At 43.1% G+C, this 144179-nt stretch overlaps 2 protein-coding genes across 5 annotated transcripts; one reads left to right on the forward strand and one right to left on the reverse strand.

Annotated features, from left to right (window-relative positions):
- The first annotated feature begins 570 nt into the window (after positions 1 to 570).
- On the forward strand, positions 571 to 95072 carry GTF2I (general transcription factor IIi). Of its 3 annotated transcripts, XM_040424836.1 has the most exons (34): positions 571 to 749; positions 2017 to 2116; positions 3531 to 3669; positions 3792 to 3905; positions 4252 to 4435; positions 7581 to 7609; positions 8063 to 8102; positions 14791 to 14834; positions 15915 to 15995; positions 16922 to 16966; positions 20510 to 20605; positions 33303 to 33368; positions 35013 to 35196; positions 35454 to 35512; positions 35606 to 35677; positions 49292 to 49475; positions 59848 to 59906; positions 60055 to 60126; positions 65947 to 66130; positions 66756 to 66814; positions 69536 to 69592; positions 70767 to 70820; positions 72340 to 72420; positions 75979 to 76044; positions 76954 to 77137; positions 77216 to 77268; positions 78783 to 78860; positions 79881 to 79964; positions 80640 to 80823; positions 81445 to 81473; positions 85299 to 85340; positions 91561 to 91602; positions 92327 to 92387; positions 94717 to 95072. In XM_040424836.1, exons 2-33 carry the CDS (start codon positions 2021 to 2023, stop codon positions 92374 to 92376), a joined length of 2811 nt encoding a protein of 936 aa, XP_040280770.1. In that variant the 5' UTR covers positions 571 to 749; positions 2017 to 2020; the 3' UTR covers positions 92377 to 92387; positions 94717 to 95072. The 3 variants fall into 3 exon arrangements, 2 of the variants coding, with proteins under 2 accessions (XP_040280770.1, XP_040280772.1); XM_040424838.1 differs by lacking the exon at positions 69536 to 69592; XR_005777627.1 differs by lacking the exons at positions 80640 to 80823; positions 81445 to 81473; positions 85299 to 85340; ... (1 more) ...; positions 92327 to 92387; positions 94717 to 95072 and having other exon boundaries at positions 77216 to 77272.
- A 5829-nt stretch (positions 95073 to 100901) lies between these two features.
- Positions 100902 to 126523, reverse strand: EIF4H (eukaryotic translation initiation factor 4H). 2 transcript variants are annotated; one of them, XM_040424839.1, is made up of 7 exons: positions 126377 to 126523; positions 112803 to 112993; positions 112290 to 112354; positions 111525 to 111627; positions 110740 to 110790; positions 104347 to 104496; positions 100902 to 103078 (listed from the first exon to the last, which is right to left on the reverse strand). In XM_040424839.1, the coding sequence occupies exons 1-7, from the start codon at positions 126433 to 126435 to the stop codon at positions 102936 to 102938; spliced, it is 762 nt and encodes a 253-aa protein (XP_040280773.1). In that variant the 5' UTR covers positions 126436 to 126523; the 3' UTR covers positions 100902 to 102935. The 2 variants fall into 2 exon arrangements, with proteins under 2 accessions (XP_040280773.1, XP_040280774.1); XM_040424840.1 differs by lacking the exon at positions 110740 to 110790.
- Positions 126524 to 144179: the final 17656 nt, after the last annotated feature.

Consider the following 144179-nt stretch of genomic DNA (forward strand, 5'->3'; position numbering starts at 1 on the left):
TTATGTATTCCAATGTATTTTTTATTATTATATAGTATTGTGTATTCCAATGTATTTTTATTATTATTATTATTATTATATAGTATTATGTATTCCCATGGATTTCTATGACTATAATAATAATAATTATTATATAGTATTATGTATTCCAATGCATTTGCATTTTTGTTATTACTATTATACGCATTTTTATGTATTCCCATGTATTTTTATTATTATTCAGTACTATTATGTATTCCTTCCTATTCTTATTATATAGTATTGTGCATTCCAATGTATCACTATGTATTCCTTCACAAGGCTGCAGCAGCACGGTGGGAGCTGTAGTGTGTCTATATAGAGCAGACAGAGGCCGGAGCGGGGTACACACAGCTGGACAGCCATGTTACAGTAGCAGGAGAACTACGAGGCCGCTGCTGCCCCAATCGCTTTGTTCTACAGCACAGCACGTCGCGTCACTAGGAAAGGATGCTGGGATACGTAGTCCCTCAGCGAGCACCACGCTCATCAGCTGCCGAGTTTAGAAACCACAACTCCCAAGGTGCAACGCGGCAAATGAGCATGCGCGCTTCCTTTTAGCTGGACTGTAGCTAGGAAAAGAGAAAAAATAAGAATGAAAGAAATTAGGAGAGCAGCGTGTACGGAACAGCCCGAGCTGTGGTAGAAATACGGGAGAGAGCCGAGCCGTGTGTCCACACTGCACCAGCTCCCCCACCTCACTGGCATCTGCGGCAAAGTTCCTGGTGTAGGTAAGACCTAGCCGGGGTTTTCTGCAAGCTGCACTGGCACTAGCAGGAGTAGTGGTCCTGTAGTCTCCCAGCACCAGAATACACCTCCTAACGGGCGCATGATCCGCAAGGGAGGGGCTTATTCTCATGCAACTCCCACCCATTTTATTCTCCTCCTTACTTGGAGGCTGTGTTATGTAATATGCTTGATAGATCTGTGGTCATACTTGCTACAACACATGACTGAGTATTAGGAAGCAGAATTAAAAACAAAAATGCTATTTTACTAAATTGCTTAACTTGACAGTATTTACTCAATCAGAACTTTTATGACAAGGTTATTAGTGACTGATATTTATTATAAATATTATGTGCAATATAACAGACTGCAGATCTGTTAATAAGTTAGAGGGGTTGTCCGGGTTCAGAGCTGAACCTGGGCATATCCCCATCTTCACCCCATCGACCCCTATGATCCGATTCTCTCTTTTGGAGATCTGGTAACATACCGGGCTCTCCATAGAGTACGCTAAGCGGAGGCTTCTGACCACAGTGTTCCCGGTGACATCACCAGCAGTGATGGGTGGGCTTTAGCGCTGACCTAGCCTGTAAAATGGCAGCGCTAAAGTACGCCCATCACTGCTGGCGACGTCACCGGGAACACTGTGGTCGGAAGCCTCCGCCTAGCAGAGTAAAAACATAAACAAAACAGCCCTCGCCCTGCGCGATTCAGTGAAGGGCAAGGTAGGGCATCAGAGCATGAAATGCTCATATCAGGGGGTCGGAGGGGTGAAAATGGGCATATGTCCTGGTTCTGCTTTACGTAATGGATATCAGCTTGTTTCACACACATTAGGGGCTGACTCATTAGGACAACCCTTGTCCATTTGCTTTGATGCTACAGAGATGATACTCAGTACTGCATTCTATTAGGCCTCATGCACACGACCGTATTTTTGGTCCACATACATTTCCATGGGACCTAAAAAAAAATGAGGACTGCACACGGCCATGCCAGTTCTGGTCCCATTCACATGATTGGGAGCTGATCTTCAGTACGCCGCCACCAGAAACTGCACAGGAGGCTTCTGCTTCTGTCCGTACACTGTTATGCTTAAATCGCTAGCATGAAAGAGCTGATCGTGGGGGTGCTGGATGTAGGACCACCAATCTGATAGTGATGACCCATGTTGAGGGTGGGTCATGAATATCTGTAGCCCAAGAATACCCCTTTAATATCTATGGCTCGTTATTCTGAATATTGCATTTTTTTTTTCCTTCTAAACAGGGAAATGGCTAACGTTACATCTCCCATATTGTCTATGTACAATGAAACCCTGGAGACCAAGGAGGCAGTTAAACATCTCTTCTCATCCCTGGAGTCAATGGTAAATTGTACTCCTACGGTTTATTACAGAAGAATAAGACTGCTTATCTCTTTAATGGAAGTTATTAATGGGGTGTCTTAATAGCGCCAAATTGTTAGGTGTACAATAGCTTGACATACCTGCCCCTATCCTCTTTCAGCCCCCCTCAGTTGTTTCCAATGGAAGAATTTAGAACTATCTCCAGAGAAACAGGAGGAGCCTGGACTCATGCCATTGGTGTGGTGTTATTTTGCCATCTGGTGGAACATTGATGAGGTCTTGGAGAGATTCCCCAACCTAAATGGGCCATATACGTACACCCAGCTGTAGATCCCCTAATTCTCAGGCTCCTCTTCTGCCTCCAGGGTGGATGCACCACTTCTCAGACAACGTTAAGCACACTGTGCATTGGTAGTCCAAGACACTTGTCCAGCCCTGCTCTTGGATTGGCCAGCGGGTTTACATTAGCAGTGCTGGCCACCAGAGGGCAGCAGGAAGTGTCTTTGACTACCAGCTGCTTCACGTTGTCTGAGAAGAGGTGCGGCCATTTGGGATGGCATCCGAGCAGGGGCATAGCTATAGGGGGTGCAGAGGTAGCAGTCGCTACCGGGCCCAGGAGCCTGAGGGGGCCCAAAGACCCTTGGGCCACATAAGTAGACATCGGTATTAAAGAAAGTGCATGCTGGTCAAGTTACACCTCTGGCTGGAGGGAAGGTGTTAGGTCAAGAATTTGACATGGGAGGAGGGCTGTTTCAGTTTCTGCCTCAGGGAGCACAAAGGCAATGTGTCCCCTGCTCCTGGCCACAAAGCACTGAGGGGAGGAGGGGCCCAAGCTGAACTCTTGCACCAGGGCCCATGAGCCTTTAGCTACGCCCCTGCACCCGAGGATGGGAATTAGTATATCTGTAGCTGAAAACATGAAAAGGAGGTCACCATGTAGTGTTCTGTTTATCCCCAGTTAATGTGATTTTTATTTTTTTTTATTTGAAATGGAGGATCGCTTTAAAATCTGTGAGAGGTGCAGAAAATCAAAATTAGCAGCAGACAGACACTCAATGTACTCTGTAATGCAGCCTTAGGGCTTGTTCACACGAAAGTTTTTTGCGTTTTCCATATACGGGCCGTTTTTTAAGGTCCGTATACGGTCCGTATATGGAACCATTCATTTCTATGGGTCCGCAAAAAAAACAGAATGTACTCCGTGAGCATTCCGTTTCCATATGTCCGCATTTCCGTTCCGCTACATTTTGTCTTGTCCTATTATTGTCCGCAAATCACGTTCCGTGGCTCCATTCAAGTGAAAAACGAACCACAAAGCACTGAAAAAGCCATACGGTTGTGTGAACAAGCCCTTATGAAGTTTCTATTATTATTATGGTCGTTTTATATATTGGTAACATATAAATAATCTGAATGTTGGCATTTGTCTCTGTAGTGCAAGCAGTTTGCCCAGGTGAAGGCAGAAGTAGCATGCATCGCTGTATATGGCTCCGAAGCTTTGATAGTTGGCAGCAGGAAAGGAAAAGCCTTCTTTGATTCCAGAACGGATCTCCAGAAAGATTTCATACAGTATTGTATGTTGGAACATTAAATGTTTTTAGATGAGCACTGCTGTGGTGCTTCATAATACCTTACAAAATGCATCTCATATAGTAATGGATATTTTATAAATTCCTTGTTTTTGGGTTTCTTGCAGGCAGTGAAAATTGCATTTCAGAACCTGTAATGAAGACTCTTAGATTAACATCGAACTGTGCAGAGATTGATTCACTTCGGAAATGTGTTGAAGATCTGTTCTGTCTTTGCTATGGTAAATTGCTTACTTTTAATACGTGTATATATATATATATATATATATATATATATATATATAGTGAATATATTCACCCGATCCTCATCCGCTACCGGCAGTGTCTGGCAGCACCTTTTTCCCCTCTTCCCATGGACAACACATACACGTTTGGCTGAACCAAATGTACATGTCTATGGGAAAGCTGGGAGAGATAGCTGTGGGCAGCTTTAGAGTCTTCCTGGCACTGAGATTGTGTGTTGATTCCTCACTATGTAAAAATAATTGAAAATATTTGATCATTACACGTGCAGTGGTTTATAAATGTATTATAGTTATACTTTTTCCTCATTTCTTTTCTAATCAGGTAAAGCATTAGGAAAATCAACTCCAGTACCTGTTCCCTATGATAAGATGGATAGAGACCCCACTGCTGTCATGGTATGTGGCCTCCCAAATGATGTAGCCTTTAAGAATCCATCAACATATGACCTTCACACTATACAGCAGCTCTTGGAAAACAGGTCCAGCATATCTTTTACTATAAAAAGGTGAGTACTTGTTTATTAGGCTACTTTCACACTGGCGTTTTGGCTTTCCGTTTGTGAGATCCGTTCAGGGCTCTCACAAGCGGTCCAAAATGGATCAGTTTTGCCCTAATGCATTCTGAATGGAAAAGGATCCGCTCAGAATGCATCAGTTTGCCTCCATTCCGCTCTGGAGGCGGACACCAAAACACTGCCTGCAGCGCTTTGGTGTCCGCCTGACAATGCAGAGGCAAATGGATCCGTCCTGAAACACAATGTAAGTCAATGGGGACGGATCCATTTTCACTGACACAATCTGGCACAATAGAAAACAGATTTGTCCCCCATTGACTTTCAATGGTGTTCAAGACGGATCCGTTTTGGCTATGTTACAGATTATACAAACGGATCCGTTCTGAACGGATGCAGACAGTTGTATTATCTGAACTGAAGCGTTTGTGCAGATCCATGACGGATCCGCACCAAACGCGAATGTGAAAGTAGCCTTAGCTGCTATTGCAGAGCACAGACGTGTGTAAAAATTACCTCAAATCAGTAAAACACGTTAAAATATATTTGAAAACTTGTTAACCAATGAATATAGGTTTTATACAAGCATAGTTGCATCGTAACATAATTTAGGCCATGTTCATGCTGCAGGTTTTGATGCAGGTTTTTGCTTGTTGTATTTATGCCTCTCCTTTTAGGCTAGTTTCACATTAGCGCTGAACAGTTCCAGCAGGCCATGCTCGCAGCGATATTTGTCCGTCTGAATTTCAGCACTAATGCAGGAAACAGGCCGGATCCAAGACAGGTCACGTTAGGCCCCTTTCACACGAGCGAGTTTTCCCGCGCGGGTGCAATGCGTGACGTGAACGCATTGCACCCGCACAGAATCCGGAGCCATTCATTTCTATGGGGATGTGCGCATGAGCGGTGATTTTCACGCATCACTTGTGCGTTGCGTGAAAATCACAGCATGTTCTATATTCTGGGTTTTTCACACAACGCAGGCCCCATAGAAGTGAATGGGGCTGCGTGAAAATTTGAAGCATCCGCAAGCAAGTGCTGATGCAGTGCGATTTTCACGCACGGTTGCTAGGAGACGATCGGGATGGGGACCCGATCATTATTATTTTCCCTTATAACATGGTTATAAGGGAAAATAATAGCATTCTTAATACAGAATGCATAGTACAATAGGGCTGGAGGGGGTTAAAAAAATATATACTGTATATTTTTTTTAAACTCACCTTAATCCACTTGATCGCGCAGCCCGGCTTCTCTTCTGTCTTCATCTTTGCTGTGCACAGGAATAGGACCTTTGATGATGTCACTGCGCTCATCACATGGTCCGTCACATGATCCATCACCATGGTAAAAGATCATGTGATGGACCATATGATGAGCGCAGTGACGTCATCACAGGTCCTATTCCTGTGCACAGCAAAGAAGAAGACAGAAGAGAAGCCGGGCTGCGCGATCAAGTGGATTAAGGTGAGTTATATTATTTATATATTTTTTTAAACCCCTCCAGCCCTATTGTACTATGCATGTACTATGTATTAAGAATGCTATTATTTTCCCTTATAACCATGTTATAAGGGAAAATAATACAATCTACAGAACACCTAACCCAAACCCGAACTTCTGTGAAGAAGTCCAGGTTCGGGTCTGGGTACCAAACATGCCGATTTTTATCACGCGCGTGCAAAGCGCATTACAATGTTTTGCACCCGCGCGGAAAAAACGCAAACATGGAACGCAATCGCAGTGAAAACTGACTTGTTTTAGTGTCAAAATCGCACCATTTTCCCTGAACGCACCCTGAACGCATCCGGCCCCAATCCGAAACGCCCGTGTGAAAGGGGCCTTATAGTCAGGGAAGCTTTGCGTTGCTGTGGCAGTTTCCAGCTGTGCCGCTTGTTGTGATGAACTGCGGAAAGCTGTTTCTCTACCTGAAGAGCCTGTAGAACTGTTTAGCGCTAGTGTGAAACTTGTCTTAGATCCACCAATGGTTTTAGCTGGTATGCAATCCACAAAAAGTTTTTAATTTATACCACGTTGGGCTATACAGTTAAAGGGGGTTATCCTGGCTAGGAGCCAACAACCCCTCTGCTCCTAATGTATGCCCCTCGAAGGACCAGGAAGTGGTTTGGGCCCGTGACAACTGTGGCCAGTCTACTGGCCTCAGTTGTCACATCTTCTGTCTCAATGGTCATGGAGCTAAGCCATTTCCTGGTCTGGCTAGAAGCAGACAGAAGTGGAAAACAGTGGACCAAGGATGGTTGAGTGTGTTTTTTTTATTTGATATTGTAAGGAGACACTTTAGGACCAAAGGGGTTTTAAGGACAGGGCAAACCCTTTAACTGGGATGCAAATGTATAAAATGGTGTGTGTGTGTGTGTGTGGGGGGGGGGGATTGTGAAGGGCTGTGTATCACAATTGTCAGTGTGACGAATTAGAGACGTTTTTTCCTTTTTTCAAGTGTTCTTGCCATTTTTGTAAAAAGTGGGTAGGGCCATCCATAGCCCAATACAATTTTTTTAATTTATGCCAAAAATTTACGTTAATTATAGCAGTATTTGTATTTCCATTGAGTTTGGAAAGGACAATCCTAGGACATATGTCTGCCTTATAAAATCCTATATTCCTAGATGTATGGTCACAGAGACATGTCAGAAGTTTTGATTAGTGGGTAGACCCAAGCGACTGCCAGACCAAAGAGACAGAAGTGCCTGGTTGAACACTCATCATATTTATATTCATTCAGAGTAGAAGGAGCAAAGTGCTCACCCAAGTGCTTCTGACCATTCAGTCTTCCAGTACCCCCCCCCAGAAATCAAACAGCCGTAAAGTGGTGATCTTAGCACCCAGACTCACCCCTTTCCCCCCCACATCAAAATTCCTGAAATGTCTCTACAACATGTCAGAAGACTTTAACCTTTACATATATACAGTATATGAACTTACCTATAACTCTACTGTCCTTCGGTAGGGACCACAATGTCTGAAAATACTTATCATGGTGTGCTGGCAGCCTTTTTCCATCTTTTGACTGATGCCACTGGATTGTTACAGTGTCGGTTTGCTTTATTTCTAAGGAACTGCCCAAACCAGTGCAATGCAAATAAATACATATCCTATTTAATGTTTTTTTTTCTTTCAGGCCGTTTCTTGATAGGAAAGGCCCAAAAGGTAAGTGCTTAACTACAAACTGACAGGAGTTGTTCAAGGATAACATATCCCCTGTCCACAGGATAGGATATGTGTCTGATTGGCGGAGCTCCAACCGCTGGGAATTCCGCAGATCTCTTGAACTGGGGCCCTTGTTCTCTACTGGAATGGAGCAGCTGACACGTATGTGTCTCCACTGCTGCATTCAACTCTCCGGGACTTTCAGAGACAGATGAGTACTAGTACTTGGAAGCCTATGGAGTTGAATGGAGCAGTGGACATGCATGCACGCACTGTTCAGATGGCGAAAATGGGACCCAGTGGTCAGCCACCTGCCGATCAGACAAATGCCCTATATTGTGAATAAGGGACAAGCTGTTGCTACGGGACAACCCCTTTAACCCCCAAATTCACTGTATAGTTATTTCTCATAAACCACTGGATCCTGAATGATTTCTCTGTGTTCTGTTGTAGATGGAGTTACTGCTGAAGCAGGAGGCTCTTTATCTGAGAGGTATTTCTTACTTCATGTGTCTTTTGTGGCATCACATTGCTTCTTGAGCATTTGGTTTAAAGGGGTTTTCCCACATTGGACATTTACAGCATATCCATAGGATATGCCATAAATGTTTCATAAATGCTATTCCCACTCTATGACGTGTACCTATCTCCTGAACGGGATCTGCACAGCTGCTGTTAGTAGAGAGGTGGCTGTTCATGCACAGCTCTCCCCATATACAGTGCATTTGGAAAGTCTTCTGACTCTCTCATTTTTTCACATTTTCAAAAAAATTAAATAATAATCAGGTTTTCCCCAGACAGAATTTTAGAAATGTATGCATATTTAATAAAAAAAAAAGAAAAACTAAAATTTGACATGGACATAAGCATTCAGACCTTTTACTGTGACACTTGAAATTTAGCTCTGGCTTTCCATTTGTCTTGATCATATTTGAGATGTTTTTGCACCTTGATTGGAGTCCAATTCAGTTGATTGGACAAAATTTGGAAAGACACATGGCTGTCTATATAAGGTCTCACAGGTGACAATGCATATCGGAGCAAAAACCAAGCAACAGGATTGTGTGGAGGCTCAGAGCTCAGAGCTCAGAGACAGGATTGTGTGGAGGCACAGATCTGGAGAAGGGTACAAAATTTCTGCCGCACTAAAAGTTCCCAAGAGCACTGTGGCCTCCATTGTTCGTAATGGAAGAGGTTTAGAACAACGAGGACTCTTCCTAGAGCTGGCATTCACTCCAAACTAGGTAATTGTGGGAGAAGAGCCTTGGTAAGAGAGGTTATAAAGAACCCAATAGTCACATTGGCTGAGTGCCAAAGATCCTGTGTGCAAATGGGAGAAACTTCCAGAAGGTCAACCAGTAAAAGACACATGAATATTTGCAAAAAAAGCACCTAAAGGACAAGATTTTCTGGTCTGATAAAACCAAGATTGAACTTTTTGGCCTCAATTCTAAGCATCATGTTTGGAGGAAACCATGCACTGCCAATACCACCCCTACAGTGAAGAATTGTGGTGGCAGGATCATGCTATGGGTGTATTTTTATTAAGTGATTGGGACAGGGAGACTAGTCAGTTGAGGGAAAGCTGAATCGAGTAAAAGTACAGAGATATTTTTAATGAATATCTGTTCTGTGCTCTGGACCTCACATTGTGCTGAAGGTTTATTTTCCAATAAGAAAATGACCCTAAGCATACAGCCAAGACAATACAGGACTGGCTTAGGGACAACTCTGAGAATGTCCTTGAGTGACCAAGCCAAAGCCCTAATTTGAACTCAAAATGGCTGTCCACTGACGGTCCCTATCCAACCTGACAGAGCTTGAGAGATTGTCCAAAAAAGAATGGCAGAAAACCCTCAAATCCAGGTGTGGAATCATACCCAAGAAGACTGGAGGCTGTAATTGCTGCCAAAAGTGCTTCAACTAAGTAAAGGGTCTGAATACTTAAAGGCTATGTACACCCTTGGGGGTATTTTTTTTTATGATTGCATTTTATTCATTTTGGGCTAAAAATATTTTTTTGCAGTTGGTCTTTATTAAAAAATATTTAGCCATTCTCTCAGAAAAGTTTAACTGTTTGTCTAGCTGTGTGAATCGTACTTTCACTTTGTGACGGTCATCTAATAAACCTTATCTGTAAATTACTAAAAGGCCATAAACACTTATTTAAAGGGGTTTCCCCCAATGTCTGATAGGTACAGGTACCACTTCTGGGACCTGCTCCTATTTCTAGAATGAAGCCTGCACAGTCCCTGAGGGCGCACAGTGCATGCGTGACTGCCCTCCATTTATTCCTATGGGAGTGCTGAAAATAGCTTGAGAGGCACGCTCAGCTATTTTCAGAAGTCCCATTGAAATGAATGAGAGGTTCACCACGGCCACTGCCCTATTCACTTCTATGGGGCTGACAGAAATAGCGCTCTGCTATTTTCGGCACTCCCGTATTAATGAATGAAGGGCGGCTGCGCATGCACTGTTCCACCCTCCAGCCACATTCTTCTTATTAAGATAAGAATTGAGCTATAATGAGTGCTTATAAGGTCAGAGATAAGGAACCATCAGCTGAGCTGCCTGATGGGAAACAATAAAAATACAGAGCCTGCTATTAGAGAATCTCAAGGCTGTACAGAGAAAGGGGCTCAAAAATGTTTAATAAAGACTAATTGAAAAAATGATTTTTAGCTCAAAATGAGTACAATGCAATAATAAAAAAAAATTCCCGAAAGGTGTACATAGCCTTTAACCCCTTAAGGACTTGAGACGTACCGGTACGGCATGGTTCCCGAGTCCTTAAGGACCCATGACGTACCGGTACGTCATGTGTTGTTCCGATCACCGCCGCCCGGCGGGCGCTGATCGGAACCCGGTGCCTGCTCAAATCATTGAGCAGGCACCTTGGCTAAATGTGCCGGGGGGTCCCGTGACCCCACCGTGTCGGCGATCACTGCAAACCGCAGGTCAATTCAGACCTGCGGTTTGCGGCTTTTACCTGCGGTTGCGGCGGTGATCGGGCGTGCCATCGGGTCCCCATGCGGCTGTAGGGGGGACCTGATGGCATGGAAGGCAGCGTGATGCCTAAGGAAGGCATTGCGCTGCCTTCCGGTGACGAGCCTGTGAGATCCAGCCCCCTGGATCTCACAGGCTGGAAGCTGTATGAGTAATACACACAGTGTTACTCATACAGCCAATGCATTCCAATACAGAAGTATTGGAATGCATTGTAAAGGATTAGACCCCCAAAAGTTCAAGTCCCAAAGTGGGACAAAAAATAAAGTGCAAAAAAAAAGTTGAAAAAATAAAGTTTTCCGCCCCAAAAATTTTAAGTTTCAAGTAAAAATAAACAAAAACGTCATTTTCCCCAAATAAAGTAAAAAAAATTGGTAAAAAATAGGGGGGGGAAAAAAGTATACATATTAGGTATCGCCGCGTCCGTATCGACCGGCTCTATAAACATATCACATGACCTAACCCCTCAGATGAACACCGTAAAAAATAAAAAATAAAAACTGTGCTAAATAAACAATTTTTTTGTCACCTTACATCACAAAAAGTACAAAAGCAAGCGATCAAAAAGGCGTTTGCCCACCAAAATAGTACCAATCTAACCGTCACCTCATCCCGCAAAAAATTAGCCCCTACCTGAGACAATCGCCAAAAAAATAAAAAAAACTATGGCTCAGAATATGGAGACACTAAAACATCATTTTTTTTGTTTGAAAAAAGCTGTTATTGTGTAAAACTTACATAAATAAATAAAAAGGATACATATTTGGTATCGCCACGTTCGTATCGATCGGCTCTATAAAAATATCACATGACCTAACCCCTCAGATGAACACCGTAAAAAATAAAAACTGTGCTAAATAAACCTTTTTTGTCACCTTACATCACAAAAAGTGTAATAGCAAGAGATCAAAAAGTCATATGCACCCCAAAATAGTGCCAATCATCCCGCAAAAAATGAGACCCTACCTAAGATAATCGCCCAAAAACTGAAAAAACTATGGCTCTCAGAATATGGAGACACTAAAACATGATTTTTTTTTTGTTTCAAAAATTATATTATTGTGTAAAACTTACATAAATTTAAAAAAAGTATACATATTAGGTATTGCCGCGTCCATATCGACCGGCTCTATAAAAATATAACATGACCTAACCCCTCAGATGAACACCGTAAAAAATTTAAAATAAAAACTGTGCTAAATAAACCATTTTTTGTCACCTTACATCACAAAAAGTGTAATAGCAAGCGATCAAAAAGTCACACGCACCCCAAAATAGTGCCAATAAAACCGTCATCTCATCCCGCAAAAATCAAACCCTACCCAAGGTAATCGCCTAAAAACTGAAAAAATTATGGCTCTCAGACTATGGAAACACTAAAACATGATTTTTTTTGCTTCAAAAATGAAATCATTGTGTACAACATACATAAATAAAAAAAAGTATACATATTAGGTATCGCCACGTCCGTATCGACCGGCTCTATAAAAATATCACATGACCTAACCCCTCAGATGAACACCGTAAAAAATGTAAAATAAAAACTGTGCTAAATAAACCATTTTTTGTCACCTTACATCACAAAAAGTGTAATAGCAAGCAATAAAAAAGTCACACGCACCCCAAAATAGTGCCAATAAAACCGTCATCTCATCCCGCAGAAATCATACCCTACCCAAGGTAATCGCCCAAAAACTGAAAAAAGTATGTCTTTCAGACTATGGAAACACTAAAACATGATTTTTTTTGCTTCAAAAAAGAAACATTGTGTAAAACTTACATAAATTTAAAAAAAGTATGCATATTAGGTATTGCCACATCTGTGACAACCTGGTCTATAAAAATTTCACATGATCTAACCTGTCAGATGAATGTTGTAAATAACAAAAAATAAAAACGGTGCCAAAACAGCTATTTCTTGTTATCTTGCCTCACAAAAAGTGTAATATAGAGCAACCAAAAATCATATGTACCCTAAACTAGTACCAACAATACTGCCACCCTATCCCGTAGTTCCTAAAATGACGTCACCTTTTTGGAGTTTCTACTCTAGGGGTGCATCAGGAGGGCTTCAAATGGGACATGGTGTCAAAAAAAACAGTCCAGCAAAATCTGCTTTCCAAAAACCGTATGGCATTCCTTTCCTTCTGCGTCCTGCCGTGTGCCTGTACAGCGGTTTACAACCACATATGGGGTGTTTCTGTAAACTACAGAATCTGGGCCATAAATATTGAGTTTTGTTTGGCTGTTAACCCTTGCTTTGTAACTGGAAAAAAATTCTTAAAATGGAAAATCTGCCAAAAAAGTGAAATTTTGAAATTGTATCTCTATTTTCCATTAATTCTTGTGGAACACCTAAAGGGTTAACAAAGTTTGTAAAATCACTTTTGAATACCTTGAGGGGTGTAGTATATAGAATGGGGTCATTTTTGGGTGGTTTCTATTATGTAAGCCTCGCAAAGTGGTCCCTAAAAATTGGGTTTTTGAAAATTTCTGAAAAAGACTTGTAACATCCCCAAAAAATAAAATATCATTCCCAAAATGATCCAAACATGAAGTAGACATATGGGGAATGTAAAGTAATAACTATTTTTGAAGGTATTACTATGTATTATAGAAGTAGAGAATTTGAAACTTGGAAATTTGCAATCTTCTTACAAATTTTTGGTAAATTTGGTATTTTTTCATAAATAAAAATTTATTTTTTTGACATAATTTTACCAATGTCATGAAGTACAATATGTGAAAAAAAAACAATCTCAGAATGGCCTGGATAAGTCAAAGCGTTTTAAAGTTATCACCATTTAAAGTGACACTGGTCAGATTTGCAAAAAATGGCCGGGTCTTTAAGGTGAAATAGGGCTGAGTCCTTAAGGGGTTAAGTCAAAGCAGTATTTTAGATTTCACTTTTCAATAAATTAGGAAATATTTTGAACAATCTGTTTTCACTTTGTTATTATGGAGTATTAAGTGCAGAATGGTGGGGAAAAATGTGAAATTTATGTAGGGTATCTGAAAACATCTGAATGCACACTTCTCTCCAGAACTGAGGTTTTCTGACACCTTTCCCTTGGCCGCTGCTTGGCTGTTTTTTGGAACTGCCATAGAAGTGAATGAAGAGAAAGAAAGAAATGTTTTAAATATATTTTTTATCGTGTTAAACGGAACCTGTCACCAGGATTTTGTGTATAGAGCTGAGGACATGGGTTGCTAGATGGCCACTAGCACATCCACAATACCCAGTCCCCATAGCTCTGTGTGCTTTTATTGTGTAAAAAAACGGATTTGATACATATGCAAATCAACCTGAGATGAGTCCTGTCTCTGACTCATCTCAGGGACCGGACTCATCTCAGGTTAATTTGCATATGTATCAAATCGGTTTTTTAACCCAATAAAAGCTGGACTGGGTATTGCAGATGTTTTAGCAGCCATCTATCAACCCATGTCCTTAGCTCTATACACAAAATCCCGGTGACCGGTTCCCTTTAATGCTATTTTCGTTTGTGAATTAATTTTTATTTAGTCCATTTATTAACAGTCCAATAGACTGGAATGTATAACTGTAATGTACTGGTATATTTCTGTATGCCATCATTATTTTGCACATGTATACTGTAATAATATGCACATACCTACTTATAGTCTGCGGAAATTGAACATTGATTGCAACACTGGAAGGGTTTTAATGGGGTTTTCTGTGATTATGATATTATTGGCCTATACGCTTATCGGTTTAATAAGCGTTTAGCTATAATCAGGGTTTATGAGATCAGAGATAAGAGCTATCATCTGACCGGACCCTGTATCCAAACTGCAAATTAAAAAAAAATTAAAGACAAATTGAAAAAATATCAATTTTTAGCCGAAAATGAGTGATTATTATATTAATGGCCTATCCGCTTATCGGTTTAATAAGCGTTTAGCTATAATGAGGGTTTATGAGGTCAGGAGATCAGAGATAAGAGCTGTCATCTGACCGGACCCTGTATCCAAACTGCAATTTTCTTTAAAATAATGACCAATTGAAAAAAAATACATTTTTAGCCGAAAATTAGTAGAATACAATAATAAAAAAATAATTTAAAACATTGCCTCTGAAGGTGTTCATAGCCTTTATAAGCATGGGAAGAAATTGGTGGTGAATATTTTTTAAAACTTTTTTTTTTTTAAAGGGGTTATCCAGTCCAAGTGAAAGAAGAAGCAAGTAATAATTCTGGTATGTCACTTTCCTATAACCTTCTTTCTCACATTATCAAATGATTATATTATGTGCCTAGATGACATGCAGCATAAGGTATGGAGGCCTGACTGTCTGCACCATGGCTGCTATCTGCACCTTGTGCAGGAGCTTCCAGTCACAGATGGACATGACTGATCCGCTTAAGGCTACTTTCACACTAGCGTTCGGAGCGAATCCGTCTGATGTTTCATCAGACGGATACGCTCCGATAATGCAGACGTTCGCATCCGTTCAGAACGGATGCGTCTGCATTAAAACTTAGAAAATTTTCTAAGTGTGAAAGTTGTCTGAGCGGATCCGTTCAGACTTTACATTGAAAGTCAATGGGGAACGGATCCGCTTGAAGATTGAGCCATATTGTGTCATCTTCAAGCGGATCCGTCCCCATTGACTTACATTGTAAGTCTGGACGGATCCGCTCGCCTCCGCACGGCCAGGCGGACACCCGAACGCTGCAAGCAGCGTTCAGGTGTCCGCTCACTGAGCGGAGCGGAGGCTGAGCGCTGGCAGGCGGATGCATTCTCAGTGGATCCGCCTCCACTGAGAATGCATTGGGGCCAGACAGATGCGTTCGGGGCCGCTCGTGAGCCCCTTCAAACGGTGCGCACGAGCGGACACCCGAACGCTAGTGTGAAAGTAGCCTTAGGCTCGGGCTACACGGCGGCATGTGTTGTGCAACATTGCATCTAATGATTGTCCGTGGTGTGGCATATGATATAATGTGACTGCGTTGCGACAATCACAGAAAATCCAACACTGATTTTGAGTGCAAGTTGCACGAGCTTTTCTTTCATAGACCGCAATGCACGCTGTGTGTGACTGCTGCTTTTCTGCGATGCCCACAGACATGCCCACAAATGTTTTATTTTTTTTCTCGCATAACTTCTCCAAGACTTGCAGCCACCATGTAGCCCCAGCCTAACCCTGGGGCAATATTTTAATCTATGAATATTTTGTATGACTCCTCCCTCTTTATAGCCCTGTCATGACAGCTATGAAAATACTTTTGTTATACACTGAGAGAAGCATGCTAGTGATGATGTATGTTTTCAATAGGAGAAAATGCAGTTGAGCTAGCAGTGGTGAAAATAAAAGAAGAAGCTGATGACCAGGATTACTATCAATTCAGATTCCAGGGTAAGCCTTTTACTTTTTAATTTTCTGTGTTTATAAATTGTATATCTATGCTGTGTTATATTGTGTTAGGTAAAATGCTCAGTTCATTAATCGGGGGTTGTCCTCTCCTTCTTGAAGTGAATGGGGATAAGGAAGCAGCTTAAGGAGACGGACAGGGCATACTTGGCTAGCTGCATATTGGGAGCTGGTAACCAGGCATCCCTGTTCTCAGAACTGGTGAAGGTCCCAGCAGTCCCTGGCCAGCAGATATTTATCACAAATGTTAATTGTGCTTCTTTTTGTAATCACTCCTTTTACCAATCATAGTACTGTAAAATTTAGCATGGATAAGACTATTTAAGAATTACCGAAAATGTTTTTTTTCAGGATCTCAATATTGATGACCTACCCTCAGGTGGGGGTTCAACACTCGGCACCCAACTGCTAGCAGGAGCCATGGCCACCAGAGCTAACACAATGTACAGAGCTGGAAGCATGGAAGCAGACAACTCCATACACTGTGCAGTGGCTATGCTGGGTTACTGTACCTCAGCCTCCCATTCTAGTGAAGTCCTGCTAACCCCTCTAAAATTCCTGGCAGCTTCCCTCTAAGCAAAGACTGATTTACAATAAACCCCCATCAACAACAGCAGTGGTGAGCAGGTGTAATTACACCTAAGCCGTCCCATTCACTTCTATTTCCTGTACAGTTAAATGGAAGAAGCGGTCCCGTAGAAGTGAATGGGACGGCTTACATGTGATTACACCTGCTCACCACTGCGGTTGCTACGGCAAGCAGATAAACAATGAAGAGAAGGCAGCGCTCTCACGGAGCGCTGCCTTCTCTTCAAACAGCTGATCGGCGGGGGTGCCAAGAGTCCTGAGGATAGGTCATCAATATAAATAAAGCGGACAACCCCTTTTAATATTTTTATGTTTTCTTTAAGGACATGCTGAATTTAATAAAGGAGCAGAAGAGGATCACAGTGGAGGTTAGAGATTATAAAATAATTCAAATAGCAAACTATAAGCTCCAAGGCATGACTAGTAACTTTAGCCAGGTTCACAAACTGACATGGAGAGTTTCTCTACTTAAAGGGGTTGTCTCACTTCAGCAGATGGCATTTATCATGTAGACACAGTTAATACAAGGCACTTACTAATGTATTGTGATTGTACATATTGCCTCCTTCCTCTACATGATAAGTCCCATTTGCTGAAGTGAGACAACCCCTTGGGTCCTTTTACATGACTGTGTCTGTTTATCGGACCACAAGCTGTGAACCCGCAAAACATGTGAACCCGCAAAACATGGACACAGACAGTGTGAACCCCGCATCGAGGTGCAGACCCATTGACTTCAAGGTTCAGCAAAGAATAGGACATGTCTTGTTTTTTGTGACGCTGACACACGGACCCGGAAGAAGACAGAGTGTTCTGTGCTTCCAGGTCTGTGTGCGGCCGTACGGCAAAAGATAAGACATGTCCAATTCTTTGCCACATCTTGCGGATGATGGACCCATTGAATTTAATGGGGGATATTTACTAAGCATGTTGCACCAGAATTATGGCGTAAAATGCACCAAAAAGAATGGCGTTTAGATTTGCACCAAATATATCAACTGTTTTCTCCAGAATTTTCACCATAAGTAATGCATCACGCCAGAAAGGAGTTATAAAAGTGGGCGGGGCTATCAAATTGGTGCATATTATGCCATCTTTTGTGTTGGTGTTTTGTGTAAAAAGTCGCATTTATGGAATAAATATGGGAATTTTTGTCAAAAAGTCGCATTTATTAAAAGTGAAACCAACTCATGGGAACAAGTGATAAGTAAGTATTAAAACAGGATGCAGTAATTTTTTCTAATATGAGTTAAACAGCAGGGTTTTATCAGAAAATTTACATCCGACAAAAACAAACCAATAGCAAAAACGTCCCAAGTGTGAAACAAAAGTCACAATTTGCCAGTGGAAATGTCGCAAATATGCTTCAAAAGTCGCAATTATGTTTCAAAAGTCTCAAGTGTAGTCTGGCAGGGGGGTGGCTGAAATGGTGCATTTTGGTTTAAAAAAGTCGCATTTTAGTGCTGTTGGTGTTAAAATGTCACAAATCAAGAGAAATGGGCGGATAATCAAGTTGACATTTTAAAAAGTCACATTTTACAAGTGGCGTGCACCTTTTGATATGTGAGGTGAAACAAATCACCAGTTTTGATTTGTAACTTTAGTATTTTTTGGCGCAAATAAACCATTATTGATAAATGTCCCCCAATGGGTCTGCACAGCGATGCAGGATGCACATGGTTGTTGTCCGTGTTTTGCGTATCTCCGGTTTACAGTCCACAAAACCGACACGGTTGTGTGAATGGGCTCTAATTGTCAAATTCTATTTTGCCATAATGTAGTTAAAGAGGACCTCTCTCATTCACACTCAACTGAAACTTGCTGCATACATTTACTGCCACCTCTTCATTCCCCATCAGTCTGGGCCATTATTTCTTGCACCTGATAGTAATGAATTGTCAGGTGGGCATTCTTCATTGCCTAAAGCCAATGGAACGACACCTCAGCCATTGACCCTGGGCGGTGGAGAGCACCCTCCTGGAACCTAGTATCGAAAATACTAGCACTGATTGCAAATGGCGGGGAAAGGAGGCGGACTAGAAGAATAAAATACGTCAGAACCAGGGAAGAGGCAGCTGTAAAGGTGTGCAGCCATTTTCAATTGAGTAAGTATTGTAGCTGACAAGTCCTCTTTACAGGGGTTGTCCAAGACCTAGAAAAATTAACAGGGGCCAGGCATGACAAAATAAATTAGTAAAATATAAAAATAAAAATTACCGTGACGTTCTCACCAGGGGAGTCATTTTTTTTTAATTTTTACTGAATGCAGGCCTCCTGTAGATTTTTTCTAGGTCTTAGAAACCCCTTTAAATCATATCACCTTTATGCCTGCTCTTCTTTAGGCCCCCTGCTACACGAACGTGTGCTTCCCGTTGCCGTATTGCGGACCGCATTTGCCGATCCGCAATACACGGGTGCCGTTCCTACAGAGTGCTTCCGAGGGGTTTCGCCCCGTACTTCCGTTCTGCAAAAAGATAGAACATGTCCTATCTTTTTGCGGAACGGCCGGATTGCGGACCCATTCAAGTTAATGGGTTCACGAACCGCTGTGGCTGCCCCACGGACTGTGTTCATGCATTGCGACACGCATTTTGCAGGCCGCAGCACGACCACAGGGGTGCACATGTTCGTGTGCAGGGGGCCTTAAACTATATTAATTCTAACAGTTTACAGAGAATACGATAGACATTGCTGCCTTATACTCACATAGAAATATATTTCACTTGGTTTAGGCTTGTTTATGTATGTGCTGTGAGCCTCATAAGAGTGTTTTGTGAGAATTTTCATTACTTTTGACGGTAAGGCTGGTTTCACACGGGCGTTGCGGGAAAATGTGCGGGTGCGTTGCGGGAACACGCGCGATTTTTCCGCGCGAGTGCAAAACATTGTAATGCGTTTTGCACTCGTGTGAGAAAAATCGCGCATGTTTGGTACCCAAACCCGAACTTCTTCACAGAAGTTCAGGTTTGGGATCGGTGTTCTGTAGATTGTATTATTTTCCCTTATAACATGGTTATAAGGGAAAATAATAGCATTCTGAATACAGAATGCATAGTAAAATAGCGATGGAGGGGTTAAAAAAATAAATAAAATAATTTAACTCACCTTAGTCCACTTGATCGCGCAGCCCGGCATCTCCTTCTGTCTCCTTCTTTGCTGATTGTAGGAACAGGACCTGTGGTGACGTCACTCCGGTCATCACATGGTCCATCACATGATCCATCACCATTGTAAAAGATCATGTGATGGATCATGTGATGACCGGAGTGACGTCACCACAGGTCCTGTTGCTGCACACAGCTAAGATGAAGACAGAAGGAGGTGCCGGGCTGAGCGATCAAGTGGATTAAGGTGAGTTAAATTTTATTATTTATTTTTTAACCCCTCCAGTGCTATTTTACTATGCATTCTGTATTCAGAATGCTATTATTTTCCCTTATAACCATGTTATAAGGGGAAATAATAATGATCGGGTCTCCATCCCGATGGTCTCCTAGCAACCGTGTGTGAAAATCGCACCTCATCCGCACTTACTTGCGGATGCTTGCGATTTTCACGCAACCCCATTCACTTCTATGGGGCCTGCGTTGCGTGAAAAACGCAGAATATAGAGCATGCTGTGATTTTCACGCAACTCACAAGTGATGCGTGAAAGTCACCGCTAATGTGAACAGCCCCATAGAATCGAATGGGTCGGGATTCAGTGCGGGTGCAATGCGTTCAACTCACGCATCGCATCCACGCGGAATATTTGCCCGTGTGAAAGGGGCCTAAGAATTGCAAAGCATGCAGAGCTATTTTTCCCATCAAAGCTTTGGAAGCCTTGATAGAACCTGAGGGAACAGAGCTTTAGCTTATGTATGTGCTATTGATTTCTGTTTAGTTTTTCTGCTTAACTCTTTTTATTTCAGAAAAGGAGTATGTGCCAGCACATAAGAAACAGAAGTGCGCTGACAATCAGCCTGGCATTGAGCAGTGCAAGAGGAAAACAAGAGAGTTTAATTTTGGTAAGGTGTCTCGGTCACAAGTATAGTATTTTCTGTGGAACATACATAAAATAAGCAGACATTATAGTGCAACGTATAGTACAAGGTGCAAGGTTATAGTACAAAAACATGCAAGGCTACAGGAAAATCAGGTCCAATCAGCAGTTTATTGTACTCTGTGCTGTGTGAATAGTCTGTTGACAGATGGTGATCACGTGCCAATTAACGCATCATGACATTTTCTATGAGAAATCCATTCAAAGAATACAGACTGATTTTTATTTAATCCAGTCATCTCCTATGCCTACAAGAAAAGCAGTGGGGGATCTCAGGCTGCTTTAATGGACTTTTAATAAGAGCAATTCAAATAATATTAGATTAACTCCTTTATGCATAACAGTCTATGTTATTAGCAGGAGTTAATTCTCGAATGCCTACATAAACCCCCTGATGACAGGATCTCCAGTGAGAGGGTAGCTGCGATTGACAGCTGCACTCGCAGCACAATGGCTGAGATCAGGGAAATCACTGCTCCTGGACATGTAAATAGTAATGTAGCAGTTACACTGGCTGCAAAACCAATACTTAATGTACCGGTCACGTCCACACACACACACAGGGGGAAGGATAGTGACCACTGCGCTCCACCCTCACCCCTGGCCCTGCCTACTTGCCTCACGAGTCCTGATGACAGGGGACAACTGGACGACAGTCCCTAACTTAGGATATGTGCAGGGAAGACAGACAAGACAAAATACGGAACATGAACGGACCGGGTCAGAACCAAGAAAGCTACGCAGTACAAAGGATTAAGCAAAGAATGGTCAGGAGAAGCCGGGGTCAAATACCAGGAGAGCAGAGAAGTACAAGAGGAGTCCTAAGAGAGTAGTCAGGTGGGAGCCGAGGTCACAATACCAGGACGGATGCGCAGTACAGGAGGAGCAGGAAAAGGATCGTCAGGGAACAGGATCAGGTAAGTATTCAGTAGTCCAACAAATAGCCAGAAACCTAGAAATTAACAGGCAACCTGTAGCCAGCAGGCTGCCTGTATTTATAGTGGGTAGTGAGGGTCATGTGACGTGGCCAGCGTCACATGACCGACAGACCAACCAGTCGAGCATCGAGTGATCAGCTCGGCGCTCAAGGCAGACTAGGAGCAGGGAACCACCCAGCTAGTAAAGCCGCCCTGGGAATGAGGTCAAACACAGATCCTCATTCCCAAATCTAAGCAACAGGTCTGCGGGAAATGGGGGACCGAGTGCACCTTCGGAACCCCGTGACAGTACCCCCCCTTTTACGAGGGGCCACCGGACCCAAGACTTCAGGCGATGGCTTTTCAGGGTGTTCTAAATGAAATTTACGAACAAGTCTAGGAGCATGAACCTCCCTGGCAGGTACCCAAGATCTCTCTTCAGGTCCATACCCCTTCCAGTGAATCAGGTACTGCAAGGAATTACGCACCTTCCTGACATCCACTATTTTAGACACCACATACTCGACAGCATCATTAAAAAGAACCGGCGGAGGCGAGGCTTTTGATGGTACTACCGGTTCAAAATATTTTTTAAGCAGAGATTTATGGAACACATTATGAATGTGGAATGACTCGGGCAGCTCCAACCTAAAAGATACCGGGTTAATCACTGCCGTGATCTTATATGGTCCAATAAAACGAGGAGCAAATTTTTTAGAAGTTACCTTGAGAGATAGATTCTTGGAGGACAACCATACTTTATCCCCAACCTGAAAGTTTACCCCCCTTGAACGTCTCCTATCGGCCTTGAGTTTTTGAGAACATTAAGCCTTTTCTAGGTTCGATTGAACCCGGGCCCAAACTGTGCACAGCTCGGAGGAGAGTTTATCTGCTTCAGGGTTAGAGGAGGAGATGGACGACCCAGAATGAAAACGGGGATGAAAACCATGGTTACAAAAGAAAGGGGAGACCCCAGCAGAAGAATTGACACGGTTATTTAAAGCAAATTCAGCCAACGGAAGGAATTTGACCCATAATTGCTGGTCATCAGCAACATACAACCTCAAGAATTGTTCCACAGACTGATTAAGGCGTTCAGTCTGCCCATTACTCTCAGGATGGTAGGCGGAAGAAAAAGACAATGAAATTTTACATCTTTGACAGAAGGCCCTCCAGAATTTGGACACAAACTGCACACCCCTGTCAGAAACAATATTTTCCGGGATGCCATGTAAACGAACAATCTCTCTCACAAAAATAGACGCCAGGGTTTTAGCATTCGGAAGTTTAGACACGGGAATAAAATGAACCATCTTGCTAAACCTATCGGCCACTACTCAAACCACAGTCTTACCCTCCGCCAGCGGTAGGTCAGTTATAAAGTCCATCGAGATATGGGACCAGGGTCTACTGGGAATGGGTAGGGGTCGTAGGTTACCAGCAGGGCGAGTCCTAGGTGTCTTAGACCTGGCACAAACCTCACAGGCTGACACGTAGGACTTAACATCCCTGGTCAGAGTGGGCCACCAATAAGATCTAGAAACCAGATCCTTAGTGCCCTCAACACCCGGATGTCCACAAAAGGCAGAATCGTGACACTCCCCCAACAGCTGGAGACGAAATTGTACGGGAACAAACAACTTATCTGTTGGGGTGGATGCCGGTGCCAGATGTTGTTCAGCCTTAATGCGAGCTGAGATATCCTGGGTTAGAGCTGCTAAGAAGATGTTTGCTGGTAGGATGGATTCAGGCGGCGTCTCAGTGGGTTGAAAAGCATGGAAGCTCCGAGATAATGCGTCTGCTTTCACATTTTTACTTCCCGGCCTGAACGTAATAGAGAAATCAAAATGGGTAAAAAACAGAGCCCATCGGGCTTGTCGGGGATTCAACCTCTTAGCTGACTCGAGAAACATTAGGTTTTTATGATCAGTGACAACAGTTACTCGATGCCTTGCACCCTCCAAAAAATGCCTCCACTCCTCAAATGCCCATTTAATAGCCAGCAGCTCCCTATTCCCTATGTCGTAGTTTCTCTCCGTGGGAGAGAATTTCCTGGAGAAAAAGGCACACGGTCTCAGGTTAGTGAGGCTAGCAGGACCTTGTGAAAGGACTGCTCCTGCGCCGTCCTCTGACGCATCCACCTCCACAATAAAAGGTTTCTCCTGATCAGGCTGGATCAGAATGGGAGCGCTACTAAATGCCTTTTTTAAGGTTTCAAATGAAGAGATGGCCTTGGTAGACCAATTCTCCAAATCCGCCCCTTTCTTAGTAAGTTCGGTCAATGGCTTAGCAATTACAGAAAAATTCATGATAAATTTACGATAGTAATTAGCGAAACTCAAAAACCGTTGTAAAGCCTTTAAGGATGAAGGCCTTACCCAATCCTTAATTAATAAAACCTAACCAGGATCCATCTTAAAGGCGTGAGGAGTCAAAACATGCCCTAGAAACAGTATCTCCTGTACACCAAAGACACATTTCTCTTACTTAGCGGATAGCTGGTTCTCCCTCAACACCTCTAATACTTGTTTGACATGAGACACATGAGATTCGAAATCTGGAGAGAATTTTAAAAATGTCATCAAAATAGACAATAATAAATTTACCTAAGAACTCCCTGAGAATATCGGTCATTGAGTTTTGGAACACATCTGGGGCATTGCTGAGTCCAAAAGGCATCACCTGATATTCAAAGTGTCCTATCGGAGTATTGAACGCTGTCTTCCATTCGTCTCCCTCCTTGATTCGGATTAGATTGTATGCCCCTTTCAGGTCAATCTTGGAAAACCAGGTTGCCCCCAGAACCTGGTTAAATAAATCCGGAATCAATGGGAGAGAGTATCTATTTTGGACAGTGATCTTATTCAATCTCCGGAAATCAATACAAGGCCTAAGACCACCATCCTTTTTTTTAACAAAGAAAAACCCTGCTCCCATAGGAGAGATTGAAGGTCTAATATGCCCTTTAGCAAGGCTCTCCTTAATACACTGCGTGCAGAATTATTAGGCAAATGAGTATTTTGACCACATCATCCTCTTTATGCATGTTGTCTTACTCCAAGCTGTATAGGCTCGAAAGCCTACTACCAATTAAGCATATTAGGTGATGTGCATCTCTGTAATGAGAAGGGGTGTGGTCTAATGACATCAACACCCTATATTAGGTGTGCATAATTATTAGGCAACTTCCTTTCCTTTGGCAAAATGGGTCAAAAGAAGGACTTGACAGGCTCAGAAAAGTCAAAAATAGTGAGATATCTTGCAGAGGGATGCAGCACTCTTAAAATTGCAAAGCTTCTGTAGCGTGATCATCGAACAATCAAGCGTTTCATTCAAAATAGTCAACAGGGTCGCAAGAAGCGTGTGGAAAAACCAAGGTGCAAAATAACTGCCCATGAACTGAGAAAAGTCAAGCGTGCAGCTGCCAAGATGCCACTTGCCACCAGTTTGGCCATATTTCAGAGCTGCAACATCACTGGAGTGCCCAAAAGCACAAGGTGTGCAATACTCAGAGACATGGCCAAGGTAAGAAAGGCTGAAAGACGACCACCACTGAACAAGACACACAAGCTGAAACGTCAAGACTGGGCCAAGAAATATCTCAAGACTGATTTTTCTAAGGTTTTATGGACTGATGAAATGAGAGTGAGTCTTGATGGGCCAGATGGATGGGCCCGTGGCTGGATTGGTAAAGGGCAGAGAGCTCCAGTCCGACTCAGACGCCAGCAAGGTGGAGGTGGAGTACTGGTTTGGGCTGGTATCATGAAAGATGAGCTTGTGGGGCCTTTTCGGGTTGAGGATGGAGTCAAGCTCAACTCCCAGTCCTACTGCCAGTTTCTGGAAGACACCTTCTTCAAGCAGTGGTACAGGAAGAAGTCAGCATCCTTCAAGAAAAACATGATTTTCATGCAGGACAATGCTCCATCACACGCGTCCAAGTACTCCACAGCGTGGCTGGCAAGAAAGGGTATAAAAGAAGAAAATCTAATGACATGGCCTCTTTGTTCACCTGATCTGAACCCCATTGAGAACCTGTGGTCCATCATCAAATGTGAGATTTACAAGGAGGGAAAACAGTACACCTCTCTGAACAGTGTCTGGGAGGCTGTGGTTGCTGCTGCACGCAATGTTGATGGTGAACAGATCAAAACACTGACAGAATCCATGGATGGCAGGCTTTTGAGTGTCCTTGCAAAGAAAGGTGGCTATATTGGTCACTGATTTGTTTTTGTTTTGTTTTTGAATGTCAGAAATGTATATTTGTGAATGTTGAGATGTTATATTGGTTTCACTGGTAAAAATAAATAATTGAAATGGGTATATATTTGTTTTTTGTTAAGTTGCCTAATAATTATGCACAGTAACAGTCACCTGCACACACAGATATCCCCCTAAAATAGCTAAAACTAAAAACAAACTAAAAACTACTTCCAAAAATATTCAGCTTTGATATTAATGAGTTTTTTGGGTTCATTGAGAACATGGTTGTTGTTCAATAATAAAATTAATCCTCAAAAATACAACTTGCCTAATAATTCTGCACTCCCTGTATAATCTTCCATAGCCTTGCGTTCGGGCCCTGAAAGATTATAAATTCGCCCTTTAGGAAATTTGGCACCCTCTATTAGCTCTATGGCGCAATCATAAGGTCTATGGGGGGGTAGATCCTCTGGAGTAGGGGATGAGAATACATCAGAAAATTCTTTAATAACTGAGGGTAATGTATTAGACCTTACTGAAACCCCAGCCTGGACCACGGACAAGAATGAGTCACACTTAGGTCCCCATTTCACCAACTCTTCTTTGGACCAATCAGTTGTGGGGTTATGTAAACGGAGCCAAGCCAACCCCAGTACCACCTCAACCGGTAGGTTCTCCAGGACTAAAAGGGAACATCTCTCAGAGTGGCACACACCCACGGTCAGAGAAATTTCAGAGGTACATGACCTCACCGTACCACCCATCAGGGGAGTAGCATCAATAGCCATAACATGGATAGGTGTAGGTAAAGCAAACATAGGAATACCCAATTTACTAGCAAATTCAAAGTCAATAAAGCTGGCCGCTGAACCGGAATCAATAAAGGCCTTACCCGGCCACTTATTAACCCCCAGAGAAATTGTTATGGGTACCAAAAGCTTATATTTAGAAAAATCAGGGTGTACCTGGTCTTTAGGTTGTCCTGCCTTAGGAGACTTGTCAGAGAGGACCCTCTTAGGACACTTGTTGATCCAATGGCCAGGATCTCCACAGTAGAAGCACTGTCTGCGACGAAGATTACCCCGGGTCATGCCAACCTGCATGGGTTCCTCGGTGGAGACCTCAGTGTTGTCCCTGGAAAAGGCCTCTGGCTGGACCACCATCTGAGAACAGAACTGTCGTTCTTGTCGTCTCTCTCTAACTCGTCGGTCAAGTCAGACAACTAGGGTCATCATCTCCTCTAAGGTCTCTGGAATTTGATAACTGATCAATAGATCTTTTAAAATATCAGACAGACCAGACCTAAACTGACTCTTCAGGGCTGGTTCATTCCATCCTGAGGGGACACACCACCGTCTGAATTGGGTGCAATACTCCTCCGCAGGGAGATGGCTCTGAACCAGTGCCCTAAGAGCCGTCTCGGCTACCAGGGCCCTGTCTGGTTCATCATAGAGGGTACCCAGGGCCTGAAAAAAAACCTCCACAGAAGTCAGACAACTGGCCCAGGAGGTAACGAGAATGCCCAGGCCTGGGGATCACCCTGTAGTAGAGAAATGATAATCCCCACGCGTTGGCTCTCGGGACCGGAGGACACGGGGCGCAAACGGAAGTAGAGTTTGCAACTCTCCTTAAAGGAGAGAAACCTCTTCCGGTCTCCAGAAAAGGGTTCTGGGAGCTTGATCTGGGGTTCAAAATGTGGACTGGAGGACAGAGGAGTGGAAGAAGCTTGCCCTAACTCAAAAGATCTGAGTTTCTCTCCTAGCTCCTGCACCACCTGTGTCAAGCTAGAGACATGGTCAGTCAGGGTAGTAAGAGGATTCATGATACAGTGGTTATTGGGCCTGTTAATCTGTAACGGTCACGTCCACACACACACAGGGGGAAGGATAGTGACCACTGCGCTCCACCCTCACCCCTGGCCCTGCCTACTTGCCTCACGAGTCCTGATGACAGGGGACAACTGGACGACAGTCCCTAACTTAGGATATGTGCAGGGAAGACAGACAAGACAAAATACGGAACATGAATGGACCGGGTCAGAACCAAGAAAGCTACGCAGTACAAAGGATTAAGCAAAGAATGGTCAGGAGAAGCTGGGGTCAAATACCAGGAGAGCAGAGAAGTACAAGAGGAGTCCTAAGAGAGTAGTCAGGTGGGAGCCGAGGTCACAATACCAGGACGGATGCGCAGTACAGGAGAAGCAGGCAAAGGATCGTCAGGGAACAGGATCAGGTAAGTATTCAGTAGTACAACAAATAGCCAGGAACCTAGAAATTAACAGGCAACCTGTAGCCAGCAGGCTGCCTGTATTTATAGTGGGTAGTGAGGGTCATGTGACGTGGCCAGCGTCACATGACCGACAGACCAACCAGTCGAGCACCGAGTGATCAGCTCGGCGCTCAAGGCAGACTAGGAGCAGGGAACCACCCAGCTAGTAAAGCCGCCCTGGGAATGAGGTCAAACACAGATCCTCATTCCCAAAGCTAAGCAACAGGTCTGCGGGAAATGGGGGACCGAGTGCACCTTCGGAACCCCGTGACACTTAAATAGTTTTGATTTCTTATTCCTACCTTTAACTAAATTATTTCCCAACCCATCTAACGTTCACTTAGGTAGACTAACTAATATAAATATATTACAAAGACATACATTTTTGTCGTAGATATTGGTTTTAAAGGTGTCTGCATTCATGACATTCTAGGGCAGTGAAGGTGTTATTATTTATATTCCTAGTGGCCTCGGGCAATGAAGTGGTTAATGCCAGCATCTCAGGTGGTCTATGGTTGTAAAGGTGTTACTTTCGGTATACCTGATGATCTAGGGTAGTGAAAGGGTTAATTTCAGTAGACTTGCTGGTCTAGGGCAGTAAAAAAAGGATAATCGCAATATTCATGGTAGTCTTGGGCAGGTAGGGGTTTCAATATCAGGTGCCCTAGTGGTCTAAGGCAGTGAATGGGTTAATGTAAGTATCCCTGGTGATGTAGGGCAGTGAAGAGGTTAAAGCTAGGATCCCTGGTGTTTTAGGACAGTCAGATGGTTAATTTGACTATAATCCGTGGTGGAGGGAGTGGAAGTGTTAATGTTGCATACCTGCGGTCCAATGGTTACTAACCTGTCAAGGCACCAGTGTTGTCCTGGTTGTACACTAATGTTTCAGCTTCCTGTCCTGCACTAATCAGAGAAAGGAGTACAAGTAGGAATAGAGAGGACTCTGCAGCTATAGCTGTATGGCTGCACAGTTCTCTTTATGATCATGGAACACAATTAAGAAAAAGCTCTGTTTATTAAGGGGAAAGCTCAGTTTGTCTGCTTAGGAGTAGACTTTCATTGAGCTGGGATAGCTTTGGAAGCAAATACTGTGCAAAATAGATTGTGTGGAAATTAGTGCTATTGTATACTGATATCATGGTAACGCAAAGGATATTAAGCCCTTCGTGACCTCTGCCGTTTATGTATGGCATAAGTCGGCACCTTAAAGATGGCGTCTGCTTGTGTGTGCAGGGCGCGCCATAGCTGTCGGGTTTTTGCTGTTTCAAACAGCAAAGACCTGGGGTGAATGTATGCAATCAGTCATAAGACTGATCACATGCATTTAACCATTCAGATGCCGTGGTGATATGTGAGCACGTCATCTGATCAGTGCAGACACGGGAGCTACATGCTCCTGTGCCTGTATTAGCTTTCCCCGGCTGTGTTCTGGGAACCTGTTATATGCCTGTGATAGCTCGGAGCCTTAAGCAGGCTCTGATACCTATCACTGGTATATACCAACAGATGGCAGCACTGTATTGGTATATAAACAGTGATGGCTAACCTCCAGCACTCAAGCTGTGGTAAAACTACGTCTCTCAGCATGCTCCATCCATTTCAGCTGGAGTGCCGGAGGTTAGCCATCACAGGTATATAGTAAATAGTGTGTTCTATGATGGCTATATAGCCATCACGGCACACAATGGGCCATCTAATAATTGGCAGTTATAGTCACCCAGTGTGACTTAAAAAAAGTTTTTAAAAATACATAAAAGTTTAATTCACACCCTTTCCCCAAAATAAAAATAATAATAAAAAATTATAGGCATCGCCACATCCGAAAACGCCCGTACTATTAAAATATAACAATATTTATCCCATACGGTGAATGATGTAACGGAACAAAATTCAAAATGGCCAATTCGCCATTTTTTTTTTCACTTCACCTCCCACACACTTGGTATCACTAAAAAGTACAGATTGCCCCACAAAAATATGCCCTCATACAGCTCCATACACATAACTAGAAAAAAAGTTATAGGGGTCAGAATATGGTGATGAAAATAAAAAAGAATTATTTTTAAAGGTTTTTAATTTTTTCACTATTAAAACACAAGAAAAATTATACTAGTGTGGTATCGTTGTAAATGTACTGACCTGGAGAATGAAGGGAACAGGTCTATTTTACCGCATAGGGAACGCCGTAACAAAAATCCCATAAAACTGGCAGAATTGCGTTTTTTTCCAATTCCACCCCATTTGGATTTTTTTCTAGCTCCCCACTACATCATATGCAATATTAAATAGTGCCATTAGAAAGTACAACTTCTCCCGCAAAAAACAAGCCCCATGCGGCTACGTGAACGGAAAAATAATTATATTATGGCTCTGGAAAGACAAAGAGTAAAAAACAAAAACGCTAAAATGGAAAATTGCAAAGTCCTCTACGGATTAAAGAAAGGCACTGTAACTTTGACCTTTTACACAGCTTTTCAAGCCATAGGCTGGTATGGCATACTGACTATACTATGCCAAAGAAAAAGTCTGATTTATGGGGTCTGAACTCCACTGATCATGAGAATTGGGTTGACCAGTCTCCGTTTCCAATGCAAATATAGCTGCACATGCATGATCACTCTCCATTAAAGCTCACTTGGCTCTTTCTATATATCCCATTCACTTTAGGCCTCATGCACACATAGAAACATAGAATGTGTCGGCAGATAAGAATCATTTGGCCCATCTAGTCTGCCCAATATACTGAATACTATGAATAGCCCTTGGCCTTATCTTATATGAAGGATGGCCTTATGCCTATCCCATGCATGCTTAAACACCTTCACTGTATTTGCAGCTACCACTTCTGCAGGAAGGCTATTCCATGCATCCACTACTCTCTCAGTAAAGTAATACTTCCTGTACTTATCAAGCTGCAAGGTAACCCAAACTGACTCTAAATTGGTCTCACTAACTTGTATTAAATTAGATTTTATGCTATCTTTCACATACAGGGCCACCCCTCCCCCTTTCTTGCCTTCTCTGTCTTTCCTATATAGAGAGAACCCTGGTATTGTTATATCCCAGTCATTACTCCCATTGAACCATGTCTCAGTAACAGCCACTAAATCTATATTCTCAGATGCCATTATAGACTCAAGTTCATTGATCTTATTCAATAAACTGCGAGCATTTGTAGACAAGACTCTGAGTTTGTCATTTCTTAACCTATGTGCCACTGGCATCTTCTAGCATTGTTCCGGGGGGGCAGTCGGACTGCTGGATTATCACTCTTTTGTCCCCCTTTCCTAGTTTAAATGCTCCTTAGCAAATACTTTGAACTGTTCACTGAGGACATTCGTTCCCTTGAGAGAAAGATGCAAACCATCTTTCTTGTACAGTTCTTTTCCATTCCAACGAGAGCTAACATGAGACACAAAGCCAAACCCTTGGTTCAGACATCATTCACCAAGCCATAAATTGAATTCCTTAATGTGCATCTTCCTGTCATGCTGAAGGTTATGCACAGGCAAAACTGCAGAGAATGAAACAGTTAATGCAACCTCCCGTATATCATTTCCAAGTGTGTGAAAAGCTTCCTTCACCTTTGAAACCTCATTGCAAGCCAGATCATTTGTCCCAAGATGGACAATAACATCCACCTCCCTTTCCTGCTTTGCTTGCCTAACAATATTAAGGATACGTCGTCTATCCCTGCTAGCGGTAGCACCAGGGAGACATCTCACAACACCATTTTCCTCAAACTTCACACCTCTTATGATAGAATCGCCCACCAACAGCTGCTTACTATCAGTCCTCACCTTATCCTTTTTGTCTTTGGCTGCAGTCTTGCATACTTTAGGCATGGGAGATGATTGTTCCTCACCCACTGTGCCTGAGCCATCCTCCATGTTGCTCTTGCGCTCTGAAAGTGCTGCGAATGAATTCTGAAGAGCCACAGACTGTGGGACATGTCTTCTATCCACAACTCTCAGTCTACCAGAACCTGCAGTAACCCATCTTCTATTTCTAGGAGGCCTCTGTGGCAGTGGCATTGCAACATTCCCAGCCTGAGTTTGTTTAACAGTTCATTTACAAATCGCAGATTTTAAAAATGCAATTTCCTGCTGCATTACGGAGAGCTGTCTACAGATTAGACAGTATCCAAACCTCCGAAGAGTGGAACCTGAAATAAAAGCACAACAATTCCTGCACTGAACCAGGTCTGCCATTTTAAAGAGGGGAAAGATTTTAAACAAACAAATCTTACTTTTTTAGATTGTATCCACCTCCAGATTACCTCCTGAGTATCTCCTGAATATCTCAGCTGCACTTATAAAAATCAGCACTTGAAAATGCAGCAAGCTATAATTAGGCAAGCTAATACTATGTTGCTATATATACACACACTCCCACAAAAGCTCCTCCCCCAACAACAAATTTAACACCTTAATCACCTATGCTCATTTGCAATCAGACAATAGCAAGAACCTGTCTAACAAATTCCTTACCTGTTTTGAAGCACAGTGTCTGAGTATCCACCAGAAACACAGCTGAAGTTCTGCTGTTTTGTGGAACACGGCCGTGAGCGGTCCGTGGTATCCCGGCCTGGCATCCTGCTGAGAGCAGGAGCGCATGGCGTCATTGGTTGCTATGTCATTGGTTGCTATGACGCCGTGCGCTTCATGCCGCCGCTGCACTACCGTAATACACTCGTATGATCTATACGAGTGTTCCACGGCCGTGTGCATGAGGCCTTAATGAAACTAGTCTGTAAACCAAATTTTACTTAAAGGGAACCTGTCACCAGTTTTATGGTGTCCTAACTAAGGGCAACATAAATAAGTGACTGATTCTCTTAGCAAAATGCGGGTCACTTTCTTTAATTGACCCAGTCAATCTGCCAACATCTTGTATTGAAAAGCTCCAGCTCATAATGATGAGTCCTGAATATTCATGAGCTCCTGACTCTCCCCGCCTACCTGCTGCTGATTGACAGCTATTTTCCATATGAATCAGCAGCAGGTGGGCAGGGGAGTGGCTAAAGCTCTGAATTAAAAAAACGCTGGACTCACTGACATCATGCTGGACTCAAATCAGCTCATTAGCATGCGGCATGTGGCATCTTTGTGTGTATATTATGAGGTAACCATCTGTCACACCAGTAAGTGAATACATCTAAGGCACTTTTTATTAGTTAATGATTGTATATAATTAGTTAGATTATAATCAAATATCCACATGACAGGTTCCCTTTAAAGCAGCCTGATTTCAATTGTTGTGTTAATTTGTTTTCAGAAAAATGGAATGCAAGGATTACTGAACTAAGAAAACAAGTAGAAGAATTATTTGAGAAAAAGTATGGTATGTCATCTTGTAAACTACCTGACATCACAGTGACTATAGAGCATAAAAAATGTTTAGTCGCACAATGCCTTTTCAGGAATAGATTCCTTGGAGTCGGGTTTCCACCTTGTTGGATAATATTAAACAAACTCCAGGAAAAATTGTCAAGATTTGTGTGTTTTCTCTTAGAATGCAAGTTTTATTTCTTATATGCGGCGGTTTAGTTATGTTTCTGCCATTCAAGGCCTTTCTCAAACTGGTGCCGCTGGTGAGGAGAGAGATAAGAATGCGTGCTCAATCAGATGGAAGTGGGTCCGCACTGTAGAATACGAGCTCTTTGAATGATATGTTGAACACTACCTCCAGAATTCGGATTCTGGAAGCTAAAAATACCAAGCTTCAAGCTTCAAGGCCAGTCATTGTCTACAGTTGCACATATGACTCCATCCATCTAGTAGTTTACAGACGGGACCCAGAAGACCTGTGAAACCCATTTTGGCAAGACTGGCCATCCATCTAATGTGTATTGCAGGTGTCCCATATCTTCTTGATGGCAGATATTGGGAAAGATGAATTGAGCATACTGGATTTCAGCATGCCCTATCCTTTGTTCCTGTGAGAGACATGTAGCTGCCAGAAGTGTCTGGCAATAGCTAATTACTCTCTTCCCGTTAAATACACATGCACACTTTGTGTTCATTTATATAGGGGGATTGGGAAGAATAATTGTTGGCCAAATGAGCATTGGCTCAACGGCCGTCTAAAGTGTATGAGCACATTTAGAATGGAGCTCTGTCTTTCACACTGCCTAAACCAGGGATGGCCAACCTGCGGCTCTCCAGCTGTTGCAAAACTACAACTCCCAGCATGCCCAGTCTGCCTACAGCTATCAGCTACAGCAGGGCATGGTGGGAGTTGTAGTTTTACAATAGCTGGAGAGCCGCAGGTTGGCCATCCCTGGCCTAAACCAATGGACTATGCAGTCCTCAGAGATAAGCAGAGAAGACAAAGAAAAATAAGCTCTTAAGGTCAGATGCATTTCACAATTTTAAAACATCTGTTACTGTTGAATACAAATATTCCAACGTTTCTGGCCCCATCATTACTCCCATTTTTACATGATCCATGACTAAAGGCTGTTTCACTCGATTGAGTCCATTGCAGGAATCACGCTCCGTACGTGAGCGTGATCCTCTGTTCTGGACTTGAAGGAGGGCATGGCATTATACTAATTTATAATGCTATGTGTCTCTGCTTGATCTTATTTCTACAGGATCATACTGACATAAAGCTGTCAGTATGATCCTGTATCAGTAAGGTCAAGCAGAGGTACATAGCATTGTGCCTACCATAGAGCAACAGAAATGGCCTTTTCAAACAGCTGATTGGCAGGGATGCTGGGATTCAGACCCCGTCCGATCAGATATTTATAACCTATCCTGAGGAAAGGTCATGAATATTCTACTCACAGAAAACACCTTTAACATTGGTGTCTATAACTGACTTTACATGTATACAAAAAGAAGCAAAATATTAGTACCTGCTCAGAGATGCCATCTTGTAAAGATAGTTGTTTTTTTATACCTCAAATTGCATTGCATGAGCACCAGTGTAGTATGTTATTATGAAGGTAAAAATTGTGTTTATGTATTCCCTTAAAAGCTGAAGCAATAAATGTGAGTGGGCCGGTATCCATTCCATATCACCTTTTCCAGTCTAATTCAGAAGATCTTTATGTGGAAGGACTGCCGGAAGGAATCCCGTTTAGGAGACCTTCAACTTATGGAATTCCACGTCTGGAAAGAATACTGCTGACAAGAGAGAGGATGAGATATGTCATCAAAAAGTATGTTAATTACAAATACAGGTGCTATTAGTAGAACTTTCTGCTTTAATGAGTGACAGCTGTTGCATCCAACCAGGAGACCATTGCAGCTATCACTCAGAATGGGGAGAGGGGGGAGGCTATGAAGCAGTGCAATGCTAACAGCAGTTCACAGTGAAGCTTCACCTCAAGTGCACTTTCAATAGTAAGATAGCAGAGGGACTTTTTATTATAAAAGCAATTGACAGTATACATTTCTTTAAAAAAAATCTCCTTAGGCCTGAGCTTCTGAATACAACAAAAGAAGCCATATCCATTGAAAGGACAGCGCCAGGAGGTAAAATGATTTTTATATTTACTGTCATAGTTTTGTCATGCCTTATTTAACCACCTATCATGTTCAACTGAAATTGATTTCTTCTTTATATAGTGAAAGAAGAGTGGTATGAAAAGATAACCAAGTTAAGAAAAAGTGTTGATCAACTGTTCAGCAAAAAGTTTGGTAGGTGTTTTTTATTCCCCTTTAAAAGTAGATAATGACAGCCAAATCAAACACATGAGTCAAATTATAAGACATGGTCATATATTTATTGAGGAAAATGGTCCAATATCACATGCCTGTAAGTGGGAAAGGTATATGAACCTTTGCTTTCAGTATCTGGTGTGACCCCTTTGTGCAGCAATAACTGCAACTAAACGTTTCTGGTAATTGTTGATTAGTCCTGCACATCAGCTTCAACCGTGTTGTCTTGATTGGTTTCCTCCCATGAACTGCTCGCTTTTGGTCCTTATACAACATTTTTATTAGATTAAGGTCAGGTCTTTCTCCTTGCAATTCTGCCATGCACACCATTGTTGTTCAGCATCCTTCTGATGCTGGACTCATGAACATTAACATTAGCTAATGCGAGATAGGCCTTTAGAAGCCTAGAGGTTACCTTGGCTTCCTTTGTGAATCTCATGGACTATTATATGCCTTGCTTGGTGTGATCTTTTTTGGTCAACTACTCTTGGTCAGGGTAACAATGGTCTTGAATTTTCTCTATTTGTATGCAGTCTGTCTGACTGTGGATTTGTGGAGTCTAAACTCTTTAGAGATGGTTTTGTAACCTTTTTCAGCTTAATGAGCATCAACAACTATTCTTCTGAGGTTCTCAGAAATGTCATTTGTTTGTGCCATGATACACTTCCACAGACCTTGTTAATCTTTAAATACAACTCTCACACCTGATTGTCATCCCATTTATTAGAAAACATCTGTATATATATATATATTCTCACCTAAAGAATTATTAGGAACACCATACTAATACGGTGTTGGACCCCCTTTTGCCTTCAGAACTGCCTTAATTCTACGTGGCATTGATTCAACAAGGTGCTGATAGCATTCTTTAGAAATGTTGGCCCATATTGATAGGATAGCATCTTGCAGTTGATGGAGATTTGAGGGATGCACATCCAGGGCACGAAGCTCCCGTTCAACAACATCCCAAAGATGCTCTATTGGGTTGAGATCTGGTGACTGTGGGGGCCATTTTAGTACAGTGAACTCATTGTCATGTTCAAGAAACCAATTTGAAATGATTCGAGCTTTGTGACATGGTGCATTATCCTGCTGGAAGTAGCCATCAGAGGATGGATACATGTTCCCATTCTGTTTACGCCAAATTCAGACTCTACCATTTGAATGTCTCAACAGAAATCGAGACTCATAAGACCAGGCAACATTTTTCCAGTCTTCAACAGGCCAACTTTGGTGAGCTCGTGCAAATTGTAGCCTCTTTTTCCTATTTGTAGTGGAGATGAGTGGTACCCGGTGGGGTCTTCTGCTGTTGTAGCCCATCCGCCTCAAGGTTGTGCGTGTTGTGGCTTCACAAATGCTTTGCTGCATACTTCGGTTGTAACGAATGGTTATTTCAGTCAACGTTGCTCTTCTATCAGCTTGAATCAGTCGTCCCATTCTCCTCTGACCTCTAGCATCCACAAGGCATTTTTGCCCACAGGACTGCCGCATACTGGATGTTTTTCCCTTTTCACACCATTCTTTGTAAACCCTAGAAATGGTTGTGCGTGAAAATCCCAGTAACTGAGCAGATTGTGAAATACTCAGACCGGCCCGTCTGGCACCAACAACCATGCCACGCTCAAAATTGTTTAAATCACCTTTCTTTCCCATTCTGACATTCAGTTTGGCGTTCAGGAGATTGTCTTGACCAGGACCACACCCCTAAATGCATTGAAGCAACTGCCATGTGATTGGTTGACTAGATAATTGCATTAATGAGAAATAGAACAGGTGTTCCTAATAATTCTTTAGGTGAGTGTATATATACAGTACAGACCAAAAGTTTGGACACACCTTCTCATTCAAAGAGTTTTCTTTATTTTCATGACTATGAAGGCATCAAAACTATGAATTAACACATGTGGAATTATATACATAACAAATAAGTGTGAAACAACTGAAAATATGTCATATTCTAGGTTCTTCAAAGTAGCCACCTTTTGCTTTGATTACTGCTTTACACACTCTTGGCATTCTCTTGATGAGCTTCAAGAGGTAGTCCCCTGAAATGGTCTTCCAACAGTCTTGAAGGAGTTCCCAGAGATGCTTCGCACTTGTTGGCCCTTTTGCCTTCACTCTGCGGTCCAGCTTACCCCAAACCATCTCGATTGTGTTCAGGTCCGGTGACTGTGGAGGCCAGGTCATCTGGCGCAGCACCCCATCACTCTCCTTCATGGTCAAATAGCCCTTACTTTCAAAGTTTTCCCAATTTTTCGGCTGACTGACTGACCTTCATTTCTTAAAGTAATGATGGCCACTCGTTTTTCTTTACTTAGCTGCTTTTTTCTTGCCATAATACAAATTCTAACAGTCTATTCAGTAGGACTATCAGCTGTGTATCCACCTGACTTCTCCTCAACGCAACTGATGGTCCCAACCCCATTTATAAGGCAAGAAATCCCACTTATTAAACCTGACAAGGCACACCTGTGAAGTGAAAACCATTTCAGGGGACTACCTCTTGAAGCTCATCAAGAGAATGCCAAGAGTGTGCAAAGCAGTAATCAAAGGAAAAGGTGGCTACTTTGAAGAACCTAGAATATGACATATTTTCAGTTGTTTCACACTTGTTTGTTATGTATATAATTTCACATGTGTTAATTCATAGTTTTGATGCCTTCAGTGTGAATCAACAATTTTCATAGTCATGAAAATAAAGAAAACTCTTTGAATGAGAAGGTGTGTCCAAACTTTTGGTCTGTATATATATATACATATACACACACACATACATTGCTATCTGTGGACTATATATACACTGTGTATATATATATATCTGTGTGTGTGTATATATATATATATATATATATATATATACACTCACCTAAAGAATAAAGAATTATTAGGAACACCTGTTCTATTTCTCATTAATGCAATTATCTAGTCAACCAATCACATGGCAGTTGCTTCAATGCATTTAGGGGTGTGGTCCTGGTCAAGACAATCTCCTGAACGCCAAACTGAATGTCAGAATGGGAAAGAAAGGTGATTTAAACAATTTTGAGCGTGGCATGGTTGTTGGTGCCAGACGGGCCGGTCTGAGTATTTCACAATCTGCTCAATTACTGGGATTTTCACGCACAACCATTTCTAGGGTTTACAAAGAATGGTGTGAAAAGGGAAAAACATCCAGTATGCGGCAGTCCTGTGGGCAAAAATGCCTTGTGGATGCTAGAGGTCAGAGGAGAATGGGACGACTGATTCAAGCTGAGAGAAGAGCAACGTTGACTGAAATAACCATTCGTTACAAGTTACAACCGAAGTATGCAGCAAAGCATTTGTGAAGCCACAACACGCACAACCTTGAGGCGGATGGGCTACAACAGCAGAAGACCCCAAGGGGTACCACTCAACTCCACTACAAATAGGAAAAAGAGGCTACAATTTGCACGAGCTCACCAAAGTTGGCCTGTTGAAGACTGGAAAAATGTTGCCTGGTCTGATGAGTCTCGATTTCTGTTGAGACATTCAAATGGTAGAGTCTGAATTTGGCGTAAACAGAATGGGAACATGTATCCATCCTCTGATGGCTACTTCCAGCAGGATAATGCACCATGTCACAAAGCTCGAATCATTTCAAATTGGTTTCTTGAACATGACAATGAGTTCACTGTACTAAAATGGCCCCCACAGTCACCAGATCTCAACCCAATAGAGCATCTTTGGGATGTTGTTGAACGGGAGCTTCGTGCCCTGGATGTGCATCCCTCAAATCTCCATCAACTGCAAGATGCTATCCTATCAATATGGGCCAACATTTCTAAAGAATGCTATCAGCACCTTGTTGAATCAATGCCACGTAGAATTAAGGCAGTTCTGAAGGCAAAAGGGGGTCCAACACCGTATTAGTATGGTGTTCCTAATAATTCTTTAGGTGAGTGTATATGTGTGTGTGTATATATATATATATATATGTATATGTATAAGCAAAAAACGGAACAGCACCTCCTGAGACAAATCGCAGGTGCAAGCTACCCGGCAATAATACAGCAAACAAATAAAGTAGCAGCACACCACTAAATGCGCTAAGACTGAGCGAACAGGTGAATATGTGAACAGGGTCAAATACATGACGCCATAATTTACTGCAAAGCAGTGAAGAAGCTCTTAGCGCATATTATTGATCAAAAATATGTCGGGCCCACCTACCAGACGACAAGGTAGCTTCTTATCAGGTGGGACCTACTCTAACATGGAGGGTCCAGCTCCATTGTTACTCTGATTAAAAACACCACGGGGTGGGGGATGGGCGGCGAGTGCTAAGTTCCAAAGAGGATGCCTAGTCCTCTATAATATACATATAAGCAAAAAACAGAACAGCACCTCCTGAGACAAATCGCAGGTGCAAGCTACCCGGCAATAATACAGCAAACAAATAAAGTAGCAGCACACCACTAAATGCGCTAAGACTGAGCGAACAGGTGAATATGTGAACAGGGTCAAATACATGACGCCATAATTTATTTTTGATCAATAATATGCGCTAAGAGCTTCTTCACTGCTTTGCAGTAAATTATGGCATCATGTATTTGACCCTGTTCACATATTCACCTGTTCGCTCAGTCTTAGCGCATTTAGTGGTGTGCTGCTACTTTATTTGTTTGCTGTATTATTGCCAGGTAGCTTGCACCTGCGATTTGTCTCAGGAGGTGCTGTTCCGTTTTTTGCTTATATGTATATTATAGAGGACTAGGCATCCTCTTTGGAACTTAGCACTCCCCGCCCATCCCCCACCGCTTGGTGTTTTTAATCAGAGTAACAATGGAGCTGGACCCTCTATGTTAGAGTAGGTCCCACCTGATAAGAAGCTACCTTGTCGTCTGGTAGGTGGGCCCGACATATTTTTGATCAATAATATGCGCTAAGAGTTTCTTCACTGCTTTGCAGTAAATTATGGCGTCATGTATTTGACCCTGTTCACATATTCACCTGTTCGCTCAGTCTTAGCGCATTTAGTGGTGGGCTGCTACTTTATTTGTTTGCTATATATGTATATGTATATATATTGTGGGGACTCGCTTTAGTAGTCATGACCAGCAGACGCAGTATAGAGGCAAAGACCAGTTTATAACTCAAAACGTCAGTGTTTATTCACACTTGTTGCAAGTACACAGTACTTGAAAACTACTGCCTATAAGGCTACTAACCACTCTTGTCCCAGACTAATAAAACATAACTTTTACTTGTTCATGTTAAAACACGAGTGAAAATAACAAATTGTGAGCTACCTATAGGGTTTAAAAACACTGTACCCGGGGGCGTGGCCAACTGCCGTCATGGACGGTCGCACTTGAGAGCAGCTCCGTCTCCCACCAGCAATCCTGAGCCATCCTGCATCTAAAGACTGACATTTGGATCCCTGAAAGACTATCTGGGGACAGCGAGGAGACCAGATTCAAACCATGAGCCCAAGTAAGGCACAGCTGGCGGCGGAACGTCTTAAGGAGTTCGCAAGGCAGGACTCCCAACATGGCGCTGCGGCCTCCTCACCATCCCGCGCGACCAATACAAGGAGCCAGTCCCTTCAACAGCTCCCTCCAGACACGGAACCCGCACCGGAACTTACCTTACAGGCCTCACATCACCAGCTGATGGCGGCAATCACCGGGTGCCAGGCCTTTCTGACCGGGAAGATAGAGGAGGTTAGGGTGGACCTGGGCCTACTACGACACGACGTGCAGCAGTTACGGGAGAGGGTCAGACTCACCGAAACCAGAGTGTCTGACCTAGAAGACCTAACTAATCCCTTGCCGGCGAGAATAACCGCTGTGGAAGCATCGGTGGAGCTGTACCGCCAAAAATGCGATGACCTAGAGAATCGTGCACGTCGCAACAACGTGCGCATCATTGGCATGCCGGAGCGGGCGGAGGGCGCAGATCCTGCGGCCTTCTTAGAGGGGTGGTTCAAAGAGTTATTTCCGAACGCTGCCTTCTCCTCAGCATATGCCGTTGAAAGAGCGCACCGCGTCCCGGCGAGACCGATTCCACCTGGCGCCCCTCCGAGACCCCTGCTTGCCCGCATGTTAAATTGGCGCGACAGGGACCTAATCCTAGCACAAGCCAGAGTCGCACAGACCATTTCGCTGGGCTCAGCGAACATATCCCTATACCCGGACTTCTCCGCTGACTTACAGAAGAGGAGGGCCACCTTCGTCTCCATCAAAAGACGCCTCCGTGAGATGAACTTCAAATATTCAATGGCGTATCCTGCGCGTTTGAGGATCATAGATGGCGAGAAATCATTTTTTTTTTCCACACCTTCTGAGGCGGAGAACTGGCTATCCGGGAGACCCAGACGTTCTCCTCCCAAGTGATCCTAAAGGAGGCCATGGCCTTATTATTAACAGCCAGAGACTCAGGGTAACCCCTGCAAGGTTTGAGATGTGTCCGCAATATGATATCACTCATTTGTATTTCTCTCACCATGCCTGTTCCCTAGTTTGGTAAAATACCTCCTCACTTATATACGGTGGCAGAGATGTTGAGAGATAATACCATATGTTGCTGTTCAGATATTAAGCATATAGTCGGTAATATATGATACCAATGGTGGGGGTCGCTACTCCACCTGCACTGGGTTTACATCTACATACACCGTGCAGGTCCCCCAATGCATGTGGCCACTTGCTAATACAGGCATAGTACATGTTTTACAAGTTCACCCGTTGTTTGGGTGGTTAAATTTATGCCTTTTGTTTTCCGCTTTTATTGAAATGCATTGCAGATGTTATATATGTGATTTAACCCACGCACATCATCTCCGCCATAGGAAGTCTCGGGAGTGGGGCCTTTCTCCTACTTTTATAACTGGTACTAATTATGGCGGACATTAAAATAATGTCATGGAATGTCAGGGGGATGGGTGGACCTAGGAAGCGCATGGCAGTCTTTTCACATATCCGGAATTACTCCCCTCACATCCTAGGGCTGCAGGAGACGCATCTTACCATAGAAACAGGGGGGAGGGTAAGGAAGCCATGGGCCCAATGGGTGGAGAGTGCGTATGGTAATTCTTACTCCAGAGGTGTGTCATTAATAATTCATCGGGCGCTCAGATGGGAACCGCACCATACAAGTATAGACCCAGAGGGCAAATATGTATTTGTCTACGCCCATATTAATGGTATGCCGTATGTGATATTAAACATGTATAATCCTCCTCCGGCCAACCTTTCGCTGCTTCAGACAGCGGCGGGATTCGCAGCGCAATTCCCATCAGCCGGGATTCTCGGCATGGGAGACCTCAATATGACCCTAGATAACTCGAAAGACAGATTCTGTAATCCGTCCATTAATCACCCTGAACGGCCCTTATCCAGAACTGCTCTAGCAAGTCTGCTGTCTGAGCTGGGATGGATTGACATATGGAGAGAGAGATACCCTGACAGAACAGAATTTTCGTGTTTTACCCCTTCAAGAGGAGCTCTGTCTAGGATTGACTACCTCCTGGGCACCCCTGGCACCTATATGGCAATACGAGAGATCCGATATGGGACTCAGGGCCCATCTGACCATGCACCTGTAATAGCCTCATTAGATAACCCTTACGTGGCAGTCCGCACTCCAAAACAACGCGTACACCCATTCTGGCTTTCCTTGATGTCCCTGAACGATAGGGTGCCCGATCAACTACACGCATTTTTTGCGGCTCACCCAGCAGATACAGACCCGGCATTATTTTGGGACACCCTGAAGGCCTTTTTGCGTGGATGCCTTAAGTCCTCCATTTCGTACATTAAAAAGTCCACTCGCTGCAGGGAGGAAGAGTTGTGCATGCAGTGCAGAAACGCAGAGTTTGAGTATGTCTCAAATCCCACGGAAGAGAACAGAAGGGATTGGTTGCTGAATGGTAGAAATTACATGAATCACTTGCAAGAGAAGAGTGACCGTAAGATGCTCTTCTGGCAACAGCAAACTTTTGAACAAGGTAGCAGAGTGGGTAAGGTATTGGCACAGATAGTGAGGAGGAACAATATGGCGCCCCCGATACTCCGCATAGCGAACAAGGATAGTATTATAGTATCAGACCCTGGTGAGATCTTAGACCGTTTTGGTGAGTTTTATCAGGATCTGTATTGTTCACATGCTGAGTATTCCTTCCAGTCACTGGAGAATTACCTGCAGGAAGTAACACACCCCCAACTATCCGAGTCAGACAGGGAATTATTAGATGAGGAGCTCACGCTGGAAGAGGTGGGGGAGGCGATTGCAGGGTTAAATAGGGGAAAGGCCCCAGGGCCAGATGGAATTCCACTGGAAGTTTACTCTAAGTATGTGGAGATTTTGGCTCCACAACTGCTGAGCATGTACAAATCATCTTTAAATAGCGGTACTCTTCCGGAAACATTATACGAAGCCTCTATAGTAGTTTTATTAAAACCTGACAAGGACCCCCTAGAGTGCGGGTCATATAGGCCCATTTCGTTGTTAAACTTGGATTACAAAATCCTTACTAAAGTGTTGGCAGATAGGCTAAACAGGGTCATCTCAACTATAATACATGAGAATCAATCCGGGTTTATTCCTGGTAGATCCACCTCTAGTAACATACGCAGGGCACAGGTTATCACCCAGTTGGGATGTGCAAATCACAACTCTTGGGCCCTGGCTGCCTTAGACACTGCCAAGGCTTTCGACTCCGTTGAGTGGCCTTACCTGGTACAGGTACTGCGATTTTTTGGCTTTGGTCCAGTGTTTATTAAATGGATCAATATCCTATACAAATCCCCGACGGCGAACATAATGACCAACGGCTCGTTGTCATACACTTTTAGTTTGCACAGAGGCACCAGACAGGGATGCCCCCTATCTCCCTTGCTATTTGCAGTGGCCATTGAACATTTAGCATTAAGGATCCGCCAGGATGAAGTTTATAGGGGTATTAAGATGGGAAATAGAGAAGAAAGGTTGGGACTATACGCTGATGACCTCATTTTGTACATGGATTCTGTAGAGTGCACCTTATCTAGGGCAATATCCATTATTGAGCAGTTTGGTGTATTCTCCGGATTATGTATAAATTGGACCAAGTCAGCCATTATGCCCCTGTGGGCCCCGGGGTGGCCCTCGGTGTACCATAACTTGCTAGTGGTGGACAAGTTTAAATATTTAGGTGTTATTATCACCAAAGTCCCAGGGTCAGCACATTTGTTAAACATTGATCCCTTGGTTTCATACTTTGTAGACAAGTTCAAATCCTGGAATACTCTGCCGTTGTCCACCATGGGCCGCGTGAATTTAATTAAAATGATCCTTCAACCCAAAGCCTTGTACATGTTGGAGCATGCTTGCGCACCTGTACCACGAGCATTCTTTGACAGGTTACACTCCCTTATGGCAACATTCATATGGGGTAGAAACAGAAGAAAATTAGCCATCAGGTCTCTGCAGAGGAGTTGGGACCAAGGGGGTGCAGCTTTACCGGACTTACATTTATATTTTCTTGCTGGTCAGTTGCGGTATTTGGTGCCATGGGTGACCCAGGATGTGCTTCCTAATTCTGAATATTACCTGCGGGAGATTTTGCAGCTCTCCACTCTATGGCCTGTTCTGGAGGGCCAAGCATCTATGACGGGTTCGCTCCTTCCAATCCATAAGTTGGCACATCAGGTGTGGGGAGCTGCAAAGTTACAGCAGTACAAGGATCTGCCGGAGGATATTCCATTATGGAATAATTTACTGTTTCCACACCTGATACAAAGAGAGTGGGAGGTGATATGGAGGGGATATGGCATATGCTACCTAAAGGATTTGTATGAAAACGGCATTTTATTTTCCTTCTCACAATTGCAGACTAAGGCGGGTGTTTTGAGGCCACACTTCTTCAGGTATCTACAGTTGAGACATGCCTTACAGGCCCAGCTGAGAGATCTGAAGAAAATCGTATCGGCTTACCCGTTGATAGGGGTTTTCAGGACGCAGGGCCCTCGGGGACTGATATCTGCCATCTACACACATTTACTTAATCTAAAGATATCAACATCTCCATTGACAGCAGAAAGTAAGTGGAAAGGAAATGTGCCTGATCTGACAAGTGAGGAATGGAGTGAAGCACTGGAAGCCCCAGTGACAGTATCTCCATCCCTTAATAACAGATTGATACAACTCTTTATCTTGAATAGGTGTTACTTGACCCCAACTAGGCTCTTTAAAATGGGCAGGAGAACGCACACGGAGTGCCACATGTGCTCACAATTAAATGCGGACTTCTGGCACTTAATATGGGAATGTAATTATATTCAGGTTTTTTGGAAGGAGGTGGTGGCTATAGTATCCTCCCTGATTCCAGATTCATTGGTGGTTTGCCCTAAATCCTGCCTATTAGGTATTGTAGAGGAGGAGTCGCGTTCACGATATACACTTATTTTCATTAAGGAAGTTTTGTTTATGGCCAGGAAAGCTATTGCCATTAGATGGATGGCGGACAGACCCCCTTCGATCAGTCAGTGGAAAACCATGGTCAACAATATTATTCCCTTTGAGAGGATTATGTATTCTAACAGGGGTTGCTCTCAAAAGTTTCAGAAGATATGGGGACCTTGGTGTGCTTCTCCTGTGACTACTACGGCGGCCCACCTACATTCTGTGACTTAACTAATATGCTTAACTAGATATGCATCTTCAAAGTTTACTAGCGGGACTTATCAAAATTGAATAAAGATAAAACATTAATCTACTGTACAATATTGACTAAAGATGATCATTAACATGATGTGCGGGGATCAATGGGTAGCGATTTATTTGATATCTGTGATGCTACAAATTGCTCAACTTACCATTGCATTCTTAATTGTAATGTACTACTCTGCAAATTGTAATACAGTGTGAATGTACTGTTAAATATCTTGCCTTTTTATTTTCAATAAAGCGAGTTAAAAAAAAAAAAAAACACTGTACCCCATGAGACTTGCTGTGTATGAAGGGTCACTGCGGTGTATGGATTGGCGGGAGTGCACTAACACCACTCAACCACACACCAGCATCCCTGCTGTATAGACAATTTCCAACAGTGCCTAAAAACTTATTGGCCCCCGTGTCTGGGGTATAGACACCAAGATTCAGCAGGCCTGATGGCCGCACATATTGGTATATATCAGGCACACAGATCCCTGCAAGAACTCAATGTGGTCAGCAGATTAAAAAACCTAAATTCCGCCCCCCAACATGTTTCGCCAGCTAATCTGGCTTCATCAGGGGTTTGGGCAGACTTGTACAACAGTTCATTTGCAGTATTGGTGTTAGTTCACACCCAGATAGCTCAAATAAAGCAAAACAGTCACCTTTGGTCCTGGTTGTTTATCCACACCCGACTGGCATAGCTCAGAACAGAGCAGTCCTCCCGGTTTCAGGCTTCCAGCCTGGCACAAGGCTCAGATCCTGGTACAGAAATTGCCAGAGCTTAAATGTCAGAGAGAGAGATACAATTCCCCACACCTGACACTGCTGGCAGTTTTTTTTATAAGCCTGACAAAACCTGGCCTGGAACGTGGGGAGTAGTCACCCACCCAGCATTTTGACTACTCCCAGTAGGAGCCGTCCCGGATCAGCTATGCAACCATACTAAATAGCAAAGTTCATTCAAATAAACAGATTTCCAGCACGAAGGAGATAAAATCTTGTTCTTTATTGAATATTCCAAATGTACACACGGTGCAGTGAAAGAGGTCCCTCCATGTCCCTGGTCAGACCGACTTGTTTCGAGCCAGCCGGCTCTTAGTCATGATCTGTAAGCTGTATGGGTCTGGGATAGCAAAGTGTCAAACAGCAACTGATGCTGACACATGAAAACTGGCTGTTACTCCACCGAGGCCAGGACCCTCAGTGACACATACCTACCATCCACAATGATTCCTTCTATACACCACCACAATGGATTTGAAATAAAACGAACTAGATGTGCTTTAACTGCAGACTGTCAGCTTTAATTTGAGGGTATTTACATATAAATTAGATGAACGGTGTAGGAATTGCAACAGTTTGCATATGTGCCTCCCACTTGTTAAGGGACCAAAAGTAATGGGACAGAATAATCATCATAAATCAAACTTTCACTTTTTAATACTTGGTTACAAATAATTTGCAGTCAATTACAGCCTGAAGTCTGGAACGCATAGACATCACCAGACGCTGGGTTTCATCCCTGGTGATGCTCTTCCAGGCCTCTACTGCAACTGTCTTCAGTTCCTGCTTGTTCTTGGGGTATTTTCTCTTCAGTTTTGTCTTCAGCAAGTGAAATGCATGCTCAATCGGATTCAGGTCAGGGGATTGACTTGGCCATTGCATAATATTCCACTTCTTTCCCTTAAAAAACTCTTTGGTTGCTTTTGCAGTATGGGTCATTGTCCATCTGCACTGTGAAGCTCCGTCCAATGAGTTCTGAAGCATTTGGCTGAATATGAGCAGATAATATTGCCCAAAACACTTCAGAATTCATCCTGCTGCTTTTGTCAGCAGTCACATCATCAATAAATACAAGAGAACCAGTTCCATTGGCAGCCATACATGCCCAAGCCATGACACTACCACCACCATGCTTCAATGATGAGGTAGTATGCTTAGGATCATGAGCAGTTCCTTTCCTTCTCCATACTCTTCTCTTCCCATCACTCTGGTACAAGTTGATCTTGGTCTCATCTGTCCATAGGATGTTGTTCCAGAACTGTGAAGGCTTTTTTAGATGTCGTTTGGCAAACTCTAATCTGGCCTCCTGTTTTTGAGGCTCACCAATGGTTTACATCTTGTGGTGAACCCTCTGTAATCACTCTGGTGAAGTCTTCTCTTAATTGTTGACTTTGACACACATACACCTACCTCCTGGAGAGTGTTCTTGATCTGGCCAACTGTTGTGAAGGGTGTTTTCTTCATCAGGGAAATAATTCTTTGGTCATCCACCACAGTTGTTTTCCGTGGTCTTCCGGGTCTTTTGGTGTTGCTGAGCTCACCGATGAGTTCCTTCTTTTTAAGAATGTTCCAAACAGTTGTTTTGGCCAGGCCTAATGTTTTTGCTATCTCTCTGATGGGTTTGTTTTGTTTTTTCAGCCTAATGATGGCTTGCTTCACTGATAGTGACAGCTCTTTGGATCTCATCTTGAGAGTTGACAGCAACAGATTCCGAATGCAAATAGCACACTTGAAATGAACTCTGGACCTTTTATCTGCTCATTATAATTGGTATATTGAAGAAATAACACACACCTGGCCATGGAACAGCTGAGAAGCCATTTGTCCCATTACTTTTGGTCTCTTAACAAGTGGGAGGCACATATGCAAACTGTTGTAATTCCTACACCGTTCACCAGATTTGGATGTAAATACCCTCAAATTAAAGCTGACAGTCTGCAGTTAAAGCACATCTTTGTTTCATTTCAAATCCATTGTGGTGGTGCATAGAGCCAAAAATGTTAGACTTGTGTCAATGTCCCAATATTTATGGACCTGACTGTATATATATATATGCGTGTGTGTCTTGCACATAAAGATTTTTGGTTTATAAATAATATAGCCTAGAATTAGATTCAATAAAATTTTACTGCATTTTTATTTTTCCTTTAGCTAAAGCTATGGGAAAGACAGAACTGATTCCTGTACCCTACCAGAAATTTGAAGCGAATCCCACCGATATGTATGTGGAGGGGCTCCCAGATAATATCCCCTTTAGAAGTCCATCTTGGTATGGGATTCCTAGACTGGAAAAGATTATTCAGGTTGGAAGCCGGATCAAATTTGTAATAAAAAAGTAAGTGGTATATTTACTGTATTGATTAAAGTAAACAGTTCACTATTGAACGATTAAAGGCAGTGTGTCAGCACTTTTTACCCTGCTAAACTTCTGACAGCACACACTTCTGACAGTATGTGAACCCTTTGGAATGATATAAATTTCTGCACAAATTGGTCATAAAATGTGATCTGATCTTCATCTAAGTCACAACAATAGACAATCACAGTCTGCTTAAACTAATAACACACAAAGAATTAAATGTTACCATGTTTTTATTGAACACACCATGTAAACATTCACAGTGCAGGTGGAAAAAGTATGTGAACCCTTGGATTTAATAACTGGTTGAACCTCCTTTGGCAGCAATAACTTCAACCAAACGTTTCCTGTAGTTGCAGATCAGACGTGCACAACGGTCAGGAGTAATTCTTGACCATTACTCTTTACAGAACTGTTTCAGTTCAGCAATATTCTTAGGATGTCTGGTGTGAATCACTTTCTTGTGGTAATGCCACAGCATCTCAATCAAGTTGAGGTCAGGACTCTGACTGGGCCACTCCAGAAGGCGTATTTTCTTCTGTTTAAGCCATTCTGTTGTTGATTTACTTCCATGCTTTGGGTCGTTGTCCTGTTGCAACACCCATCTTCTGTTGAGCTTCAGCTGGTGGACAGATGGCCTTAAGTTCTCCTGCAAAATGTCTTGATAAACTTGGGAATTTATTTTTCCTTCGATGATAGCAATCCTTCCAGGCCCTGACGCAGCAAAGCAGCCCCAAACCATGATGCCCCCACCACCATACTTCACAGTTGGGATGAGGTTTTGATGTTGGTGTGCTGTGTCTCTTTTTCTCCACACATAGTGTTGTGTGTTTCTTCCAAACACTCAAATTTGGTTTAATCTGTCCACAGAATATTTTGCCAGTACTGCTCTGGAACATCCAGGTGCTCTTGTGCAAACTGTAAACGTGCAGCAATATTTTTTTTGGACAGCAGTGGCTTCCTCTGTGGTATCCTCCCATAAAATCCATTCTTGTTTAGTGTTTTACATATCGTAGATTCGCTAACAGGGATGTTAGCATATGCCAGAGACTTTTGTAAGTCTTTAGCTGACACTCTAGGATTCTTCTTCACCTCATTGAGCAATCTGCGCTGTGCTCTTGCAGTCATCTTTACAGGACGCCCACTCCTAGGGAGAGTAGCAGCAGTGCTGAACTTTCTCCATTTGTAGACAATTTGTCTTACAGTGGACTGATGAACAGCAAGGCTTTTGGAGATACTTTTATAACCCTTTCCAGCTTTATGCAAGTCAACAATTCTTAATCGTAGGTCTTCTGAGAGCTCTTTTGTGCAAGGCATAATTCACATCAGGCAATGCTTCTTGTGAAAAGCAAACCCAGAACTGGTGTGTGGTTTTTATAGGGCAGCTGTAACCAACACCTCCAATCTCATCTCATTGATTGGACTCCAGTTGGCTGACACCTCACTCCAATTAGCTCTTGGATATGTCATTAGTCTAGGGGTTCACATACTTTTTCCACCTGCACTGTAAATGTTTACTTGGTGAGTTCAATAAAAACATGGTAACATTTAATTCTTTGTGTGTTATTAGTTTAAGCAGACTGTGATTGTCTATTGTTGTGACTTAGATGAAGATCAGATCACATTTTATGACCAATTTGTGCAGAAATCCATATCATTCCAAAGGTACTTTTTCTTGCAACTGTATATCCCATTTGTGGAGTTTTTTTTTACCAGGAGTAGTGTGAATGTGAAGTTTTATTCTGTCAAAGTCTTCTCTCTCAAGTGCCCAAGGCAGGCTTCACTATGAAGTGCTCTCTGCATTGAGACACTTCACAGCTCCTCACCTCTGCTCTGAGTGACAGCTATAGCATCCAACCAAGAGACCACTACAGCTGTCATTCAGAGCAGACGGAAGGGCTCAATGCAGAGAGCAGAGTGCACTTCATAGAGAAGCCCTGCCCTGTGCACTGGAGAGAGCAAATTTTGGCAGAATAAAACTTAATATTCATAATATTCATACTATTCCTGATAAGAAAAGCGCCACAAAAGATATATTTGTACTGCTTTCCCCAGTCCCAACTTAGTGCTGTCAACAGTTCCATCCAAAAATCCAGATTGAAAATCCACAATTCTGTTACATGTAAACAAGCCCTTAAAGTGGTTGTCTCACCTCCTTATTTGCAGGCTCCCTCGCGGCTCTCGGGGCCTCGGTTCCCCGCTTGCTGGGGGCGGAGCTGAAGACACCGTAAGCAGGGCAGGGAGGATGCAACCCTGCCCCTTGCTTGTGCGTGCGCGCATCCTGTAATTCCTATGAGCTTGTAATAAAGCTCAGATGAGGTGGCCGGGCTGGGAGTGACTGCACATGTACAATAATATGTGCGCGCTCCTGTGAAACCCGGCCACCAGATTAGCCCGCCGATAGGGTTTCTGTGCGCCTGCGCGGCCACCTCTGATAACATTACAGCGGTGGAGGTAACCCGTAGAAAGGAGCATGGAATTTGGGGCACTATAAAGAGGAATAAGAGGTAACAGAGGAAATTGGAAAATGGATCTATATTACAAAAACCATCCTAGGACTACAAGGAAGTGATTAAATGGTGATTACTGAGGTGAGACAACCCCTTTAAGCCTCATTCACATGTCAGTGTTCTGTACGTGTTCTCCACAGACAGCACGCGTCCCCATTCATTTTAATGTGTGTATTCAGACATCATTGTTTTACCATGGTCTGTGGGTCTGTGTTTTTAGCACAGATGCCTGCTGTATTTTGTGAGTGTTCACGGATCCATCAAGCCCATTATAGTTTATAGGTCCGTGAAAGCCACGGATGCCATCCGTGTTGCAGGGATCATTAGGAAGAGATGCTTTAAAAATTATTTTTCAGATGTGCAGGGTCAGTGAAACACGGATGGCACAGGAACAGCAAAAAACAGACACGCAGATCCTTCACGGACAGCTTCACAGATAAATCACTGACCACCTTCTCACGGATTTGAGCATGGATGTGTGAATGAGGCTTTACTGGGGGTAATCTATATACAATTAAAATACAAAAGATAAATGTGGTCCAAACTGGACCATGATAACTATAGTACAAAAAGCTGTCAAATACAATGGACGGTTAGCAGAAAATGAGAACAATAAAATACATCTGGGACAGAGAATCAAGATATAATATGTCTGTCCCTGTTCATGCCCTTACAAATACTGCTCAGCCCAGAGAGCACTCTGTCCACATACCTGGGCTAACCTGTCCTTATACAGCCCTATCACTTTCTGACGCAACATACAATGATTCAATGCGTTTCCCCTTCTAGATAATCAAAGGTTCATCAGGGGACCAACGGTATCAGTATGGTAATAGGACGCCATATATAGAGATAAATAAATTATAAATTACAGGAGCGCCCCAGATCAGCATACATCTGTGACGAGGTGAAGGACATAAGCTTCTGAGATAGAGCACTTTTAACAGTGTATAAACACTAAAATATGCTTGATATGAATCCAATACAGATTAAATGGTATAGTATTACTGTATTAAGAAAGATAAAAACTTAGCTTCTTCAGGTAGATATAGGAATAAATCCAGTCCTCTCACAGATGCAGGATGCACAGCTGGTTGACTCCAGGGGGCCAAGAAAAACAGCTCCATTTTGCCAGAGACATGGGCTCTCATTGATAAAGTACTGGGCGGGCTCCGACTCGATTGGTCAGCTCATTCCTCAACTCTGCCCCCCACAGTTCCATGACCATTAGTGGCAGCATAAAATGTCCTCCCCAAATGTCTCCACCAATAGTCCTCGGACGCCATGCGTCTCAGGACTCAATTGGAGATACAATCTCCCAGCCCTTATACTTTCCATACCTCTCTTTGGAAAGCCAGGGACGGGACCAAGCTGGTAGTGCGCTCCACGTACATCCATCGTGGAGCGCACAATCACATGATACAATCCAAGATGGCCGTGCGTTCCACGCACAGCGATCATGGAACACACAGGCCCAATATCAGCAGGAGGATCAGCGCGCCAGATAGATCAAACTGGAAGCGCAACCACACATCCAAAGTCACAAGGAGCCAGGTTCCCAGTATTCCACATAGTGCCCCCATCCTCTACTGCACTATAACGGGGAATGTCAGGGGATACCACCCCAGGACCATTATATAAATAAAGCACGGCAGTACTACACATACACGGGACACCATATGAGGACTATTTTGTGACAATTCATGGTCCCATTTAATTAATACGTTTTGGCGCATGTGATATACTGCACAAGTACGTGTATGGCGCCGCAGGGTACAAAGAGGGGGGAGTGACACCACTTTTATTATATGCTGGTTGTTAATACTCTGGTTAGGACAAACCAGGGGTTAACGAAAATACACATAAACATAAGATACTGGATGATAAAAATAAAGGAAAAATAAAAGGGGGAATATAGCATATGCAAAGACCACTCCCATAACAAAATGCATGACTACAATATTATATCAGGTGAGGTACTGCAAAAGCGGTCAGGTAAAGGACCGTTTTTATATAATTACAAGGATGACACTTCATGTATCGATATGTATTTCCTTCTGGTAAAGGAGGTGAAACTAATTTCGCACAGAGAAGGGGCAAACCCTCAGATATAACAGGAAAAGGTAAGTCTCTGATTTAGTCCCCCAGGTGACTAATACCGGAACCTGTATATCCACTCGGTTTCTTTTTGGAGGATTCTACGGACCGTAGTCACCTTTCCTGGGGGAAGGTCTTATCAGTTCCATTGCTGAAAAAGACAGAGACCTAGGATCTCCATCGTGACATTCCCAGATGTGATTAGCCACGGGAGTATTATTCTTTTTCTTGATATCATTAACATGCTCAAGAATTCGGCGACGAAATTCACTAAATGTTTTCCCCACATAATCGAAGGGACAGGGGCACTGACAAAGGTACACTACCCCTTTGCTCCTACAGTTAATAAAATCCCTTACGGTATAGCTTCTATTTGTGGCTGAACATTTATTGATATTCGAATTTCTAACAAATTGACAGGCTGAGCCCAATGGTTGCCTGACTAACCATGTCCCTGCTGGAACTGGATGGGAAAAGTGGCTATGGACCAAACGGTCCCGCAGGCATCTACCACGTCTGAATGTAATTTTCGGACGGGGTAACACCACGTCAGCCACGTCGGAATCCATTAGGAGGATTGGCCGGTATTTATCAATTATCTCCTTGACTCTCCGATTTTCGACATCATAAGTGGAGATAATCCTGATAACCCCCCCCCGGAATCAGATTTCTTGGGGACCAAGAGGGTACTTCGCTCCCGTACCTCGGCATTCTGGAAAGCATTTCTTAAGACCTGTTGGGGAAAACCTCTCGCCCTAAAGCGGTCATGAAGCTTCCTTGATTCACAGTAAAAACTCTCTGGATCTAAACACAATTTCTTTTCATCCTCAAATACTGGCCACGGGGTATCCCTATTTTTAAGTTCATGGGATGATAACTGTTCCAATGAACAGTGGTCTTCCTGAAGGTGGTTATTGTGTCTGGATGAAACTCAAAGGTAAATGCCAAGCCTATCTCATTCGTATTCAACATCCAAACGAAAAATTAAAATTCATCAAGGTCACCATTCCAGATTACAAAGACTTTGTCTATATAACGTGTCCAAAAGACAATTTTGTCACACCACCAAGCTTGATTGTCAGGAAAGATCACTTTATCCTCCCACCAGCCCAGGAGGAGATTGGCATAAGTGGGAGCACAGGGGCTCTCCATAGCAGTCCCCCTGAGCTGGTGGAAGAAGCGCGAATCAAACAGAAAAAAAATTGTGCGTCAGGACAAACTCAACACAGGAGAGTCAACACAAATTCATTATGGGATCGGTAACAGACTGCCCTTGTCTTTAAGAATTCTGCTACTGCCATCAACCCTTTAGAATGAGGAAAAGAACTATACAATGATTCTACATCAATGCTCGCAATGGAGCATGATGGTTTTAAGTTGATGGTTTAAATTTTCCTTAGGAAGTCCATTGTGTCCCTTGTGAAAAATGGAAGGGCTGAAACAAACCCCTTAAGAACCCTATCAATATAAATACCACTATTCTGGGTTATCGAGTTCACCCCAGACATAATAGGGATACCCTTCAAGGGAGATAAACCCTTATGAATCTTGGGTAATCCATAAAACGTAGCTATCTAGGGTGAACCCGGCCCCAGAAAGTGGTATTTAGCCTCACTGATGACACCTTTTATAAGGCCTTCATCAAGAATAGACACAAGTTGTTTACAAAAGACATCTGAAGGATCAGATGGTAAGATGCGGTAGCATTCACAATCGCTTAACAGGCGTTCACACATTTGAATACGAGATAGGCTTGGCATTTACCTTTGAGTTTCATCCAGACACACTAACATTTCTAGATGTCAGGGTCACCAAAAGGTGGACAAGTTGGTCACAACCACCTTTAGGAAGACCACTGCTATGAATAATTTTCTTCATTGGGACAGTTATCATCCCATGAACCTAAAAGTAGGGATACCCCTCGGCCAGTATTTGTGAATGAAAAGAAATTGTTCAGATCCAGAGAGTTTTACCGTGAATCAAGGTAGCTTCATGACCGCTTTAGGGCGAGAGGTTTTCCCCAACAGGTCCTAAGAAATGCTTTCCAGAATGCCAAGGTACGGGAGCGAAGTACCCTCTTGGTCCCCAAGAAATCTGATTCCAGGGGGGGAGGTTATCAGGATTATCTCCACTTATGATATCGAATATCGGAGAGTGAGGGAGTTAATTGATAAATACTGGCCAATCCTCCTAATGGATCCGGACATGGCTGACGTGGTGTTACCCCGTCCGAATATTACATTCAGACGTAGTAGATTCCTGCGGGACCATTTGGTCCATAGCCACTTTTCACACCCAGTTCCAGCAGGGACATGGTTAGTCAGGCAACCATTGGGTAGTTTTTGTTGCAGGGCATGCTCAGCCTGTCGATTTGTTAGAAATTCGAATGTCAATATATGTTCAGCCACAAATAGAAGCTATACCGTAAGGGATTTTATTAACTGTAGGAGCAAAGGGGTAGTGTACCTTTGTCAGTGCCCCTGTCCCTTGGATTATTTGGGGAAAACATTTAGTGAATTTTGTCGCCGAATTATTGAGCATGTTAATGATATCAAGAAAAAGAATAATACTCCCGTGGCTAATCACATCTGGGAATGTCACGATGGAGATCCTAGGTCTCTGTCTTTTTCAGCAATGGAACTGATAAGACCTTCCCCAAGAAAAGGTGACTGGGACCGTAGAATCCTCCAAAAAGAAACCGAGTGGATATACAGGTTCCGGTCTCAGTCACCTGGGGGACTAAATCAGAGACTTACCTTTTCCTGTTATATCTGAGGGTTTTCCCCTTCTCTGTGCATAATTAGTTTCACCTCCTTTACCAGACAGAAATAATTATCGATACATGAAGTGTCATCCTTGTAATTATATAAAAACGGTCCTTTACCTGACCGCTATTGCAGTACCATACCTGATATAATATTGTAGTCATGCGTTTTGTCATGGGAGTGGTCTTTGCATATGCTATATTGCCCCTTTTTATTTTCCTTTATTTTTATCATCCAGTATCTTGTTATGTTTATGTGTATTTTTCTTACCCTCTGGTTTGTCCTAACCAGAGTATTAACAACCAGCATATAATAAAAGTGGTGTCACTCCCCCCTATTTGTACCCTGCGGTGCCATACATGTACTTGTGCAGTATATCACATGTACGAAACTTATTCATTAAATGGGACCATGAATTGTCACAAAATAGTCCTCATATGGTGTCCCGTGTATGTGTAGTACTGGGTATCCCCTGACATCCCCCGTTATAGTGCAGTAGGGGGTGGGGGCACTATGGGAAATACTGGGAACCTGGCTCTTAGTGCCTTTGGATGCGTGGTTGCGCCTCCAGTTTGATCTATCTGGCGCACTGATCCTCCTGCTGATATTGGGCCTGTGCGTTCCATGATCACTGTGCGTGGAACGCACGCCCATCTTGGATTGTATCATGTGACTGTGCGCTCCACGATGGATGTACGTGGAGCGCACTACCAGCTTGGTCCTGTCCCTGGTTTTTCAAAGAGAGGTATGGAAAGTATAAGGGCTGGGAGATTGTATCTCCAAGTGAGTCCAGAGACGCATGGTGTCCGAGAACTATTGCTGGAGACACTTGGGGAGGACATTTTATGCTGCCACCCAACAATGGTGGTTAGCTCTGGTCATGGAACTGTGGGGGGCGGAGTTGAGGAATGAGCTGACCAATCGAGTCGGAGCCCGACCAGTACTTTATCATTTAAATGAGAGCCCATGTCTCTAGCAAAATGGAGCTGTTTTTCTTGGCCCCCTGGAGCCCCCCAGCTGTGCATCCTGCATCTGTGAGAGGACTGGATTTATTCCTATATCTACCTGAATAAGCTAAGTTTTTATCTTTCTTAATACAGTAATACTATACCATTTAATCTGTATTGGATTCATATCAAGTATATTTTAGTGTTTATACACTGTTAAAAGTGCTCTATCTCAGAAGCTTATGTCCTTCACCTCCTCACAGATGTATGCTGATCCCAGTAATTTATGATTTATTTGTCTCTATATATGGCATCCTATTACCATACTGATACCGTTGGTCCCCTGATGAACCTTTGATTATCTAGAAGGGGAAACGCCTTGGGACATTGTATGAAAGTGATAGGGCTGTATAAGGACAGGTTAGCCCAGGTACATGGACACAGTGGACCTACTGTACCTTTAAGGTGCATCTCTGGGCTGAGAAGTATTTGTAAGGGCATGAACAGGGACAGGCATATTATATCTTGATTCTCTGTCCCAGATGTATTTTATTGTCCTCATTTTTTGCTAACCGTCCATTGTATGTGATAGCTTTTTGTACTATAGTTATCATTGTCCAGTTTGGACCACATTTATCTTTTGTATTTTAATTGTATGTAGATTAAAGGTTACGTTTTAGGAAGTTGCCCTCAGTGATTTATGTGTTGTGATAGCAACTGTCCTCTGTAATATCCTGATATTAAGTGATTTTACTGGGGGAAATGTTGAAAGCAGTGCTGAGTCTATGGGCTATAAATGTTTAGTGACCTACTACTTTTAATATTGTTACAAAACGTTACCAAATTTATGATAGATAGATTAGTTGGGTTTATTTTTCATTTAAAGTGAACCTGACATCACATTTGCCATATGCATCTAATGATACTAATCATTGTTGATGACTTTTAAAGCTCTCAGCCTCAGCATTTTGATGTAAATCCACTTTGAAAATCTACCTTTCCATATGTAAATGCAGGTCTTCTTACACTGGCTGAGTCACGGAGTCACTGTCGCAAGCCTGCCCACCTCTCTGTGATTGAATCCCGGCACCTCAGAAACTTTGCATGCATGCACCATAAATCCTCCTTCTCTTCTGGTGTATGCACATTATCCTATTGTTACTGTGTAAGGTGAAGGGAAAGAGTACTTACAGAACATACATAAGATTTCAGATGCTTCAGGATTCCAGAGAGATGTCAATCACCCTGGTACCGGCAGGCTTGCGGCAGTGACACCGTGACTCGGGCAGTGTAAAAAGACGCCCCCCAATGACTACATGACCTATATTTACTTATGGAAAGTTACATTTTCAAAGTGGATTTACATCAAAATGCCAAGGCTAAGATATTTAAAAGAAACAGCACCCTATCATTATGTCCATATTGCAAATGCGATGACTTGGGGTTGAGCGAATCGACTTCGGATGAAACATTCGAAGTTGATTCGCATAAAACTTAGTTCTAATACTGTACGGAGCAGGAGCTCCGTACAATATTAGAATGTATTGGCTCCGATGAGTCGAAGTTATTACTTCACGAAGTCTTGCGAGACTTCGCGCAATAACTTCAGAAATTGATTTATACTGTAAAAAAACATTTCCCGAACTCTGGTTCAGTCCAAGTGGAACCTTGGAACCGAACCCGAGTTCGTGAAATGTTTTTTTACAGTATAAATCAATTTCTGAAGTTATTATGCGAAGTCTCGCGAGACTTCGTAAAGTAATAACTTTGGCTCATCGGAGCCAATACATTCTAATACTGTATGGAGCGCTCGCTCCGTACAGTATTCAAACAAAGTTTTATGCGAATCAACTTGGGATGTTTCATCCAAAGTCGATTCGCTCAACCCTAGTGATGACACGTTCCCTTTAACATTTGATCTTGTCACAAAATTAACTTTATTCTTTTGAACTTGAGTCTAGTAAATACAGTATTATAAATATGAACTATATAATTGTTTTTCTTTTATTCCACTTGCTCTCCTCGACAGACCTGAGCTTCTCACACAGACAGCACCAGAATCCGTTCAAAGCAGAACAAATGCAGGAGGTACATATGACATTATTGCCCTTTAGTAATGTTATAATAATGCAAATGCTTATATAAGCAGAGTCTTTCCTTCTCAGCTTCCTAATCATTGATTTTATAAGTTTCTACATTGGGAATACACTAGGCACTTTGTGTGTCTCTTTTCTAGCAAAAGAAGACTGGAATGTTAGAATTACTAAATTAAGAAAACAAGTTGAAGAAATCTTTAACACAAAATTTGGTAAGTAATGAGTCATTAATGTTTCTTTGTCATTATTGCTATTACTAGTAATCGGTAAATATGGGAGAACACATTAATGAAAATAAAAATTGTAAGTAACATTAACCACTTCCAGACTGGGCCATTTACCCCATGCCTAACCAGGCCTAATTTTGCAAATCTGACGTGTCACTTTATGTGGTAATAACTTTGGAACGCTTTTACTTATCCAAGCCATTCAGAGATTTTTTTCTCGTGACTATTGTACTTCATGTTAATGGTGAATTTGAGTCAATATGTTTTACCTTTATTTATAAAAAAAATCTAAAAGTTAACGAAAATTAGAAAAAATTCACTGTTTTCTAAATTTGAATTTCTCTGCTTTTAAGACGGATAGTGATGCCTCATAAAATATTCATTCCCCATATGTCTACTTTATGTTGGCATCATTTTGGTAATGTAATTATGTAATTTTATTCTTTTAGGGCGTTAGAAGGTTTAGAATTTTAGAAGCAATTTTTGAAATTTTTAGAAAAATTTCCAAAGTCAACTTTTTTAAGGACCAGTTCAGTTCTGAAGTCCTAATATGTATACTGCAGGTCGCTCCACCAGCAAACAACCAAGGAACCAGGTGCACTATCCAATGGCGACACCCCCGCCAATAACAGTTACAAGAATGAATTTTATAGAAAGGAAGGCACTCTTTTATCTGGTGTTTTATCAAGTAGAAAAAATATTAATTTATTTAGATTAAAAAGTGAACGTAATATTTAAACATTAAAAATAATTTTTGAAAGAGAAAAAGGTGTATCTGTCGCTATCCCTATTCTTGACCTGTAAGGAATCTATAAAGGTATAACTTCTAGTGAAGCTCAGTACTCATGGAAAAAGATATAGACAGAATACATAATCATTGCATATGCAAAATCGAATCTTCGGCTGGGTACATGAAATAATTACTGAATACATAAAAGTAAAAAAGAATGATTAAAAAACAAAGTATTATGAATGTATTATTGTCAATCGAAAAAGGGAAAAAGAGTTTTTTTTTATTAATCGGCTGGGTACATCAGGTTTTTGCTGAATATATCAGGTTTTTACTGAATATATAAGTTCACTCTAAATGCATCCAATCTTTGCAGAATATATCAGTTCATGCTGGATACTTCCAATCTTTGCAGAATATATCAGTTCATGCTGGATACTTCCAATCTTTGCTGAATATATCAGTTCATGCTGGATACATGCAATCTTTGCTGGATATAAAAGTTCACGCCGAGTACATATAGTTACCCATTGAATACATAAAATTTGTTGAGTATAGAAAGGAATTTTTATCCACCTATATTCTGATGTTTAGGCATTATCAGCCTGCTGTATTATAATTAATGCGTAGGTAGTGGTCGATACGGTAATATCATCTGATGTAATTCATATAGGTAATTATGTAGGGTAATATTTAGATTCGGCCCATATAGAGTTAATGGCCGTAACTCACTATTAATTATATGTGCAATATTTCTTTCCCTTTAATGGAACAGTTCTGAATCAACAATATTGCCAAAGGTTGAGGAGGTGTATAGGGGATCAATGGTTACATTACCGCAACTTGTACATGACCAGGAATGTTCAGTTGTTCAAGGTAGAAGTAGAACGCAATCTCTTTTATTTTTTTTTATTTTACAAGAAAATGCTGCTTTAGGCCCTAACTTTCTTTTTCACAAAAGATAACAGGAGAATATCCCCCCACAATTTACTACCCACTTTCTCCTGAATACAGTAACACCCCAACTGTGGTTGTAAACTGTTATTTGGGGATACGCGAAGCCTCAGAAGGGAAGGAGCTGCATCTGGATTTTCTAACATTACATTTTCTGTCATGGTTTTTAAGAGCAATAACTTTTTCTATTTTTATAGTACAGAAGGTAGCAGGCACATTCGTATTTGGGATTGGATAAAACGGTTTTATTTTAAATATAGCTAAATTCGATTAAAAATCTGATGTAAGATTAGAAGTCCTTTGGACAGAGGAGTGACGTAGAGTGAAAAATGAGTGGTGTTCGTGAAACCTCCGGACACTAGATATGTGGACCGGATTGGGAAAAAATGGCTGGTACCAATCTTGGGTGAATGTCTTAATGGGTCAAGTTCATATGAGTCCGTGTAGATGAATAAAATGGATACAAATAAAATGGAAAAGTTAGATGAAAAATTATGGGGAAAATAGGTGGCTGTGTTAACCATAAAATGGATAGTACATCTGTGGGATGTCTGTTAAATAATCCTTTCTTCACAGGTGCAGTAGAGTGGTCCCTTTTTTTGAGGGACTAACAGTGGTGGGGTGTCCTAAAAAAAGAGCTGTCTCGCTGCGAGACAATATAAGGTTGACTTCTCAATATATAGTCACATATGATGGCTTTTGTATATTATCCTTGCAGCCAGAGAAAAGTACTGTGGGGGGACTGGTGTTCTGAACGTGAGTGCGGCGTCCCGCACTGTCTTTGGTTCAGAAATCCCTTACCCACCGACCAGGGGTGTTGTCTGTCTGTAGGTGTCCCGGGCAGGTTGTACGCGTAGTTCGGCTCTCTGGCTCGCGGCGTCATTCGTGTTTCCCGAGTGCGTCTTGCGCGTCTGATAGGTGACGTAATGAAGACACGTGACCAGGGGAATAGTCATGTGATCGGGATCCGCTGGTCTGTTTGAATAAGGTTATTAAATATATGGAGCGCTCCTAATTGGAATATTCTTGATATTAAAACGTTAGTGATCCTCCACACTCTTGAACGCGGTTCGGGACTCCGCTTGGTCCCTTCATCAGTAAGTGGAGGATTCATATTGTTTGCTTGATATTTATTGGGTCAGCAATTGAGGGTTCAATCAATCAATTAAAGTTCATTTGGGAATTGAATAGGTGTGTGGCTTGTTAGGGAAGATTATCCCAATACAGAAACAGGGATAGAAGTGGAGACAAGATCTGAGAATATATCGATCTTGCAATATAAAAAAATATATATGTATGTATGTATTTCTATATGGCAGGAAGAACATAGGACTAGGCCAATTGGGCAATAAAAATAGTCCAAAGAGTAGGCATTATTGTGCTTTCTGATCTGGTTGCATATGTGCCTCCCACTTGTTACGGGACCAAAGGTAATGGGACAGAATAATAATCATAAATCAAACTTTCACTTTCTAATACTTGGTTGCAAATCCTTTGCAGTCAATTACAGCCTGAAGTCTGGAACGCATAGACATCACCAGACGCTGGGTTTCATCCCTGGTCATGCTCTGCCAGGCCTCTACTGCAACTGTCTTCAGTTCCTGCTTGTTCTTGGGGCATTTTCCCTTCAGTTTTGTCTTCAGCAAGTGAAATGTATGCTCAATTGGATTCAGGTCAGGTGATTGACTTGGCCATTGCATAACATTCCACTTCTTTCCCTAAAACTCTTTGGTTGCTTTTGCTGTATGCTTTGGGTCATTGTCCATCTGCATTGTGAAGCGCAAACTGTTGTAATTCCTACACCGTTCACCTGATTTGGATGTAAATAGCCTCAAATTAAAGCTGACAGTCTGCAGTTAAAGCACATCTTGTTCGTTTCATTTCAAATCCATTGTGGTGGTGTATAGAGCCAAAAATGTTAGAATTGTGTCGATATCCCAATATTTATGGACCTGACTGTATATTTATTTTTCTATTTTTTGTTGAATGAGCTGCATGAGGGCTTATTTTGTGCTGGACAAGCTGTAGTTTTTATTGGCACCATTTTGGGGTACATTTGGCTTTCTGGTTTCTTTTTATCTCATTTTTTGGGAGGTGAAGTCACAAAAAAAGCTGTTTGGTGTCATTTTTCTATTTTTTTAATACCGTTTACTTGATGGGGTAGTTCATATGATATTTTTATAGATCCGGTCATTACGGACTCAACGATACCAAATATGTCTAGTTTTTATTTTATTTTACGTTTTACACAATAAAAAAAATTTTAGAAAAAAAATCATGTTTTTGTGTTGGCCATATTTTTTTCATTTTTCTGGCTATAGTCTCGTGTGAGGGCTTTTTTTGTGGGGGCTTTTTTATTGATTGATATGTTTTTTGTGAGATGACTAAATAAAGCTGTTTTGGCATAATTTGTATTTGTTTTTTTACACCGTTCACTTGAGGGGTAGATCATGTGATATTTTTGTAGAGCCAATTGTTATGGACGCGGTGATACCAAATATGTCAATTTTTTTTTTATTTTTTTTTACGTTTTACACAATAAGAGCATTTTCAGAAAAAAAATGTTTTTGTGTTGCAATTTTCTTACAGCCATATTTTTCATTTTTCTGGCTATGGTGTGGGGGCTCATTTTTTGCGGGATGAGGTGATGTTTTTATTGCTACCATTTTGGGGTACATACGACTTTTTGATTGATTACTATTATGTTTTTTGGGAGGTGAGCTCACTAAAAAATCTGTTTAGGCGCAATGTTTATTTTTATTTTTGCGGCGTTCACCTGATGGGGTAGATCATATGATATATATTAGAGCCGGTCATTGCGGACGCGGGGATACCAAATATGTCTAGCTGCAGGACGGATCCGACAAGCTGTTCACCCGCCGGAACAGCCTGCCGGAGTTCCCTCCCGCTAGTGTGAAAGTACCGTAAGCAATGCCAAAGAGACTTGAGCACAATATTAAAGAGGACCTTTCACTAGAATAAAAAATCTAAACTAAGCATACAGACATGGAGAGCGGCGCCCAGGGATCTCCCTGCACTTACTATTATCCCTGGGTGCCGCTCCGTTCTCCCGTTATAGGCTCCGGTATCTTCATATGTTCGGCTCAACTTGGTGGAGCCTGCCGGCATCTCCTTCCCCCAGGCTGTAGCGCTGGCCAATCGGGTTAACAAAGTTTGTAAAATCAGTTCTGAATACCTTGAGGGGTGTAGTTTCTAGAATGGGGTCATTTTTGGGTAGTTTCTATTATGTAAGCTTCACAAAGTGACTTCAGATCTGGACTGGTCCTTGAAAAGTGGGTTTTTGAAAATTTGTGAAAAATTTCAAGATTTGCTACTAAACTTCTAAGCCTTGTAACATCCCCAAAAAATAAAATGTCATTCTCAAAATGATCCAAACATGAAGTAGACATATGGGGAATGTAAAGTAATAACTATTTTTGTAGGTATTAATATGTATTATAGAAGTAGAGAAATTGAAACTTGAAAATTTTCAAATTTTTCCAAATTTTTGGCAAATTTTGTATTTTTTTATAAATAAAAATGAATTTTTTTGACTACATTTTACCAGTGTCATGAAGTACAATATGTGACGAAAAAACTATCTCAGAATGGCATGGATAAGTCAAAGCGTTTTAAAGTTATCACCACATAAAGTGACACTGGTCAGATTTGCAAAAAATGCCCTGGTCCTTAAGGTGAAAATGAGCCCGGTCCTTAAGGAGTTAAAACAAAGAGAATGTTCATGTGGCTCACATAGCTAATTAGCTGCCCTCTTGTGGTCAAGAATGAATATTACAGGATTTACACATTATATATAAAAACCTATCTCTCACACTCTACAACCTCAGATGGGGGTACGCTCATACTGACCACCATATGTGGGCAGAACTTGCTAAACAATTTCTACTGTCAGGGGTATTGTGTAGACGTATGAAAATATATGACCATGTACCATTCTGTGGTTTCTTCAGTGCCATCAAGTTGTCTTCCAACCTAGTAATGTATATGCACATTCTATAAGGAGGATTGATAGCTTAATAAACCTAGTGAATGCGGTACTAGGTGAGTATATAGCAGGTATATCTGAGATTGTATTATTTCTCCCTTCTCTTTCATTACAGCACACGCACTGGGACTCTCAGAAGAAGTAAAGGTCCCTTATCCAGTGTTTGAATCTAATCCAGAGTTTCTCTATGTGGAGGGATTACCAGAAGGAATTCCATTCCGGAGCCCCACATGGTTTGGAATCCCTCGTCTAGAGAGGATTGTAAGGGGAGGTACCAAAATTAAGTTTGTTGTTAAGAAGTAAGTAGTTTCTTCAATGATAAATTTTATACAGTGGTTCAAATGGTCAGTTATATCACCTACTGCACGTACTTCCCAAATAAAATTGTATTCTAAGAGATGGCTTTACAAACATACTTAAAATTGCTAAAGGGGTGTTTTTTTCTAAATGTTTAAAACAGATGACTTGTCCTCAGGATAGGTTATCAGTTTCTGATCGGCCGGGGTTCAACTCCCGTTCCCCCCGCCAATCAGCTGTTGGAAGAGCGCCGCGACCCTTTCCAAGGCCAGTGACATCAGGTTCATTGGCTTAGACACAGCTCAGTCCCATTGAAGTGAATGGGGCTGAACCGCAATATCAAACAGCCATTATTCAATGGATATAAGGAGGAGGCCACAGCACTCACCAAAGCGCCATGGCCACTTCAAACAGCTGATCTTCAAGGGGTCCCAGGAGTCGGACCTGTGAGGATAGGTCATCAGTATTGAATACATGGAAAACCCCTTTAATACCTTAGGTTAAATTACTTACAAAGGTACATGCAACCCCTGTGTCATTTGAAAAACAAATATGAAAATAATTAGCCTTAGGAAAATAAGATTTGAGAAAAAAGTGTAAATTTCTTGTTTGCATTTCCCATAACAGGCCACAGCTTGTAGCACCACTCCTGCCTCCTGAGCTTGTCAGCAAAATAAATGTGGAAGGTAAGCAAATGATACTTTAAAATAATGATCATATGATGAATATAACTGAATATGTAGCTATTCCCCAGTGATTGTGAAGAGATTACTAGAGACATTTGGTTACTCCTTCGTGCAAATAGATGCACCATTACATTCTGTTAGTGTATTTAATGCAATAGGACATAATGCTACAACCAGTGGATGGCATGAGCAGAGGAGCTGTACCTGTGTGAAAAAAGCTCCCCCCCCCCCCTCAAAAAATAATTTTTTAATCAAAGGGATTTCAGCGGTGTGTCACACATCAGCTAAAAGTAAGTGGTTGCCGAGAACCAGCATCATAATCATTGGAGCCCAGGCCTTGAAAAGAGTCAAATCTACCTGAGAAGAGTCCTGGTTATTATAATCTCCAGCAGATCCGCTGATGATTAGCAGTTATCTCCTAGAGAGAAAAGTAAGGAGAAGACTTTCAATAATCAGCAGATGGGTGAAAGTGCAGGAAATTATGAATAACTGACTTTTCTCAGGTAGATTTGACTCTTTTCAAGGCCTGGGCTGCAATGATTATGATGCTGGTTCTCGGCAACCACTTACTTTTAGCTGATGTGTGACACACCGCTGATATCAGCATTTCTGTCACTAATTTATACTGCCCTCAGTACGGTCAGCATAAAGTTGATGATAGGTTCCCTTTAAAGAAACTTGTTGGAAAAAATAAAGAAAAAGAAGCAAAGTAAGGTTGCACAAATCAGTGTATCCGTATAGTTTTTTCTTTTTCATTTTTTGCTAAGAAAATTGTAATCAAAGTTCATGTATAAATTATATGTACCCCAAAATGGTACCAATAAAAACTACAGGGTGGGCCATTTATATGGATACACCTTAATAAAATGGGAATGGTTGGTGATATTAACTTCCTGTTTGTGGCACATTAGTATATGTGAGGGGGGAAACCTTTCAAGATGGGTGGTGACCATGGCGGCCATTTTGAAGTCGGCCATTTTGAATCCAACTTTTGTTTTTTCAATAGGAAGAGGGTCATTTGACACATCAAACTTATTGGGAATTTCACAAGAAAAACAATGGTGTGCTTGGTTTTAACGTAACTTTATTATTTCATGAGTTATTTACAAGTTTCTGACCACTTATAAAATGTGTTCAATGTGCTGCCCATTGTGTTGGATTGTCAATGTAACCCTCTTCTCCCACTCTTCACACACTGATAGCAACACCGCAGGAGAAATGCTAGCACAGGCTTCCAGTATCCGTAGTTTCAGGTGCTGCACGTCTCGTATCATCTGAAGGCAATCGTCTATGTTGTGAAGATACGAGATGTGCAGCACCTGAAACTACGGATACTGGAAGCCTGTGCTAGCATTTCTCCTGCGGTGTTGCTATCAGTGTGTGAAGAGTGGGAGAAGAGGGTTGCATTAACAATCCAACACAATGGGCAGCACATTGAACACATTTTATAAGTGGTCAGAAACTTGTAAATAACTCATGAAATAATAAAGTTACGTTAAAACCAAGCACACCATTGTTTTTCTTGTGAAATTCCCAATAAGTTTGATGTGTCAAATGACCCTCTTCCTATTGAAAAAACAAAAGTTGGATTCAAAATGGCCGACTTCAAAATGGCCGCCATGGTAAACACCCATCTTGAAAAGTTTCCCCCCTCACATATACTAATGTGCCACAAACAGGAAGTTAATATCACCAACCATTCCCATTTTTTTAAGGTGTATCCATATAAATGGCCCACCCTGTACAACTCGGTCTGCAAAAAGACAAGCCATGATTCAGCTGGACTTTGGCTATATGCACATGAGGGTGAAAAAAACGGCTGTTAAAAAGGACACACTGTATGTTTCTAATGCCTGTTTTGCATCCGTTTTTCATGGCCGTTAAAAATAAATTTTATAAATATATATTGTATTGTACTACATGGGTAAATACATTTTTCACGTTTTTATATTTTTGGAAGTGCTGTCCATTTTTCTATAATATATATATATATATATATATATATATATAAAAAAGAAAATAATGGTGGCACTGGAAACAAACAATATGGGTGCTACGTCCAGGGATATAGCTGCTTACCCCAGATGAACAAAGACGAAAAAAGGACAGCACTCCAGGTAAAAAAGTAGTGGTGTTTAATCACCCATGTGGATGGCAACGTTTCAGCTCAAACAAGAGCTCTTGTTTGAGCTGAAACGTTGCCATCCACATGGGTGATTAAACACCACTACTTTTTTACCTGGAGTGCTGTCCTTTTTTCGTCTTTATATATATATATATATATATATATCACATACACTCACCTAAAGAATTATTAGGAACACCATACTAATACGGTGTTGGACCCCCTTTTGCCTTCAGAACTGCCTTAATTCTACCTGGCATTGATTCAACAAGGTGCTGATAGCATTCTTTAGAAATGTTGGCCCATATTGATAGGATAGCATCTTGCAGTTGATGGAGATTTAAGGGATGCACATCCAGGGCACGAAGCTCCCGTTCCACCACATCCCAAAGATGCTCTATTGGGTTGAGATCTGGTGACTGTGGGGGCCATTTTAGTACAGTGAACTCATTGTCATGTTCAAGAAACCAATTTGAAATGATTCGAGCTTTGTGACATGGTGCATTATCCTGCTGGAAGTAGCCATCAGAGGATGGATACATGTTCTGATTCTGTTTACGCCAAATTCAGACTCTACCATTTGAATGTCTCAACAGAAATCGAGACTCATCAGACCAGGCAACATTTTTCCAGTCTTCAACAGTCCAATTTTGGTTAGCTCGTGCAAATTGTAGCCTCTTTTTCCTATTTGTAGTAGAGATGAGTGGTACCCGGTGGGGTCTTCTGCTGTTGTAGCCCATCCGCCTCAAGGTTGTGCGTGTTGTGGCTTCACAAATGCTTTGCTGCATACCTCGGTTGTAACGAGTGGTTATTTCAGTCATTGTTGCTCTTCTATCAGCTTGAATCAGTCGGCCCATTCTCCTCTGACCTTTAGCATCCACAAGGCATTTTTGCCCACAGGACTGCCGCATACTGGATGTTTTTCCCTTTTCGCACCATTCTTTGTAAACCCTAGAAATGGTTGTGTGTGAAAATCCCAGTAACTGAGCAGATTGTGAAATACTCAGACCGGCCCGTCTGGCACCAACAACCATGCCACGCTCAAAATTGCTTAAATCACCTTTCTTTCCCATTCTGACATTCCGTTTGGAGTTCAGGAGATTGTCTTGACCAGGACCACACCCCTAAATGCATTGAAGCAACTGCCATGTGATTGGTTGACTGGATAATTGCATTAATGAGAAATAGAACAGGTGTTCCTAATAATTCTTTAGGTGAGTGTATATATATATTATAGAAAAATGGACAGCACTTCCAAAAATATAAAAACGTGAAAAATGAAAGGATGAAAAGCAATAGCAATAAGAAAAAAAATAAGATGATAATTATATAGATGCAGTTAGATAACACAACTATAGATGCATTGCATAAATATCAGTGTCCCTTATAAGAGTCATAAAATGTAGACTTTGCTGCTAGTTTGCCTCAGATTTCACCCTTTGCATTGCAAAGTCTGCAGCAATTTCACAACTTAATAGCCCTGAATTCTGCACAGAATTTTTCTATGGAAACATGTATTATACTTCGCACATGAAATAATCTTTTTGCTAGTAAATGTGAAAAAATTTCTATTCACTGTAATTCAGTTTTCTTACATGAGTAAGAATGAATATTTCTCACATGTGCTGTACATAGGCACTGTGCAGTAACTAGACATATTTCATTCTCAGTTCTATTACACGTAAATCCATAAATATAGAATTAACTGTCCTGTGTATGTGGTGAGTGGTAATCAGTTATATACTGTGTATCCAGGATCTAGCAATTCTCTTCATAGCCCTCTGTGCTTCTGTAAGCTAATAGACATCATCACAATTGTTTTTGTAGCAGTTCAGAGCTCAGGCAAGGGACACAGTCCTGGAAATCAGTCTGCAGATGATGGTAAGATATGGTGCAATTCCTCTGGAAGTGTCTCTTATGAATTGCCTTAGTATGGAGTAATACAGTGTAACCTCTTTGAGACGACCACCCAAAATTGTAAAGAAAAAGTGGTCTTCTACTGGGTGCTCTTCTTAGGGTACTTTCACACTAGCGTTGGTGTGATCCGGTAGGCAGTTCCGTCGTCGGAGCTGCCTGCCGGATCCTCCGATCAGTGTGACAACTGACAGCATTTGTAGACGGATCTGGGTGCGGATCCGTCTACAAATGCATTGCAAGAACGAATCCGTCTCTCCGCTTGTCATGCGGATGGACAGATCCGTCTTGCAGTCTTTTTCACAGTTTTCCGTCCTTCAGTTGTTTTGCAATGCAAGTCAATGGAAATTAATGCCGGCATTCCGGCGACTGATCATGCATTTTGGATGGATATAATACCGCAGTATGCTGCGGTGTTATGTCCGGCCAAAACGCCTGACAGTGACTGAACGGAAGTCATACTGATGCAAACTGAACGGATTTCTATCCATTCAGAATGCATGGGGATATGCCTGATCAGTTCTTTTCCGGTATAGAGCCCTTTTGACGGAACTCTATGCCAGAAAAGAATAATGCTAGTGTGAAAGTACCCTTAAAGAAGATGGCTAAGTGTACATAACATGATGGAAATAAAAATCCATCATAGAAATCTGGTCTGGATGAGAGAGTGGTCTTCTCAAAGAGGTTTCACAGTAGTTGCAATGAGTTCAACTATAGCCCTCTGCATCAATAAACTTTCTCTATTTGTGACATTTGCAAAAGTTTCATCTCCACGGAAGCAACCCCTCTGGTGTACTTTTATAGACATAGATGTATATCACATTGAACTTGCGCCAAATAAATTATTACTGTGCGTCATTTCTTAAATTTGGCTCAACCTCACAGAGCAAAGGCAGACTTAAAACTGACACCAAAAATTTGCGGTGCAAATGATAAATTTGCCCCACAGACTTTACAAGATGCCTGTAGTTTGCAGATGACTAGCAATCTGTCAGGTCTGCTTTATGCCCATCATCACTAACTTAATGTACATATAATATATATTGAACTCTACTTGGTTCTATAATTGAATTGGATCTGTCTTAAAGGGACACTTTATAGGGGTTGTCCAGGATTAGAAAAACATGGCAGCTCTCTTCCAAAAACACACCTGTCCTAGTGTCTGGTATTGCAGCTCAGCTTCTTTGAAGTAAATGAGTATAAGTGGCAATACTACACAACCTCTGGACAGTTGTGGTGTTGTTTTTGTGAAAAAACAGCCATGATTTAGCGTTTTTTTTTTTTCAATTAATAATTTGATATCTACTGCTGCAGCTGAGGAATCTTGTTACCACTACTAGTAAAACACATGCTGTGGATGTTTGTACCCCAGAACTTGCACTATATGTCGCGTAGAGTTAAAATGTCAAATGTCCATCCATCGGGTTTTCTTGTCCATGAGTATGAATAACATATGTGTACATATTTTTCCTTTGTTCATTTCCAGATGCATCCAAAAATGTAGCGTGCTGTGCTCCACAAACCAATGGTTCCACCATGAAATCACGAGGAAAAGAGTTTTCCTTTGGTATAAGAGATAAAAGATTTTGGAGTTTGTCATTGAACTGTTTTCTTTGCCTATATATTAACAATTTTGTGGTAGATTTCTGCCACAAACAAGTTGAAATTTTGGCACCAGATTTTCAATATTTTTCACGTTTACGCTTCTGTTGCCAATTTTTAGAAGTGACTAGAATAGTGGATGGGAGGGTTTGCTTAGTTAGATATTTAGTACTATATTTAAAACCAGAGGTTGGTGCAAATTATAGTGCAAATCTACAACAGCCTAAAGCTGACTTAGATTTCATTTCGTGGCTCACAGAGTACCAATGGTTTGCCAGATTAATTAAGAGGTGTGCACCTCTTAATAAATTTGGTACATCTTACTCCAGCACACACAAGCCTTTGAAAAGGCGGTACGAAAATTCTTACCTAAATTTACCATAGTTACCTAATAAAGCTTTAGAAAAGACTCATTCCTCCAACAGTTATTAAAATCATCCACTTTATTCCACAAATTAAACAGTATGCAGTTACAGTGCTCAGCATCAGGAAATACTTACGCGTTTCGGACAAAACAGATTGAATGCATGATATCTATCCTAGATATTCTGTTAAAATAACCAAAAAAAGCATTACATCACAGACTACGGTAGATAGCATACTATGAGTAAGGAGGATCTGCTTTTTCGAAACGTGTACGATCTTCCTGAACATGTGCACTGTGACAAATTTTTAACTTATGGAATAAAGAGGATGATTTTAATGAGAAGTGCCAAGGTATCCATCTTTCCTAAGGTACCGTGGCTGACGTGATACTGTCCTGTATTGGAATCTGTACACAAGTGGTGAGCCAACCTCCGGTCTTACTAGAGGAGAGGATAGGCCGGAGTGATGTTAGATACTTGTATCTCTTGTAACTCCTGTCATTTAGAGTTAAAGGGTTATTCAGATCTTATAAAGTGATGGCATGTCACTAAGATATATCATCAAATTGTGATCCCAGAGGTTGACCCGACCACCAGTCCTGTGAATGAAGGGGAATGCAGTGTTGGGTTAGTTCTGCATATTGGGCGTGTAGAGATAAACAATGAAGGGGACATAGCACTATATTAGTGCTGCAGCCCCTTCTCAAGATCATGGAGGCCTGCAGTCTGAGCCTCAACAATCGTAAAGTGATGCCATATCCTAGCGATACCCCTTTAAAGGGATGAATCACATGCTTTTTTTTCTGCCATTTAAAGCCATATACTGATCCAAATCCTTTTTTTGATTGTTTTGTATTTCTGGATTTTATTCTATTTCCTGAACATCATTATGGGGGCTGCCATCTTGCCTGAGCTGTTAACAGAATCTGTTAACATCATTTAGAGATGTGCTCTATAGCAGCCACCATGGGCCGTAGACACAGTGGACAGGAGGGAACGTCATTACCTTCCAGGCATGTTCTGTGACCTGTGCAGACATCTGGAGGGAGTAGATGAGCCATTGGTGAATAGGTAATCCTATGTTATCTATACAGAGGGGATATCTGTCATTGTAATCCTGCCTGTGATGATGAGATCACTGCAGAAAAGTGATCTGTACAGACCAAGAACTGGCACCTATTATTAAGCCTAGTAGGCAGCGGAGAAACTGCAGGATTTTATTTTTTTAAATATAGATAGTAACATGGTAAATTAAAAATAGCATCAGCAAAAAATCTTCAAAAGTATATTTAAAATAAAAACTTGACTTAAACAATAGATCATTTACTGATGACACTTCCTCTTTAAAGGGGTTGTCTCACTTCAGTAAATGGCATTTATCATGTAGAGAAAAGTAATACAAGCCACTTACTAATTTATTGTGATTGTCCATATTGCTTCCTTTGCTGGCTGGATTAATTTTTCCATCACATCACCGTATTTTTAACCCTATAAGACGCATCGGCCCATAAGACGCACCTAGGTTTTAGAGGAGGAAAATAAGAAAAAAATATTTTTCATTAGACCTCAGCTAACAGCCCCAATCAGACCCCTAATGTTAATAAGACCCCAACAAGACCTCAGATCAGACCCACAATCAGACCTCAGCTCAGACCCCAATGTGAATGACCCCCAATCAGACCTCAGACCCCAATCAGACCTCATATCAGCCCCCACTACCTCTCATATTAGCCCCCAGCAGCCTTCATTGCCTTATATCAGCCCTCAGTAGCCCCCATTGCCTCTCATATTGGCCCCCAGCAGCCCCCATTGCCTTATATCAGCCCTCTGTAGCCCCCATTGCCTTTCATTTTGGCCCCCAGCAGCCCCCATTGCCTTATATCAGTCCTCTGTAGCCCCCATTGCTTCTCATATTGGCCCCCAGCAGCCTCCATTGCCTTATAACAGCCCTCTGTAGTCCCCATTGCCTTCCATTTTGGCCCCCAGCAGCCCCCATTGCCTTATAGCAGCCCTCTGTAGCCCGCATTGCCTATCATTATGGCCCCCAGCAGCTCCCATTGCATGTCATGTTAGCCCCCATTGTCTCAGATCAGCCCCCAGCCTCATGTTTAATAAAATAAATAAATCACTTACCTCTCCTGCTTCTGGACGCGGCCACTGCACAGCCGACAGCCGAGGACCAGGATGCGGTGAGTACAGAGCCTTCACTGCTTCCTGGTCCTCCGGTACTAATAAGCTCTTCTATAATGGAAGCGCTCATTAGTATTCACCCCATAAGACACAGGGACATTTTAATACGGTATACACTGCTCGTTTCCCTGGTTATAACTAGGGATGAGCAAATCCGAAGTCAATTTGCAAAAAACTTTGTTGAAATACTGTAAGGAGTTCCTGCTCTGTACAGTATTAGAATGTATTGACTCAGATGAGCCGAAGTTATTACTTTGCGAAGTCGCGCGACACTTCGTGTAATAACTTCGGGAGTTAATTATTACTGTAAAAAGCCTTGGTACCGAACTCTGGTTCGATTCCTAGTGGTACCTTGCAACTGAACCTGAGTTCGGTACCAAGGTTTTCTACAGTAATAATTAATTCCCGAAGTTATTACATGAAGTCTCGTCCGACTGCACAAAGTAATACCTTCGGCTCATCTGAGCCAAAACATTCTAATACTGTACGGAGCAGGAATTGCGTACAGTATAACAACAAAGTTTTTTTGCAAATCGACTTCAGATGTACCATCCGAAGTCGATTCGGTCATCCCTAGTTATGACCAACCTGCAATCCATCAGTGGTGGTCATGTTTGCACACTATAGGAAAAAGCATTGGTATCTCTGGTGGCCAAGACCATGGGAGCGCACATAGACTAGTGCTTTTTCCTGTAGTGTGCAAGCGCGGCCACCACTGATGGATTGCAGGGTGGTCTGTAACCATGGAAAGGAGCAGTGTATAATGTGATGGAAAAATGAATCTAGCCAGCAAAGGAAGCAATATGTATAACAACAATACATTAGTAAGTGGCTTGTACTAACTTTCTCTACATAATAAATGCTATATGCTGAAGTGACAACCCCTTGAAGCCATTGGACTAATGATGCATCAATTTAGTCTTTTAAATAGTTTATAAACCTAATTGCCTTATTTCCTCCCACAACAGAGGCTTGGAATGCTAAAATTACTGATCTAAAGCAAAAAGTTGAAGCACTGTTTGATGAGAAATGTGGTAAGTAGCTTTATAGTATCAATAAAAAGTGTGAATGAAATATAAACCTCCAACTTGCAAAAAAATAGATATTTTTTTTAAAAACTTGTTATTGTTCAAAGTAATTCCTACATACTGTGTATATGACTTGGCCAGTTGACCAGTGATTGGTGCTGATATGTGGCAGATAAGTATATTCGGATGTTTTTGTTATTGTGATCTATTGTATGGTCATCTGTGAATGGATGGTCTATAGACTTCTCTAGTTTTATTACTGTGCACAGCAGCTTGGCCATGTGGAGTGTCAGATTTAGGCTACTTTCACATTAGCCTTTCTTGCAGATCAGTCATGGATCTGCAAAAACGCTTCTGTTACCATAATACAACTGGGTGCATTTGTCATGAACTGATCCGGTTGTATTACGTCTTCTATAGCCGTTTTCTATTGTGTCAGAGAACGGATCCGTCCCCATTGACTAACATTGTATGTCAGGACGGATCCGTTTCGCTCTGCACCACATCGCGGACAGAAAAACGCTGCTTACAGCATTATTCTGTCTGCGATGGGAGCGCAACAAAATGGAACGGAATGCATTTTGGTGCATTTCGTTCAGTTCAGTTTTGTCCCGATGTTTTGTCCTATGACGGATCTCAATAGCGGAATTAAAAACGCTAATGTGAAAATAGCCTTAGTTCTTTTGTCCTGTCTTTATTGCAGGTACTTATCTGACTAGTTGTAGCCTAAACACAAGTTGTGAATGCATACACTGGGATTTTTCAGATCTTCTTAACAATTTGTACATTTAGTCATGTTTATATGAAAGCCTATATTTTTATATGAACTATTCCATCCTCAAAGAATTAAATGCATGGAGAACGCTCTCATCTCTAAAAACAATTGTTCAGTAAAATGTTTTTGTTTTTATTTAGGGGAGGCTTTAGGTTTGAAAGAGCCATTTAAGGTACCGTTTGCATTGTTTGAATCCTATCCAGAAGACTTCTATGTGGAAGGCCTTCCCGAGGGAGTTCCATTCCGCAGACCCTCCACTTTTGGCATTCCAAGACTAGAGAAAATTGTCCGAAACCGAGCAAAGATTAAATTTATTATTAAAAAGTGAGACAGTCTATACTTCATGTTCTCCTTAAAAAGATTCATTTCTGAGTTCATACAATAATTATTATCTTTTATCAGACCTGAATTGTTTGAGGCTGCTGCAAAAGACACAACTCTACAGTACCCACAAAGTAAGTATTCTTGTTAGCAGGACATTTTTCTCTGCATTTGTAGATGATCCTATTAATTCTAAAATTCTGTAATTTATTGTAAGTAATTATATAATAAAAATGATGTGATTTTACAATTAGCTGTTACGCATCACCTTTTAAGACCCAAGATATTTTTCAATGAATAGAAGCAGAGAACTTGTCTTGATTAAGTTCTGTTCACAACTGAGAGTTTATTATAATTTATTGCAGCGAAGTGGAGGGAAGGCAAGGATGGGAGGAGTAGTAGTGGCAATGATGGTGGTAGTAGTACTCACAGTTCATGGTGGCAATCTTCCCTCTGGTGCTCCCTGGGCCATGCACAGTGAATGGTGGCGTCACCCTTTCTTCCTGACTTTATGGGGCTCCTGTCTGATGGTAGTTGGGCTGCCCTTGATGTTAGGTGGTTTGCAGGGCGAATGGCAGACCAGCAGAGGATGATGGCGTAAATAATCAAGCCCCTTGGTTGCAATAAATAAAGTCTGTCTGTACTAAATGGATAATGAGCATAGTAGTACATATAGCAGCATAAGGCATGGTTCCAAAGTATATCACAGTGTAGTTCTTTCCCCAATAGCTGTGTATAGCCAGCAACAATGATGTAAGTAGTAGTACTCCCTGACATATTCTCTCTAAAGGGCATTTAGCGGTTTCCAAATAAACCACAGGCATGCAATTGCAAGGCTGAGGGGTAAAGATTTTAGACAAGGATGACCATTCTGTCTCATAGTGGTAGGTGACACAGGGAATAGTCCTTTCCACACTAGTAAAGTCTCTTATACCATAAATGAGCAAACACCTTACTGATGTTATCTTGCATGACCTGAATGGTTCTGAACCTTCTATCAAGTATTGTCTATTTCCTTCAGGGATACTCTGGTAGTAGAGTTGCCCCTTTGGCAGCTGTAGTCTCAGAGACAGGGGTTCTCTGGACTTGGGCCTTGTCTGCAGGAAGTCTCTCATACACATCCTTCCTGTAGCTCTGCTCACATTAGACTTACTAACCAGGGGGCAGACCTAGTCCATCACCCTGGTAATCTAAACAGTCTGCCAATGTTAACTGTCTGTTGCCCATACATCACTGTTAGTATCACATAGTGCAGAAAGAAGTGAGTGCTTTAACAGTAAATCACAACATTTAACATAGTGCTGCAGAAAGAAGTGAGTGCTTCAACAGTAAATCACAACATTTAACAGTAAATCACAACATTTAACATAGTGCTGCAGAAAGAAGTGAGTGCTTCAACAGTAAATCACAACATTTAACTTGGCGACTTTAAATTAATCTTTTTGCAATAATTAACCCTTTCCAGTAGTCCCCTGGGGTATTGCAGTATCAGTTTAGCATATCTTCTTTGAACTAAATATCTTCTTTGGACTCTAAAAATCTTCAGAGAGTAGTGAATCTGATCAAGTTAAATCCATATTGTTTTTTTGTTGTCTGATACATAATTAAACATGAGTTCCCTAAAAAAGCTTCTTGTTATCACTTCAAGAAAGAATTCAGGCACAAAATAAATCATTCACTGCATCTGGAGTTGAGGATCTCAATATCATCCAAGTAACTGTACCAGGTATGTTGCATGTACAAATTCTCGGTTGTTAGAATGCAAGCAATAAATGTTATGAGACATTACTAAGAATAAATGTGTGGAGCTGTGGAAGACCTTGCTGTGGACCTCCCCCTCCCTCATTGTTATAGGGCATCTGTCAGCAGATTTGTGCCTATGAACCTGGCTGACCTGTTACATGTGCGCTTGGCAGCTGAAGGCATCTGTGTTGGCCCCATGTTCATATGTGCCTGCATTACTGAGAAAAATGAGGTTTTATTATATGCAAATGAGTCTCTAGGAGCATCAGAGGTGTTGCTGCACCCTCTCCACTTTGATTGTCAGGGCTAGGGGTGATGATGTTTTCACTGTCTGGCCCTGTCTATCAAAGTGCAGAGGGTGCAGCAGTTGCAGAGAGAGCGGAGCCTCTAGTTGTAATGGCAATGCCCCATTGCTCCCTCTTCCATGTGGGAACATTTGACTGTAAGTTCTGTAATCAGGGAACTGATGCAAAAGTTAATTATCTACAATGTATCAGGTTAGGGAGTGAACCAACTCGACTTTTAGGTTTTGTTCCATGATTATGTTTTTTGTCCAATTTTTGGTGTGTGAATTATTTTCTGTGCTACAAAGTGGGAAATCTATTGTATAAAACTTGCAGTATCACAATGCATGATAAGTTAGGTTTGTAAACCACTTGTTGTCTTTCGATAGAGGTTATACTTGTGACTTGTAATATTCTGCTATATAGACCAGTTGCACTGGTCCTGTCTTTTTCCCAAATACTCAAAAAGTATATGTGATATTATGCTTTTATTGATGATTATTATAATAAAAAGAGAATGTTTAAAAAATTATCTACAATGTATTACTGTCAGCAACCAGTTGTCACTTATATCTAGCTACCTTTGGATTTTCCAGTTCTTCACAGTCTTTATCTAACCTGTAGCCTGTATCAACACATCTTATGCTGGCCTACTTTTATACGTTTTTTTTTAAATAATTGCTATTCCTGTTAATAGACTTTTTCATGTCATTTTGTAGATGTGGACGCTGAGAAAACCATTAAAGTAGACAAAGCTCGTCAGTTGAGGGAACAGGTTAATGAACTGTTTAGTCAGAAATTTGGTGAGCATCGCTATCGAATTATTCTTTGTATTGAAACTGCAAATATTATAACCCTGTATGTAATATAACTATCTGGATACACGAGCAGCGCCAGAACTTTCTTTTAGCACTTTTCTGTAACCACACAGTTTGTCCCACCTTTTCCCATACCTTGAAAATTGTGCAGGATTTCTACATTTTTCTTAAAGGGAGTCTTTGACTAATATAACTACCAGCAATGGCCGTCAGAACATTGTAAAAGCATTATAACCATACCTTTACGTCATCTGGGTGTTTATTCTATGTCCAGGAAAAGCACTTTTATTCCTATGCAAAACAGCTCCCATGTGCCCAGCTGGGCAGACTTTCTTTTTCAAAGTGCCCAAGCCCACCAATCTCTGTTGGCTCCTCCCCCAGCCTCCCAAGGCTTCTTCCCCTACATCTCCATGATGTCAGGGTAGAGGGGAGGAAGCTTGGGAGGTTAGGGGAGGAGCAGACAGTGGGGATAGGCAGCAGGTTTGGACACTTTGAAAAGGAAAGCCTGTAATCATGAGTACTTTGTGTGTGTGTACTGGCAGAGGAGGCTTATGCGTACACCCTTAGTGCTATATTAACTCATTCAATAGGTTCAATGCTAAAAAAAAAAATTTTTAAAATCTGCTATTGATGTTTTCATGTTCTACTACTGTTTTGCAGGAGAAGCAATTGGCATGAATTTCTCAGTGAAAGTTCCTTATAGGAAAATAACTGCCAACCCAGGATGTGTAGTAGTGGATGGAATGCCACCAGGGGTTACATTCAAAGCCCCCAGTTATCTAGAATTAAGTTCAATGCGCAGAATCCTAGATTCAGCCCAATTTATAAAATTTACAGTCATAAGGTAAGTGTTAAAAAAAAGAGGTCATCACATGCAAAAATCTTTACTATTAGATTTGATGTCTGATGCAATAAATAAAGTTAAAGAGGTTTTCCAAAAACAAAAAAATAGGCAAAGGGAGTTAATGCCTCTGAAGCCAGTGAATGGCTGCAGTGGTCATGTGGGTGAACGGCATGTCACCTCTGCAGGAAAACCAACAATGACTGGCGGAAAATTTTAAAGCTGCAGCTCTGGAACGTTGTGAGGATTTTCAGTTGAATAATGAGTATTTTGTTATTTTATAGCAATACTCTGTGTCCAAATTTTTTTCTGTCTCAGATAACTCCGTTGGAAATCTGCTGTGACTGCAACACAAAAGCAAACGCTAATTCACCAGCACCCTCGCAGCACTAAATTGTATGCAAGCATAGAATATTTTGATTACTTTAAATTGCATTACTGCTATTTTCTATACATTTAAATGTGAGGTTCTTTGCACATATTTTGATTAAATTATGTGAGCCAATCTGCCACAAGGTGAAAACATTCAGGTAGGTCCCACAGTGATAGGTATTCTGTTGTACAGATATAATATCTCTGTGTCCGTCCGTTTAATTAAAAATAACTTTTATCTTATTTTTATAGGCCTTTTCCTGGCTTGCTGCTTAACAACCGTGAGTATATTTTTGAGAAGTAAAAATGTAGTGGTCATTAAAGTTTTTGGTTCATAAGCGTGTTATTTTGCTGCCATGAGTATTGACCAGTTCCCGATTTCTGTATATTGAGAATCTGCTGTTCAGGAAACCCGACATAATTATTTCAGCTGGATTAAGAAGTATTAGTGTAGTACTAGTTCAGATAAGGAGTCTAGATCACTATTTTTTATTTTCATACTGCCCCTTCAAAGCTTCGCTGAAATACATTGTGTGGAGTTTTCTCTCAGAAGGTCTTCTCCATTATGTGCACATGGTTCGAGTCCAGACAAAGTAATGTACCGAAGCTTTGCCAGCGCACTGCACTGCTCATGTAGTATTGCAGATAGTATTCCTTAAAGGGATATTTTTAACAAATTCGTAAAAAATAAATGAAAAAGTTATAGTACTATACTTTATGAAAATTAAATACAATCTATTGTATTGCCTGTTCCCCCAGCGTGCGGCTCTCAGCCCTCCAGCACGGCATAAAGCCTCAGATCCCAAAAACTGAGACATCTCTGCTGAGCCCAGCTGCCTATTTAAAGGGAGTCTTTCACCTAAACTGACCATTATAGAACACTAACACCATGATCTGCATTATAGTCCCCATATTGGAATGCTACTTACCGTATAGCTGTCCGTCACTTATTTTCGCTAAAAAACACTTTTATTCAATATGTTAATTAGCTCTGAAGGTGCCCAGGGGCGGCATTCAAGCGGCCGGTGCCCAGGCCCCTCGTCGCTTTTCATATGAAACCCCTCCCCTTTCACCCCTCTGGCCCGCCCTAGGTTCTCCAGCGCCGTTCACATGATTCGCCGTTACTGCGCACTTCATTCCCCATTCTAGCACGTGCGCATTAAACGCTCTTGAGCCTCTGCCCATAATGGGGAATGAAGTGCGCAGGCATGGCGAATCTTGTGAACTGCGCTGGCGCTGGATTTCAGAAGAACCTAGGGCGGGCCAGAGGGGTGAAAGGGGAGGGGTTTCATATGAAAAGCGACGAGGGGCCTGGGCATCGGCTGCTTGAACGCCGCCCCTGGGCACCTTCAGAGCTAATTAACATATTGAATAAAAGTGTTTTTTAGCGAAAATAAGTGACGGACAGCTATACGGTAAGTAGCATTCCAATATGGGGACTATAATGCAGATCATGGTGTTAGTGTTCTATAATGGTCAGTTTAGGTGAAAGACTCCCTCTTAAACTCCGGTCCGGTATTTGACCTCACCTGGCTGGAAACCAGCCCAGCAGCACATTCTGGGAGGAAAATACCTGCCTTGTCAGACACAACCCCTCACTGTGTCACAGTGTATAGTTAAGATAACAGTATCATTATTTTGATAGGCCTAGATAAAGTTGTCCTCAGAAGGGCAATATACTGATTAGTGTAATGTGTGATGATCTAATTGAGTCATTACATTAGGACTCTCTGGTCGCAGTGAATGGTCGGACTCAGAAAGTTAAGTGAGACTGTTTGACATGCTAAAAGTCCAAAGAGGGAGTTAAAGAGCCAGGAACAGAAACTAGAATACATGGAGTGACCTCAAAAAATTATATCCAGAAAACCATCCACCTGATTTATAAATATTACATAGAACAATCACATGTAGGTTGACAATATGTGATAAAATTTTTATGGAAGTGTGCAGCTGACCGACACCTCCATGTTATAAGATTGTGCAGAGTACATCCTGTGATTTTAGATATACTTGGATTAGTGCTACTCTTCCCTCTCCTATTATTGCATTGTTGGCATTTCTTTACTTATTGGCAATTTTTAGATTTTGGGTGAAAACTCTCTTTAAGGATCAACACTATGCTTCCAGCCAATATATTAAAATATCATAAGGAAGAATCATCTACTAATTAACATACTACAAAACAGTTATCCAAACTAGACAAAGGCAAAGAATTGTCAAATGGACCTAGAAATATAAAAGAGTTTTCTAAGAGTAGAATATTGATTACTTATCCTCAGGATAGGTCATCAATATTTGATTGGTGGGGGTCTGACGCCCAGCAGTCCCGACGATCAGCTGTTTGAAGAGGCTGTGGCGATGCAATCTCTTCCTAGGCCAGTGAAGTTATGTTCATTGGTCACATGGCCTATGTACAGTGAATTGGCCTGGGCTGCAATACCAAGCAGATCCACTATACAGTGTGTGGCACTGTCCTTGGTCTGATGTGAGGAGGCTGCAGATAATCATCTGGACTGCAGGGCGTCGGTTCACCAACAATCAGATATTGATGACTTATCTTGAGGATAGGTTATCATTATTCTACGCCCAGAATAAAATGCTTTAAAGGGAATCTGTCACCTATTTTGACCATATAAAACCGTTAACATAGCAATGTGCAATAAAGTACCTTCTTACCTACATGTGTCTTCTTTCTTTTATTCAACTTTTCATTCTTATTAAAAAGCGATTTTTCTGATATGCAAATGAGGTCTCAAGGTGCCCAGAGGGGCATTATTACTCTGCTCTAGTGCCCAGTAACGCCCCCCTGCAGTGCCCAGCCCGCCTTTATTCCAAGCCCAGCACGCCTCCTCATAAATAAATGTCCTCCCACATACTTGCCGAACGGCGCCGCCCCCTCCACTACGTCATTTAATTTATTCACTGATTCGTCTGTGCTCCCTCCTCTCTTGGCCTACGGCGCCGCCCCCTCCCCACTACGTCATTTAATTTATTCACTGCACGCATCGGCCCTTGCTTCCTCCTCTCTTGTCCTCAGAAATCCCGTGCAGGCGCAGTATCGCTGAGTGCCTGCGCCTGCACGATACTCCTGCTCCAGAGGGCAACAGCCTCACTAGTGTCACTGGGCATGCGCCGAGCCCAGTGATATAATCAGAGCGCTGTTGCCTCTGAGAGATTCTAGAGGAGGAAGCAAGGGCCGATGCGTGCAGTGAATAAACTAAATGACGTAGTGGGGAGGGGGCGGCGCGACAGGTCAGGAGAGGAGGGAGCGCAGACGAATCAGTGAATAAATGAAATGACGTAGTGGGGAGGGGGCGGCGCCGTAGGCAAAGAGAGGAGGGAGCACAGACGATGCAGTGAATAAATTAAATGACGTAGTGGGGAGGGGGCGGCGCCAATGTGGGAGGACATTTATTTCTTAGGAGGCGTGCTGGGCTTGGAAGAAAGGCGGGGTGGGCACTGCAGGGGGGCGTTACTGGGCACTAGAGCAGAGTAATAATGCCCCTCTGGGCACCTTGAGACCTCATTCGCTTTTTAATAAGAATAAAAAGTTGAATAAAAGAAAGAAGACACATGTAGGTAAGAAGGTACTTTATTGCACATTGCTATGTTAACAGTTTTATATGGTCAAAATAGGTGACAGATTCCCTTTAAAATAAATACAGATGTAAAAATTAAATTTGTACAATGTAGAACAAACCACTACTGGGAATAAATGCGGTATCTGAATTTATAGCGCTCCTTAGCATAAGATTGCTGACAGAGCACAGTTTACAGTGTCCTACAGTGTGCCTATTACAATGCCAGACAATGTGTAGATTACAGTGTTACACAGGTTGCCCATTAGACAGTGCATACATTAAAGTACCACACACAGCGCTAGGTTCAGTGCCAGCCAATGTACAGATTAGTCTCAGACAGGTCCCTATTTACAGTTCCACAGCACAATGTTAGACTATCCGAAGTTACAGCTTTTCTTCTTTTTTAATCTTGGGTAGTGCGAACTAGTGATATAATATAAGTATATTGTTTTCTGTTTGATTTCATTAATGTTCTATATTAGGTTTTATTTTTGGTAATTTTGTTGCTATTTGTGTGCATTTTAGAAGCAACAGATGAAAGTGAGTCTGGACCATCTACAGAATCTGGTAAATCATTTGGCTTAGTTTTTAAATACCGTATTACAGGAAAAGCAGAGAAATGAATGTGACGGTAGTGACAAGTTATATCTAACCCAGTGAGGAAGTGATCTCCAGCAGTTCCAGCAACCCCAGGAGTGCTTTGTGGTTTTGACGCAGAGAACTCTGAAGCCTGGTCAAGGGCCCCCATATCACACACAGAAGGACCAGAATCCTTTGGGCACACAACTAGAGAGCACCACAAATTGCAGAAGCCCCAGAGCCACCCTCTGGAGCTTTACATCAGAGGACACCCGGACCTACACTCTGCAGAACATAAGCATTGTAAAGAGCGCATGCAGAGCATCTCCCCATGGCGTCCCTGCCACCACTAGGCTCAGAATCTATGCATCTTTTTAAAATTATGAATTATTAACTTCCAGAAGAGAGACCCTACAGCACGGTCCCCACATGCATGAGTATGGCTATAGCTTTTTTAGCAGTGAAAAAATGTCAAAATAAGTGCAAGTTTTTTACCACCTGCTGTTTTTTGTGCATTTTTTTCTGGCATTTTTGCAAACAGTGACCCAGATTTAGTAATCCTATAAATTAAGTAAATTTAGGCTCCCTAGACCTGCACCAGATTTATCACAGAGGCTCAGGCACGGTGGTGAATCTAGTACAGGGATAAACACTTCTGTCTAACTCTATGCCAACTGTGCAGGCGATGCTAGGGAGGCTCGTCCCTGTCCCGGCCTGCCATTGGCTGCTCCCCCCCGACACCGGATGTTTTCATCTGTGTGCAGGGAGAAGCAGCAGCGGCAGTGCGGGGACCAGGAGCGGCACCAGGATCGGGGACTGGGGTAAGTATATTCAATGTGGGGTGCCCGGCACATGAGGGGACATTTTATACTCTTGGAGAACCCCTTTAAGGGCAGAGCAGGCTGAAGGGCAGCTACTTTACAGGTCATTAGCCCATAGTAAGGCTGGGTTCACATCTGCACTTTCAGTTCCAGCAGTCTGTTCCGGCAGAGGAACAGACTGACGGAAATCACTGTATCTGGTGTACATGCCAGCTTTTGGCCGGACAAAAAATACTACGGGCTGGATCCCATTACAGTGAGGGAGCATCCAGCGGTGCACTGTGGTATCCGGCTATGCCGTATACGGTGAACTATGGTAGTCTGTTCCTCCGCCGGAACAGAGTGCCGGAATTAAAGGTGTAGATGTGAACCCAGCTTTAGCCTACTGATCTTTGGGCACACTTGGATCTGCTGTTTTTGCAGTAGCTTGGGTGCTGTAAACACAAAGCTCTGTCCATTGCAGGGGCGTTGCTAGGGTCTTAAAAGATCCGGGGCCCAAGCCCCAATACATAAGGCCCAATTCTCTAAGTCGACACCCCCCCCGCCCGCCTTTCTCTCACACTGCATTGTACTGTATTTGCAGTACAGCAGCACATACCTGTCCAGGGCCGTCTTTACCAAGGGGCAAAAGGGGCAGCTGCCTCGGGCCCAGTTGCTCCTGGGGGGCCCAAGGCAGCTGCCTCTTGAGCCCTACTAGCCACTGCCCCGGGTGTCAGGCTGTCAGCTACACAGGGGGTGCTGCCATGCCATGCCTGCCGGCACTCCAGCGTACTGTGAGCTGTGATTCTCTAGGACCTTAGATGACATCACCATGTGACCAGTAACCTAGCAATATTACTGGTCACATGGCTATGAGGTCATCACAGGTCCTATCAGGAGTGTTGCAGGAGAAGTTTGCCTTAACTGTGGAGCTATTTTTGTGAGGATTACATCAGAAAAAGGTGACAGGGGCTGTTATGCTAATATACTGTAAACTACTGTATAGCGGGGTGCTGTATACTGTGGGGGGCCTGTATACTGTGAGGGGGGCTGTATACTGTGTGGGGGGGGGGGCGGCTGTATACTGTGTGGGGGGGGGCTGTATACTGTGTGGGGGGGCATATACTGTGTGTGTGGGGGGCTGTATACTGTGTGGGGGGGCTGTAAACTGTGTGGGGGGGCTGTATACTGTGTGGGGGCCTGTATACTGTGTGGGGGCCTGTATACTGTGGGGGGGGGGCCTGTATAGTGTGGGGGGTCTGTATAGTGTGGGGGGCTGTATACTGTGGGTGCTGTATATTGTGGAGTGCTATACTGCTGTACTGTATACTGTGGGGGCTGTATACTGTATACTGTGGGTGCTGTATAGTGTGGAGTGCTATATTGCTGTACTGTATAGTGTGGGGGGCTGTATAGTGTGGGGTGCTGTATCGTGTATAGTTTGGGGTGCTGTATACGGTGAGGTGCTATACTGCTCTACTGTATACTGTGAGTTGTTGTATACTGTGGGGTGCTGTATACTGTGGGGTGCTATACTGCTCTACTATATACTGTGGGGTACTGTATAGTGTGGGGTGCTATACTGCATACTGTGTGGTGCTGTATACTATAGGGTGCTATACTGCATACTGTGGGGTGCTGTATACTATAGGGTGCTATACTGCATACTGTGGGGTGCTGGGGTGCACTGTAACGCTAGGGTGAGCCGAGCCCCGGTCTCCTTCCTGCAGAGTGGTGCCTACTTCCAGCCTGAGCCCAGCTGCCCAGAGCACTGATCCTGAGCCGCTGGAGTCTTCAGAACTGGAAGTATTTACAGTCATTCACTGTACTCTAGCAGATGTGTGGATTTTTTTGTGTGTGTTGTGGTGGAGGGCGTGATTGCCTGCTAAGGTGTGGGAAGGTGGGATCCAGGGGGCCCAAGTAAATTTTTGCCCAGGGTCCAATCAATATTAAAGATGGCCCTGTACCTGTCACATCCAGTGCCTCCCAGGTGACGTCTCCTAGATCTTCTCTGTCATTATCTTCTCCATTCAGTCCGGACAACTTCTTTCAGCCGCGCCTCGTCTCTGCAGAGTGTGACACACAGACATTTCAGCTTCCTCACTTTTCTATCATCATCCCCAAACCTGGAGTCCCAGCACTGTTATCCTGCTGCTCACTGTGCCCCTCAATACCCCCAAATACTATCCTGAAGAAATATCAGTGCCCCCCATGGTAATAGTGTTTCTCAAAGTCCCACCAATAGTAATTCCCTTCAAGAATGCCTTCATTAGTAATACTGCCCCCTACAGTTCCCCCAACTGTAATAACGCTCCACAAGAGTGCCCCCTTTAGTAGAAGAGCCCTCCAGTATTAATAATGCCCTCACAGTGCCCGCAGTAGAAATAAGGCCCGCTATTGTTCCCCCAGTGGTAATAAAGCTATCTACAGACCCCTCAGTAGTAATAAGGCCCCCCTAGTGTTCTTAGTAAAAATAAGGTGGATCTATAAGTCCCTCCTATAGAGCCCCCAGTAGTAATAAGAACGCCTAATGTCCCCTGGATTTAAAATGACCCTACAGTCCCCCAGTATCTATACTGCCCCCTACTGTTATAATCCTCACCCTGAAGTGTCCCCAGTATTTATACTGCCCCCTACTGTTATAATGCTCACCCTGAAGTGTCCCCAGTATTTATATCGCCCCCTACTGTTATAATGCTTGCCCTGAAGTGCCACCAGTATTTAATATGCTCCCTCCAGTGCTCCCTGTAGTTATATTCCTCCCTCAACCATACAGTCCCATGCTAATAACATTACACCATCTCTCCTGCCCCCTCCAAAATACAGTCCCATGTAAATAACATCACTCCCCTCCCTTAAGCCCCTCCAGTATACAGCCCCAACTGTAAATAACACTATTTCCCACCGCCGTAGAGTCCCATGTAAATAACATCACACCATTTCTCCAGCCCCCTCCATGTACAGTCCAATTGAAATAACATCCTTCTCTATCTACAGCTCCATCCAAAATACAGTCTCATGTAAATAACATTACTTCCCTCCCTTCAGCCCCTCCAGTATACAGTCCCATGTAAATAACATCACCCCCTCCCCAGCCGCCTTCAACATACAGTCCCATGTAAATAATATCCCCCCTCCCCAGCCACCTCCAACATGCAATCCCATGTAAACATCACTCCCTCAACATTCAGTCCCATGTAAATAACATCACACCATCTCTCCCGCCCCCTCCAATATACAGTCCCATGTATATAACATCCTTCTATTTCTACAGCCCCCTCCAATATACAGTCCCATGTATATAACATCCTTCTCTTTCTACACCCCCCTCCAAAATACAGTCCCATGTAAATAACATCTCTTCCCTCCATTCAGCCCCTTCAACATACAGTCCCATGTAAATAACTTCACTCCCTCCCACATTCGCCTTCAACATACAGTCCCATGTAAATAACATCATCCCCTCCGATAGCCACCTTCAATATACAGTCCCATGTATATAACATCACCCCCTCCCCAGCTACCTCCAACATACAGCCTCATGTAAATAACATCACCCCTCAATATTTAACCCCTTCACTCCCGATGACGTACATGTACGGCGCTGGCCGGGTCTTTAAAGATGGCGTCTGCTCCTGAGCGCTGCGGGCGCCGTAGCCGCGGGTGGCTGCCTGCTTCTTATAGCAGACACCGGCGGCTGATGTCCGCAATCGGCAGTAATGCTGATCGCGGACATTTAACCCCCCAGATGCCGTGGTCAATGCTGACCACGGCATCTGAGCACGCTGAAAACCGAAAGCGCGCTCTTTCGGTTATGCTCCGGCTCTCCCATGTGGCGATCGGAGGAGCCGGAGCGTGTGTGCTCCGAGCGTGTGTGCTCCGAATGACAGGAGGCTGCTGCATAGTATTTCCTATGGAGCCCTTGCCTGTAATAGGGCTCCATAGGAAAGTAGTGAAATCATCATAGATTCCAATGCTAGTGCATTGGAGTCTATGATTGTTATAGTTCCCTATGGGAACTATAAAAAAGTATTTAATTTTTTTTTATTTTTATAAAAAAATTAATAAATAAAAAGGTAACAATTCAAATCACCCCCTTTTCCCAAAATAAAAGAACAAAAAAAATGTAAAAAATATACATCATGGGTGTCCCGATGTGGGAAAACGCCCATAGTATAAAAATATAAAAATATATTCCCCATACCGCAAACAGCAAAATGGAAAAAAGTGTCCAAATGGCCGATTCGCCGTTTTTGGTCGCTTCATTTTCTACAATTTTTTTTTATAAAAAGTGATCAATAAGTCATACACAGCCAACAAAGGTATCAATGAAAAGTTAAGATCGCCCTGCAAAAAATGAGCCCCCATACAGCTCCGTACACATAATTACAAAAAAGTTATAGGGGTCAAAATATGACGACAAAAAAATAAAACAGATTTCTTACCCACTTTTTTTTTTTATCCTGACTAAAAGTAACTGGTCAGTTTTACTGCACATCGAACGTCGTAAAAATAAAAAAAACGTAAAACTGTGGTAGAATTGCTTTTTCACCCCATTTGGAATTTTTTCCCTGCTTCCCACTACATTATATGCAATATTAAATGGTAGCGTTGGAAATTACAACTTGTCCCACAAAAAACAAGCCCTCATATGGCTATGTGAACAGACAAATAAAAAAGTTATGGCTCTGGAAAGGCAGGGAGCGCAAAACAAAAACGCAAAAAAAAAAACTCCAGGGGTGAAAGGGTTAATCCCATGTAAATAACATTCCCCCCCTTCAGCCTTAACATACAGTCCCAGTTAAATAATCACAGGCCCCGAATGTTTTAACCTAGCAACACCCCTGGTCCATTGAGTAGAGGTTGGAGCTGGTTACTGCAGAGCTGCTCCGATTGAAGTGAATGAAAACAGCATTATAGTTCCGTCTCCTACATCTGGTGCTAGAGCTACTCTGAACCGATCAGTAGGGGTGTGGGATTTCGAATTCTTGCCAATCAGACAACGATGTCCTATCTTAAGGATAGGCCAGAAATGATAAAGTCTTGTACAACCCCTTTAAAGACTGACAATTCTCCTACAAGTTATACAATATCCCACCACTTTCAAAACGAGGAAGGGTCTAAATACGAGGATCAGGAGAGTACATCACTGTTTATACCTGATCACCAGGATGAGCTGAGCTGAGTCCCTATCATTGTCAAACTGCAGTCTAATTTGAGAAAAATGACTGCAGCATTAAAAATCCCTCTGTAGACCTAGTGACTGTAGTTAGGACAGCAGCAGAACAAAGGAGATCATGGCTGAATTTTAAATGGACCTGTAAATATATGTTTCTCCAGATACATCACTGTTTCAGAAAGATGAAGTAACAAATTAAACCTTCTGCTTCTGTTTTCATTTTTTACAGGTAAACCTGACAGGATTCATACAGCAGAACCAGAAGCAGGAGGTATTTGACTCTACACAAAATGCTTGACATTCATTAAGGCCTCATGTACACGACCATATTTTTCATTTGTGTGCTTCCTGCATTTTTTTGTGGCTAGCACACTGACCAATTAATTTCTAAAGGTCATGCTCACATTTGTATTTTTGTCGGTCCATATGGCCATTCCAGAAATTTATATAACATGTTCATATTCTATTCTTACAAGAGGTATTAGTATTATACTATTGTTATACTTACATATATAACGCTTTACAGACTTTAGCATCACTCTGTCCCCAATGGAGCTCACAATCTAAGTTCCCTGGCAGTATGTCTTTGGAGTGTGGGAGGAAATTGGAGTACCCACAAACACGGGGAGAACATACAAACTCCATGGAGATGTTGTCCTTGGTTGGATTCGAATCCATGACCCGTCCCCAGCACTGCAAGCCAACAGTGCTAACCACTGAGCCACCGTGCTGCCCATACCAGTACATCTTCTGTATGCACCGGTCACCATATTTATCAGCAGGGTGCAAATTTTTTTATTTTTTTTGTTTTCTCATGGAAATTTTATTTTTTTAGTTTTCTCATGGAACTAACTTACTTGATGAAAATTACACATTGCTGTTCATTAGCAGAATTAAAAAATGTCCTGTTACATCTATGTGCAGTGACAGCCATGAAAGAGATACAGTACATTATACATTTACAGAGCACTTACATGGTTTTCTATTCTTTTTAGATCTAAGAGTTGAATGCAATATAAAACAGGAGTCAGACCCAACGTGGTGAAGGTTTCTTGAGTAAGCTTTGTATTTTTGCTGTATTTTTTTTTATGTAAGAAAAAAGGAGTGACGCACAGGAATGGCGCAAACCACGGAGGAGGTGCTCTCAGTAAAAAGGAATCACCCTTCCTTTAGTTCGATAAAAAATAGTAAAAAGATACTGGGCACTCTCTCTATATAGGAACCTCACAGTTTATTGCAGATATAACATATATAGACAATTCATAAAATAAACATAATACATTAAAACAATATGTCGTAAAATCCGGATAGTTAATACTACTAGACTCCTAAATGTCTAATATAAACACTCTAAAATGTGACAGCCTCTGATTGTTGGGGATAAAAGTCTTTTGAACAAATGTCTGTCCAACCTTTGGTTGGGATATAGTGGATCTCGCTCTTTAGGGTATATGGCAACCCCAGTAAAAGTCTCCTCCAAACGGAATAGTATAGAAACACAGCTGTTAGATACAGTGATTTAATTGTGCGGCGTCCCGCTTTACTCACTGTTCAGATGCGATAATGTGCTCCGCTGCTGTACCGGTACTGTAGATGTTCGTATTCGGGTCTATGTTGTATTAGTCCCGTTCCCCTCTCTGTCTCTCAGGCGCCGCCGGGTATATGCGGTCCTTCAGCAGATAGAGTCAGTATCCATCGGGGGGGTCTTAGCACCAAACGCGTTTCGGGGTCTGTTATCACCCCTTCCTCAGTGGTTCTACGGGGTTAGTCCGGGTATATGCGGTCCTTTAGCAGATAGAGTCAGTATCCATCGGGGGGGGTCTTAGCACCAAACGCGTTTCGGGGTCTGTTATCACCCCTCCCTCAGTGGTTCCACCACTGAGGAAGGGGTGATAACAGACCCCGAAACGCGTTTGGTGCTAAGACCCCCCCGATGGATACTGACTCTATCTGCTGAAGGACCGCATATACCCGGACTAACCCAGTCTAATCAGAGACCCGACGCGCATTTCAACAGGACTTCCATAGGAGTGTACCACGCTCACTCACAAATAAAGTCCAGCGCGGAAGAGGGAGTCTGCAAACCTACCAAGCGCCGGCTCTTATATCTACGGAGCGGCGCCTGAGAAACAGAGTGGGGAACGGGACTAATACAACATAGACCCGAATACGAACATCTACAGTACCGGTACAGCAGCGGAGCACATTATCGCAGCTGAACAGTGAGTAAAGCGGGACGCCGCACAATTAAATCACTGTATCTAACAGCTGTGTTTCTATACTATTCCGTTTGGAGGAGACTTTTACTGGGGTTGCCATATACCCTAAAGAGCGAGTTCCACTATATCCCAACCAAAGGTTGGACGGACATTTGTTCAAAAGACTTTTATCCCCAACAATCAGAGGCTGTCACATTTTAGAGTGTTTATATTAGACATTTAGGAGTCTAGTAGTATTAACTATCCGGATTTTACGACATATTGTTTTAATGTATTATGTTTTTGTTTTTTTTATGTGTTTATCCCCTTCCACACAAGGGTGAGTTTGGTGTGGGTGTGGTATAGCTAGAAAAGGCTGGGTAAACGTCAATGAATCCCCCACCACGTGGCATAATTTATGAATTATTCTTTGGGTTAGTACAATTACGCCAAATTATTATTATTTTTTTCCACATGTTACTACTTTTGTACAATAATAGCACATTTCATGGAAACAAGGACGGGATAGGGACAGCATAAAATGAAAACTTTTTGGATGTTTGTGTGGTACAAGTGTTGGTGCATCTTATTTTACACCATGATCCAGATGCTTGTAAACAGCTGGGTCGTGGCATCAATAAATGGCCCAATTAGGTGCAGAATGTGTGATTAGATGGTCAAGTGCTAATTCTTTCACTCTTTTTCAGAAAAAGACCCCACACCCACATGTGACAATCAAAGAGCAAATTTACTCTAAGATTGATGGGGAACAGAAGATAACATGCATAGAAGTCCTCCCCCTGGGATTATGTACAATAATTACACAGGGAGAGGAGGATATATATGTCTTTCTTGTCATTCAATATGCCGGCACTTACTTCACCGCGCATGCTGGTTGAGAGTTCCACGACGCTGATTGTATTGAGGGCTGTTCAAGCGCAAGTTGTATTTAGTAGCATGCGATTTTTCCTACTGCCGCAAGTTCTTTATATCGCTGTGTTCAGATGTCTGCCACATCTGGCAGACATCTAAACACAGCAAGTAAAATAGTTTAGTAAGAAATGCATCTAGATCCCATAAATATGTATACTGTATATACCTATATGTATCTTTGATTTGAAGGGCTACATTCATCATCTCCCTATATTTACATAATCCTAACTAATACTTTCTGCTTTATATTCCAGGGAGGTCTCTACAGTGAACAGACAATGCTAAGATATGAATGAATGTGAATTCTAGAAGATAACCTGTTTACAGAAATCATAAAATAAACCCATTTTTGAAATAAACTGCATGTCACCTGTATATATTACAAATTAACTTCTATTCATTGAAGGGATATTCCCATCTACACCTATTCAAAGAGAAGGGACTTGCAGCCATTTAAATGGCGATGCATACACTTAAGATGGCAGTGCCCCTTTAAAGATGGTAATGTATATTGTGAAAGGAGCACTTTGGGATAAAATCTCTAATATGAACTGTTACATTTTTCCTTCCATCACTGCATTTAAATATACTTTACCCATCCCATGTAATGTAATACACTACAACCATTAAATAGTTTTCTAAGAGCTGGGCTTCTCTTATTTCTCTATTCATTTGTTATTTTGTACCTTGTTTTTACTGATACAGCTCCCGATGTTTTTCATGAGTGGGCAACTACATCCAAAAGGGGATATTTGTACCAAAAAAAATCATGTTTTATTCTAGTTTGTATATGTTTTGTTTTCACACATTAAAGGAAGCAAAACCCCATATAAGTCCTTTATAGAAGTCTCAACCAAACAACCAAATACACTCATTGACAAAAAAATAACTTAAAGAGGACCTTTCACTGATTATTACCCTATGAACTAACTATACAGACATGTGGAGCGGCGCCCGGGGATCTCACTGCACTTACTATTATCCCTGGGCGCCGCTCCGTTCTCCTGCTATGCCCTCCGGTATCTCCGTTCCCTAAGTTATGGTAGGCAGAGTCTGCCCTTGTTCTTCTGTAGCGCTGGCCAATCGCAGCTGCGCTCTGCGCTGCGATTGGCCAGCGCTAGAGCAGAACAAGGGCAGACTCCGCCTACCATAACTTAGGGACTGGAATCTCCGCCTACTATAACTTAGTGAGCGGAGATACCGGAGGGCATAGCAGGAGAATGGAGCGGCGCCCGGGGATAACAGTAAGTGCAGTGAGATCCCCGGGTGCCGCTCCACATGTCTGTATAGTTAGTTCATAGGGTAATAATCGGTGAAAGGTCCTCTTTAACAATAAAGAAATATTAGATTGCTGCAAAGCTTGGAATGCAGTTATGTCTCAAGAAGATAAGTAAATGATTTCAGGTGTGGTCTGATTAGACACTGGACTTTAAAAAGTCTCTCAGAGGACACTTTTGGGTAGTGTACTTCTTGGTGAGAGATTGTGGACTGCTAGACATACCTCTTTGACACACTCAAATACATTTTGCCCAGTTGACAGACTTTGAGAGGGGGCGTATCGTTAGAGGGAGAGAAGCAGGATGGTTGTTTTGATTAATTGCCCACCATCTGGCCATTCTGAAGTAGCTGTTAGGAGGTGTTGGGAGCAGTGGTTAGGTGAGGGCATGCACAAACAGACCACCAGTCGAGAGGATAATTTGATCTACTGACAAGCACCAGTAGCTCTCACAGTTCCGTTGTCCACCATCCAAATACAGGTCGCACCTTCATTACACACACCAGTCTCTGGCCGGACCATTTCAAGGCCCATCACGTGTCCTGCGTTTGACAGCAAGCCACCATCACCTTCATTTGCAGTGGTGTAGTGAACAAGAAATCTGGACTGATATGGAGTGGACCTGTATCGTGTGTAGCAATGAATTCAGGTTCAAGTATGGAGGCCTCGTGGCAAGTTCTTCAATCCTGCCTTTGCTGTGGAGCAACACACTGCCCCAATTGCTGGTGTGATGATGTAGGGAGCCATCATATATGACAGTCAGTCATCCCTGGTAGTGATCAGAGGGGCACTAACATTTCTGGATGAGTAGGAAAAAAATTCACACAGACACACTCTAAAATATTGCAGAAAGCCTTCCCAGAATGGTGAAAACTGTTTTAGCTGCAAAGGGAAGGGCCAACTCCATATAAATGGGCTATGGATTTGGAATAATGTTTAAGAAAGCTCCTGTAGGTGTAATGTGTAGATACAGTGCCTTGCAAAAGTATTCACCCCCTTGACTTTTTTCATGTTTTGGTGCCTCACAACCTGGAATTACCAGGGATTGTTTGAGGATTTGCATCATTTAATTTACAGAACATGCCCATAACTTTGAAGATGTTTTTATTTATTTATTGTGAAGCAAACAATAGGACAAAATAACAGAAAAAGTCAATGTGCATAACTATTCACCCCCCTAAAGTCAATACTTTGTAGAGCCATCTTTTGCGGCAATCACAGCTCCAAGTCGCTTTGGATAAGTCTCTATGAGCGTGCCACATCTTACCACTGGGATTTTTGCCCATTCCTCCTTACAAAATTGCTCCATCTCCTTCAAGTTGGATGTTTTGCGCTTGTGAACAGCAATCTTTAAATCTGACCACAGATTTTCTATTGGATTAAGTACTAGGCTTTGACTAGGCCATTCCAACACATTTACATGTTTCCCCGTAAACCACTCAAGTGTTGCTTTAGCAGTGTGTTTGGGGTCATTGTCCTGCTGGAAGGTGAACCTCTGTCCTAGCCGCAAATCACGCACAGATACAGGTTTGGCTCAAGAATATCCCTGTATTTAGCTCCATCTATCTTTCACTCAACTCTGACCAGTTTCCCAGTCCTGGCTGCTGATAAACATCCCCACAGCATGATGCTGCCACCACCATGTTTCTCTGTGGGTGATGTGATGTGTTGGGTTTGCGCCAGACATAGCGTTTTCTTTGATGTCCGAAAAGTTAAATTTTAGTCTCATCAGACCAGAGAACCTTCCTCCATACATTTTGGGAGTCTTCCACGTGCCTTTTCGCAAACTCACAATGTGCCTTTTTGTTTTTTGCTGAAAGTAATGGCTTTCTTCTGGCCACTCTGCCATAAAGCCCAACTCTGTGGAGTGTACGGCTTATTGTCGTCCTATGTACAGATACTCCAGTCTCTGTTGCGGAACTCTGCAGCTCCTCCAGGGTTACCTTAGGTCTCTGTGGTGCCTCTCTAATTAATGCCCTCCTTGCCCGGTCTGTAAGTTTTGGTGGGTGGCCGTCTCTTGGCAGGTTTGCTGTTGTGCCATGTTCTTTCCATTTTGTTGTTATGATTGATGATCCCCAGGAGCACCATAAAATCTAAGATTTGGATATTTTTTTTATAACCTAACTTGTACTTCTCAACAACATTGTCCCTTACTTGTTTGGAGAGTTCCTTGGTCTTCATGGCAGTGTTTGGTTAGTGATGCTTCTTGCTTAGGTGTTGCAGCCTCTGGGGCCTTTCAAAAAAAAAGGTGTGTATATGTAACGACAGATCATGTGACACTTAGATTGCACACAGGTGGACATCATTTCACTAATTATGTGACTTCTGAAGGTAATTGGTTGCACCAGAGCTTTTTATGGGCTTCCTAACAAAGGGCGTGAATACATACGCACATGCCAATTTTCTGTTTTCTATTTCTAAACAATAGTTTTATTTATATATTTTTCTCATTTCACTTCACCAACTTAGACTATTGTGTTCTGATCCATCACATAAAATTCAGATTAACAAAACATTGAACTTAAAGAGGACCTTTCACTACTTTACAAAATAAAAACGAACTATATCAGTGGGCAGAGCGGCGCCCAGGGGTCCCCCTGCACTTACTAGTATGTCTGGGCGCCGCTCCGTTCGCCCAGTATAGGCTCCGGTGTCTGCGCTCCACCCAACCAGGCTATGAGCTGTGCGCTGCGATTGGCCAGCGCTGCAGCAAGGGACACGCCTCATACAAAAAATCACTCCTGTACAGCAGAGGGAGCGCAGACACCAAAGCCTATACCGGGCGAACGGAGCGGCGCCCAGACATACTAGTAAGTGCAGGGGGACCCCTGGGCGCCGCTCTGCCCACTGATATAGTTTTTAGTTTGTTGAGTAGTGAAAGGTCCTCTTTAAGGCTGTAATGTAACAAAACACAAAAAAAGTCAAGGGGGGGGGGTGAATGCTTTTGCAAGGCACTGTAGATACCAAATTGCAGCACACTTCCAGGTCTAAAGGCTTTCCAGCCCCTGATCATATGCTGCTGCTTGCTAATGGGTCTGCGCTCCTGAAAGAAATGATGCACCCCTTGGCTGGATTGTTATATATGAAATGGCATCTCTGCCGGGAGCTTCTAGAATCAACACATCAATAACTGTACCTCCATTTACATGTGAAAGAGATTTGTACCATTCAACTCAGTAAAGATTATAAGATAACCTGTTTTCCACAGTTCATACAAGTCTCCTGTCCTTGCACCCCACCATCCTTCAGGAGACCCTAACCAGGGTGTGCCCTGGGGAAATATAAAAATTAGGTTCACCTCTCTTCACAATTCAGGGAGTGTGGGAGTACTACCACCACTCCCCACACTCCCAAATAGGTTGAGTCGTCTCCGGAATTTAGATTCCCTATTCTATGATGTACCCGGCTAAGCTGAGAGCGGTGGCATGTGGAGAAGTCTGTATATTTTGAAACACCATTGGATGCGGCACAATGGTTGGACACCAATGAACGCTCAAAGCCTCAGTGAACACAGGCTGAATGCAGCTCTTACAATTCTGTGGGACTGTTCTGGACCCCGTTCGGTTCGCAGGATGTGTATGATAAGTGAAATATAATGTCTTCCTTTTTTATGCACCTCATTATTGTGATACTTCTCTTTTGTACTAGACCTCTTAGTCTTGTGATAGAATTGTAATAATACTTACTATTAGAGTATAAGAGGCAGTTTATTCTCAGGATGTATATGTATAGGTTTACCCAAAATCATTAGGTTGTCAGGGGGTGGGTGGGTGGGTGTGTGTGTGTGTGTATGTGTGTATATATATATATATATATATATATATATATATAGAGAGAGTATACAGGTCATTATCTACTACATACTGCAGACTGTACTGTATTAGGCAGGTTAGAGAAGCTCTCTTATTTCTTTGTTTAATGTTTAGACAACATATTTTTTTTTTTTTTTACAATAGCCGTGATTGTCAGTTGATTCACCTTTTGGCTTGTACAGTCAGTGTACATGCAAAATAAGTTCCAACCCGATTGTCAGCAAGCAAGGGAGAAAGCCTCCAGGGGTCCAGGCTTCAAGGAGGCCCCAGGTGGATAATGTCACACCTCAACCAGCCCGTTTGGAGGCAACCAAATCTGCAGGAAAACCCCCAGCAGGGGTCTCAGCTCTTGCCCAAGATCAATGATACCTCCCAGACATGTTGGCACCTACATTTTATAAGGAATTATGAAGAGCCCGGCCATCGCAGGCACAAACCAGATACATATTTGTGTCCCGCTGGCCAGGAGTAACGTGCCCATGTTTTTGGTTTGATAGGTATATCTCCCTTCCCTGGCATCCCACGGAAAACAACTAACGGTACCATGTTTGGACTCTAGTTGGAGCCAGAACCCAGGCAGATCCCCACATCTGTGTTTTGGCCTAGTTATAATCTACCGCGGGTTGGTTTCTCACCCTATATAACCCTGTTAGCGGATCGGGCTTATATCAAACGAGAAGCTAGTGGGAGATACCCGGGCTGAGACAGCGCTGTTTTCACTATGGAAGTGAAAAGGCTCTCAGCTTGTTGTCTCTCTGTGCCCGCGTGGACAGGCGTCTGTGTAAACTCTACCAAGCTGACCTTACCTGCTCCTCTGGAGGGCATAAGGTCACGTCTTTGGTAACCCGTGAGCATGCCGCGTCTCATGAGCTCAACGTCAAGCGGGTACAAGGTGTGGTATTCGTCACACTATTAATAAAAAAATAAATAAAGAACCAGAGGAATAGTGAGAGGAGACCAAGACCACCTTGGCTCCCATTTATGGCCTGTATGAATCATTAGAGGGACTGCAATACGGTCCTCTCTCTCGGCTAGGAGTTTGGGCCGAACCCTCCCATCTGAGACCATGGACAGCCCTAAGACCTCTTCTGTAAGCCCATTTCTCAGCTCCTCCCACTTTGTTGCAGACTAATATTTTTCAGCAGCTGGTGTTTTCTTCAAAGAGGGACTGCGATTTGAGTATCTACTGTCATGGAAGAATATACAATGTTTAATAAACTGTGTGCCAGTCTTCAGTGCCAAAATCTTATCAATTACAGTAAACAGCATGCATCTGATAATTTCTCTTTAAGTCTGCCATACAAAGCATGGTGATGAAGAAAGAAAAATGAACAAACCACAAGTGACAGCCTCATCATTACGGTTTTCTTTTATTTAAAAGATCTTCCACAAAATACCATGTCCATATATTTACTTTCTGTCGTGTTGAGTGTCTGGAATTCCCACTGTAAAGTCAAATGTATAGAGCAGATGTAAAGCTGTTTGTTCTCTCTTTTAAAGCTTCCCCAAACTGCAGATGTAAAGAAATCTACAATAAGTCTGAGGGTATGGTGTTTCTTCTTGTATATTACCACACAAAGCATGTCTAGCTTTAGATGCTAGTGTTAGACAAATGGTTCTTAATGCAGAGAATGTACATAGCAAAAGGAGAGTGAAAGCAATTGATATGCTGAGACACCAAGGTTAAAAAAAAAAAAAATCTCTGCCCTTATTTACTTTTATCATAATACTGGATGCAGATCCTTCTGCCGGAACTGCTTGAGACAACGTTGCAGCCACTGGCAGCAGGAGAACAGGTACATATTCATTAATACAACTTAATCACTTGCGCTGTGCCATGTCAATCTTAAGGGTACGGCCACACGGTCAGGATTCTGGACGCAGATTTAGAAGCCAAAACCAGGAGTGAATAAAAAAAAAAAAAAAAAAAAAGAGAAGTTGTATCTGTCCTTTAAACTGTCTCCTCTTTCATGGTCCACTCCCAATTTTGGCTTCCAAAACCATATCAGGAAATCTAACCATGTGGCTGTACCCCGATGCCCTAATTTTAGGAGAAAAGTCCTGAAATAAACTACTTAGGGCTCATGCACATGACGCCACATCTCTGTAGTAATGGGTGGTGCCTCACACTGTGGAGTACAGTACAATAGACCCGCAATCATATAGGAACTGACTGCATTATAAGCCACTATAATGCAGAGAGTTTTGGTCAGAGGAGCCGCTGTCGGCCTGGGAGATGCACCCGACAAACGGTCATGTATGTGAATTCTTAATTATGGATTTGACAAAAAAAAAAAATATAGACCTCGAGCAATAAGACTAGTAAATGACCTCTGCAGAGAGCTACACAAGTGCAGCCAACACCAGTTTTAAAAATGGGATTAACAAACAAAAAAAAAACACCCAAAAACACACACTACAAATGCATATCAGCACGGTCAATGCTCTGTCTGCAGAAATAGCATATTTTACGGCTCAATTTTCTAGTTAAAGAGCTTTAAAAGAGGAGGAACCAAAAAAAAAAAAATTTACTTTTATTATATGCATGTTAAAAATTATTAGGCAACAAAACGTTACTAACGAATTATACTTAGCACATCCTTTCGTTTGCAGAACAGCTACCTTTTCATGAATTGGCGTCTCCATATTGTACATTAATTGCACAGTACAGCAAGAAAGTCTAATTCATTGTGAAGCACATTATAGAGCAAACTAGACACGTGATAGGATAAGTCATATAGATATATGCGCCAAGGTAAACAAAAAATTTATCAAGTTAATTAGATAAAACTTCTCCATGCGGAGAAGCATATAGATCATTCTGTACAAATACAGGGAGGTGTTTGTGGAACAGGCCTAATGCCAAAAAACCCAGTCAAGTTTACAGGTTAGCAGTTGCCTGTCACTTTAATCTGTGGCACAGAACACATATGCCAGGTACTACCATCTCAGCGTCTTGGCAATACAGAACAAAAACATGCAGGTAAGAGGTGAGGCAAAGCACTAAATAACTCAAGGGCAACTACGTGTTAAACCAATAACACAATCGCCCCCAAATTAAAAAAGGAAAAATGTACTGAGAAATAGTATATCTTCTCCCATGTCCAAAATGAACTCCATTTTTGGAAGAGGCTTTCCCTGCAGGACATTGCCCTGCAGATAGCAAGAGGGATAGAAGTGGAAACAGCACAATGCAGGTACAAGATACAGAAAAGCAGAGAACGTACTAAAAACCACTTGTTAACAGCTGACATGCATTCACAAGCTCAGTGTTCAGTTTCGACAGGAGGGAGATGAGGAGTGAATGTCAGGAGGAAGGAATGGTAACTGCAGGGTTCCAGAGTGACGGGCTTACTCTCTCCTCCATCCCTCCCACGGGTTCAGCTCATTCCTTCTCTTTTGTTCCGCCAACTTCCTCTCTGGGTTTGGCTCCACCAAAGATAGCAGATTGAGGATTGGCTACTTGATTGAGAGGGCCTGCAACTGTCCTGGGTTTAAGTTGCAGTCGAGGTCTCCGTGCCCTTTCCTCTGTAGTTAAAAAGAAATAAAATGATAAAACATTTTCTAATTGGAAGTACGCTCTCAAACCCATGATTTTTTATTCCTCCACACGTGGGCAGGGCAACACAGTCAGAGCCACTCAAAGAATACTGAAAGTCTGCACAGTGGGTGTATTGGTTAATAAAAAATAAATATTCTATTCTGTGTATAGAGGTCCCTCGAGTCTGGCCGAAACGTCTCATCGCTGGATTAAAGGGGTTTTCTGGGGTTCATATGTTGACCAGCTTGTCTCAAGAAAAATCATTATCTGATCATGAGGGTCCAACTCACAGACCCTGTCGATCAGATATTTAAAGAGGCTGTGGCTCTGCGGTGAGCACTGCTCCATCTTCTTAGGCCAGTGACGTCACGTTCATCGGCCTACGTACAGCGGGCCTGAGCTGCAATATCAAGCACACACGCTATACAGTGTACAGCATTGTGCTTGGTTAGCTGTGAACCCTGCCTCTTCAAATCGCTGACTGTCAGGGATGCTGGGTGTCAGATCCCCACCAATCAGATTTTGATGACCTATGGGAGTCCTGAAATACCCCTTTAACATGTGCTGCTGTCCCTCTATTCATTTTGCATTGTACAAATAGGCATGCAGTGCTACTGTGTCCTCCATTTTAAAGACAATCTGCGACAGACCCCTACTGAAGCCTCCAACCCACATATGATCAGAACCTAAAGGCCCCTTTACACGGGCCAATGTATCAGGCGATTGTCAGGAAGGAACGCTCGCCTATTTGTCAGTGAAGACTGTTGCATTTACATGCAGCGGTCTCCTCCACAGTATGGTTTACCCAGCATGATCTGCTGCTGGCAGACAACGATTTTTGATGATGAAGGAGCGTTTAACTCATTCGTCGGGTAATTGGCAGCACCTTTACACTGCCGGATAGTCACTAACAAGCGTTCCTATGAATGCTGGTTAGTTATCTGGCAGTAAATTGGCCCGTGTAAAGGGCCATTAACATACAAATAAATAATACACTGATTATGTAACATACAGAAACGCAACACAATGTCAGTAGGTAATTAGAACACAGAAAGAAAGAAAAAAAAGAAAAAAAAAAAAGAAAAAAAAAAAAGACTAAAACGGCCATGTGAATGTGATGAACCAATAAAGGGACAAAAAGGTACAACATTCAATGCAGCTGTCTGTTGGACTCCATGCAAAGTGATGTTAAAAATCCTAGCTAAACCACAAGCACTGCAGAACTTATAAAAATCTTATCACGCATCTCCCCAACCTTCTGAAGGTTCTCTGAAGTCCTCAGATCCTCCACGTGGTGCTTCTCTGAAACGTCCAGGACCTGGAGGTGGGGCCCCTCGACGATCACTAGGACCACCGCGAGCTCCCCTACCACCTCTGCCTCCTAAAAAGTCATCATCTCTGAAGCCTGTCAAAAAACAAACATGAAAACATAAAATCATTACTTAGGTGTGTTTTTAAGTCTGCAGACAATCACACAAAGTACATTTTTTCTTTAAAGGTTTACACAAATAAAGCAGTCATCGTCAAAAATGATAGGACCTTCTAATATATTGTGTTACTATTCCTTATCAATTACGTTTGCATTCAGAGGCTAAAAACCTGAGACCTAATATTCGTCAAAGCTGACGCGTGGCTATGACAGTATGGAGTCCAGCTCAGGTGACATCTGTGTTGGGAGGCTCCATCAAACAGCTGAGTCTTTTGAATAGTGTATGCACATTATAGTATGCTTAAGGGTCCATTCACACGTCCGTAATTTGGGTCCGCATTCGTTCCGCAATTTGCGGACCCATTCACTTTCAATGGGGCTGGAATGGATGCGAATCCACATTTCCGGGATCCGCATTAGTTTTTCCGGGATCCGTTTTTTTTCGGGATCCGCAATTCCGTTCCTGAAAAAAAATAGAACATGTCCTATTCTTGTCCGCAATTGCGGACCAGAAAAGGCATTTTCTATTATAGTGTCTGATGTGTGGTCCGCAAATTGCGGATCGCACATTGCAGATGTCTGTGTTTTGCGGATCCGCAAAACACTTACGGACGTGTGAATGGACCCTAACATAAATAGCTTTATATCCACTTCATCCTCTAACACACCAAGATTTCATGCATGCTGTATGTAAAGCGGTATACTCATTGTATCAGGTAACAGGAAGGGGTCGTCTTGGCAATAAGAGGTATGGATTGGGAATTTTACTTTGCATACACCTTTCATTTGAGAATGTGACACGCAGACTCCCAGGATCAGAAGATAGAACAGCAGAGTTATAGAAGTTACTTGGTAGAAAGACAGTCATGTTTAGTGGATGGGGTCATATGACCAGAGGAAAGATCTAGCAATACAGACCACACAAGTACATAAAGTACATTATAAACTGAAAGGTGTACAGAAAAGAAAAATCAATGTGCCATACTTACTGCTGGCTAAACAACTCCAACTGTTCATAAAGTAAGCAAAAACTAATGGAACCACCCAGGATACATGAAAATAGTTGGCCCGTAATAAAAAGCCCCCATAAATGGGAATCATTCCAATTAACATTCGGTATTAAAAACCGCATTATCAAAGTAAATGTCAAAACTACCACACCCATGTGTTGCTACAACCATGAACATGACCCATAATTTTTCTAAAACACCTTTTTACAGACACTGCATGTACCGTATGTCTGAACATCGGGTGAGAAAGATTTGCAATAGATTGCCACATATTACATTTTCTTAAAATATTAATATTTGTAATGGGTACCCATCTGTCCTAAAGTTAGGTGTACAGATGGGCAAATCTATCTGTATGAATCGATTGGTTCATCAGAGGCCCCCCTGGCCAGATATCTAGTGCCGGTGCTGCTGCTCTCAGAGAAACAGCAGAGCCTTAGCACTTTTGTGGTGGTGATGCGCGAGGGCTTGTTTTTTTTGGGGAAGGTAAAAAAAATATTTTTATTCCGCTATTGCAAATCAACACAGAAAAAAATATATATATTTACCAATTTGGATATTTTCAGACACAGCAATTCTGTTTATTTTTATATGTAAAATTAGAAAAAAGGGTTGATTTGAATACTTATATTTTTAAAATATTTTTTAAAACTATTTCACTGCACATTCTAGTTCCCTTTGTGGATTTTAACATGCAAAACTCTGATCTAGGGTAGCCCCGATACCAAAATTTTGATTTGATCTTGATTTTATTTTTTTTAAAAGACAAAGCTGCATGCATTCCGTATTTTATGGAACAAGGTGACAAAAAATAATAATAATGGGGAAACACACGTTTCACTGATATATTCATTGGTGGCGCAGTTGCCAACAGCCCCTCTTCCTCGGTGCCATTTCATAGCCCCCTCCCCTCTCTTTTCATTGGTGGGAGTGGCGGCCGCATCACAGTGGGGAAGGAGGGACTCCTCCACTGTGCCGACTCAGGAGAACATGGTGGGGGCGCCAAGGGGAGTGCGCCACTTTTTCTATAAGGATACAAGGCTGCACTGTAGCACAGCCTAGTATCGGAAAATAGCAAATCCCGGTATCTGATGCAGGTGCAAAAGTATCGATTAGGTATCGAAAGTTCAACACCCAGTGCAACCCTACACTGATCTGTTATTTCATAAACTGCAATAATATACTGTTGCAGCCTATGGGATTTTTACTGGCTGTCTATCAAGCCCTGCCACAGGAAGTTTTCTATGGCATGCCTGGAAGCCTTCACAAGGTGCTAGGCTGCCACAGCAACCAATAGGAACACAGGGGGAGCCCCCTGCACCTGTTTAACCACCCAAATGCTATGGTAACCATTGACAGGGGATAAATGATCAGGGGTGGCAGTTTTTATCCTGGTCCAGTGGTGGCTAACCTCTGGCACTCCAGCTGTTGTGAAACTACAACTCCCAGCATGAATTGTTGCTCTACTGTTCTCAAAACACTCAAATGGAGTATGCTGGAAATCGTAGTTTCACAACAGCTAGAATGCTGGAGGTTAGCCACCACGGTAGGGTCATTGCAGTCAGGTGTCAGTTGTATTACACAGCCAGCAAATACCGCATATGGTATTTCAACTCGTGATTCTTGCTCCATACTCCTCTAGCACGCCGGTGACATACAGTTCCAGTGAATAATTTGTTTTTACACTGGCACAGAATGGCATAACAAAACGTACCAGCAAAGACTGTCAGAACAAAAGTAGCGGAGCTCTAGTTCTATGCCATTCCTATGCCAAATTATCGAGCAGAGAACCCCTTTAAAAGAGGTTTTTCCATTTTTTTTTTACGGATGACCCTTCTAGGGTTGTTTCGATACCAAAATTTTGATTCGGTTTCGATACTATAACAAAGTATTGCAATATTCGATACCATGTTAAGCATCGAGATATAAAAGGTAGGAATTAATTACACCCTGCACTCCAGAATTCTGTCTGCAAAATAAGGCTTGGCAACTTTTTGGACTTCTTTGTACAAAAATGTTTCATTTTTAAATCACTCACTCCAGTTTAATATGTCTGTGGTGAGCCTATTCCTCTGACTGAAAGGTGTTCTCCAAGACAACAGTTCATCTATCCACAGGACAGGGGATAAGGCCTCACACATAGGGCTGTTTTGCGTCCATTTTCTTTTTCATGTCAATAGAAATATCCTATCCTTGTCCGCAAAACAGGCAAGAATAGGACATGCTCTATCTTTTTTGTGGGGCTGCGGAATGAAAGTGTGGATGCAGACATCACACAGTGTGTAGTCTTTGGCTTTTGCATCCCCACTGAAATAAAACGGTCATAATCCGATCCGCAAAAATGCGTATTGGATGCTGACCAAATATATTTATGGTTGTGGGTGCGGCTCACAGCTTTATTTTACCTCACAGTGCATTTGTGATACCACTATGGAGACATGCGAGAGCCTGGCTGTGAGTTAATTGCACTGTTCAGACCCTGTTCACACACCACGGGAAATTTAGTGGTAGGACCCCATGCGTGCTGAGACACCGTGAACGGCTCCGATATGTTCCTGACTGGAAGATATTGGCAAAGTTCTCAGCTTTTAACATCGGCCTGAGGAATTAGCTAGTATTGTCAGTTGCGTATCATTTTGGTGCATTTTTGCAGTGATTTTTGTATGCATATTTTTTCATCTGCACAATGTAGCATTTTGTGCAAGATGTTCTTGTGGTGCATAGGGTCCGTGCCGGCATCCTACATTGTACGCATTTTTTGCTGGGGATTGCCGTTGTCTGCGGACCGCATGCGGAGGAATTTTTCCCACTAGTTATAGACACGCCACAGTGTCTGGGTTTGGAGCATTTTCACCCGTTTAGGCCACTTTTTTCAGTGAGTTCTCGTGTGCATGAGCCCTAAGTGTCTGATCAGAGGAGGAGAAACCCCATGTTTCTAATTTGAATGCACATCCGCAGCACTATTCAAAGCTATGGGGCTGCCAGAGGCTGAAGAGTACAAGTGCTCAATTATCACCAGCAGCCTCATAGGGTAGACTGAAGCAGCAGACATGCATGCGTATCTTGCCGCACCATTTAACAGGAAAAGCAGGCCCCCATTATAGTGATCAGCTTGGGCCCCAGCGGTTGGACTCCCATCCATCAGACAATTATCCTCTATTCTGCAGATAAGGGGTCATGGGACAACACAAACCAGATTTATCGACTAAGACTTAAAAAAATAAAAATACTCGTTGCAATTATGCTTCAGTAAAGGGGTGGTGTAGAAAGTGGAGTAATATCTCAAAACAGAGGTGCTAGTCACACACCGAATTTATCAAACACTGTGCCACATTTGATAAATTTGGTGCAAAAGCTACACCAACAGATGCAAAACGGACTTTAAAAATTAGAGTGCAGATCAGGGGGCTTCTCCCGTCTAAAGTAAACTATAATTTTAGGATACATGCACACGTCGGTATGTCATACGTTTTTTTTGCAAATCCATTGTAACAATGCCTATCCTTGTCTGCAAAAAGGACAATAGGACATGTTCTATTTTTTTTTTTTTTGCGGGGCTACGGAACGGACATACTGATGCGGACAGCACACATGCGCATTTTTTGTGAACCCATTGAAATGAATGGGTCCGCATCCTCTCCGGAAAAAAAAAAAAAAAAAAGAAACTGACACGGAAACAAAATATGTTCATGTGCATATAGCCTTATATGCATCTCATTTTGCTTCAATGTGCAGCAGGGAGTTAAAGGGTTATTCCCATCTCAGACATTGATAGCATATCACAAAAATGTGTCATCAATGTCAGATAGGTGTGGTTCCCAGACCAATGTATAAAACAGGGCCCACAAAAGTAAAAGGAGAGCACACTGTGCATGCGTGCCCACCCACCATTCACCACTATGGGAGTTCCAAAAATAACCATGCGCAGTCTCATGGCGGTGAATGGAGAGGTGGCTGTGCATGTACAGAGCGCTTTCCTTTCACCTTTATGGGACCTCCAAAAATAACCAAACTGAATGGAAAGCATGCCGCTCACAGTATGCTCTCTTTCACTCTGGGGGACCCAGTCTGGAGAGAGGAGCAGATCCCAAAGGTGTGACTCGGCATATTGTTAGGATATCAATGTACATCAGAGTCTGAGATTGGAATATCCCTTTAATGGTCAGAAAACGGATACAAAAACTATACATTCGTCAAAAAGCGATGAAAAGCCCTCTTCCCATAGATACCACCAAATGGCAGGGAAGCAACCAGACCTTCATGTGTGTATACCACTGCTACCCTGCCTTAATGGAGCCATACACATTAGACCAAAATTAATGGAAACAAATAAGTTCAACCATAAAGAACGACTGTCAGGTGAAATTTAGCAGCAAATGATCGAGTTTTTGTCAACTGGTCATAGACTGTCGATACTCGTTATTTGGGACACCATCTCTGTGAAAGAAGAACTCATGGGAAGGAGAGTGTGTGTTCATGGTCAATAAGCAACCATTCGTCCTTCTCTAGCAAATGTCACATCAGCCATTACTCGCCTGGTATAATAGAACATGTATGACCGCTTAGAACAACCATTTGTCAACCAACTTATATCTATGTGTATGGCCACCTTTACCTAAGCATTCAGCAGTACAAAGATCAGTCACTATTTAAGACATGGTTTCATGAAGACATGGTTTCATGAAGACAACCCTTTTCAAATGATGGTCCGCTTCTCTAACCTCCAGTCTCAAATGCATGGCCATCTATCTAATGTATGGCTTAGCCGCTTCTGGCAGAGCAGTTCTCTATTCTGGCTCATGGAGGAGGTGGCATATGGTCAGGGTTGGTCTTCCTGAGACAACCCCTTTAAAAAGAGATGACTGCTGAGTCTACCATTGTCGTACAGCCAAGAAAAAAGGCATACTGTGTGTTCCATTGGCCAGCATGAAAACCTGTGGCTTCTTGTAAATCCACCAAGAGGGTTATATCAAAATGTAACATGTGCAATTGTCAGTTGAATCAGATTTCTTTAATAAAACAGAGAAAATATTAGCTTTAAATAGGAAAGACCACAGGACACAACAAAAGAGGTATGTACAGAACAGTGCACCAAGTCTGGAAGTGAGAGGCAATTGTTGAGAAGTAACTGTGGTTAGTGGAAAAGAATTTACAGCAGCTGGATCACCCCAACTGATAAACTAGGAAAAAAACCTTACGTAACCATTACCAGAATTGAAGTCATCTCTTGAACCTCCTCTAGAGCCGAAACTATCGTGTTCTGAAAAATAAGGTAACAGCAACATGAAATCACAAAGTAAGCAAACCAAAAGGTTACAGGATGAAGTGGGGGAACCAATACCCAACTACATCGGCCACATAACCATGAAAATACAATTCTCCACTAACATGACTAACAAGAACGGATAACGGCTGGAGCCTTCTGGTCACCAGGCGCAGTGTTCAGCAATGAATGCACCAAGGGGGTCTGAAAGTCACTACATACTCCTGCATCTAGACCGAGCTAGGACCAATCCAGAGGATTTTTAGAATTTCCTCCGCAAAACAAATATTTCCACATTTCATTTTAAGAACTCAAGTTGGGAAATTAGTTCTGCTCTATGATCTTCTCAGCCTAGTCTGCTCCATTCAGACTGTGGTAGCAAGTAGTGTCCAATAATCCAAAATTAAAGAGAAATGTACTGTATATTACTAGAATAAAATGTGCATATACAGACAGCTTGCGGCAACAGGTAAGCACGTATAACATGTATATTTCATGCTTGATAGAACTGACCCCTCCTCCCCCATTACAGACATATAATACAGTTTAGGCTTCGTTGCGGTAATGCTACAGTGAAAACCGCAGCACTACCACAACACTAAAAACGTAACCCACTACTACCAATCAGAATGAGGTTTGAAAGGAGCAGTCCCGGGGCGGCACGAGGAAGACATGCACCATCAATAGAGAAGACATTTGTAGAATATCTGTAGGCAAAAGTTTTATATTACCTCCTCCTCTGTCATCGGACCCTCCTTTCCTGAAGCCAAAGCCACCTCTTTCTTGTTTTCTGCCCTCTGCTATATCCACTCGCAAAGAACGGTCACCTAAAAGCTAATGAGCAGAAGCAAGAGAGCAAAGTGAGATAAGTCGCATATAGATTGAAAGTGTTGACCGGCACCCACGCCATAACGCTGTTTGAAGAGATCACGGCCTCATTGATTTCCAGGCACACACACCTGGCAGCAGCAGCTGTGTGGTACTGCACCTTACAGCAGCCAGATCCCATTCAAGTGAATGGGAAAGAATTGAGTGCAGTACCAGGCATAGTCACTAGGGCACTGTGCCTGGTAATGAAGAGGCTGAAGCACTTCTGAGCTCAGCAAGCTCCTTCAAGCAGCTGGTCGGTTGGGGTACCAGGAGTTGGGTCCCCACAGATCTAATATTGGTGGCCTACCCTGAAGATAGGACATCTATATTGAAATCATGGACAAGCCCCTCAAGAGGGTTGTCCGGATTGTTGAAATTCATTATCTATCCTGGGACAGGCCATCAATAGCTAATCGGTGGAGGTCGAACATCCTGTACGCCCACCTGTCAGCTGTTCTGCATAGCTCCGGAACTAAGAGCGAAGCAGCATTACAGTAACCAGCTCTATTCACTAAACAATGTGTAGTCCCCATACTGGAGCTACTGAAGAACAGCTGCTCAGCGGGGTGTGGGTTGGCCGGTCAACTATTAATGGCCAATGCTTTAAAAAAGGTACGGAAACTTACTGCGCCATCATATGCCAATGCTTCCTTAAGGGACTCCAGATCATCAAATTCTACATAGCAGAAACCTGAAAAGAAAAATCAGAAAGTCTTAAATCCCATACACAAACACAGTCATCGTGCTATTCCTTTACTGGAAAGCCAAGTACAAATAATAAAGCACAGCAGCCACCCCAGAGACAGGAAACCTCATATTTCACACCCGCCTTCACCACTGCTAACACTTTATACAGACCAGGAAATCAATCATGAAACTTCTGCCAATGAACTATCACGGCAAGGACTAGTATTCGCAATACCCTGGGGCTTCCCTGCTCCATTATCCAAATCACCCCGCTTAATGGAGTCATGCTCATAAATTATACAAGAGAAGTGGGGGATCGCTCAAGTAAACGGTACTCCATTTGTATCGAAGGCTTTAATATATAACTGTATGAAGACATTTGTGAGATGAATGGAGATGCCTTAATCAGATACGTGGTCAGCTAAAAGCACATCAGACTAGGATTTCCTTACCTTTAAACTTGTCTGTCTCCTTATCTCGGACTAACCGCACACTCCTAACACTCAGTTCTTTAAAGATGGTATCTATGTCTCCTTGTACAGTATTGAATGGAAGATTGCCCACATATGCTGTGAATGGTGGGTCTGTGGGAAGCTCTTTTTGTTTGCGTGGACCAGGGCCGCCAGCATCACCTCGTCGGGACCTTAAAGGAACAGTAAAAAATGTATTGTAATGATACTGTGTTCTTTACATGAAATCCTTAAAAAGGGTTTTCCGAGATTTTTATTTTACCGATAACCTATCCCCCTGGATATGTCGTACCCTTATTTTGGCAAATCATGGGGTGCTTTAGGTCAGTGGGCTGCCGGAAGTAGGGAGGACCTCCCGCAGACCAATACCAATTATGTATAAAAAAAATTTAACTGGTTTACGTATAAAAGCAATGTATAAGGGGGGAAAAAAGGCAATTTTTTTCTTTATTTTCACATTTTATTACTCTAAGTCAAACGCATAAAACACCAATTGCTGAAATAAGTGGCTGCAGTGTATTTTAAAGGGAATCTGTCACCACATACCTGTAAACAGAACCATCAGCCTCTGTAGATGTGCCCTCGTCAGGAGGCTCTAATGCCCATGATCCCATCTACCTGAATGCCACCAATTCTGAGAAAACAATAATTACTCTTACCGGTAATTGTTTTCCTCTCACCCATGATGGCACCCATGCGAGAATAGACTAACCGTGGTGGCAAACCTATGGCACGGGTGCCAGAGGTGGCACTCAAGAGTCCTCTCTGTGGGCACCCGCACCCTGGAAAAAAAAAAGTCTATGGTGTACCAATATGCCTTAGGCTTTTCCTACATTTATTAACGCAGGGCGCACTATGAACAGCGCAGGCAGCCTATAGCTAAATGATTACGTACATGGAAGATATACTATATTTGTATTCAGGGTAAATTGCTGTGTTGGCACTTTGCGATAAATAAGTGGGTTTTGGGATGCAGTTTGGGCACTCTGTCTGTAAAAGGTTCACCATCACTGGACTATAAGATAAAGAATTTATGGGGGGGGGGGACGACGACGACTACAGCTTGTAGCACTTTTCTCCTAAAGGCTGCATCTGAGTCAAGATGCAGTCTGTAATGTTTAAAAAAGGTATGGAGAGAGCTCCAAGTAGCAGCTCTGCATATCTGGGCCAAAGAAGCATCTGCCCTCTCCACCCAAGAGGCAGTCACAGCTCTAGTGGAATGAGCCCAGAACCCCGAAGGAGGAGTAAGACTAAGGGAAGAATAAGCCAGGGAAATATGATTCTTAACCCATCTAGCAATAACACTAGAAGAGACTTTGCGACCTCTAGCTCTACCCAAAAACTGAATAAGGAGATTCTCATCTATTCTCCAAGATGACGTGGAGTCTAGGTGGAAAACAATAAACCTTCTGACATCAAGGCAATGGAATCTTTCAACAGATTGGTTGGATTTGGACAGAAGGAGGGTAGTATCACAGCCTGACTTCTATGAAAATCAGAGAGACCACCTTAGGCTGAAAGGATGGAAACGGTCTAATAATCACCTTGTCCGCTAAAATGGTAGTATAGGGAGAGAAGGCAGAGAAAGCCTGAATTTATGAAACCAGTCTAGCTAAAAGGAAGGCAATTTTGAAAGTAAGCATTTTAATAGAAATCTCACTTAATGGTTCAAACGGCTTTTGTGATGGGGCCGAAAGGACAGTATTCAAATCCCAGGGGGGAGAAAAGGGTCTTAAAGAAGGGTGCATTCTTGATGCTGCAGTCAAGAATCTTAATCCATGGATGATCTGCTAATCTGGAATCAAAGAAATACCGTAACTTAAAGCAGCTACCTGGACTTTAAATGTAGATGCTTTAAGATTCCCGTCTAGTCCTGCTTGCAAAAACTCTAGGACAGTGATGGCGAACCTATGGCACGGGTGCCAGAGGCAGCACTCAGAGCCCTCTCTGTGGGCACCCGCACTGTGAAAAAAGTCTATGGTGTACCAATATGCCTTAGACTATTTCTGCCATTCATCAGCGCAGGGCGCACTATGAACAGCACAGGCAGGGCACTGAATGTAGGCAGGCTTTAATAGCTAAATGATAAAGTACATGGAATATATGCTATATTGAACTATAGTATTCAGGTTAAATTGCTGTGTTGGCACTTTACAATAAATAAGTGGGTTTTGGGTTGCAGTTTGGGCACTCGACCTCTAAAAGGTTCGACATCACTGCTCTAGGATCTTTGGCATTTCAGGAGACTTAAAGGGGTCTGGGATATGTCCTAAGAAGGCTGAAAAAACATTCTAAACTTTGTTATATTTTCTTGAGTTAACCACCTTCCTACTCTTCAGCATAGTAGAGACTACTTTGACGGATAATCCCCTTCTAGACCAAACTTCCCTTTCAAAATCCACACCAAAAGATGGAGAATTTCTGGGTTGGGATGGACTAGCGGACCCTGGTAAAGGAGATCCTCCTTCAACGGAAGGGACACGGAGGCTCTACTGCTATCCTTAGACTGGAGTACCAGGACCTCTTTGGCCACATTGGAGCCATCAGGATAACTGATGCCCCCTCTCTTTCTATTTTCTTCAATACCTGGGGAATAAGGCGAAATGGAGGGAAGGCATACTTTAAATTCTGGCTACAGTCCTGTGCTAACCCGTCTATTGCTAACAGGCCGTTCAAATGGTTGAGGGAGAAGAACCTCTCTAATTTTCGGTTGGCACTTGAGGCAAAAAGGTCCACTGTGGGAAGACTGTACCTCTGGAATATTTGCAAAAAAAGTCTTTGTTTAGACATCATTCTCCTTGTTTTAAGGAGACTCGACTTAGGAAGTCTGCTATGACGTACTCCTTCCCCTTCAGATGCACTGCTGACAGAAAAAGCCTCCTCTCCTCTGCTATACAAAAGATCTTCAGGCATAGAAGTAAAAGGGAAGGGGCTCTAGTTTCCCCTTGATGGTTTATGTAGGCCATTGCTGTAGAATTGTCGCAATAGAAGACAATCTTCCTGTGTTTTACCTCTGGTATAGCCAACTTCAGTGCCAGCTCTACTGCCTTTAACTCCTTGAAATTCGAGGATGCTTTCCTCATGTTCAAGTCCCATCTCCCCTGCCAGCACCTGTTCTGGGAGTGGGCCCCCAAAACCCCAAGGGCTGGCGTCTGTGGTAATTACAGTTGGGTCTAGAAATGTCTATGGAACCCCTGTGGATAGATTCTCTGGAATTGTCCACCATAACAGGGAGAGTCTTGTCTTTGAAGAAAGGTGGAAACTCTGATCCAAGGAATCAGTCCCATGATTTTAGGATGTTTGCCTGAAGCTCTCTGGAGTGGATCTGTGCATAAGGTACTGCTGGAATCGCTAATGTCATCTGCCCGAGTGCCGCTATTGCTTCCCTGAAAGTACACTGGTAAGGCTCCATTCACACGTCCGCAATGTGTTTTGCGGATACACGGAGTCACGGATCCGCAAAACACAGAAAGCGGCAATGTGCGTTCCGCATTTTGCGGACCACACATTGCTGACATAATAGAATATGCCTGTTCTTGTCCGCAATTGCGGACAAGAATAGGACATGTTCTATTTTTTTGCGGAAACGGAAGCACGGATGCGGAAGTGCGGATCCGCAAATGTGGATGCGGACAGCACATTCCGTCCCCATAGAGAATGAATGGGTCCGCACCCTTTCCGCAAAATTGCGGAAAGGATGCGGACACATTTTGCGGACGTGTGAATGGAGCCTAAGAAAGGAAGACTGACCATACTTGTTCCCTGATCCACTCCTTCCTTGGAAGCGGGAGAAAACTTCTTTGCAGACGGGAGTCCAGCTGAATTCCTAAGAAAATGCAAACTTGAGAAGGAATCAGGTATGATTTTTTTCCAGTTTAATTTTTCAGTGGAGCGGAGTAATTTTATATCTTTTTCTACTTTCTCTTTTGACTGAGAGACTATTAAAAAAAATTGTCCAGATAGGGCACTAGCGTAATTCCAGACAGTCTTACAAAAGCCGCTACTTCTGCTACTACTTTGGTAAAGACTAGGGGAGCATGAGAAACCACAAAAGGCAGCGCTCTGTATTGGAGATACAGTAACTTCTCCCTGGACCCAGACTGCTGTTCTTAGTTTCAATACTCTATTGGGTTTCCCAAATATGTAACATATTCAGACATGTCTATTAGACCTGTCACGTAGTCGCAATAAAAACATGTGTAACAAGTATTTTCATACATATTAAACAGTTTGGTGCATAGAATACAATGAAGCAAGACAATAACTCATATTTAACAAGCCAGTATAGTGTGAGGTTTCAATTTGTCAGACTGCAGTTCTTAAAATCTTTTGGGATAAAGCATGGATTGGATTGATCCAAGTTTGCCATCCAGCAATCCTGGAAGAGGAGATTTACAGTTGATTCTCCATCCGAAATTTGTCGACCAGAGATTTGTTTCATTTTTTTTAGATTTAAAATCAATCTGAATGTTTAATTTGGCTTCTTCACCAAAAATAGAGGGGAATAAAACCCTTTGCGCCTGACTGTTTTGGGAACCGGGAAAACTACCCTTTGTCCAAGAGGGAGAAAACTTCTAACTTCAAAACATTTCTTCTTTCCGGATTTTTGGGACACACTGGGCTATAGTCCTGGGGCTTGAAAAAAAGAGATCTTTTAGAAAATTTCTCTTTGCCTACCCCTTTGTCTTTTAAAACTGGCCTGGGATTTACGAAAAAAGGAAGTTTTCTGAGGAATCGGGAAACCCCTCTTTTTATCTGAGGCCCTCTCTAGGATGTCATCAAGCGAGGAACCAGACAGCCTAGAACCCTCACATGGATGGAAGAGAGCAGAGTCTAGACTTGGAACCGGCCTCGTATGTTAAAGAGGACCTTTCATCAGAATCAAGTATGTAAACTGAATATACATACATGGAGAGCGGCACCCAGGGACCCCCCTGCACTTACTATTATCCCCGGGCGCCGCTCAGTTCTCCGGTGATAGCCTCCTGTAAAGTCATAGTTAGGCTCCACCCATTTGAGCCTGCCGGCGTCTCTTTCTCCTATGCTGTAGCGCTGGCCAATCGCAGCGCTCAGCTCATAGCATGGCTAAGAGCTGAGCGCTGCGATTGGCCAGCGCTACAGCATAGGAGAAAGAGACGCCGGCAGGCTCAAATGGGTGGAGCCTAACTATGACTTTACAGGAGGCTATCACCGGAGAACGGAGCGGCGCCCGGGGATAATAGTAAGTGCAGGGGGGTCCCTGGGCGCCGCTCTCCATGTATGTATATTCAGTTTACATACTTGATTCTGATGAAAGGTCCTCTTTAACATACGAGGCCGCTAAAGCTACTCTAATTCCTCCACATTCTTGATGTTTAGTCTTTCCGGATGATTTATTTGGTGTTTTTGCTACCTACAACAATAAAGCAAAAACAACTCCCAAAATGAATTAGGAGAGGATAAATCTCACCAATAGTAGAGTCAAGCTTCCCCACTCCTCAGGACCAATACTGAGGGTTCCAGGGGGTCGGCGCGTCCTGCATCACCTGGTTCCGACATGCTGGTGGAAACCCAGATCCTGTACAGCACTGTGTGCACACAAGGCTGGCTGCCTTCTCCTGCTGCCAATTTATCAAACGCACCTCAGCTCCTTTTAACCCCTAGGCCCAAAAATGCCTAACAACGCATGAGGATGCCCACACCTCTTCCGGCCCGGATGTGGTGGGGGCACGGGTGAAACCGCGATGGCCTCGTTTCACCTAATGGCTAATTGGCATAAAATTCTAAAACTGATTTGGGGGCATGTAGGTAGATGGGATCATAGGCATTAGAAGCTCCTGACAAACGCACATCTACAGAGGCTGATGGTTTTATTTTCAGGTACGTGATGACAGATTCCCTTCAATTTTACACTGATAGGCAGCCTATTAGGCCCAGCAACTGGCTCTGCCTGATAGGCTTCCATAGAGGGCAGATACAGAGGACTCTTAGGCCACAGGCCGCCATGCCAACCCCTTGGCAACTCACGCAGGGTGGGGGGAACTTACAGATAGATATAGTCCCTCCTCTCAAATGCAGCAACTCCTCTTAATTGCAGTATATAAGTAGTTACATGACAGATCAAAGGCTCCTTTGATTTCCACCAATACAGCAGGGCTGCAGCTTGCTATGCCTGTCCTAATGCAGCAAGTTTAGTATCAAAGAACATGGAGCACGCTGCTCTCAGTGCGCTCCGTGTTCTCCTCAGCAGCACAGGGGAGAAGGAAGCAGTCTCTCCTTCCCCCCTGGGCCGCTGCCACAAATGAGGGGAGAGGGGCGGGCGCACTGCGTCTCCAATGAAAGTAAACGTTTAATACAAATCCAGGAGGATTAATTATCATTGGCGTGCGCAGTGCACCCCCTCCACTCAGTATTAAAATAATTGGTGGTGCAGTGCGCCCCCCCCCCCCCCCCCCCCCCTCCCCCAATATTAAAATCATTGGTGGCAGTGGACACAGGGTCCCCTCCTCCTCATTGGTGGCAGTGGAAGCTTCTGATCGGAGCCCCAGCAGTGTAATCCTCGGGCTCTGATCGGTTACCATGGCAGCCAGGACGCTACTGAAGCCCTGGCTGCCATAGTCAGCTCCCTGCTGCTGTGTGCACTATGCATAGGGCAGCAGGGAGAGTGTGAGATCCTATTCACCCTGATAGAGCTCTATGTGGGTGAATAGGACAAGGGGATGAAAAGATCCTAGGATCTGGCCCCTAAGGGGAAAATAGTACGTAAAAAGTAAACAAAACAAATAAAAAAAACACACAAAGTTTAAATGGCCCCCTCTCCCAATTTTACATATAAAATATATAAACAAAAAACATATTACATATCACCACGTCCAAAAAGTCTAAACTATTAAAATTTTTTTTTTTAAATGTCCTATGCTGTGAACGCCGTAACAAAAAAAAAAAAAAAAAAATGTTCGATTTGCCATTTTTTTTGGTCACCTTGTCCCTCCTAAAAATAAGATTCGGACTGTTCTATTATAGGCCGGACATTCCATAAAATGCAGAATGCATGCTGCTTTTTTGGGGGGTTTTATTTTATTTTTGCGTGGTATCGAATGGTATCGAGTATCGCAATACTTTTTTATGGTATCGAAACCGAATCAAAATTTTGGTATCGAAACAACCCTACTGCACACCTGTCCTTAGTTATCAACCAGTTAAAGGGAACCAGTCGCCATGAAATTCTGTGTAATATGCGGGCTGCATGTTATAGAGCAGGAGGAGCTGAGCAGACCTATATCTGTGTACACAGAGATAACTGTCAGTCACCGATCGGACCAAATCCTTGACTTCAAAGCCCAGAATGAGCAGGAATTTAAATGAATGAAGTTCTGGTTATACTTCATCTTCTCCCACAAAACCATACAATCAATCTGCTCAGCTCCTCCGGCTCTATGACATCTCAGACACCAAGTTCAACACGACAGGTTCCCTTTAAATGAATGAAATAAAAGTTACACCAAGATGACAAACACCCTGATAATCTTCACTATGCCAAATAGAGTAGGGTTATTACATGCCCTTCTTTATCTGCGAGCCGAGCACTCCCTGTCCTTACATTACAGCATCGCTTCGGTATGAAACGCATTAACACTTCCTGTAGTAAGGTGAATATGGAGCAAAGGACAAGCGTTCCTAGAAGCAGGGTGCACTACCGTGCCGTCACAAAAAACTGTGGCCAAAAAGATCACATCAGCGGGACCACCGAGCAGTGCACATAAAGCTGGGCCGCAAAGCTGACGCTTTGTTTCATTGTGTCACGCGTGTACACATGGGAGAATAGTAATGGCGGGGGTCACATGTGACTGATTAGCCATTGTGGATGTTCGTGCGACAAACCCGCAGCGTTGTACAGTACCAGAAAATTGGATGAGAATTTCGGAATTCTCATCCATGCGCTGGGTTAAAAAATAAAATAAATAAAAAAACGCAGCAGAAAAGCAGCGGCACTGTGGATTTTAAATCCGCAGTGCATGTCAATTTACAAAGCTGATTTCTCCCTTAATGGAGAGGGTGGGATCTGCTGGCTTCTCCGCAGCAAGTGCGGTTTATGCTGTGGAAACGCAGCGCACTTTTCCATTGGATTTTCTGTCACTTTTGAACCCAGCCTTAGGGCTCATGCACACGAACGTATTTTCTTTCCGTGTCAGTTTCGTTTTTTTTGGCTGACCGTATGCGGAACCATTCATTTTAATGGTTCCGCAAAAATAACGGAAGGTACTCCGTGTGCATTCCATTTCTGTTCCACAAAATACGGAATGCACACGGACATCGGTATTTTTTGTGGATCCAATTTTTTGCGGACCGCAAAATACATACGTCGTGTGCATGAGCCCTTACACTGAAGGGGAAGCGAATGTGCATTTGCTCATGTTATGGCCTCCTGCACAAAACTATGTTTAAAGGGGTTCTGCAGTTTGTTTAAACTGATGATCTATCCTCTGGATAGATCAACATCTGATCGGCGGGGGTCCGACACCCGGGAGCCCCCCGATCAGCTGTTTGAGAAGGCAGCGGCGCTCCAATAGCGCAGCGGCCTTCTCACTGTTTACCGCAGGCCCAGTGACGTCACGACTAGTATCATCTGGCCTGGGCGGGGATAAACTCTATTCAAGTGAACAGAGCTTAGCCCCACCCAGGCCAGTGATACTAGTCGTGACGTCACTGGGCCTGCAGTAAACAGCGAAAAGGCCGTGGTGCTACTGCCTTCTCAAACAACTGATCGGCGGGGGTCGGACCCCCGCCGGTCAGATGCTGATGATCTATTCAGAGGATAGATCATCAGTTTAAACAAACTGCAGAACCCCTTAAAATCCACATTTTTTGGCGGATTGTATGTGGACCTGTTCATTTTTATGTCATCCGTGTGCTGTCTGCATCCATTTGTCCGCCCCACAAAAAAGGGGATACATATCCTATACTTGTCCGCTTTTCAGACTAGAAGACATTTTTACACTAGTGCGGGAATCCATGGCTTGCAGACAGACACTCATACTAAGGTGTGCGGGAGGCCTGAATACCCGCTGTGCAGACGTAAAAAACTACGTGGGGTAAAAGCGCTCCAGGACCTGGGCTTGGTTTGTGAAACATACCTGTCGTAGATGCTTTGCTTTATATTATGCATTTTAATTTTAAATACTTTTTGCTCCTCTCTCAACAAGGGCTTAGGGTACTTTCACACTTGTGTTGCTGGATTCCGGCAGGCAGTTCCGTTGCCAGAACTGCCTGCTGGATCCAACAATCTCTATGCAAACTGATGCGGATCAGTCTCACAAATGCATTGCAATACCGGATCCGTCTCTCCGGTGTTATCCGGAAAAACAGATCCATTATTTCTTTTTTCACATTTTTAAAAGGTCTGCGCATGCGCAGACCGGATCAGTCAATGCGGCAATTTTAATGCACTAATACACGCCAATGGGAAAAAATGCGGCATTCCGGAAAGTGTTCAGGTATTTTGGCCGAAGAGAAAAATGCAGCATGCTGGAGTTTTTACTCCGTCCAAATACCGTAAAAAGACGGAACTGAAGACGTCCTGAACGGATTGCTCTCCATTCAGAATGCATGGGGATATACCTGATCAGTTCTTTTCCGGTACTGAGCCCCTAGGACGGAACTCTATGCCGGAAAACTTGGACGCAAGTGTGAAAGTACCTTGGGGTACTTTCACACTTGTGGCAGAGGATTCCGGCAGCCAGTTCTGTCACCGAAACTGCCTGCCGGATCCGGCAATCCGGACGCAAACAGATAGCATTTGTCAGACGGATCCGGATCCATCTGACAAATGCATTGAAATACCGGATTCGTGCCAACATTCACCAAGATCTTGGTGCAAAGTCAGCAAACCAATAGTTGGCACCGCGTTAGATAAAAATCTCTAGCCCTGCATCAAATTCGTCATCCAGCCTGAGCCAGTGATGAATTTGGGGCAGCTTGGGCACTGCCCACTGTCTAGTACATCTGCCCCACTTATACCGGGTCCTAAGAGAACCCAGCTCAGGACACGTCATAATAAACTATGGCCTCTTTCACACTTGCGTTGTTGGGATCCGGCGTGCACTTCCGTTGCACGTGTAAGTGTACTGAAAGCATTTGAAGACGGAGCCGTCTTCAAAATGCTTTCAGTGTTACTATGGCAGCCAGGACGCTATTAAAGTCCTGGCTGCCATAGTAGGAGCGGGGAGCGGGGGAGCGGTATACTTACAGTCCGTGCGGCTCCCGGAGCGGTCCAGAATGACGTCAGAGCGCCCCATGCGCATGGATGACGTGATCCATGTGATCACGTGATCCATGCGCTTGGGGCGCCCTGGGAGCCGCACGGACGGTAAGTATACTGCTCCCCTGCTCCCCGCTACACTTTACCATGGCTGCCAGGACTTTAGCGTCCCGGCAGCCATGGTAACCAATCAGAAAAAGCTAAACGTGGGATCCGACAATGCGCCGAAACGACGTTTAGCTTAAGGCCGGATCCGGATCAATGCCTTTCAATGGGCATTAATTCCGGATCCGGCCTTGCGGCAAGTCTTCAGGATTTTTGGCCAGAGCAAAAAGCGCAGCATGCTGCGGTATTTTCTCCGGCCAAAAAACGTTCCGTTCCGGAACTGAAGGCATCCTGATGCATCCTGAACGGATTTCTCTCCATTCAGAATGCATTAGGATAAAACTGCTCAGGATTCTTCCGGCATAGAGCCCCGACGACGGAACTCTATGCCAGAAGAAAAGAACACAGGTGTGAAAGAGCCCTAAAACATCTATTAGACGTCCTACCTGAAGGGACATTCCAGTAACACGTTGTCCCAAGTGGATGGGGAATCACTGTTAGGTCGAAAGGGATCCAACCAGAGACCCCCACTGATGAGAACAGGGGCCCCATGTCCACTCTTATGAATGAGGAGATGGTGGACACAGCCTTTAAATTCCCTGTCGTTGACCTGTGAATCCTTTAGCAGGGAACAATCAAAGGCTTCCACACTGACTATCCGTGGCATATCCACAGGACGTGCCATGAACATCCAACAGGTGAGGTCCCAACTCCTACCTGGAGAACAGGGGCCGTCTCGCACTGCCGAGAACGGAGAGAGGTGGCTGCAGAAGAGCTGCCTTTTCCATTCACTTGTTTAGGACTTCAGCCTGCTATGTAAATAGGGAAGTGCCAGACCGGGCCGATCTCAGGGCCACACCTGTTATCTAGTTCTGGAGATAAGAGCAGGTCCCAGAGGTGGGACCTGCTCCTAGCAGACAGACCCTTGCACGTGCCATAAATGTCCAGATAGGGTTCAGATGGTTCAGCGGGCACACCTGGTAACATTTTACTGCACTTTGTGAACCGAGCCAGTACCCACAGCCCTACAAAAGAGCCAGACAGAACACTTAACATTATGGGGGTCATTTACTGAACAGAAATACGCAATCTGCAACTTTTCCCCGCTCATGACAGGTCTAAAAAAGTGGCCAAGACATGGGCAGGGACGGGCCGGCTGGTTTAGGCATGGAAAATGGTCTAAATGTAAGACAGCAAGGAAGCGGTTTTACATTTAGAACTAGAGCTGGATGCGCCAAAATTATGTAAAGGTTGGCGCATCATCACAACTCCGGAGGATCCACCGCCAGCCATAGGGGATATTAAGACTGGAGTCTAAAGTCTCAATAAATAAGCCCTGTGTCTTAGATATCCGGTGCCACCCCCGAAACAAAAGTAGGGACAAGAAAGGGCTCCGTGAGTCTGTAGTGTCACTTCCCCGGGAGATGTGGGGACAGTACTCTGAAAAACCTTGGGCACATAAAACCGGTGCGCCCTCCCTGCCCATGCGGTATCCTACTACATAACTACACTACTCTTCACATGTCACTGTGGTGTCCACAGAGCCAGGTTATAAGACCAGGGTGCCCCTAGATTCTCACCCATGGGCACAGCATGGACATCATCACCAGTCACATACAACGTAGATAATACATCAGGACTGGTGACACACAGCACGGGTACCGCGTGGCCATCACCAGGACTGGTCACACACAGCACGGGTACCGCGTGGCCATCACCAGGACTGGTCACACACAGCACGGGTACCGCGTGGCCATCACCAGGACTGGTCACACACAGCACGGGTACCGCGTGGCCATCACCAGGACTGGTCACACACAGCACGGGTACCGCGTGGCCATCACCAGGACTGGTCACACACAGCACGGGTACCGCGTGGCCATCACCAGGACTGGTCACACACAGCACGGGTACCGCGTGGCCATCACCAGGACTGGTCACACACAGCACGGGTACCGCGTGGCCATCACCAGGACTGGTCACACACAGCACGGGTACCGCGTGGCCATCACCAGGACTGGTCACACACAGCACGGGTACCGCGTGGCCATCACCAGGACTGGTCACACACAGCACGGGTACCGCGTGGCCATCACCAGGACTGGTCACACACAGCACGGGTACCGCGTGGCCATCACCAGGACTGGTCACACACAGCACGGGTACCGCGTGGCCATCACCAGGACTGGTCACACACAGCACGGGTACCGCGTGGCCATCACCAGGACTGGTCACACACAGCACGGGTACCGCGTGGCCATCACCAGGACTGGTCACACACAGCACGGGTACCGCGTGGCCATCACCAGGACTGGTCACACACAGCACGGGTACCGCGTGGCCATCACCAGGACTGGTCACACACAGCACGGGTACCGCGTGGCCATCACCAGGACTGGTCACACACAGCACGGGTACCGCGTGGCCATCACCAGGACTGGTCACACACAGCACGGGTACCGCGTGGCCATCACCAGGACTGGGTCACACAGCCCAGATACCGCATGGCCATCACCAGGACTGGTCACACAGCCCAGATACCGCATGGCCATCACCAGGACTGGTCACACAGCCCAGATACCGCATGGCCATCACCAGGACTGGTCACACAGCCCAGATACCGCATGGCCATCACCAGGACTGGTCACACAGCCCAGATACCGCATGGCCATCATCAGGACTGGTCACACAGCCCAGATACCGCATGGCCATCATCAGGACTGGTCACACAGTACGGGTACCGCATGGCCATCATCAGGACTGGTCACACAGTACGGGTACCGCATGGCCATCATCAGGACTGGTCACACAGTACGGGTACCGCATGGCCATCATCAGGACTGGTCACACAGTACAGGTACCGCATGGCCATCATCAGGACTGGTCACACAGTACGGGTACCTCATGGACAGCGCAGTATTGGGGGAGCAGCCCGTTCACACACTGCCCGCTCCAGGCGGCACCTCCTCCTCTAGAATCGGCTGCACACCGGCCTACATGGAGCAATACTCAGCCTTCCAAGAGGAATCGCCAGCGCAGAGCTGTGTTCACACGTGCGATACGTGACACCCGGGAGTCATGGAGCTGCATGGCGGCGCCGTCCCCCGCTCCCTGGGCCTCTCCCGCCCCCCGCTCCCTCCTGTTAGCCGCTTTCCCTCCTCACGCCTCAGACTGCCCCGTGCAATCGCCGGTCCACACACAATCCCCCGCTCACCCCCTGCCGCCTCCAAAACTGCTGTAGGCCCGATCGTCAAAGGTATCGTAATCCGCCATTGCTGCTCTCTCCTCTTCGCAGCCAAACGGCCAGGCTGCAAGGACCCCACAATATAGCGCAGGCAGGGCTGTCCATGTAGATGCCTGCAGCCGCCTGTTCTGTGCTCTGCCTGACACACGTACACCACAGGGGGAGCCGCATTGTGCACATGCAGCTTCTTTCTAGCTCACCAGGATTCTGTCATGTATTCTACTCAGTATCAGACTGGGTTACCTTGGGCCACCAGGAAATTATTATTATTTATTATTAACCCCTTAACCACCTCAGCCCCCCTAGCTTAAACACCCTTAATGACCAGACCACTTTTTACACTTCTGACCTACACTACTTTCACAGTTTATTGCTCGGTCATGCAACTTACCACCCAAATGAATTTTACCTCCTTTTCTTCTCACTAATAGAGCTTTCATTTGGTGGTATTTCATTGCTGCTGACATTTTTACTTTTTTTGTTATTAATCGAAATTGACCAAAATTTTTGCAAAAAAATGAAATTTTTCACTTTCAGTTGTAAAATTTTTCTAATAAAACTACATTTCTATACAAATTTCTCTCTAAATTTATTGTTCTACATGTCTTTGATAAAAAAAAATGCAATAAGTGTATATTTATTGGTTTGTGCAAAAGTTATAGCGTTTACAAACTATGGTGCAAAAATGTGAATTTCCGCATTTTGAAGCAGCTCTGACTTTCTGAGCACCTGTCATGTTTCCTGAGGTTCTACAATGCCCAGACAGTAGAAACACCCCACAAATGACCCCATTTCGGAAAGTAGACACCCTAAGGTATTCGCTGATGGGCATAGTGAGTTCATAGAACTTTTTATTTTTTGTCACAAGTTAGCGGAAAATGATTTTATTTTTTTTACAAAGTCTCATATTCCACTAACTTGTGACAAAAAATAAAATATTACATGAACTCACTATGCCCCTCGCAAAATACCTTGGGGTGTCTTCTTTCCAAAATGGGGTCACTTGTGGGGTAGTTATACTGCCCTGGCATTTTAGGGGACCTAAAGCGTGAGAAGAAGTCTGGAATCCAAATGCGTAAAAAATGCCCTGTGAAATCCTAGGTACTCTTTAGAATTTGGGCCCCTTCGGGCACCTAGGCTGCCAAAAAGTGTCACACATGTGGTATCGCCGTACTCAGAAGAAGTAGGGCAATGTGTTTTGGGGTCTATTTTTACATATACCCATGCTGGGTGAGAGAAATATCTCTGTAAAAGTCAACTTTTCCCATTTTTTTTATACAAAGTTGTCATTTTAGAGAGATATTTCTCTCACCCAGCATGGGTATATGTAAAAAGACACCCGAAAACACATTGCCCAACTTCTCCTGAGTACGGCGATACCACATGTGTGACACTTTTTTGCAGCCTAGGTGCGCAAAGGGGCCCAAATTCTAAAGAGCACCTTTTAGGAGGGCATCTTTAGACATTTGGATTCCAGACTTCTTCTCATGCTTTAGGGCCACTAAAATGCCAGGGCAGTATAAATACCCCACATGTGACCCCATTTTGGAAAGAAGACACCCCAAGGTATTCTGTGAGGGGCATGGCGAGTTCATAGAAGATTTTTTTTTTTGGCACAAGTTAGCGGATATTGATTTTTTATTTTTTTTCTCACAAAGTCTCCCTTTCCGCTAACTTGGGACAAAAAGTTCAATCTTTCATGGACTCAATATGCCCCTCAGCGAATACCTTGGGGTGTCTTCTTTCCAAAATGGGGTCATTTGTGCGGTGTTTGTACTGCCCTGGCATTTGAGGGTCTCCACAATCATTACATGTATGGCCAGCATTAGGAGTTTCTGCTATTCTCCTTATATTGAGCATACGGGTAATGAGATTATTTTTTTCCGTTCAGCCTCTGGGCTGAAATAAAAAATGAGCGGCACAGATTTCTTCATTCGCAGCGATCAATGTGGATGAAAAAATCTCTGCCAAAAAATGTGCAAAAAAAAAGGAGGGGAAAGGCGTCTGCCAGGACATAGGAGCTCCGCCCAACATCCAAACCCACTCAGCTCGTATGCCCTGGCAAACCCGATTTCTCCATTCACATCAATTGATGTGGATGAATAAATCATTGCCGGAATTATTTTTTATTTTTTTTAAATGTTTGTCAAAGCATATGAACACCGCCCCTCAGCTCATATGCCTCGGCAAACGTATCTTTTACTGCAGAGGAGAAATCTCGTCTTGCAGCGCCGCATACACCAACTTTGTGTAATCTGACAGCAGCGCAATGCTTCTGTCAGAATGCACATCAGTGCTGCAGCTGGTTCATCAGTTGGTCCACCTAGAAGGTAAAAAAACAAAAAAAACAGGCCGCAACGCAATAAATTTATTAACATTAACTTTATATAACATTTGAACAGAACATTAACTTTTATAAACTTTATTGAACTTTTGGAACAGAACATTAACTTTTTTGCTTACCTGTGATTTTTTTTTTTTTTTTTTTTTACCTTTATAGGACAAACCTCTCCTTCCCCATGGGACAATGTGCAAAGCGCAAATCGCCCAGAGATGTGGCGAAGTACATTATTCACTTTATCCCAGGTGAAAGGAGAGGTTTGCAGTAGCTGTGAGTGTAAGGGCCTAAATAACCCTGTGTGCCTGTCCTGTGAGATGCAATCCCTATGCTAAGTGTACCTGTGTGTGGTACTTCTGGAAACACTCCCCTAAGCATTGGGCAGGGTGGTCAGGGCAGTCAGGACAGAAATAGCGGGTGTCACGCCTTATTCCACTCCTGCTACAGACACAACATCTTTTTCGGGGTGACGGTTGGGTTGAGGTAACGGCAACGACATTGGGGAAATGTCGCTCGTGTAGACAGTTAACTACATTGGTGGTTGGGGCCACGGAACCTGCTGGATACAGGAGGTTCTCGATGATCTCTTCCTGAAATTTGAGGAAGGATCTTGTTCTCCCAGCCTTACTGTAGAGAACAAAACTATTGTACATAGCGAATTAAATTAGGTATACAGACACCTTCTTATACCAGCGTCTGGTGCGTCGGGAAAGTAAATAAGGAGCCAACATCTGGTCATTGAAGTCCACCCCTCCCATGAGCAAATTATAGTCGTGGACCGAGAGGGGCTTTTCAACGATACTGGTTGCCCGTTCAATTTGGATTGTCGTGTCTGCGTGAATGGCGGAGAGCATGTAAACGTCACGCTTGTCTCTCTATTTCACCGCGAGCAGTTCTTCGTTACACAAGGCAGCCCTCTCCCCCCTTGCAAGACGGGTGGTAACGAGCCATTGGGGGAAGCCCCGGCGACTAGGTCGCGCGGTGCCACAGCAGCCAATCTGTTCTAGGACCAAATGCCTGAAGTGGGGCACACTTGTGTAAAAATTGTCCACATAAAGGTGGTACCCCTTGCCAAATAAGGGTGACACCAAGTCCCAGACTGTCTTCCCACTGCTCCCCAGGTAGTCAGGGCAACCGACCGGCTCCAGGGTCTGATCTTCACCCTCATAGACACAAAATTTGTGCGTATAGCCTGTGGCCCTTTCACAGAGCTTATACAATTTGACCCCATACCAGGCACGCTTGCTTGGGATGTATTGTTTGAAGCCAAGGCGCCCGGTAAAATGTATCAGGGACTCGTCTATGCAGATGTTTTGCTCAGGGGTATACAAATCTGCAAATTTGGTGTTAAAGTGGTCTATGAGGGGCCGAATTTTGTGGAGCCGGTCAAAAGCTGGGTGGCCTCTGGGACGAGAGGTGCTGTTGTCACTAAAGTGCAGGAAACGCAGGATGGTCTCAAATCGTGTCCTGACATGGCAGCAGAGAACATGGGCATGTGATGGTTGGGTTCATGGACCAATATGACCGCAATTTATGCTTTTTTGTCAGCCCCATGTTGAGGAGAAGGCCCAGAAAGGTTTTAAATTCGGAAACTTGGACGGGTTTCCACCGGAAAGACTGGGCATAAAAGCTTCCCGGTTGGCGGCTATAAATTGAGTGGCATACCGATTTGTTTCTGCCACGACTAAGTCCAAGAGCTCCGCAGTCAAGAACAGCTCAAAAAAAACCAGTGCCGATCCGATCTGAGCTATCTCAACCCGAACTCCAGACTGGGCGGTGAAAGGGGGAACTACAGGTGCGGCTGAAGTTGGGGACAGCCAATCAGGGTTTTCTAGCACCTCAGGGACTCTAGGGGCTCTACGGGCCTGTCTGTGCGGTGGCTGCGACGGGGGAACTAATGCACGTGCCACCGTACCAGCTTCAACTGCCCTTCTGGTGCTCGCCACTTCACCATGTTGTACGGCAGTGCTGGTACTAGGTCCAGGGAGGGCTGCACTGCTGGTGTATGCCTCACCACGTAATCTGACAGCGCCAGCCCCACTCTGCTGCCCTTGAAGCGGATCCTGTGCAACCTGTGGTCTAGCAACACGGGGCCGGGTACACCTGGTGGTATCAGGGACCTCAACCTCCTCGTCCGAACTTTGGGTCAGACTGCCACTGCTTTCTACAGGTTCATATTCTGACCCGCTAGATTCGTCAGATGAGGGTTCCCATTCCTCATCTGACTGGGTCAGAATCCTGTAGGCCTCTTCAGAAGAATACCCCGAACTTGCCATTTGGTCAACTAAATTTAGAGGTATTCCCTGAGACTACCCAAGAAAAAAAGCAAGCCTGTCTTACAAATGGGAGGCTAGCGAAGTACCGGAGGCCGCTGCGATTGATAAAAAATATCAAAACTGATTTTTTTTTTTTATCGCCGCAGCGCTTGTGAAGTGATTGTGCAGTGATAAAAAAAAAAAAAAAAAAAATTTGTCACTGTGGCGGGGTGGGCGTGGGTGAACGCACGTGTAGGCGACCAATCAGGCCTGATCGGGCAAACACTGCGTTTTGGGTGGAGGCCGAGCTAAGGTGACACTAATACTATTATAGATCTGACCGTGATCAGTTCTGATCAGTTACAGATACTATAAAGTACCAATGCTGATTAGCGATACGCTAATCAGCGAATCAGTGACTGCGGTGCGGTGGGCTGGGCGCTAACCGACGCTAACTACCTAACCAAGGGGCCTAAACTATCCTAAAACCTATCGGTCAATACCAGTGGGAAAAAAAAGTGACAGTTTACACTGATCACTTTTTTCCCTTTCACTAGTGATTGACAGGGGTGATCAAGGGGTTAATTGGGGTGATGGGAGGTGATCTAGGGCTAAATGTATAGTGTTTTGTGTACTTACAGTGATGTGTGCTCTCTACTGGGACCAACCGACGAAAAGGACCAGCAGAGACCACAGAAGCCATTTAACACATTATATTTATAAATATAAGGTGTTAAATGGCTTCTGATTCGATTTTTTAAAAGTCACCAACCTGCCAGCGATGATCATTGGCTGGCAGGCTGGTGACGAATTCCTCCTGCGCCTTTTCCCGGCTCGCACTGCGCATGTGCGGGCCGGCTATGCTCGAAATCTCGCATCGGCGCGTCCAGGAGGAATAACCCTGCCGCCGCCAGGACGCAATCCTGCGTTCGGCGGTCCTGAGGAGGTTAAAGACTAGGCCGATTTTAGATTATTTTTTTTAGCCATAACTTTTTTAAATTTTCTGGTATGTACACTGTAATTCAATTTTTTTATTTTATTTTGGGGGGGGGGGGGGGGGGAGGGGGGGGGGCTGGAGGGACGCGCTGGGCGGCGGCAGTTTGTTAAGGTAGACGGAGCCTCTAGGTGCTAATAACGCCCCCATAGCACCTAGAGGCTCATTTGCATATCTATATAAGTTATTTTTTAAGCTAAACGGCAGGACAATAAGCTCTTATATTAGGATGGTTAGATAAAGCAGACACTAGCGGATCGCTAGTGTCTGAAAGCTAAATAGGTGAAACGAAGTGATAGAAACCCTTTAACGATTTTTTTGCAAAAAAATGACATTTTTCACTTTCAGTTGTAAAATTTTGCAAAAAAAACGAGATCCATATAGAAATTTTGCTGTAAATTTATAGTTCTACATGTCTTTGATAAAAAAAAAATGTTTGGGTAAAAAAAAAATGGTTTGGGTAAAAGTTATAGCGTTTACAAACTATGGTACAAAAATGTGAATTTCCGCTTTTTGAAGCAGCTCTGACTTTCTGAGCACCTGTCATGTTTCCTGAGGTTCTACAATGGCCAGACAGTACAAACACCCCACAAATGACCCCATTTCGGAAAGTACACACCCTAAGGTATTCGCTGATGGGCATAGTGAGTTCATAGAACTTTTTATTTTTTGTCACAAGTTAGCGGAAAATGATGATTTTTTTTTTTTTTTTTTTTTCTTACAAAGTCTCATATTCCACTAACTTGTGACAAAAAATAAAAACTTCTATGAACTCACTATGCCCATCACGAAATACCTTGGGGTCTCTTCTTTCCAAAATGGGGTCACTTGTGGGGTAGTTATACTGCCCTGGCATTCTAGGGGCCCAAATGTGTGGTAAGGAGTTTGAAATCAAATTCTGTAAAAAATGACCTGTGAAATCCGAAAGGTGCTCTTTGGAATATGGGCCCCTTTGCCCACCTAGGCTGCAAAAAAGTGTCACACATCTGGTATCTCTGTATTCAGGAGAAGTTGAGGAATGTGTTTTGGGGTGTCTTTTTACATATACCCATGCTGGGTGGGATAAATATCTTGGTCAAATGCCAACTTTGTATAAAAAAATGGGAAAAGTTGTCTTTTGCCAAGATATTTCTCTCACCCAGCATGGGTATATGTAAAATGACACCCCAAAACACATTCCCCACCTTCTCCTGAGTACGGCAATACCAGATGTGTGACACTTTTTTGCAGCCTAGGTGGGCAAAGGGGCCCATATTCCAAAGAGCACCTTTCGGATTTCACAGGTCATTTGTTACAGAATTTGATTTCAAACTCCTTACCACACATTCGGGCCCCTAGAATGCCAGGGCAGTATAACTACCCCACAAGTGACCCTATTTTGGAAAGAAGACACCCCAAGGTATTCCGTGAGGGGCATGGCAAGTTCCTAGAATTTTTTATTTTTTGTCACAAGTTAGTGGAAAATGATGATTTTTTTTTTTTTTTTTTTCATACAAAGTCTCATATTCCACTAACTTGTGACAAAAAATAAAAACTTCCATGAACTCACTATGCCCATCAGCGAATACCTTGGGGTCTCTTCTTTCCAAAATGGGGTCACTTGTGGGGTAGTTATACTGCCCTGGCATTCTAGGGGCCCGAATGTGTGGTAAGGAGTTTGAAATCAAATTCTGCAAAAAATGACCAGTGAAATCCGAAAGGTGCTCTTTGGAATATGGGCCCCTTTGCCCACCTAGGCTGCAAAAACGTGTCACACATCTGGTATCTCTGTATTCAGGAGAAGTTGAGGAATGTGTTTTGGGGTGTCTTTTTACATATACCCATGCTGGGTGAGATAAATATCTTGGTCAAATGCCAACTTTGTATAAAAAAAATGGGAAAAGTTGTCTTTTGCCAAGATATTTCTCTCACCCAGCATGGGTATATGTAAAATGACACCCCAAAACACATTCCCCACCTTCTCCTGAGTACGGGGATACCAGATGTGTGACACGTTTTTGCAGCCTAGGTGGGCAAAGGGGCCCATATTCCAAAGAGCACCTTTCGGATTTCACAGGTCATTTTTTACAGAATTTGATTTCAAACTCCTTACCACACATTTGGGCCCCTAGAATGCCAGGGCAGTATAACTACCCCACAAGTGACCCCATTTTGGAAAGAAGAGACCCCAAGGTATTCGCTGATGGGCATAGTGAGTTCATGGAAGTTTTTATTTTTTGTCACAAGTTAGTGGAATATGAGACTTTGTATGAAAAAAAAAAAATAAATAATAATTTTCCACTAACTTGTGACAAAAAATAAAAAATTCTAGGAACTCGCCATGCCCCTCACGGAATACCTTGGGGTGTCTTCTTTCCAAAATGGGGTCACTTGTTGGGTAGTTATACTGCCCTGGCATTTTCCAGGGGCCCTAATGTGTGGTAAGTAGGTAAATGACCTGTGAAATCCTAAAGGTGCTCTTTGGAATATGGGCCCCTTTGCCCACCTAGGCTGCAAAAAAGTGTCACACATGTGGTATCGCCGTATTCAGGAGAAGTTGGGGAATGTGTTTTGGGGTGTCATTTTACATATACCCATGCTGGGTGAGAGAAATATCTTGGCAAAAGACAACTTTTCCCATTTTTTTATACAAAGTTGGCATTTGACCAAGATATTTCTCTCACCCAGCATGGGTATATGTAAAATGACACCCCAAAACACATTCCCCAACTTCTCCTGAGTACGGCGATACCAGATGTGTGACACTTTTTTGCAGCCTAGATGCGCAAAGGTGCCCAAATTCCTTTTAGGAGGGCATTTTTAGACATTTGGATACCAGACTTCTTCTCACGCTTTGGGGCCCCTAGAATGCCAGGGCAGTAGAAATACCCCACATGTGACCCCATTTTGGAAAGAAGACACCCCAAGGTATTCAATGAGGGGCATGGCGAGTTCATAGAAATTTTTTTTTTTTGGCACAAGTTAGCGGAAATTGATATTTTTAATTTTTTTCTCACAAAGTCTCCCGTTCCGCTAACTTGGGACAAAAATTTCAGTCTTTCATGGACTCAATATGCCCCTCACGGAATACCTGGGGGTGTCTTCTTTCCGAAATGGGGTCACATGTGGGGTATTTATACTGCCCTGGCATTCTAGGGGCCCTAAAGCGTGAGAAGAAGTCTGGAATATAAATGTCTAAAAAATTTTACGCATTTGGTTTCCGTGAGGGGTATGGTGAGTTCATGTGAGATTTTATTTTTTGACACAAGTTAGTGGAATATGAGACTTTGTAAGAAAAAAATAATAATAATTCCGCTAACTTGGGCCAAAAAAATGTCTGAATGGAGCCTTACAGGGGGGTGATCAATGACAGGGGGTGATCAATGACAGGGGGGGTGATCAATGACAGGGGGGTGATCAGGGAGTCTATATGGGGTGATCACCACAGTCATTGATCACGCCCCTGTAAGGCTTCATTCAGACGTCCGGATGCGTTTTGCGGATCCGATCCATCTATCAGTGCATCCGTAAAAATCATGCGGACATCTGAATGGAGCTTTACAGGGGGGTAATCAATGACAGGGGGGTGATCAGGGAGTCTATATGGTGTGATCACCACAGTCATTGATCATGCCCCTGTAAGGCTTCATTCAGACGTCCGGATGCGTTTTGCGGATCCGATCCATCTATCAGTGGATCCGTAAAAATCATGCGGACGTCTGAATGGAGCTTTACAGGGGGGTAATCAATGACAGGGGGGTAATCAATGACAGGGGGGTGATCAGGGAGTCTATATGGAGTGATCACCACAGTCATTGATCACGCCCCTGTAAGGCTTCATTCAGACGTCCGGATGCGTTTTGCGGATCCGATCCATCTATCAGTGCATCCGTAAAAATCATGCGGACATCTGAATGGAGCTTTACAGGGGGGTAATCACCACAGTCATTGATCATGCCCCTGTAAGGCTTCATTCAGACGTCCGGATGCGTTTTGCGGATCCGATCCATCTATCAGTGCATCCGTAAAAATCATGCGGACATCTGAATGGAGCTTTACAGGGGGGTAATCAATGACAGGGGGGTGATCAGGGAGTCTATATGGTGTGATCACCACAGTCATTGATCATGCCCCTGTAAGGCTTCATTCAGACGTCCGGATGCGTTTTGCGGATCCGATCCATCTATCAGTGGATCCGTAAAAATCATGCGGACGTCTGAATGGAGCTTTACAGGGGGGTAATCAATGACAGGGGGGTAATCAATGACAGGGGGGTGATCAGGGAGTCTATATGGAGTGATCACCACAGTCATTGATCACGCCCCTGTAAGGCTTCATTCAGACGTCCGGATGCGTTTTGCGGATCCGATCCATCTATCAGTGCATCCGTAAAAATCATGCGGACATCTGAATGGAGCTTTACAGGGGGGTAATCACCACAGTCATTGATCATGCCCCTGTAAGGCTTCATTCAGACGTCCGGATGCGTTTTGCGGATCCGATCCATCTATCAGTGCATCCGTAAAAATCATGCGGACATCTGAATGGAGCTTTACAGGGGGGTGATCAGGGAGTCTATATGGGGTGATCACCACAGTCATTGATCATGCCCCTGTAAGGCTTCATTCAGACGTCCGGATGCGTTTTGCGGATCGGATCCATCTATCAGTGCATCCGTAAAAATCATGCGGACGTCTGAATGGAGCTTTACAGGGGGGTGATCAATGACAGGGGTGTAATCAATGACAGGGGGGTGATCAGGGAGTCTATATGGGGTGATCACCACAGTCATTGATCACGCCCCTGTAAGGCTTCATTCAGACGTCCGGATGCGTTTTGCGGATCCGATCCATCTATCAGTGGATCCGTAAAAATCATGCGGACGTCTGAATGGAGCTTTACAGGGGGGTAATCAATGACAGGGGGGTAATCAATGACAGGGGGGTAATCAGGGAGTCTATATGGGGTGATCAGGGGCTAATAAGGGGTTAATAAGTGACGGGGGGGGGGGGGGTGTAGTGTAGTGTAGTGGTGCTTGGTGCTACTTTACTGAGCTACCTGTGTCCTTTGGTGGTCGATCCAAACAAAGGGGACCACCAGAGGACCAGGTAGCAGGTATATTAGACGCTGTTATCAAAACAGCGTCTAATATACCTGTTAGGGGTTAAAAAAAACACATCTCCAGCCTGCCAGCGAACGATCGCCGCTGGCAGGCTGGAGATCAACTCTCTTACCTTCCGTTCCTGTGAGCGCGCGCGCCTGTGTGCGCGCGTTCACAGGAAATCTCGGCTCACGCGAGATGACGCCTATTGGCGTTAGTGTGACCTGGGAGCGCCGCAGAAATGACGCCTTTCGGCGTTAGCGTGGCGGGAAGTGGTTAAACTTTTATTTTGGTGTTTTTTTTTAAACATACATTTTTTATTTGTTAATTATTAGCCCCCTTAGGGCTGTTTCACACAAGTGAGTCTATTGTGGGAATCACGCTCTGTGTGTGTGATCCTCCGTTCTGGACTTGCAGGAGTGTATGGTGTTATGATTTATAATGCTGTGTGTCTGTGCTTGACCCTACTGATGCACGATCATAAAGTGACATAAAGCACCGTGTGTGAGCGTGAATGGAACTGCTCATCTGAAACAGCGCTTAGGCCCCTTTCAAATGAGCAAGTTTTCCGCGCGGGTGCAATGCGTGACGTGAACGCATAGCACCCGCATCTGAATCCTGTACCCATGTGTTTTCTTTCACACATCAGTTCTGCGTTGTTTTAGAATCGCAGCATGTTCTATATTCTGCGTTTCTCACGCAGCCCTGGCCCCATAGAAGTGAATGGGGCTTCAGTGAAAAACGCATTGTAATCCGGAAGCAAGTGCGGGTGCGATGCGCTTTTCACTGATGGTTGCTAAGAGATGTTGTTTGTAAACCTTCAGCTTTTTATCACCTGCGTGTAAAACGCATCAAAATGGATTGCACCAGTGAGGAAAAAACTCAACAACTGAACGCAATTGCAGACAAAACTGACTGAACTTGCTTGCAAAATGGTGTGAGTTTCACTGAACGCATTCCTGTGCCAATCTGTATCGTTCGTGTAAAAGGGGCCTTAGGGGGCTTGAACCTGGGACCTTTTGATCCCTTGTCCTATTCACCTTTAGGCCTCTTTCACACGACCATTTTTTTTCCCCCGTTTACGGGCCTTTTTTTGCGTTCTTCCGTATACGGTCCGTATACAGAACTATTCATTTCAATGGTTCCGTAAAAAAAACTGAATGTACTCCGTATGCATTCCGTTTCCGTATTTCCGTTCCGTTGAAAGATAGAACATGTCCTATTATTGCCCGCAAATCACGTTCCGTGGCTCCATTCAAGTCAATGAGTCCGCAAAAAAAGTAACACATACGGAAATGCATCCATATGTCTTCCGTATCCGTCCCGTTTTTACGGAACCATCTATTGAAAATTTTATGTCCAGCCCAATTTTTTCTATGTAATTACTGTATACTGTATATGCCATACGGAAAAACGGAACGGAAAAACGGAACAGAAACGGAAACAAAAAACGGAACCAAGGATCCGTGAAAAACGGACCGCAAAACACTGAAAAAGCCATACGGTCGTGTGAAAGAGATCTTATAGAGATCTATTAGGTAAAACAGGAGGGAGCTTACAATGGCAGGCCTGTTAAGTTTCAGAAGCGTCCAGGCTGCCATGGTAACTGATTGGAGTCCCGCGATTTCTCTGTGGAACTGCTTTACTTTGATTTGCCTCACAGATGCTGCAATTAGCGTTGTATTATACACTGCGTGCAGAATTATTAGGCAAATGAGTATTTTGACCACATCATCCTCTTTATGCATGTTGTCTTACTCCAAGCTGTATAGGCTCGAAAGCCTACTACCAATTAAGCATATTAGGTGATGTGCATCTCTGTAATGAGAAGGGGTGTGGTCTAATGACATCAACACCCTATATTAGGTGTGCATAATTATTAAGCAACTTCCTTTCCTTTGGCAAAATGGGTCAAAAGAAGGACTTGACAGGCTCAGAAAAGTCAAAAATAGTGAGATATCTTGCAGAGGGATGCAGCACTCTTAAAATTGCAAAGCTTCTGAAGCGTGATCATCGAACAATCAAGCGTTTCATTCAAAATAGTCAACAGGGTCGCAAGAAGCGTGTGGAAAAACCAAGGCGCAAAATAACTGCCCATGAACTGAGAAAAGTCAAGCGTGCAGCTGCCAAGATGCCACTTGCCACCAGTTTGGCCATATTTCAGAGCTGCAACATCACTGGAGTGCCCAAAAGCACAAGGTGTGCAATACTCAGAGACATGGCCAAGGTAAGAAAGGCTGAAAGACGACCACCACTGAACAAGACACACAAGCTGAAACGTCAAGACTGGGCCAAGAAATATCTCAAGACTGATTTTTCTAAGGTTTTATGGACTGATGAAATGAGAGTGAGTCTTGATGGGCCAGATGGATGGGCCCGTGGCTGGATTGGTAAAGGGCACAGAGCTCCAGTCCGACTCAGACGCCAGCAAGGTGGAGGTGGAGTACTGGTTTGGGCTGGTATCATTAAAGATGAGCTTGTGGGGCCTTTTCGGGTTGAGGATGGAGTCAAGCTCAACTCCCAGTCCTACTGCCAGTTTCTGGAAGACACCTTCTTCAAGCAGTGGTACAGGAAGAAGTCTGCATCCTTCAAGAAAAACATGATTTTCATGCAGGACAATGCTCCATCACACGCGTCCAAGTACTCCACAGCGTGGCTGGCAAGAAAGGGTATAAAAGAAGAAAATCTAATGACATGGCCTCCTTGTTCACCTGATCTGAACCCCATTGAGAACCTGTGGTCCATCATCAAATGTGAGATTTACAAGGAGGGAAAACAGTACACCTCTCTGAACAGTGTCTGGGAGGCTGTGGTTGCTGCTGCACGCAATGTTGATGGTGAACAGATCAAAACACTGACAGAATCCATGGATGGCAGGCTTTTGAGTGTCCTTGCAAAGAAAGGTGGCTATATTGGTCACTGATTTGTTTTTGTTTTGTTTTTGAATGTCAGAAATGTATATTTGTGAATGTTGAGATGTTATATTGGTTTCACTGGTAAAAATAAATAATTGAAATGGGTATATATTTGTTTTTTGTTAAGTTGCCTAATAATTATGCACAGTAATAGTCACCTGCACACACAGATATCCCCCTAAAATAGCTAAAACTAAAAACAAACTAAAAACTACTTCCAAAAATATTCAGCTTTGATATTAATGAGTTTTTTGGGTTCATTGAGAACATGGTTGTTGTTCAATAATAAAATTAATCCTCAAAAATACAACTTGCCTAATAATTCTGCACTCCCTGTACAGCCAACACCCGCCGTGTATAGATCGGGCACACCGCAACAGCCTGCACAAATGTGGGCGCATAATGCCGTACATGTACAGCACTACGTGTTAACCACCTCCCATCCGCCCGTTGACTGTAAACGTCCGGAAGGTGGTTTTCTATCTCTGAATAGACGTTTCTGGAACGTCCATTCAGAGATGGCAGCTGCACGCTAATCGTGGGGCTGCAGATCGGGTTGCCCGCTGTCAGTGACAGCAGGGCAAACCTTAGAGAAGGCAGGGACAGTGCCCAGGTGTCCCTGCCTTCTAGATCGTTGTATACACAGCGGTCACCGAGCGCTGTGTATACAGAGCAGGAAGCGCTATGTGCTATGGGCCAGGAGAGTGCAGGAGCTGTCAGGTCTTTCAGAGACCTCGATCAGCCCTGCACTGAGGCTGTACAGCGCAGTATACTGCTGTACAGCCTCTCTGGGGGGTGTATTTCCCCTGTAACTGGGGCTACTATGTCACTCCCAGTTACAGGAGAAATCAATAGTGAAAAAAAAATTAAAAAAGGGAAGTTAAATGTCACCCAGAGGTCTTGTATGACTTTATGGGGGACGCAAAGTGTAAAATAAAAAATAAAGTGTTAAAAAAAATAAAAATAAAAATAAAAAAAAGGTTTCACATGTAAAAAAAAAAAATCCCCAAGTAAGGAATTAAAATAAAATGTAAAAAATAGAAAAAAATAAATAAAATAGACATATTTGGTATTGCCGCGTCTGTGACGGTCGGCTCTATAAATATATCACATGATCCACCCAGTCCGATAAACACAATAAAAAAATAAAATAAAAACTGTGTAAAAAAAGCCATTTTTGTCACCTTACATCACAAAAAGTGCCAGACCAAGTGATCAAAAAAGCGTATGTCCCACCTCATCCCGCATAAAATGAGCCCCTACATAAGAAAATCGCTCAAAAAAAAAAAAAAAACAGCTCTCAGAACATGGACACATTAAAACATCATTTTTTTGTTTCAAAAATGCTATTATTGTGTCAAACTTAAATAAATAAGAAAAAGTATACATATTAGGTATCGCCACGTCCAAAACGATCTGCTCTATAAAAATGTCACATGAACTAACTCCTCAGGTGAACGCTGTAAAAATAAATAAATAAAAACTGTGCTAAAACAACCAATTTTTTGGTCACCTTGCCCTATAAAGGGTTATAATGAATGATCAAAAAATCATATGTACCCAAAAATAGTACCAATAAAACTGTCACCTTATCCCCTAATTTCTAAAATGGGGTCACTTTTTTGGAGTTTCTACTGTAAGAGTGCATCAGGGGGGCTTCAAATGGGACATGGCATCTAAAAACCAGTTCAGCAAAATCTGCCTTCCAAAAACCATATGGTGCTCCTTTCATTCTGCTCCCTGCCGTGTGCCCTTACATCAGTTTACGACCACATGTGGGGTGTTTCTGTAAACCGCAGAATCAGGATAATAAATATTGAGTTTTGTTTGGCTGTTAACCCTCGATGTGTTAAAGAAAAAAATGGATTAAAATAGAAAATCTGCCAAAAAAAGTGAAATTTTAAAATTTGATCTCCATTTTCCTTTAATTCTTGTGGAACGCCTAAAGGGTTAACAAAGTTTGTAAAATCGGTTTTAAGTAACTTGAGGGGTGTAGTTTCTACAATGGGGTCATTTATGGGGGCATCCACTATGTAGGCCCTACAAAGTGACTTCAGACCTGAACAGGTCCTTAACCACCTCAGCCCCCAGTGCTTAAACACCCTGAAAGACCAGGCCACTTTTTACACTTCTGACCTACACTACTTTCACCGTTTATTGCTCGGTCATGCAACTTACCACCCAAATGAATTTTACCTCCTTTTCTTCTCACTAATAGAGCTTTCATTTGGTGGTATTTCATTGCTGCTGACATTTTTACTTTTTTTGTTATTAATCGAAATTTAACGATTTTTTTGCAAAAAAATGACATTTTTCACTTTCAGTTGTAAAATTTTGCAAAAAAAACTAGATCCATATAGAAATTTTGCTCTAAATTTATAGTTCTACATGTCTTTGATAAAAAAAAAATGTTTGGGTAAAAAAAAAATGGTTTGGGTAAAAGTTATAGCGTTTACAAACTATGGTACAAAAATGTGAATTTCCGCTTTTTGAAGCATTTATGAAAGTAGACACCCTAAGGTATTCACTGATGGGCATAGTGAGTTCATAGAACTTTTTATTTTTTGTCACAAGTTAGCGGAAAATGATGATTTTTTTCTTTTTATTTTTTTTTCTTACAAAGTCTCATATTCCACTAACTTGTGACAAAAAATAAAAAGTTCTATGAACTCACTATGCCCATCAGCGAATACCTTGGGGTCTCTTCTTTCCAAAATGGGGTCACTTGTGGGGTAGTTATACTGCCCTGGCATTCTAGGGGCCCAAATATGTGGTAAGGAGTTTGAAATCAAATTCTGTAAAAAATTACCTGTGAAATCCGAAAGGTGCTCTTTGGAATATGGGCCCCTTTGCCCACCTAGGCTGCAAAAAAGTGTCACACATCTGGTATCTCCGTACTCAGGAGAAGGTGGGGAATGTGTTTTGGGGTGTCATTTTATATATACCCATGCTGGGTGAGAGAAATATCTTGGCAAAAGACAACTTTTCCCATTTTTTTATACAAAGTTGTCATTTGACCAATATATTTATCTCACCCAGCATGGGTATATGTAAAAAGACACCCCAAAACACATTCCTCAACTTCTCCTGAGTACGGGGATACCAGATGTGTGACACTTTTTTGCAGCCTAGGTGGGCAAAGGGGCCCATATTCCAAAGAGCACCTTTCGGATTTCACAGGTCATTTTTTACAGAATTTGATTTCAAACTCCTTACCACACATTTGGGCCCCTAGAATGCCAGGGCAGTATAACTACCCCACAAGTGACCCCATTTTGGAAAGAAGAGACCCCAAGGTATTCGCTGATGGGCATAGTGAGTTCATGGAAGTTTTTATTTTTTGTCACAAGTTTGTGGAATATGAGACTTTGTATGAAAAAAAATAAATAAAAATCATCATTTTCCACTAACTTGTGACAAAAAAAATAAAATTCTAGGAACTCGCCATGCCCCTCACGGAATACCTTGGGGTGTCTTCTTTCCAAAATGGGGTCACTTGTGGGGTAGTTATACTGCCCTGGTATTCTAGGGGCCCAAATGTGTGGTAAGGAGTTTGAAATCAAATTCAGTAAAAAATGACCAGTGAAATCCGAAAGGTGCTCTTTGGAATATGGGCCCCTTTGCCCACCTAGGCTGCAAAAAAGTGTCACACATCTGGTATCCCAAAGTTGGCATTTGACAAAGATATTTATCTCACCCAGCATGGGTATATGTAAAATGACACCCCAAAACATATTCCTCAACTTCTGCTGAATACGGAGATACCACATGTGTGACACTTTTTTGCAGCCTAGGTGGGCAAAGGGGCCCAAATTCCTTTTAGGAGGGCATTTTTAGACATTTGGATACCAGACTTCTTCTCACGCTTTGGGGCCCCTAAAATGCCAGGGCAGTATAAATACCCCACATGTGACCCCATTTTGGAAAGAAGACACCCCAAGGTATTCAATGAGGGGCATGGCGAGTTCATTGAAAAAAAAAATTTTGGCACAAGTTAGCGGAAATTGATTTTTTGGATTTTGTTCTCACAAAGTCTCCCTTTCCGCTAACTTGGGACAAAAATTTCAATCTTTCATGGACTCAATATGCCCCTCAGCGAATACCTTGGGGTGTCTTCTTTCCAAAATGGTGTTATTTGTGGGGTGTTTGTACTGCCCTGGCATTTGAGGGTCTCCGCAATCATTACATGTA

Source organism: Bufo bufo, chromosome 3, assembly GCF_905171765.1.
Source record: "Bufo bufo chromosome 3, aBufBuf1.1, whole genome shotgun sequence".
In the NCBI taxonomy this organism is placed as follows: Eukaryota; Metazoa; Chordata; class Amphibia; order Anura; family Bufonidae; genus Bufo; species Bufo bufo.

What these genes read in the sequence shown, in the direction of transcription:
- GTF2I (XM_040424836.1), top strand. Translation starts at nt 2,021, where the DNA reads ATGGCTAACGTTACATCTCCCATATTGTCTATGTACAATGAAACCCTG. An exon ending in ATTAAGTTTGTTGTTAAGAA is followed by an intron (nt 66,131 to 66,755) that starts GTAAGTAGTTTC and finishes TTCCCATAACAG; the next exon opens with GCCACAGCTTGTAGCACCAC. An exon ending in ACTGTTTAGTCAGAAATTTG is followed by an intron (nt 79,965 to 80,639) that starts GTGAGCATCGCT and finishes ACTGTTTTGCAG; the next exon opens with GAGAAGCAATTGGCATGAAT.
- EIF4H (XM_040424839.1), bottom strand. Translation starts at nt 126,435, where the DNA reads ATGGCGGATTACGATACCTTTGACGATCGGGCCTACAGCAGTTTTGGA. An exon ending in GTCCGATGACAGAGGAGGAG is followed by an intron (nt 110,791 to 111,524) that starts GTAATATAAAAC and finishes CTTATTTTTCAG; the next exon opens with AACACGATAGTTTCGGCTCT. An exon ending in AAGAGATGACTTCAATTCTG is followed by an intron (nt 104,497 to 110,739) that starts GTAATGGTTACG and finishes GTTTTTTGACAG; the next exon opens with GCTTCAGAGATGATGACTTT.